Source organism: Coregonus lavaretus (genome assembly GCF_964263955.1).
Source record: "Coregonus lavaretus genome assembly, chromosome: 10".
NCBI classification, from domain to species: domain Eukaryota; kingdom Metazoa; phylum Chordata; class Actinopteri; order Salmoniformes; family Salmonidae; genus Coregonus; species Coregonus lavaretus.
The window spans coordinates 26,900,873-27,034,008 of record NC_139997.1 but is presented as its reverse complement, the minus strand read 5'-3'; the positions used below and the strand labels follow the sequence as shown (position 1 = coordinate 27,034,008).

The window sequence follows — 133,136 nt, the reverse complement described above, 5'->3', positions numbered from 1 at the left end:
GAGGGACTTCTGACCTTCTCATCCAATGGGTTTTGAGGAGGCGGCAAGGAGAGAGGATGCTAGAAATCAAGGAAATGCACCAGAATTTACCAATGTGTTTCTCCTTGGGAAATTCAATGTTTATAAATAGGAATCAATGTGTTTCTCCTTGGGAAATTAAATGTTTAAAAATAGGAATCAAATGCATACTTCTCGTTAATACAGCTTTCATTTTGGCATATTCCTCAATCACATGCAATGGATTATTATGCAACAAATTTAGCAAGGCTCCAGTTGAGCAAAAGAACGAGAAAGAAAATAAGAGCATCTTACTTCCTGATTCTCCATGTAATTAGTTTGCAAATAAAAACACTGTATCATGATGAGATAAGTTGAATGAAGTTAATTTTTTTTATAGTCTAGGGTTTTGTCATTATCGATCTCAATATCATATTTGGAGACATTTCCCCACAAGGTGCCACATGTTGATCTGTCGTTTAAGAAATTGCTCATGCACCTGTGAACCGGTTTACGTTTCCCCTAGAATAGGGCGTATTCGATTATGCTGAGCTGGGGGGACTCCGGTTCATGGCCCGTGACGTGAACAGTAATCTGCGCCGCTCGATCATGTCAACAAGGCAGCATGGTGCATCATCCAGAAACATCTATTTTCCATTAAATATATGTTTGAATTTTCAAACTAGTTTTCATTGGAAAGGCAGAAAAAGCTTTTTTATCAAAATAAATCACTATTGCATGTGAAAACACAGAATCCTACTCATTAATCCTCGTGCTTAATTACGTCTATTGTTTTGAGCCAACTTCCGCGTGGGCTTTGAACGGGGCACCTGGCTCACGCCTGGGAGGCAGCCCAGTTCCAAAACGAATGCAATCAACTTTCACCCTGTACAAAACATGCCTACCCGGACAAAATTAATCGAATCCCCTCATAGATACACTACGGCTGCGTTTTAGACGAGCAGGCAATTCTGAACTTTTTTTAATTAACTGCTTATTCTTATGCATCTTCAGTACAATTAATCTATAAGATTGACCCATGTTTAAAAAATAAACATTTCCAAGCATTAACAACCTTTGCATCAAAATAGACTACAGTCGTGGTCAAACGTTTTGAGAATGACACAAGTATTGGTCTTCACAAAGTTCGCTGCTTCAGTGTTATGAGATATTTTTGTCAGATGTTACTATGGTATACTGAGGTATAATTACAAGCATTCCATAAGTGTCAAAGGCTTTTATTGACAATTACATTAAGTTTATGCAAAGAGTCAATATTTGCAGTGTTGACCCTTCTTTTTCAAGACCTCTGCAATCCGCCCTGGCATGCTGTCAATTAACTTCTGGGCCACATCCTGACTGATGGCAACCCATTCTTGCATAATCAATGCTTGGAGTTTGTCAGAATTTGTGGGTTTTTGTTTGTCCACCCGCCTCTTGAGGATCGACCACAAGTTCTCAATGGGATTAAGGTCTGGGGAGTTTCCTGGCCATGGACCCAACATTTTTATGTTTTGTTCCCGAGCCACTTAGTAATCACTTTTGCCTTATGGCAAGGTGCTCCATCATGCTGGAAAAGGCATTGTTCGTCACCAAACTGTTCTTGGATGGTTGGGAGAAGTTGCTCTTGGAGGATGTGTTGGTACCATTCTTTATTCATGGCTGTGTTCTTAGGCAAAATTGTGAGTGAGCCCACTCCCTTGGCTGAGAAGCAACCCCACACATTAATGGTCTCAGAATGCTTTACTGTTGGCATGACACAGGACTGATGGTAGCGCTCCCCTTGTCTTCTCCGGACAAGCTTTTTTCGGGATGCCCCAAACAATCGGAAAGGGGATTCATCAGAGAAAATGACTTTACCGCAGTCCTCAGCAGTCCAATCCCTGTACCTTTTGCAGAATATCAGTCTGTCCCTGATGTTTTTCCTGGAGAGAAGTGGCTTCTTTGCTGCCCTTCTTGACACCAGGCCATCCTCCAAAAGTCTTCGCCTCACTGTGCGTGCAGATGCACTCACACCTGCCTGCTGCCATTCCTGAGCAAGCTCTGCACTGGTGGTGCCCCGATCCCGCAGCTGAATCATCTTTAGGAGACGGTCCTGGCGCTTGCTGGACTTTCTTGGGCGCCCTGACGCCTTCTTCACAACAATTGAAACTCTCTCCTTCAAGTTCTTGATGATCCGAAAAATTGTTGATTTAGGTACAATCTTACTAGCAGCAATTTCCTTGCCTGTGAAGCCCTTTTTGTGCAAAGCAATGATGACGGCACGTGTTTCCTTGCAGGTAACCGCCCATGGGGCGGTGCGCAATTGGCCCAGCGTCGTCCAGGGTAGGGGAGGGAATGGCCGGCACGGATGTAGCTCAGTTGATAGAGCATGGTGTTTGCAACGCCAGGGTTGTGGGTTTGATTCCCACAGGGGGTATGAAAAATAAATAAATATGTATGCACTAACTGTAAGTCGCTCTGGATAAGAGCGTCTGCTAAATGACTAAAATGTAAATGTAAAATGTTAACAGAGGAAGAAGAATGATTTCAAGCACCACCCTCCTTTTAAAGCTTCCAGTCTGTTATTCTAACTCAATCAGCATGACAGAGTGATCTACAGCCTTGTCCTCGTCAACACTCTCACCTGTGTTAACGAGATAATCACTGACATGATGGCAGCTGGTCCTTTTGTGGCAGGGCTGAAATGCAGTGAAAATGTTTTTTGGGGATTAAGTTCATTTTCATGGCAAAGAGGGACTTTGCAATTAATTGCAATTAATCTGATCACTCTTCATGACATTCTGGAGTATATGCAAATTGCCATCATCAAAACTGAGGCAGCAGACTTTGTGAAAATTAGTATTTGTGTCATTCTCAAAACTTTTGACCACGACTGTATATCTAATCGGTGCTGCCTGGCCAGGAGGGGAGTTGAAATTAGGGCGGGTACATTTCAGCCAAGTGTTAAGGTGAGGGGTCAACAGTAGGTCAACCAAACAACAGAAAGGGGCCAAGTCCAAGCCAATTCCCAATTGCATTGAATAGGTTCCTTTCCTTACTTTCATCACTGACCTGAAAGGACATGGTTGAAGCGATACTAGCAAAACCTATCCAGTATTTGTACCCATCAATGAGTGTACCTTAGACCACTGAGTGGCGCAGTGCATTGCAGTGCTAACTCTGCCACTAGAGATCCTGGTTCGAATCCAGGCTCTGTCGCAGCCGGCCGCGACCGGGAGACTCATGGGCGGCGCACAATTGGCCCAGCGTCGTCCAGGGTAGGGGAGGGAATGGCCGGCAGAGATGTAGCTCAGTTGATAGAGCATGGTGTTTGCAATGCCAGGGTTGTGGGTTCGATTCCCACGGGGGGCCAGTATAAAAAAATATAGATATGTATTCACTAACTGTAAGTCGCTCTGGATAAGAGTGTCTGCTAAATGACTAAAATGTAAAATGAGCCCAGGAAAGTTCTCTCTGGTCCTCAGGAGGACCCCGCTCTTCTACACACTTGTCACTGAGGGCCACCAGGTATCTGAGCTCGGGGTCCATGGCCACACTGTTGATAGAGGGACCTTCCATTTGGCCCTGTCCTTTCCTCACAGGTGATGGCCATTCCAGGATCTGCAATGCCCCAAACGGCTCATTAGTAGGCAGTCAAATTACATGGAAAACATGTATCGTTTCAGTGAGAAAGGATGACTAAAGACTCACGGTCCTTGGTACGTGTCCCCCCCCTCAACAGTAGACCACTTTTAAGGTCTGAAAACCACAGACAATATTAGGTTTTAGAGTAAACTATCACTTTAATAAGAAGTTTCACTAATAAGTACCTCTGTAGCAGGAATTGCTTTGCCACTCTTGAAGTTAGCCTTGTTACATGGTATGCCCACATTCTCCCTCTTTTGTCACCACACCGCCTAGCCTTTTACTACATATATATATATATTATTTTAGCATAAATAGTATTTATATCAGCCCTCTGATTACAAAGAAGAGCAAGACGTGAAGCTCTGTTCTGGGCCAGCTGCAGCTTAACTTGGTCTTTCCTAGAAGCTCTCGACCACACGACTGGACAATAATCAAGGTAAGACAAAACTAGAGCCTGCAGAACTTGCTTTTTGGAGTGTGGTGTCAAAAAAGCAGAGCATCTCTTTATGACGGACAGACCTCTCCCCATCTTTACAACCATTGAATCTATATGTTTTGACCATTACAGTTTACAATCTAAGGTAACGCCAAGTAATTTACATTTTAGTCATTTAGCAGACGCTCTTATCCAGAGCGACTTACAGTTAGTGAGTGCATACATACATTTTTTATTTTTTCATACTGGCCCCCCGTGGGAATCGAACCCACAACCCTGGCGTTGCAAACGCCATGCTCTACCAACTGAGCTACAATTTACTCTCCTCAACTTGTTCAACAGCCATACCATTCATTACCAGATTCAGCTGAGGTCTAGAACTTAGGGAATAATTTGTACCAAATACAATGTTCTTAGTTTTAGAGATGTTCAGGACCAGTTTATTACTGGAACTCTTTGTTAAGGGTTTCAGTGACTTCATTAGCTGTGGTTGCTGATGCGTATATGGTTGGCTCATCAGCATACATGGACACACATGCTTTGTTTAATACCAGTGGTGGGTCATTTGTAAAAATAGAAAAGAGTGGAGGGCCTAGAGAGCTTCCCTGCGGTACACCAAACTTTACATGTTTGACATTAGAGAAGCTTCCATTAAAGAAAACACTTTGAGTTATATTAGATACAGTGGGGGAAAAAAGTATTTAGTCAGCCACCAATTGTGCAAGTTCTCCCACTTAAAAAGATGAGAGAGGCCTGTAATTTTCATCATAGGTACACGTCAACTATGACAGACAAATTGAGGAAAATAAATCCAGAAAATCACATTGTAGGATTTGTAATGAATTTCTTTGCAAATTATGGTGGAAAATAAGTATTTGGTCACCTACAAACAAGCAAGATTTCTGGCTCTCACAGATCTGTAACTTCTTCTTTAAGAGGCTCCTCTGTCCTCCACTCGTTACCTTTATTAATGGCACCTGTTTGAACTTGTTATCAGTATAAAAGACACCTGTCCACAACCTCAAACAGTCACACTCCAAACTCCACTATGGCCAAGACCAAAGAGCTGTCAAAGGACACCAGAAACAAAATTGTAGACCTGCACCAGGCTGGGAAGACTGAATCTGCAATAGGTAAGCAGCTTGGTTTGAAGAAATCAACTGTGGGAGCAATTATTAGGAAATGGAAGACATACAAGACCACTGATAATCTCCCTCGATCTGGGGCTCCACACAAGATCTCACCCCGTGGGGTCAAAATGATCACAAGAACGGTGAGCAAAAATCCCAGAACCACACGGGGGGACCTAGTGAATGACCTGCAGAGAGCTGGGACCAAAGTAACAAAGCCTACCATCAGTAACACACTACGCCGCCAGGGACTCAAATCCTGCAGTGCCAGACGTGTCCCCCTGCTTAAGCCAGTACATGTCCAGGCCCGTCTGAAGTTTGCTAGAGTGCATTTGGATGATCCAGAAGAGGATTGGGAGAATGTCATATGGTCAGATGAAACCAAAATATAACTTTTTGGTAAAAACTCAACTCGTCGTGTTTGGAGGACAAAGAATGCTGAGTTGCATCCAAAGAACACCATACCTACTGTGAAGCATGGGGGTGGAAACATCATGCTTTGGGGCTGTTTTTCTGCAAAGGGACCAAGACGACTGATCCGTGTAAAGGAAAGAATGAATGGGGCCATGTATCGTGAGATTTTGGGTGAAAACCTCCTTCCATCAGCAAGGGCATTGAAGATGAAACGTGGCTGGGTCTTTCAGCATGACAATGATCCCAAACACACCGCCCGGGCAACGAAGGAGTGGCTTCGTAAGAAGCATTTCAAGGTCCTGGAGTGGCCTAGCCAGTCTCCAGATCTCAACCCCATAGAAAATCTTTGGAGGGAGTTGAAAGTCTGTGTTGCCCAGCGACAGCCCCAAAACATCACTGCTCTAAAAGAATGCTGAGTTACATCCAAAGAACACCATACCTACTGTGAAGCATGGGGGTGGAAACATCATGCTTTGGGGCTGTTTTTCTGCAAAGGGACCAGGACGACTGATCCGTGTAAAGGAAAGAATGAATGGGGCCATGTATCGTGAGATTTTGAGTGAAAACCTCCTTCCATCAGCAAGGGCATTGAAGATGAAACGTGGCTGGGTCTTTCAGCATGACAATGATCCCAAACACACCGCCCGGGCAACGAAGGAGTGGCTTCGTAAGAAGCATTTCAAGGTCCTGGAGTGGCCTAGCCAGTCTCCAGATCTCAACCCCATAGAAAATCTTTGGAGGGAGTTGAAAGTCTGTGTTGCCTAGCGACAGCCCCAAAACATCACTGCTCTAGAGGAGATCTGCATGGAGGAATGGGCCAAAATACCAGCAACAGTGTGTGAAAACCTTGTGAAGACTTACAGAAAACGTTTGACCTGTGTCATTGCCAACAAAGGGTATATAACAAAGTATTGAGAAACTTTTGTTATTGACCAAATACTTATTTTCCACCATAATTTGCAAATAAATTCATTAAAAATCCTACAATGTGATTTTCTGGATTTTTTTCTTCTCATTTTGTCTGTCATAGTTGACGTGTACCTATTATGAAAATTACAGGCCTCTCTCATCTTTTTAAGTGGGAGAACTTGCACAATTGGTGGCTGACTAAATACCTTTTTCCCCCACTGTAGATAGCTCTGAATCCACGATATGGCAGAGGTTGAAAAGACATAACACATACGTTTTTTCAACAACAGGTTATGCTCAATAATATCAAAGGCTGCACTGAAATCTAACAGTACAGCTCCCACAATCTTTTTATTATCAATTTCTTTCAACCAATCATCAGTCATTTGTGTCAGTGCAGTACATGTTGAGTGCCCTTCTCTATAAGCATGCTGAAAGTCTGTTGTTAATTTGTTTACAGAGAAATAGCATTGTATTTGGTCAAACACCATTTTTTCCAACAGTTTGCTAAGAGCTGTCAGCAAGCTTATAGGTCTGCTGTTAGAATCAGTAAAGGACGCTTTACCACTCTTGGGTAGCGGAATTACTTTGGTTTCCCTCCAGGCCTGAGGACAACGACTTTCCTCTAGGCTAAAATGAAAGATATGACAGATAGGAGTGGCTATAGAGTCAGCTACAATCCTCAGTAGCTTTCCATCTAAGTTGTCAATGCCAGGAGGTTTGTCATTATTGATCGATAACAATCATTTTTCCACCTCTCCCACACTAACTTTACAAAATTCTAACTTGCAATGCTTTTCTTGCATTATTTGTTTTTCTAAGCATGAATACGATGGCTCACTGTTGGTTGTTGGCATTTCCTGCCTAAGTTTGCCGACTTTGCCTATGAAGTAATCATTAAAATAACTGGCAACATCAAATGGTTTTGTGATGAATAAGCCATCTGATTCGATGAAAGATGGAGTTGAATTTGTCTTTCTGCCCATAATTTCATTTAAAGTTCTCCAAAGTTTTTTTTCCATCATTCTTTATATCATTGATCTTGGCTTCATAATACAGTTTCTTCTTCTTTTTGTTGAGTTTAGTCATATAATTTCTCAATTTGCAGTAAGTCAGCAAGTCAGATGTGCAGCCAGACTTATTAGCCACTCCTTTTGCCCCATCTCTTTCAACCACAGTTTTTTTTTTTTTTTTCGATTCCTCATCAATCCACGGAGCCTAAACAGTTCTAACAGTCAGTTTCTTAACAGGTGCATGTTTATTAATAATTGGAAGAAGGTATTTCATAAATTCATCAAGTGCAGCGACTGGATGCTCCTTATTAATCACATCAGACCAACAAATATTTTTTAACATCATCCACATAAGAGTCACAGCTAAATCTTTTGTATGATCTCTTATATACTATTTTAGGCCCAGCTTTTGGAACTTTGGCTTTCCTGGATATAGCCACTATATTGTGATCACTACATCCAATGGGTTCGGATACAGCTTTAGAACAAAGTTCTACAGTATTAGTAAAAATGTGATCGATACATGTGGATGATATTGTTCCTGTAGTGTTTGTAAACACCCTGGTAGGTTGATTAATAACTTGAACCAGATTACAGGCACTGGTTACAGTGAGAAGCTTCCTCTTGAGCGGACATCTTGATGAAAACCAGTCAACATTAAGGTCCCCAAGAAAGTAGATCTCTCTGTTTACATCACATACACTATCAAGCATTTCACACATATTATTTAGACACTGACTGTTAGCACTTGGTGGCCTATAGCAACACCCCAAAATAAAAGGCTTTAGATGTGCCAAGTGAACCTGCAACCACAACACTTCAATAACACTTGACATAAGATCTTCTCTAAGCATTACAGGGATATGGCTCTGAATATATACCGCAACACCTCCCCCATAAGCATTTCTGTCTCTTCTATAGATGTTATATCCTTGTATTGCTACTGCTGTATCATCAAATGAATTATCTAAGTGAGTCTCAGAAATGGCTAATATATGAATGTTATCTGATGTTAGCAAGTTATTGATTTCATGAACCTTATTTCTAAGGCTACATATATTAATATGGACTATTTTCAGCCTTTTCCTGGGTAGCTTATCAGAGATAGACATTATATAGCGCAAACAAACCAAGAGAAAAAATATACATTCAGCAGTTCATTAATCAATTGTTGTGTGTGTGTTGTAGGGTTGAAGCTACGGACCCATAGGCTTGGCTCTCTCATCCCTTCTAGGCTTCTGGGAGGGAGGGTGGACAATGAGCCTGTCATACAGGATGTAAGCAATGTCCCCACGCGCTCTGGCAGCTTTCATGGCTGGGATAAGTTCTTTCCTCTTCTGGCGCACAGCTTCAGGATAGCCCACGTTGAGGAAGATATACGTTCCTCTCAAGTTCTTGGCTCTTTCCAAAACAGCTACCTTGTCCTTGAACCTCAGGAACTTGACTACTTTCAGCCTGGGCCTGTCACCTGGGCCAGTGGTGGATTTTCCAGTCCTGTGGGCACGCTCCACCTCAATCTTCCTGTGGTCCGTCTTCAATTTCTCAGAGATCATTTCCCTCACTTTGTCCTCAGACTCCGTCCAGGTCTCATGTGGATATTCTGCAATTCCGTCCACAACCATGTTATTCCGCCTTGATTGTCCCTCGAGATTTATCCATCATTGTTATCATGGATTCACACACAGAACTGATGTCCTTTCTCAATGACTTACAGATTGCTGTCATCTTGCCGTTCTCCTGTTTCAACTCATCGAGCTGACCCTGGGAGAACTGCAAGCTGTTCTTCAGGTCCTGGACCTCTCTGGTCAGGTCATCCATTCTTTTATTAGTTGAATCCACCAGTATTTGGACAAAACACTTGAAGCTATTTTCTTGTTGTTGTAGCAACTGCTTGTAGAACTATTTTTGTTCGTTTAAATATCCTTCACTTGTGATAGAGACACACCACTGTCCCCAACGGTGCTCCCGCCGGTTTTTGTCTTTGTCATGGTAGCTAGCAACATAGGTTACGCTGTTACTCCTTGCAGTTCCAGACAGGTCAGGTCACAGGGAAGATTGAAAACAACAAACAGCAGGGATCTAGACAGCCACAAACGCGGGACAATCCGCGGTCCCAGCCACAATGGCTAACCGTGTCGCAGGCTGCATTCAAGCCCTCAAGAAACACGCTAGCTTGATAGGCAGCTAGCTAGAAACTAGGCTAGCTGCTACGCCAAATAGCTCCTCATATCCAGCCTTAGTCGGCAGGATCACTGGACAGAGTAGCAGTCCCAGCAACTGATGAGGGTCTTGATTAAAAAATATATCTACAGTGAGGGAAAAAAGTATTTGATCCCCTGCTGATTTTGTACGTTTGCCCACTGACAAAGACATGATCAGTCTATAATTTTAATGGTAGGTTTATTTGAACAGTGAGAGACAGAATAACAACAACAAAATCCAGAAAAACGCATGTCAAAAATGTTATAAATTGATTTGCATTTTAATGAGGGAAATACGTATTTGACCCCTCTGCAAAACATGACTTAGTACTTGGTGGCAAAACCCTTGTTGGCAATCAGAGGTCAGACGTTTCTTGTAGTTGGCCACCAGGTTTGCACACATCTCAGGAGGGATTTTGTTCCACTCCTCTTTGCAGATCTTCTCCAAGTCATTAAGGTTTTGAGGCTGATGTTTGGCAACTCAAACCTTCAGCTCCCTCCACAGATTGTCTATGGGATTAAGGTCTGGAGACTGGCTAGAATACTCCAGGACCTTAATGTGCTTCTTCTTGAGCCACTCCTTTGTTGCCTTGGCCGTGTGTTTTGGGTCATTGTCATGCTGGAATACCCATCCACGACCCATTTTCAATACCCTGGCTGAGGGAAGGAGGTTCTCACCCAAGATTTGACGGTACATGGCCCCATCCATCGTCCCTTTGATGTGGTGAAGTTGTCCTGTCCCCTTAGTAGAAAAACACCCCCAAAGCATAAAGTTTCCACCTCCATGTTTGACGGTGGGGATGGTGTTCTTGGGGTCATAGGCAGCATTCCTCCTCCTCCAAACACGGCGAGTTGAGTTGATGCCAAAGAGCTCCATTTTGGTCTCATCTGACCACAACACTTTCACCTCTGAATCATTCAGATGTTCATTGTCAACCTTCAGACGGCCCTGTATATGTGCTTTCTTGAGCAGGGGGACCTTGCGGGCGCTGCAGGATTTCAGTCCTTCACGGCGTACTGTGTTACCAATTGTTTTCTTGGTGACTATGGTCCCATCTGCCTTGAGATCATTGACAAGATCCTCCCGTGTAGTTCTGGGCTGATTCCTCACCGTTCTCATGATCATTGCAACTCCACGAGGTGAGATGTTGCATGGAGCCCCAGGCCGAGGGAGATTGACAGTTATTTTGTGTTTCTTCCATTTGTGAATAATCGCACCAACTGTTGTCACCTTCTCACCAAGCTGCTTGGCGATGGTCTTGTAGCCCATTCCAGCCTTGTGTAGGTCTACAATCTTGTCCCTGACATCCTTGGAGAGCTCTTTGGTCTTGGCCATGGTGGAGAGTTTGGAATCTGATTGATTGATTGCTTCTGTGGACAGGTGTCTTTTATACAGGTAACAAGCTGAGATTAGGATCACTCCCTTTAAGAGTGTGCTCCTCATCTCTGCTCGTTACCTGTATAAAAGACACGTGGGAGCCATAAATCTTTCTGATTGAGAGGGGGTCAAATACTTATTTCCCTCATTAAAATGCAAATCAATGTATAACATTTTTGACATGCGTTTCTCTGGATTTTTGTTTTGTTATTCTGTCTGTCACTGTTCAAATAAACCTACCATTAAATTATAGACTGATCATTTCTTTGTCAGTGGGCAAACGTACAAAATCAGCAGGGGATCAAATACTTTTTTCCCTCTGTATGTTCTTTGTGTCCCTCAATTTAAAAGGATAGTCAATGATTTTGGGGGTGATCCCTTTAATTGTTTCATCTGTCTAGGGACTTAAAGACAGTGTGTGTTCGATAAGTGCCATTTACACAGTATGACACAGTAACATGCTGGAAAATGCTGTGACATGCAGAGATGTGCTGTGACATGTTGCCATGTTGTTGTGACATGCTGTGCCCTGTTGTGACTCACAGGGGCAGGTGTTGAGGGACAGATAGGAGATGTCCATGCTGGACCACTGCAGTTCCGCCAGGATTACAGCACACATCTCCTTCTTCTTATTATTAATGGGCCGCTGGGCTCGTGTGCCACTCCAGCTCCACAGGTAGATAGAGCCCTGCCCTGAGAGGGAGAGAGCGATATAAAATATGTGGACAGAAAGAGAGGAGAAAAGGAAGAGAGGGAAATGAGGGATGTGGAGGGAAAAGAGAGAGGGGGGGAGGATAACATGAATGTCTAGCAACCCAAAGGTTGCAAGTTCGAATCTCAACATGGATAACTTTAACATTTTAGCTAATTAGCAACTTTACAACTACAGCACTTGCTAATTTGTAGCTACTTTGCAACTACTTAGCATGTTAGCAAAGCCCAGCCAGCCAGCCAATTTACGTACAGAATAATAGGAAATGCTCTGAAACCAGGTTGATCAATTGAGTTTTACAGAAATAGAAACAGTGATCATTGCAGTCTCTCTATATCGGTGTACCCTTAAAGCTCAGAGCTATGTCCAGCAGTTGGGAGCCCAAGTTTTGAAGCTCTCCCCAGACAGGAACTCAGCTCCCTGTAGGTAGCCTACTGCACACCCTGCGCTCATGGATGACATGTCTGTGGATGGCATGCTTCCATCTGTGCCGTGCTTCGTCGTATACCACCACAAAGCATCCGCAGGGAAGGTGCACAGCCACCCTGACCCCCCGTACCAGTTTTGTCAGTCCCTCCTCCAGGGACATTGTGAGAGTGGTGTCTGAGAGCAGGTTGACCCTTACGAAAAAAGATTGTAGTCAGAGTGCAGTATAACTGCTGTACATTGCAGTATAGCTGCAGTTAGAGTGCAGTATAACTGCAGTATTCTGCAACTACTGTGTCCAAAATACTACAGTCGAGTGCAGTTACTGCACTTTTACTGCAGTTTCAAAACTGCACTGTTTTTTTGTAAGGGGACGGTGACCAGATGCTCCCCCCACATACAGCTGTCATCCAGGTGGGGGTCGATGGCAGACACACGCTGGGGGTGGTAATCCATAACATATGTTGTTAGCTGATAGATAAAATACCTATCCAGGCATTGTAAGATCTGGCAATGTCTAACAAGTGGAACGTGACCTCAATCTTCTTGATTTGTCAGTTGGGATAATTAAGAGCACAGCGCCATCTCCCATCTCTGGTTTGAGGTACGTTTTCTGAGCCATATCTCGCACCGGCTCCCTGGTGTCCGCATTCTGGAATAGCACAGTTCTGACTAGAAAGAGAAGTAATGAACATCCAGTAGGATTCTTATGGCTAATACTCTGGTTCGTTCAGTCATTCCTATGGAGGGAATTAATGGGGTTTTGGATAAGGTCTTTGGCCAACGAGCCATGGCGCTGTTAGCCTCTGTTAGTGTATGTGTGTGTGTGTGTGTGTATATACACACATACATACACTGCTCAAAAAAATAAAGGGAACACTTAAACAACACAATGTAACTCCAAGTCAATCACACTTCTGTGAAATCAAACTGTCCACTTAGGAAGCAACACTGATTGACAATAAATGTCACATGCTGTTGTGCAAATGGAATAGACAACAGGTGGAAATTATAGGCAATTAGCAAGACACCCCCAATAAAGGACTGGTTTTGCAGGTGGTGACCACAGACCACTTCTCAGTTCCTACTTCCTGGCTGATGTTTTGGTCACTTTTGAATGCTGGCGGTGCTTTCACTCTAGTGGTAGCATGAGACGGAGTCTACAACCCACACAAGTGGCTCAGGTAGTGCAGCTCATCCAGGATGGCACATCAATGCGAGCTGTGGCAAGAAGGTTTGCTGTGTCTGTCAGCGTAGTGTCCAGAGCATGGAGGCGCTACCAGGAGACAGGCCAGTACATCAGGAGACGTGGAGGAGGCCGTAGGAGGGCAACAACCCAGCAGCAGGACTGCTACCTCCGCCTTTGTGCAAGGAGGAGCAGGAGGAGCACTGCCAGAGCCCTGCAAAATGACCTTCAGCAGGCCACAAATGTGCATGTGTCTGCTCAAACGGTCAGAAACAGACTCCATGAGGGTGGTATGAGGGCCCGACGTCCACAGGTGGGGGTTGTGCTTACAGCCCAACACCGTGCAGGACGTTTGGCATTTGCCAGAGAACACCAAGATTGGCAAATTCGCCACTGGCGCCCTGTGCTCTTCACAGATGAAAGCAGGTTCACACTGAGCACATGTGACAGACGTGACAGAGTCTGGAGACGCCGTGGAGAACGTTCTGCTGCCTGCAACATCCTCCAGCATGACCGGTTTGGCGGTGGGTCAGTCATGGTGTGGGGTGGCATTTCTTTGGGGGGCCGCACAGCCCTCCATGTGCTCGCCAGAGGTAGCCTGACTGATCCTCAGACCCCTTGTGAGACCATATGCTGGTGTGGTTGGCCCTGGGTTCCTCCTAATGCAAGACAATGCTAGACCTCATGTGGCTGGAGTGTGTCAGCAGTTCCTGCAAGAGGAAGGCATTGATGCTATGGACCGCCCGTTCCCCAGACCTGAATCCAATTGAGCACATCTGGGACATCATGTCTCGCTCCATCCACCAACGCCACGTTGCACCACAGACCGTCCAAGAGTTGGCGGATGCTTTAGTCCAGGTCTGGGAGGAGATCCCTCAGGAGACCATCCGCCACCTCATCAGGAGCATGCCCAGGCATTGTAGGGAGGTCATACAGGCATGTGGAGGCCACACACACTACTGAGCCTCATGTTGACTTGTTTTAAGGACATTACATCAAAGTTGGATCAGCCTGTAGTGTGGTTTTCCACTTTAATTTTGAGGGTGACTCCAAATCCAGACCTCCATGGGTTGATAAATTTGATTTCCATTGATAATTTTTGTGTGATTTTGTTGTCAGCACATTCAACTATGTATAGAAAAAAGTATTTAATAAGATTATTTCATTCATTCAGATCTAGGATGTGTTATTTTAGTGTTACCTGAATTTTTTTGAGCAGTGTGTATATATATATATATATATATATATATATATATATATATATATATATACAGTGGGGGAAAAAAGTATTTAGTCAGCCACCAATTGTGCAAGTTCTCCCACTTAAAAAGATGAGAGAGGCCTGTATTTTCATAGGTACACGTCAACTATGACAGACAAAATGAGAAAAAAAAATCCAGAAAATCACATTGTAGGATTTTTTATGAATTTATTTGCAAATGATGGTGGAAAATAAGTATTTGGTCAATATCAAAAGTTTCTCAATACTTTGTTATATACCCTTTGTTGGCAATGACACAGGTCAAACGTTTTCTGTAAGTCTTCACAAGGTTTTCACACACTGTTGCTGGTATTTTGGCCCATTCCTCTAGAGCAGTGATGTTTTGGGGCTGTCGCTGGGCAACACAGACTTTCAACTCCCTCCAAAGATTTTCTATGGGGTTGAGATCTGGAGACTGGCTAGGCCACTCCAGGACCTTGAAATGCTTCTTACGAAGCCACTCCTTCGTTGCCCGGGCGGTGTGTTTGGGATCATTGTCATGCTGAAAGACCCAGCCACGTTTCATCTTCAATGCCCTTGCTGATGGAAGGAGGTTTTCACTCAAAATCTCACGATACATGGCCCCATTCATTCTTTCCTTTACACGGATCAGTCGTCCTGGTCCCTTTGCAGAAAAACAGCCCCAAAGCATGATGTTTCCACCCCCATGCTTCACAGTAGGTATGGTGTTCTTTGGATGTAACTCAGCATTCTTTGTCCTCCAAACACGACGAGTTGAGTTTTTACCAAAAAGTTCTATTTTGGTTTCATCTGACCATATGACATTCTCCCAATCCTCTTCTGGATCATCCAAATGCACTCTAGCAAACTTCAGACGGGCCTGGACATGTACTGGCTTAAGCAGGGGGACACGTCTGGCACTGCAGGATTTGAGTCCCTGGCGGCGTAGTGTGTTACTGATGGTAGGCTTTGTTACTTTGGTCCCAGCTCTCTGCAGGTCATTCACTAGGTCCCCCCGTGTGGTTCTGGGATTTTTGCTCACCGTTCTTGTGATCATTTTGACCCCACGGGGTGAGATCTTGCGTGGAGCCCCAGATCGAGGGAGATTATCAGTGGTCTTGTATGTCTTCCATTTCCTAATAATTGCTCCCACAGTTGATTTCTTCAAACCAAGCTGCTTACCTATTGCAGATTCAATCTTCCCAGCCTGGTGCAGGTCTACAATTTTGTTTATTGTGTCCTTTGACAGCTCTTTGGTCTTGGCCATAGTGGAGTTTGGAGTGTGACTGTTTGAGGTTGTGGACAGGTGTCTTTTATACTGATAACAAGTTCAAACAGGTGCCATTAATACAGGTAACGAGTGGAGGACAGAGAAGCCTCTTAAAGAAGAAGTTACAGGTCTGTGAGAGACAGAAATCTTGCTTGTTTGTAGGTGACCAAATACTTATTTTCCACCATAATTTGCAAATAAATTCATAAAAAATCCTACAATGTGATTTTCTGGATTTATTTTCCTCAATTTGTCTGTCATAGTTGACGTGTACCTATGATGAAAATTACAGGCCTCTCATCTTTTTAAGTGGGAGAACTTGCAAAATTGGTGGCTGACTAAATACCTTTTTCCCCCACTGTATACATACACATTAGCCAAATACATTTAAACTCAGTTTTTCACAATTCCTGACATTTAATCCTAGTAAAAATTCCCTGTTTTAGGTCATTTAGGATCACCACTTTATAAAAAAAAATTGAAATGTCATTATAATAGTAGAGAGAATTATTTATTTCAGCTTTTATTTCTTTCATCACATTCCCAGTGGGGGTCAGATGTTTACATACACTCAATTAGTATTTGGTAGCATTGCCTTTAAACTTGGGTCAAACGTTTCAGGTAGCCTTCCACAAGCTGTGTTATTGTGGGTGAATTTTGGCCCATTCCTGCTGACAGAGCTGGTGTAACTGAGTCAGGTTTGTAGGCCTCCTTGCTCGAACACGCTTTTTCAGTTCTGCCCACAAATTTTCTATAGGATTGAGGTCAGGGCTTTGTGATGGCCACTCCAATACCTTGACTTTGTTGTCCTTAAGCCATTTTGCCACAACTTTGGAAGTATGCTTGGGGTCATTGTCCATTTGGAAGACCCATTTGCGACCAAGCTTTAACTTCCTGACTAATGTCTTGGGATGTTGCTTCAATATATCCACATAATTTTCCTTCCTCATGATGCCATCTATTTTGTTTAGTGCACCAGTCCCTCCTGCAGCAAAGCACCCCCACAGCATGATGCTGCCACCCCGTGCTTCACGGTTGGGATGGTGTTCTTCGGCTTGCAAGCTACCGCCTTTTTCCTCCAAACATAACGATGGTCATTATGGCCAAACAGTTCTATTTTTGTTTCATCAGACCAGAGGACATTTCTCCAAAAAGTACGATCTTTGTCCCCATGTGCAGTTGCAAACCGTAGTCTGGCTTTTTTATGGCGGTTTTGGAGCAGTGGCTTCTTCCTTGCTGAGCAGCCTTTCAGGTTATGTCGTTATAAGACTCGTTTTACTGTGGATATAGATACTTTTGTACCTGTTTCCTCCATTATCGTCACAAGGTCCTTTGCTGTTGTTCTGGGATCGATTTGCACTTTTCGCACCATAGTACGTTCATCTCTAGGTGACAGAACGCGTGTAGTGTCGAGTCAATGTTGCTAATTATGCTGTTAAACAAAGGAGTCCGCTTATACTGAACTTTGATCATACGTTTTATTCATATCACAAGATTTCAGCATAAGTTTACAGATGTCATGATCACCCGGAGAGCAGTGTTTTCCAAATTACAATGTCCGCTCTAATGTTCTTTGTTCAAACCCAGTACTTATAATATTCCCCAAAATATGGGTGGCTCCCTCTACTGTCCAATCCCCTGTCTACAACACACACTCCCTGTCTGTTCTATGGGGCGTCACCCTAAAACAACTCCCTCTGAAACTGAATAAACATCCTCTCAGGTTCCACTTGAAAACATTAGCAAAGTCATAATCCTTAATACACTACACGCGTCTCCTTCCTGAGCGGTATGATGGCTGCGTGGTCCCATGGTATTTATACTTGCGTACTATTGTTTGTACAGATGAACGTGGTACCTTCAGGCGTTTGGAAATTGCTCCCAAGGATGAACCAGACTTGTGGAGGTCTACAATTGTTTTTCTGAGGTCTTGGCTGATTTCTTTTGATTTTCCCATGATGTCAAGCAAATAGGCACTGAGTCTGAAGGTAGGCCTTGAAATACATCCACAGTTACATCTCCAATTGACTCAAATTATGTCAATTAGCCTATCAGAAGCTTCTAAAGCCATTACATCATTTTCTCAAAATTTCCAAGCTGTTTAAAGGCACAGTCAACTTAGTGTATGTAAACTTCTGACCCACTGGAATTGTGATACAGTGAATTATAAGTTTAATAATCTGTCTGTAAACAATTGTTGGAAAGTTTACTTGTGTCATGCACAAAGTAGATGTCCTAACCAACTTTCCAAAACTATAGTTTGTTAACATGAAATTTGTTGAGTGGTTGAAAAACAAGTTTTAATGACTCCAACCTAAGTGTATGTAAACTTCCGACTTCAACTGTATATATATATATATATATATATATATATATATATATATATATATATACACACTACCGTTCAAAAGTTTGGGGTCACTTAGAAATGACCTTGTTTTCGAAGAAAAGCAATTGTTTTGAAGGCTATTCCATGCGTGAAATTGCCAAGAAACGGAAGATCTCGTACAACGCTGTGTACTACTCCCTTCACAGAACAGCGCAAACTGGCTCTAACCAGAATAGAAAGAGGAGTGGGAGGCCCCGGTGCACAACTGAGCAAGAGGATAAATACATTAGAGTGTCTAGTTTGAGAAACAGACGCCTCACAGGTCCTCATCTGGCAGCTTCATTAAATACCCGCAAAATACCAGTCTCAACGTCAACAGTGAAGAGGCGACTCCGGGATGCTGACCTTCTAGACAGAGTTGCAAAGAAAAAGCCATATCTCAGACAGCCCAATAAAAAGAAAAGATTAAGATTGGCAAAAGAACACAGACACTGGACAGAGGAAGATCAGAAAAAATTGATATGGACAGACGAATCGAAGTTTGAGGTGTTCGGATCACAAAGAAGAACATTTGTGAGACGCAGACCAAATGAAAAGATGCTGGAGGAGTGCTTGATGCCATCTGTCAAGCATGGTGGAGGCAATGTGATGGTCTGGGGGTGCTTTAGTGGTGGTAAAGTGGGAGATTTGACATGGGTAAAAGGTATCTTGAAGAAGGAAGGCTATCACTCCATTTTGCAACACCATGCCATACCCTGTGGACGGCGCTTGATTGGAGCCAATTTCCTCCTACAACAGGACAATGACCCAAAGCACAGCTCCAAACCATGCAATAACTATTTAGGGAAGAAGCAGTCAGCTGGTATTCTGTCTATAATGGAGTGGCCAGCACAGTCACCGGATCTCAACCCTATTGACCTGTTGTGGGAGCAACTTGACCGTATGGTATGTAAGAAGTGCCCATCAAGCCAATCCAACTTGTGGGAGGTGCTTCAGGAAGCATGGGGTGAAATCTCTTCAGATTACATCAACAAATTGACAATTAGAATGCCAAAGGTCTGCAAGGCTGTAATTGCTGCAAATGGAGGATTCTTTGACGAAAGCAGAGTTTGAAGGACACAATTATTATTTCAATAAAAAAAATCAGTATTTCTAACCTTGTCAAAGACTACATTTCCTATTCATTTTTGCTATATTTCCTATTCAAACTCATTTCATGTGTTTTCATGAAAAACAAGGACATTTCTAAGTGACCCCAAACTTTTGAACGGTAGTGTTTATATATACACACATATATATATATATATATATATATAGAGTGAGGGAAAAAAGTATTTGATCCCCTGCTGACTTTGTACATTTGCCCACTGACAAAGAAATGATCAGTCTATAATTTTAATGGTAGGTTTATTTGAACAGTGAGAGACAGAATAACAACCAAAAAATCCAGAAAAACGCATGTCAAAAATGTTATAAATTGATTTGTATTTTAATGAGGGGAAATAAGTATTTGACCCCCTCTCAATCAGAAAGATTTCTGGCTCCCAGGTGTCTTTTATGAGTCTTAAAGGGAGTGCTCCTAATCTCAGCTTGTTACCTGTATAAAAGACACCTGTCCACAGAAGCAATCAATCAATCAGATTCCAAACTCTCCACCATGGCCAAGACAAAAGAGCTCTCCAAGGATGTCAGGGACTAGATTGTAGACCTACACAAGGCTGGAATGGGCTACAATAATAATAATAATAATAATAATAATAATAATAATAATAATAATAATATGCCATTTAGCAGACGCTTTTATCCAAAGCGACTTACAGTCATGTGCGCATACATTTTTACGTATGGGTGGTCCCGGGGATCGAACCCACTACCCTGGCGTTACAAGCGCCATGCTCTACCAATTGAGCTACAGAGGACCACGCTACAGAGGACCACTACAAGACCACCGCCAAGCAGCTTGATGAGAAGGTGACATGAGAATGGTGAGGAATCAGCACAGAACTACATGGGAGGATCTTGTCAATGATCTCAAGGCAGCTGGGACCATAGTCACCAAGAAAACGATTGGTAACACACTACGCCGTGAAGGACTGAAATCCTGCAGCGCCCGCAAGGTCCCCCTGCTCAAGAAAGCACATATACAGGCCCGTCTGAAGTTTGCCAATGAACATATGAATGATTCAGAGGAGAACTGGGTGAAAGTGTTGTGGTCAGATGAGACCAAAATCGAGCTCTTTGGCATCAACTCAACTCTCCGTGTTTGGAGGAGGAGGAATGCTGCCTAGGACCCCAAGAACACCATCCCCACCGTCAAACATGGAGGTGGAAACATTATGCTTTGGGGGTGTTTTTCTGCTAAGGGGACAGGACAACTTCACCGCATCAAAGGGACGATGGACGGGGCCATGTACCGTCAAACCTCAGCGAGGTCATTGAAAATGGGTCGTGGATGGGTATTCCAGCATGACAATGACCCAAAACACACAGCCAAGGCAACAAAGGAGTGGCTCAAGAAGAAGCACATTAAGGTCCTGGAGTGGCCTAGCCAGTCTCCAGACCTTAATCCCATAGAAAATCTGTCGAGGGAGCTGAAGGTTCGAGTTGCCAAACGTCAGCCTCGAAACCTTAATGACTTGGAGAAGATCTGCAAAGAGGAGTGGGACAAAATCCCTCCTGAGATGTGTGCAAACCTGGTGGCCAACTACAAGAAACGTCTGACCTCTGTGATTGCCAACAAGGGTTTTGCCACCAAGTACTAAATCATGTTTTACAGAGGGGTCAAATACTTATTTCCCTCATTAAAATGCATATCAATTTATAACATTTTTGACATGCATTTTTCTGGAGTCTCTCACTGTTCAAATAAACCTACTATTAAAATTATAGACTGATCATTTCTTTGTCAGTGGGCAAACATACAAAATCAGCAGGGGATCAAATACCTTACCAGTCAAAAGTTTGGACACACCTACTTATTCAAGGGATTTTCTTTATTTTTACATTGTAGAATAATAGTGAAGACATCAAAACTATGAAATAACACAAAAAGTGTTTTTATATTTGAGATTCTTCAAATAGCCATCCTTTGCCTTGACAGCTTTGCACACTCTTGGCATTCTTTCAACCAGCTTCACCTGGAATGCATTTTCCAACAGTCTTGAAGGAGTTCCCACATATGCTGAGCACTTGTTGGCTGCTTTTCCTTCAATCTGCGGTCCGACTCATCCAAACCATCTCAATTGGGTTGAGGTCAGGGGATTGTGGAGGCCAGGTCATCTGATGCAGCACTCCATCACTCTCCTTCTTGGTAAAATAGCCCTTACACAGCCTGGAGGTGTGTTGGGTCATTGTTCTGTTGAAAAACAAATGATAGTCCCACTAAGCCCAAACCAGACTCTGATGGCGTATCGCTGTAGAATGCTGTGGTAGCCATGCTGGTTAAGTGTGCCTTGAATTCTAAATAAATCACAGACAGTGTCACCGGCAAAGCACCCCCTCACCATAACACCTCCTCCTCCATGCTTTACGGTGGGAAATACACATGCGGAGATCATCCGTTCCCCCACACCACATTTCACAAAGACACGGCGGTTGGAACCAAAAATCTCCAATATGGACTCCAGACCAAAGGACAAATTTCCACTGGTCTAATGTCCATTGCTCGTGTTTCTTGGCCCAAGCAGGTCTCTTCTTCTTATTGGTGTCCTTTAGTAGTGGTTTCTTTGCAGCAATTCGACCATGAAGGCCTGATCCACAGTCTCCTCTGAACAGTTGATGTTGAGATGTGTCTGTTACTTGAACTCTGAAGCATTTATTTGGTCTGCAATTTCTGATGCTGGTAACTCTAATGAACACTTGATGGTTTTTGCGACTGCACTTGAAGAAACGTTCAAAGTTCTTCAAATTTTGTAGCATGTCTACACTATTATTCTACAATGTAAAAAATAGTAAAAATGTCTCAATCTACACATAATACCCCATAATGACAAAGCGAAAAGTTTTTTTGTTGTTGACATTTTTGCTCATTTATAAAAAATAAAAATAAACACCATATTTACATAAGTATTCAGACCCTTTGCTATGAGACTCGAAATTGAGCTCAGGTGCAGCCTGTTTCCATTGATCATCCTTGAGATGATCGGTGGTAAATTAAATTGATTGGACATGATTTGGAAAGGCACACACCTGTCTATATAAGGTCCCACAGTTAACAGTGCATGTCAGAGCAAAAACCAAGCAATGAGGTCCAAGGAATTATCCATAGAGCTCCGAGACAGGATTGTGTTGAGGCACAGATCTGGGCATTCTGCAGCATTGTACGTCCCCAAGAACACAGTGGCCTCCATCATTCTTAAATGGAAGAAGTTTGGAACCACGAAGACTCTTCCTAGAGCTGGCCGCCCGGCCAAACTGAGCAATCGGGGGAGAAGGGCCTTGGTCAGGGAGGTGACCAAGAACCCAATGGTCACTCTGACAGAGCTCTAGAGTTCCTCTGTGGAGATGGTAGAACCTTCCTGAAGGACAACCATCTCTGCAGCACTCCACCAATCAGGCCTTTATGGTAGAGTGGCCAGACGGAAGCCACACCTCAGTAAAAGGCACATGACAGCCCGCTTGGAGTTTGACAAAAGGCACTTAAAGGACTCTGACCATGAGAAACAAGATTCTCTGGTCTGATGAAACCAAGATTGAACTTCTTGGCCGGAATGCCAAGCGTCACATCTGGAGGAAACATGGCACCATCCCTACGGTGAAGGGTGGTGGTGGTAGCTTGGGATATTTTTCAGCGGCAGGGAAAGATGAACGGAGCAAAGTACAGAGAGATCCTTGATGAAAACCTGCTCCAGAGCGCTCAGGACCTCAGACTGGGGCGAAGGTTCACCTTCCAACAGGACAACAACCCTAAGCACACAGCCAAGACAACGCAGGAGTGGCTTCGGGACAAGTCCTCTGAATGTCCCGGACTTGAACCCGATCGAACATCTCTTGAGAGTCCTGAAAATAGCTGTGTATCGACACTCCCCATCCAACTTGACAGAGATTGAGAGGATCTGCAGAGAAGAATGGGAGAAACTCCCCAAATACAGGTGTGCCAAGCTTGTAGCGTCATACCCAAGAATACTAAAGACTGTAATCACTGCCAAAGGTGCTTCAACAAAGTACTGAGTAAAGGGTCTGAATACTTATGTAAATGTGAAATTTCTGTTTCTACTCTTTAATAAATTTGCAAAAATTTCTAAAAACCTGTTTTTGCTTTGTGATTATGGGGTTGATTAAGAAAAAAAACAATTTAATCAATTTTATAATAAGGCTGTAACGTAATAACAAAATGTGGAAAAAGTCAAGGGGTCTGAATACTTTCCGAATGCACAAATTACCTTGACTAACCTGTACTACTGCACATTGACTCGGTACCTGTACCCCCTGTATACAGCCTCATTATTGTTATTTTTACTTTTGTTATTTAGTAAATATTTTCTTAACTCCATTTTCTTAAAACTTCGTTGTTGGTGAAGGGCTTGTAAGTAAGCATTTCACGGTAAGGTCTACACCTGTTGTATTCGGCGCATGTGACAAGTACATTTTTATTTTATTTGTTAATCTCATAGAACAAAACGTATAAGACCTTCTAAGCCTGTGTTAACCTCAGACCTTATTTTTGGCATTCATCCCAAAACCCCATTCTTTTCCCCCATAGGAATGGACGAAGAAACCATCATTTCCGGTTTTTAGGACTACAAGCTGGCGAGCTCTATGAGGGAGGGGAGGGGGTCGTCACTAGTTAACACAGCCACAGACATAAACCCTGCCTATTTATAAAATGTATCTTCTTAACCCAACCTTAACCCCACTGCTAACCTTTTGCCTAACCCGAAACTAAAATGAAGACCAAAAAGCTAATTTGTTTTCATGAAGTTTTAAGATAGACAATTTTGACTTTGTGGCTGCGCTAACTAGTGACAACCCTATTGGGGGGCTGGCTATTACGTTAAATGAAAATAAATATTACAAGAATGATTTATTGAAAAACAAAAACAAACCTTACCTGTACATGACACACTATTCTCAGAAAATGTAGGGCCAAATAAGGAGCATGTCGGGTATTGCAAAACTAAAGCATTTAACAGGAATAGATATCATGCTAAATATTTCCATGAAATAACGTTTTAAACCATGCTTGTCATCTTTCAGCACGTACCTAACAAACTAGAGTATTGAATTCAAATTAGTAAAACAACATGTGCTTCTGTTTTGAATTAATCAATCCACTCTATGATCTCAGAATCTGTTTCAAATCACCAATTTCCTTATGTTTCAGTGTGTGAAAAAAGTATTATTTAACTGATACAATTACATCCATTCCTGCAAATATGTTATCATGGTCTAGAATGAAAACTAACTCAAAACTCCATTCAGTACTTTGGATACAGAGGCCATGCTGTGCCTAGCATGGCAGTAATGGTAAGTCCAAAACAGAGAACTTTTATAGAATCCTGGTCAAATGAAAAGTGATCTTCAAAATGACATCTTCTTTCACAACAGTATGCACCAATCCTCATTCAATTCCTTCTTGCTTGTCTTTAATTGCAACCTGAAACAAAGTTGAAAGAGATAATGAATTTATTAGTTACACATTCTGCTGATCAGGTAGGTCAATACTCACCATTTTAAAAAAGTATTATTATTAGTAGTTTTCAAAAATACATTCGCATTTTAGTCATTTTGCAGACACTCTTATCCAGAGCGACTTACAGTAATGAGTGCATACATTTTCATACTGGTTCCCCGTGGGAATTTAACCCACAGCCTTGGCATTGCAAGTGCCATGCTGTACCAAGTGAGCCACACAGGACTTTTTAACCCAAATAGTATTGAAGATGAGTGTTTCAGGGATATTGCTATGTAGATAGTGCGTACATCACAGGAGGTTGGTGGCATCTTAATTGGGGAGGACAGGCTCGTGGTAATGGGTGGAGCGGAATAGGTGGAATGGTATCAAATATATCAACACATGGTTTCCATGTGTTTGATGCCATTCCATTTGCGCCGTTCCAGCCATTATTATGAGCCGTCCTCCCCTCAGCAGCTTCCACCGGCATACATAAATTTCTGGCCAAAATAGCTATTTTCCACAACCAGTTCTAGTATAGAGGACAATCTATATAATATTATATATTGACAGTTTGCTACAGTAGAACTGTTCCACGAAATGTACCGACAGACCCATTTCAATGGGTCTGTAGCTCAGCTGGTAGAGCACAGCGCTTGTAACGCCAAGGTAGCGGGTTCGATCCCCGGGACCACCCATACACACAAAAAAAAAAAAAAAAAAAAAATGTATGCACGCATGACTGTGAGTCACTTTGGATAAAAGCGTCTGCTAAATGGCATATTATTTATATTATTAATGTTGAGAGATTAAGAGATGTGATGATGACGGTATCTCATGTACTCACCCTGAATCTCTCCTCCAACAAGGACAGCTCACTGATGAGGTCAGTGATGGCATTAGTGAAAGCCTCCTGAGGACTGTAGTCTGGTGTGGTCTGAACACGGATCACAATCTTGTGCTCCAGAGGATGAGGGACCTTGTAGCCAGCAAATAGCACTTGGGGGTCTTTCAGAAGTTGTCTGCAAATACAATACATTTAAGTTATGATTGAGGAGCTTCGCAATTATCATTGATTGCACAAAAAATCCCAATGAAATTAAAGAATTGCACTCACTGTCTGATGATGTTACCAAGCGTGTGATCCTCTTTGTTCAACGTGAAGAGACAGGCGTTCGGGACTTTTGTGTCCTTGATGATTGTGATTCTAAAAACATGTATTTTAATGTAAGAGTATTTCACTTTCAGATTCATATTCAGTGGCAATGGCAGTCCAATCACATTGGCGTGTTAGTTAGCTAGCTAGTTTATGCTGAATTTTGCTAATTTATAGTAGCCAGCAAACCCATAACTATATGACTCTGGTAGCCAGTAGACGCGAACTTGTTAGCTGATAATGCCTGACAGACTTACCTTGCTACTACTCTTTAGTCACTGGCTACTGTGAAGCTAGGAATAACTGGCAAAGCACAAACATAGCCTGACAGTTAGCTAGCATGCCCTCAAATATGATATGTTGTAGCATGCTACCTAGCTAGCTACCTCCTGAACCAGAATCTGGGATTATCTTCTGAGAATCGCCATATTAAACGTCTCCTGTAAACCCATATTCTGGTTCAGCTACCTACTTACCTTTGATCGCAGTTAACTTTGATCGCTAGATAACCTAAACTAACCAGAATAACAATAGCTAAATTAGCTAATCCTAGCTAGCTAAACGTTCTTGGAGGGAAACGTCAGCAAGCGATCTCGTAATATGTTACAGTAGCTAACTAGCTATATGACTAAAACTTACTTCTTTTCCCCTTCAAACAACAGAAATGACTCGAATGCCGGTGGCGCGTTCATATTTGAACAGTTAGCTAACGTTAGTTATCTACCTAGCTGCATATAAGAATGCAGAAACAGCGAACACACAACACAGTTCTTGAATGAGGGACTCAATAGCTGGTGGGACATACTTCCGGTAGTGTTTATTATGAAGGAATTTCAAAATAAAGGTATTCATACAAGATCTGTGCGTCTTGATGAGTGAAATCGTATAAATTATAGAGCCCTTATCAATGACGGTCTGGACACCAACCTGTACCTCAAAAAGAGAATCAGAAGACGACTAAGGGATGCTTCAGAGTCTGGATTGAGAAGTGCATGGGAGGATGAAGGAGGAGAACCTGAAAGATGAAGAGACGAATAGGGAGGACAAAGGGAGGATAGGCAAGGAGGTGAGGGCACTGATCCAAGTGATGAAGAGAAACTGCAGCGAAGGTGATCTTGAGGCAGTAGACCTGGACAGCTGGCTGAATGACCTTGAAAAGTTGAAAGTGGCCTTCAAGAAATGCACTGGAGAGATGGCCGAAATGATAGAGAGCATGGCAGAAATGTAGGCCACCATAGCCAAGAGCAGAGTCCTCAAACCTGACAAAAATAACTCTGTCCAGAGCTTTGTAAGTTACTCCTACTTATTGAGTGTAGTCAGATATCTGCAATGTGTTATAGAGTAGTTATACAGTATATCTAGAGATTGTGTATAACATTGCACTGTCCTGATAGTTTGTTTGTTGTTTCTGGTCCTACAGAGCCCAGTGAAGGTCTCTGGTCCTGTGTCTGGCCAGACTGGCCTTACACCTCTTGTGACCTCAGCACCCGGGACCCTGGCTGAAGCCCTATGGCCCTGCCCTCTGCTGTGGCCCCTCCCTCCCAGAGGATGTCCCAAGGCCTTTGACTCCCTCCCAGCCCTGTCCCTGTCATTGTTGCTCCGCCTGCTGTGAAGTACTACTTATACCACCTCAGCCCTCGTCTGGACCCCATCACCAACCTGAATGAGAACGGCAGGAAGCTGCTCCAGGAAATGGTGCAGGAAATGGCAGGAGTGGCCCAACAGGTAGGATTTGGGAAAGGAAGAGGGGTTGTCATTCCCTCCTACTATAGCTGTAAGTTACCTGTCAGTTTAAGTTTAGTAAGCTTCTCTTCTACTCTCAGGATGTTGAGGCAAAGAGGATCGGCAAAGGGAAAAAGAAGCCAAAGAAAGGTATGAAATGAATGATGGAGGAGAAAACCAGTGATAGGCAGCAGGTAAAAAATATTGAGTGCCAGCAGGAGGAAAATGTTGAGGAAAGTGAGAAAGAGGACCTGAAAAAGGACAAAAATAGTCTGAGGAAGAGGTGAGGACAAATAAAAGGGGCCTGCTAGCAAGAGATCTATGCAGTGTAGATCATTAGAGGAGTGCAGCGGGGGCCAGAATAATATAAATATCAGTCTGATAGAATTATTGAAGTTGTTAGACTAGTTTTCATAGCAGATCTTGTAAATATGATAACTATATATTACATTTTTAGTCATTTAGCAGACGCTCTTATCCAGAGCGACTTACAGTTAGTGAGTGCATACATTTTCATATATACTGTCAATGCTCCCACTGTAACGGAAGTGTCTTATTGACAGGTTCCTCCAGTGGCTGCTGCTTAAAGTGAGATGTACAAAGAAACTATTGACATCGGCTAAAGCACACACACACGCACACACACACACACACACACACACACACACACACACACACACACACGCACACACACACACACACACATACACACACACACACACACAGCACAACTGATAGGCACATTTATCTGTTTTTATTATTACTCTTTATTTTTTGAAAATACTGTATTGCTTCAATTAATATGTGAGTTTACCCACTGTGGGTAAAAAATAGAGAAAACAAATTATATATACCTCAGATTGACATAATCATGTTCCTGCTGCTGTTGTATTAGGGGGAGTGGGTGGATCCTATAGGGGAAGATCACATAATTTGGTGGCTTTCCCATTCTTGTGATCGTCAGTTCCACTACTCTTTTTTTTCCTCAGAAGTTTTTTCCTCTTCGTTGGGTTTGTTGCAGCAGTAGCTTATACATTCCAAACGCCTTGTCCCTATGTCATTCTCTTTACCTGACATGGGTTTTCACTGGTCTCCAGCTTTGTGATGGAGGTGATGATGTGGTGCATGTCCATCTTAGGGCTGGAACATTAGTGAATGTCATAGATGTCCCATTTCTGGCTATTGAACATTGAGCCCAAGTTGGAGATGGGCTGAGGGTCATTTTCCCTCTCTATGTCCACCAGGTTATACTGTGGATTTTAAATGGTCTTCTGGCAGGTCATGGCGTCCTCCGCACTTAAGCGGATCCACTGCATGCTCCAGTCGTGGTGGAGTGCACCACTTGAGGGTAACCGTCTCTCGACTGGTAGGTGAGTACTGGTCATGTGCATGTTGCCAATTTCAAGCAACTGCAGGTCGAGTTCTTCTCCAACGTGTCGGTCTTCCGGCAGGTCATGGTGTCCTTTACATTTAAGCTGATCCACCACATGCTTGTTAAAGATGATGGTCAGGGACATGATCATAGACCAGTACCGAGTGTAGCACTCCAGCTGGCTTTTGGCCCTCTCTGATGAGGGCTTCCAGAAGCCTTAGCGGGTCACTCCCCTGTAACCCTCACTAATAGAGGGCTAGACGTCCAGGGTGGCCGTTTTTGGGAACTCCAAGTGGAGTTCTTCACCAATGTGTTGGAATGTAAGTTATTGTGATGGAGGCAAAGTCAAAATGCTGAAAACATTAAGTTTGGAGGGCAGCTGTACCTTCTCGTCTGTACACTATGAACCTCACTGGTCAGCCAAGGGGATAGCTATTTCTTTAGCCAGGCTGAGACCAGAAAATCCTCTCCCTGAGGGTAGATGTGGACTAGAGCCAGCACACGCTGCTGGACTGACAGTCAGAGCCTCTTGCTAGCCTCTTTTGCTTTTGAATGCTTTATCCTGCACACAGTCCTCTAGAGTTCCTACATACTGTATGTGTTATCACAGTCTATGAGCCTATGGGAGTCACTCTTGGCTTTTGTGAGGCAGAATAGAATAATACGTTAAATATTGCACTACAGCACTTGGAGTCCTCCCAAATGGGTTAGGTGACCCAATAGCTGCCAATGCAGACATAGTGCTGTTGTAGTCCTCGTGTCTAAGTGATTTTGTAGTCCTCAATATGTGGAACACACAATTTCTTCCTTTTTTATATATGGCACATAACTACAGTACATCCAAACTAACAATTATGACTGACAACACATATTTACTGAACTCACTCAGTCTATATAAAAATGTATTTCTCAGTAAAGCATGATGAATGTTTTATGTTTTTGTGCTTTTGTCTTTTGTTTTGTAGTTTTTTTTTTGTATTGATATCATTGTAGTGTTTGTGTTTTGTATTTACGAACTAAAAACGTAATCATTGTCATAAGAGCATTATTTCATGGGTTCCAAAGGGACTTTTATTTTGGAGGTAGATCTTTCAAATCAAGCTTTATTTATACAGCACATTTCAGACATGGAATGCAATGCAATGTACTTTACAAGAAAAAACGAATAAAAATCAATGAAAATAAAAGCTGAAATGTTTACTACACAACAAACATAAGATAAAAAACAAAAGAATGACACAAACTGAACAACTAAAAAGCACCCTAAGGAAAACTAAAGCTTAAAATATGTGTTTTAAAATCTCATTTACATATGTCCACAGTTTCGGCCCCCCTCAGGTTCTCTGGTAGGCTATTCCAGAGGCTGGGGGAATAATAACTAAAGGCTGCCTCTCCATGCCTCTTAGTCCTAGGCTTTGGGATAGTTAAAAGGCCAGTGCCAGAGGACCTGAGGGACTTACTGGGCAAATTCAAGATACAAGAAGAATTTGAACAGTTTGCTACTTCAGCTGATGAAGGAGCGGAAAGAGTGTGGAGATGTGGAAATGGACAGCGAGGAAGAAGGAAAGAAGCTGAGTGTAGAGGAAAGCGGTGTGGTGAGGAAGATTGGCATCAAGTACAAAAAGGAAAAAACTTACTCTGGTGTTGTATCTTCTTGTCTAAGAATACTAAAGAAAACAACTGTTCTTTAAAACATAAGTATTGTGCATTGAGCTGGGATCTCCCGCTCTCCCACCTCTCTGCGTGGGCTGCGCATCCCATAAGTGGTCACGTGGCCTCTGATACAATATGCCACATCCCCCTTATCAAGTATGCCTTTCCCTTATAAGATAAAACAATAACAATTACAGTAACAATAACAATTCTCTATAAATCCTGGTTACACTTCTTTGCATAGTGAACACTGCATTTCAATAACACATTTATACTTCCTGAATCAGCCTCTGAGGTGCTTTTACTTCTCTATCTGACCGTCTCATTTCAACAGACTGCCCTGGTGGGTCTGACACAGGAGTGTCTGGGCTTGACGTTGTCGGACCTGTAATGTCACTTTCTTGCCTGTCTGTTTGCTCACACTCAGGTACATGTAGCAAGTGTCTCCTATTTCTCCTGTATGTAACTCCCTCAGGTGTCATTACATCATATGACCTGGTTGCCACTGTTTTCACCACACGGGCCTCAACGTTCCATGTTTTCCCATCATGCATTTTCACCCTATCATTTGGACTGAGTGCACTGAGCACCTTGGACCCTTTGTCATAGTACCTTTTCTGTTCACTCCTTTCTCTCCGTTTGTTAAGAATGACCTTGTCATCCTTCTCTGTTTCTAGGAGTACTGGCAACCTAGTTTTGAGTTTCCTGTTGAACAACAGCTCTGCAGGAGACAGACCATGTTTTAGTGGAGTAGCCCTGTAGTTTAACAAAGCTAGATACGGATCTGTCTTTGAGTCGAGAGCTTTCTTAAGCAGTTGTTTCACTGTTTTGACACCGTTCTCGACTAACCCATTAGACTGTGGGTACAGTGGGCTGGATGTGACTTGCTTGAACCCCTCCAGTTTAGCAAAATCACTGAAAGCTGAACAGCTGAACTGTGAGGCGTTGTCTGTTCGGACTACCTCTGCGACCCCATGACGAGCAAAGAATGACTTAATGTTATCATCTGACTAGCAGTAGTGTCCTTCAGCAAAGCCATCTCTGGGTAATGAGAGTAATAGTCCATCAGTAGAACATAGTTCTTGCCCTCAAGAGAAAATAGATCTATTCCTACTTTTCCCCATGGTCTCAATACCAATTTTTCTTCAACCCACATTGGCTCTTTGCTTGGTTTTGACCTGTATTTCTGGCATGTTTCACAGGCTCTAACTGTCTGCTCTATATCAGCATTCATATTGGGCCAGAATAACACTGCTTTTGCACGTCGTTTTGACTTTTCCATCCCTAGATGGCTCTTGTGTATTTTGATCAGCATGTGTTTCTGTAACACACTTGGTATCACAATTCTTGAACCCTTAAACAGAATTCCATCAAGTACAGATAGCTCATCCCTGTATTGACCATAATGGTATGGTATAGATTGTACAGACCACCCGCATGTTATGGCTTGAATCACCTTTTGCAAACACTCATCTTCTGCAGTAGCACGTGAAATAACTGTCCACATTTCATCTGAGACTGGGCAACTCTTTCTGATAAGGTTTACATGTATGGTCTCATCCTGCTCGTATATCTGGTTTGGTTCTGAGTCTGCCACCAACAATTCCTTCCCTGGCCTGTACTCGAGTTGCAAGTCATATTTCTGAAGTTTTAGATACCGTCTCTGTATCCTTGGTAGACCCTTCTTTGCAATAGTAACCAAAGGTTTATGATCTGTTTCGACCCATACTGTGTTACCATAGATAAACACATGGAATTTCTCACATGCATATGACAGTGCCAATGCCTCTTTCTCAATCTGAAGTTGTCAGAGCCCTGGAGGCATATGCGACTGGACGCTATCTAGTGCTATACTGCTGTAACAACACTGCACCTAAACCTGCTTTAGAAGCATCTGCTGAGATTTTGGTTTTGTGCTTTTCATCAGAGAACCTCAGTACTGGAGCATGCATGATTAATGCCTTGAGCTCCTCAAACTCTTTCTGGTGATTACTGTTCCAACACCACTCTGTAGTTTTACAGAGTAGACTTCTCATCTGACTCTTGTGAGTTGCCAGATTAGGAACAAATTTGCCCACATAGTTAACCATACCTAAGAACCTTTGTACACCCTCTTGTTCGGTAGGCGGTGGCATATTCTTGATGGCTGTCACTTTGCTCTGGTCTATCTGAACACCTCCACATGTTAGTTTTTCACCCAAGAAGGTTATTTCTGTCTTTCTGAATTCACATTTGTCTGCATTTAGCTTTAGCCCATTAGCGCTGGCTAGAGCAAGTGCTGCTTTCAACCTTGTTTTGTGCTCTTCAAGAGTCTGACCCCATATTAGCACATCATCAATGTACACTTTTGTGCCTGGCACACTCTCAAATATCTCTTGGACTGTCCTATGAAAGACTTCTGGTGCTGAAGTGAGACCAAACGGGAGGCTTTTAAATGAGTACCTACCAAAAGGAGTATTGAAAGTACAAAGCCTTGTACTATCCTTGTCTAGACTGATCTGCCAAAACCCTGAGGAGGCGTCTAGCTTTGAGAAGTATTTAGCCCCTGCTATGTCCCCGAATATCTCCCCTCTGGTAGGCAGCTGAAAGTGTTCCCTTTTTACATACTTGTTTAGCTCTTTTGGATCCATACACAGTCTGAGTGAGCCCTCTTTCTTCTCAACTATTACTAGTGAGTGGACCAATTCAGTAGGCTCTTCTACTTTGTCTAGGATATCTAAGGACTCTAGCCTCAGCAGCTCTGCTTTTAGCTTGTCTCATAGTGATAATGGTACCTTTCCAGGTGCATTGATCACTGGTCTATTTGGCTGCTCTAACTCAATTTTGTGCTGCACCTTGAGTTTTCCTATTCCCTGAAAAACATCAGCAAATGTACACAAAAATGTATGCACGCATGACTGTAAGTCGCTTTGGATAAAAGCGTCTGCTAAATGGCATATTATTATGTTATTATAAATGTATCTTCAACATTAGTCATTTCAACATTCACTGTATGAACCCATTTCACTACACCCAGTAAGTTACATGACTTTAACCCAATGATGGGTGTTCTTTTCCCCTTTACTATGACAAACATAACCTTGTGAGATTTATCATCTACATCCAGCACCAATGTGCATGTCCCTGAAGTGGCAATTACTTCACCACTGTAAGCTTTCAGTTTTATCCTTTGTTTTGTGTTCACCACTGGTTTTACCTGTAACCGTAACAATTCAGTCTCTGGAATGATGTTGACCTGTGCTCCAGTGTCAAGTTTGAACACAATGTCAATTCCATTAGTATTGTAGGTAGCAGTCCAGTCCTCATCTGGTGCTGCAAGCGCGACTGTTCCCACAAAGAGGTCACCCAAAGACCCCTCACTGTACTTGTTGTCACTGCTGTTTTCCTGGTCCTCGTTGACACAGTGTACTGTATTTTGTTGTCTCCGCTTCCTGCATTTGAGTGTGAAGTGGTTCTTCATGCCACAGTTGTAACACTCTTTTCTATATGCTGGGCACTGGCGAAGTCTGTGCTCTCCTCCGCAGTTGCCGCACGAGCGCTGGTTCCCTGAAGTGCGCTGCTGACTGCTATCGGCGCTGTCCTTTGAAGTTAGCCGTTTAGCTGTAGCTCTTCCTTTGCTAACATACTCCACTTTGCATACTATGTCACGAAGAACACCACTGTCCATGGACCGTATGCGACTCTGAGTCACCTCTCTAGCTTGACACATCTGTATTGCTATTTCTAGTGTCAATTTATTCTCACCAAGTAACTTTTCTCTCAGCCCCTTGTCTCTCACCCCCATGACAATTCTATCTCGTATCAGCGAGTCTGCAATTTGACCAAAATTACACGACTGACATTTCAGTTTCAAGTCCATAATAAATTCCTTTAATTTTTCATTCTGACATCTACTATTGAAAACATACCTCTCAAATGTCTCGTTTCTTCTGGGAGTACAAAAAGACTGAAATTTGGCAAATACCAGTTCATAATCTGCTTGCTCCTCATCCATTAGCTGAAAGCTGTTGTAGACATCAATGGCGTCCGAGCCAGCTACTGTGAGAAACAGTGCAACCTCCTGTGCGTCGTCTTTTTCAGCCGCTCCTAACGCCGTCAGATAGAGGATGAAACGCTGCTTGAACCGCTTCCATTGCTCTTCAACGTTGCCGTTAAGTTTCAGTTCTGTTGGAGGCTTTAGCTGCTCCATGTCGTTAGCCAGCTAGCACTGCAAAAACAACTAGCTACATGCACTGCGTTCTCCGTTAGCTCCAGCGTGGTTATTTTGACCTCAGTCTCGTTAGCCCAGTAGCTAGTACGCTAACATTAGCTAAAGTTAGCTAGATGACGTGAAGCCTCTTGGCGCCATTCAGCATTTTCGACCAAAACTCAATGATGGATGAGTCACAGGCGAGTTCTGTCACTCCTGGTACCATGTTGTATCTTCTTGTCTAATAAATACTAAAGAAAATTACTGTTCTTTAAAACATAAGTTCTTCTCATTCAAGTTAACCGGAGCCGTACATTGTGCATTGTGCTGGGATCTCCTGCTCTCCCACCTCTCTGCGCGAGCTGCGCGTCCCCTAAGTGGTTACGTGGCCTCCGATACAATATGCCACATCTGGTAGCTAAGAAATTGAACCTAACTAGAGTGAGGATGAATTACCTGAAGTGGCAGGTGCAGTGAAGACTGATGAGCTCGGGCCTCACCCTGAGGATGACAAAGATGAATCTGACCCAGTGGTACTGAGATTTTTGGAGAGAATGGATCCTTGCCATATGGCTTATCCATATGTGGTGTCAGGTTGGGTGAAAAGATGTTGGGGACTGTTGAATTGGTGAAAGTAACTCGAAGTGGTGATGATTTTTTTGGTGGTCTTCCGCCCAGAGGGAGCGGTGGCTCAGCACCACACGCCTCAGGACAAGACCTGTGACTTGCTTTCCTCTCCGAAGCAGGGCGCCGTTGAAAGGAGTGATAACTGGGGTAGCGTTAAGTGTTGAGGAGGATCAACTGAAATTGAAGATTCCTGGTGTCTGTGACGCCTGCCATTTGGTGCGACACTGACTTGGTGGAGAGTGTGGTGAAACAGAGAAGACACTGTCTGTCCTGATGAGTTTTGATGCAGCGTCTTTACCCAACAAAGTCAAGTTAGGATGTGTCAGTTATCCCATGAGAGCTTTTGTCCCGAACCCATTATGGTGTTTTAGGTGGCAAGTTTATGGTCATGCAGCAGTGTGTAGGAGGGAGATTCCTAGACGTGAAAAGTGTGCAGGAGGGCATGAGACAAAGGAATGTGTAGCACAGGAGGCTGCTGAGGCGAGGACGGCTCATAATAATGACTGGAATGGAGCGAATGGAATGGCATCAAACACATGGAAACCATGTGTTGATGTATTTGATACCATTCCAACGCTTCCGCTCCAGCCATTACCACGAGCCCCAATTAACATTTAACATTTAAGTCATTTAGCAGACGCTCTTATCCAGAGCGACTTACAAATTAGTGCATTCAACTTAGGATAGCCAGTGGGACAAGTACTCCTTTTTTATTTTTTATTTTTTTGGAAGGATTACTGTTATACTATTCCAGGTATTCCTTAAAGAGGTAGGGTTTCAAGTGTCTCCGGAAGGTGGTCAGTGACTCCGCTGTCCTGGCGTCGTGGGGGAGCTTGTTCCACCATTGGGGTGCCAGAGCAGCAAATAGCTTTGACTGGGCTGAGCGGGAACTGTGCTTCCGTAGAGGTAGGGGGGCTAGCAGGCCAGAGGTGGATGAACGTAGTGCCCTCGTTTGGGTGTAGGGTCTGATCAGAGCCTGAAGGTAAGGAGGTGCCGTTCCCCTCACAGCTCTGTAGGCAAGGACCATGGTTTTGTAGTAGATGCGAGCTTCAACTGGAAGCCAGTGGAGTGTGCAGAGGAGCGGGGTGACATGAGAGAACTTGGGAAGGTTGAACACCAGACGGGCTGCAGCGTTCTGGATAAGTTGTAGGGGTTTAATGGCACAGGCAGGGAGCCCAGCCATCAGCGAGTTGCAGTAATCCAGACGGGAGATGACAAGTGCCTGGATTAGGACCTGTGCCGCTTTCTGTGTAAGGTAGGGTCGTACTCTGCAAATGTTGTAGAGCATGAACCTGCAGGATCGGGTCACTGCTTTGATGTTAGCGGAGAACGACAGGGTGTTGTCCAGGGTCACGCCAAGGTTCTTTGCACTCTGGGAGGAGGACACAATGGAGTTGTCAACCGTGATGGCGAGATCATGGAGCAGGCAGTCCTTCCCCGGGAGGAAGAGCAGCTCCGTCTTGCCGAGGTTCAGCTTGAGGTGGTGATCCGACATCCATACTGATATGTCTGCCAGACATGCAGAGATGCAATTCGCTACCTGGTTATCAGAAGGGGGAAAGGAGAAAATGAATTGTGTGTCGTCTGCGTAGCAATGATAGGAGAGACCATGTGAGGATATGACAGAGCCAAGTGACTTGGTGTATAGAGAGAATAGGAGAGGGCCTAGAACTGAGCCCTGGGGGACACCAGTGGTGAGAGCACGTGGTGCGGAGACAGATTCTCGCCACGCCACCTGGTAGGAGCGACCTGTCAGGTAGGACGCAATCCAAGAGTGAGCAGCGCCGGAGATGCCCAACTCGGAGAGGGTGGAGAGGAGGATCTGATGGTTCACAGTATCAAAGGCAGCAGATAGGTCTAGAAGGATAAGAGCAGAGGAGAGAGAGTTAGCTTTAGCAGTGCGGAGAGCCTCTGTGACACAGAGAAGAGCAGTCTCAGTTGAATGACCAGTCTTGAAACCTGACTGGTTTGGATCAAGAAGGTCATTTTGGAGGGGATAGCAGGAGAGTTGGCTAGAGACGGCACGCTCAAGAGTTTTGGAGAGAAAAGAAAGAAGGGATACTGGTCTGTAGTTGTTGACATTGGAGGGATCGAGTGTAGGTTTTTTGAGGAGGGGTGCAACTCTCGCTCTCTTGAAGACGGAAGGGACATGGCCAGCGGTCAAGGATGAGTTGATGAGCGAGGTGAGGTAAGGGAGAAGGTCTCCGGAAATGGTCTGGAGAAGAGAGGAGGGGATAGGGTCAAGCGGGCAGGTTGTTGGGCGGCCGGCCGTCACAAGTCGCAAAATTTCATCTGGAGAGAGAGGGGAGAAAGAAGTCAAAGCATAGGGTAGGGCAGTGTGAGCAAGACCAGCGGTGTCATTTGACTTAATAAATGAGGATCGGATGTCGTCAACCTTCTTTTCAAAATGGTTGACGAAATCATCCACAGAGAGGGAGGAGGGAGGGGGAGGAGGAGGAGGATTCAGCAGGGAGGAGAAGGTGGCAAAGAGCTTCCTAGGGTTAGAGGCAGAGGCTTGAAATTTAGAGTGGTAGAAAGTGGCTTTAGCAGCAGAAACAGAGGAAGAAAATGTAGAGAGGAGGGAGTGAAAAGATGACAGGTCCGCAGGGAGTCTAGTTTTCCTCCATTTCCGCTCGGCTGCCCGGAGCCATGGTTATAGTTAACTGTACTGCAGAAATGGAACGTAAATCACAGAAAATAGATGTTAAGGTGCCACAAACCTCCTAGGATGTATAGTATCGGTGGAAAAAGCTGTTTGTGTTAACTGTAGGGGGTACCTATGTTGCTGGAGATCAGAAGTGTCCGGTGAGAGAAATGTAGGTCGAAGTTGCAAGGATCAGAGCAGTACAGAAGGTGTTGTATGCTGAGGAAGTGAAGAGAGTAGTAGAGGAAGATGGGTCCAGGGCAAGGGATCCTAAGAGGCTCCCTGTGAGTATTCCGAGGCCAATAGAGAGTGATAGGAATAACATATGCTTAAGTAAGGTTGGCTTCTTAGCATTCATAGCCATGGTTATAGTTAACTGTACCGCAGAAATGGAACGTAAATCACAGAAAATAGATGTTGTGGTGGCAGCTGCAGAAAAATACTTGGTGTACAAGGTTTTACTGCAGAAGAGTTACAAGGTGTGTTGAACATTTACATTTACATCGATAGTGTCCCGTCCTCCCAGGCTGCCGGCTTGGTGTAGGATCAGATAGGGCCAAAGTAGTGGAATAGTGGTAAGGTTTTAATGAGTGTAGGGTTGGTTGGTAGTGCCATTTTTTCTTCCCTTTTCCCTATTCTGTTCCCCCTCCCCTTTTTGTGACAGTAGGGAAATCTCTTTTGAGAAAAACTCTTTCCTCTCTCCTTTGTGACCCGAAAACCCATAAGTGGTCGAGGAGCATATCAATTCGATAGTAGGCAAACAGAAGACAGTCCTCCCCTCCTCGATAGCCTCCTTTAGGTGAGGAAGCACAAGTGTATCCTACCTGAGTCCTTCACGGAAGAGTTTTGAAATCTGCCACACCCCCTTTGAATCAGCTATTGTTTTCTAGAAGGAGAAAAGCATGCGAACATTTAAAAACGTTATGCTATGTATCCTTTCATGTATAAAATATCTTGCAAATTCGTTTGTATCACTTTATACATTTATTTTGGGATTCCACCCTGTAAACATAATTTGCCTGAAGACGCGCGATTGGAGGAGAGTCTCATTTCATAGGAGCGCATTTTCGTCCACTTTCCCTCTCCTCGCCGCCTCTCCTTGATTACCTTTGACCTTTTTCCAAAAGGAGGCTAGAGGAGAGAGGACGCCGGAGTTGAGCCTATCTAATTGAGAAAAATGACAATGGTAATGAATTAATGTTCCAGAACAGTAGGCGGATACACAGTAGGTGGCGGCATGCACCTCTAACGTATGTTTGCAGACCTCCATAATACAATAGAAGAAGATTTTTTTTTTTTTTTTTTTTATATATATATATTTTAATGTTTGACGCTACATTCCAAACCGGAAGTTACCCAATTTGCTCTACAGGCGGAAAAAGAGCTGAAACAGAAAGAAAACAGACAAAAAGTAGCAAGCTAGCTACGTTCATTTCTGAAGAAATTAAACAGTTTACTTAGCGCGATATTATTTTTTAGCAATACGCCTTTGTATTTGCGTGTGCCCTGTGTTCATCCAAGCCTGTCCACAAAGATAACAGACGGGTCACAAATTGAACAACCAGGCAGGAGGTTGAGCTATGCAAACGCCTGTCTTTTCCGACGAAAGGAGAGGGCATATGATTACTTTAAATTAACTAGCTAGCAAGCTCACCATAATTTTCTTCGTCTTGTGAGATTTGTGTGGTTATTACTGTCTTTATTCGAGAACGATAGAGATAGTAACCACGGTAGTTGCCTAAATACGTGCCCAGGAATTGTCATTCATTGACGGCCTCCAAGCCCCGGGGCTCTCCCCCGGCCGGCGACAGAAGCATGGCAGGAAATCCGAGGAGAGGCGCGGGTCTCATCGGCTTGATGAAGGACGCATTTCAGCCCAATCACCAGCCTCTCCAGCCTCCCCAACCTGCGGTGGTAGACAAGAAAATGGTGGAGAAATGCTGGAAACTAATGGATAAGGTAGGTAACAAGCCATCTAATTTCCTCAGGTCTTATGGTAAGTGCATTTGAAGGGTAGTGCAATTGTCTATTTAAATAGCCAGAATAGGCGTTATTACTGCCACTTCTAGTGTGTGTGGTACACATTCAGTGGACAGGGAGCCATGTATTATGTTCAACATAGGAGGGCCAAGCACAGGAAGTAGCTCTTTCAGTAGTTTAGTTGGAATAGGGTCCAGTATGTAGCTTGAAGGTTTAGAGACATGACCATTTTCATGAATGTGTCAAGAGATGTAGGTTTAAAAACATGAGTGTCTCCATTGATCCTAGGTCATGGCAGTTTGTGCAGACTCAGGACAGCTGAGCTTTGGAGAAATACGCAGATTCAAAGAGGATTCCGTAATTTGCTTTCTAATGATCGTGATCTTTTCGTCGAATACCTGCTGTTTTCAACTCTCTTTCAACCTGCTATTTCAACCTCAAAATGCCCTGCTATGAAAAGCCAAGTGACATTTACTCCTGATGTACTGACCTGTTGCAACCTCTACAACCACTGTGATTATTGTTTGACCCTGCTGGTCATCTATGAACGTTTGAACGTCTTGGAGAAAATCTGGCCTTAATAGCCACCCTGCTTCTACATCTGCATTGCTTGCTGTTTGGGGTTTTAGGTTGGGTTTCTGTATAGCACTTTGTGACATCTGCTGATGTAAAAAGGGCTTTATGAATACATTTGATTGAATACTCAAAATATGAAATGCAAGGTTTGCAAATGTCCATAGTGTAGTAATAGCAAAACAATAGCAAAACAATAGGACAGTGTGACAAGTCAATACTATTTATTCTGCAAAATGAAGGTAACATATTCAGGCATTTCTTTATTGGTCTGCATTTTTTATTTATAAAATGGGCTCCAATACATTGTTCCCCAAATGGCCACAATTTCCAAGTATGCTGATTGGGCTATTTTGACTTCAGCAGAGTGTACAAGTTGTCTATTCAGTTTCACAACAAAGTGTGATGAACTAACCATCAAGTGGTTATTACATTATTCCTCTTTTGCTTCCTCACAAGCGTACCTGATCCCTGTGTCTAATGGCCTATTCAGCTATTACAACAATACCAAGTAGCCCTAAAAGGTATTATTTTGTCATGTATTTTACATTTGACACAACCTCAAGAAATGATAGGCCTACAAAATGGTATGTTCCCTTTCCTACTGCTGGTGTGGTAAAAATATACTATTGTGAATAATATTTTCTACAAATCAAATTATATTGGTTGGGTACACTTATTTTGCAGCTGTTATGGCGGGTGTAGCGAAGTGCTTATGAACAAAGATGATAAGGACTACTTGGTGTACTTTCAAAAAGGACAGTTGAGACAATAACACGGTACTGGCTAGGCCTGGTTGTGTGAACCAGCTGAATTATAAACATCAACCAGACTGAAAATAATTAAATTAGCCACAAGCAGGAGCCACAATGTAAAGTTTTGATTTTCCACTTGCCCGTAAATATCCAGGTCACTCATACCCCAAATGTACTCACACTGGTGTGTTTGTCATGATAAGTCCTGCCTGGTTCTCCTGTCCCCTCCATTCAAATACACTACTGGTCAAAAGTTTTAGAACACCTACTCATTCAAGGGTTTTTCTTTTATTTGTACTATTTTCTACATTGTAGAATAATAGTGAAGACACAAACTATAAAATAACACATATGGAATCATGTAGTAACCAAAAAAGTGTTTTTTCAAATAGCAACCCTTTGCCTTGATGACAACTTTGCACAATCTTTGCACAATCTCTCAACCAGCTTCACCTGGAATGCTTTTCCAATAGTCTTGAAGGAGTTCCCACATATGCTGAGCACTTGTTGGCTGCCTTTCCTTCACTCTGCGGTCTGACTCATCCCAAACCATCTAAATTGGGTTGAGGTCGGGGGATTGTGGAGGCCAGGTCATCTGATGCAGCACTCCATCACTCTCCTTCTTGGTCAAATAGCCCTTACACAGCCTGGAGGTGTGTTGGGTCATTGTCCTGTTGAAAAACAAATGATAGTCCCACTTAGCCCAAACCAGATGGGATGGCGTATCGCTGCAGAATGCTGTGGTAGCCATGCTGGTTAAGTGTGCCTTGAATTCTAAATAAATCACCAGCAAAGCACCCCCACACCATAACCAAGACTTTTGTATTTTTGACTTTATGTTTTGTTTACCCCATATGTTACTCTGTGTTGTTGTTTTTATAGCACTGCTTTGCTTTATCTTGGCCAGGTCGCAGTTGTAAATGACAACTTGTTCTCAACTGGCTTACCTGGTTAAATAAAGGTGAAATAAAATAAAAAATAATACCACCTCCTCCATGCTTTATGGTGGGAACTACACATGCGGAGTTCATCCGTTCACCCACACCGCGTCTCACAAAGACACAGCGGTTGGATCCAAGCATCTCAAATTTGGACTCCAGACGAAAGGACACATTTCCACCGGTCTAATGTCCATTGCTCGTGTTTCTTGGCCCAAGCAAGTCTCTTCTTATTATTGGTGTCCTTTAGTAGTGGTTTCTTTGCAGCAATTCGACCATGAATGCCTGATTCACACAGTCCCCTCTTAACAGTTGATGTTGAGTTGTGTCTGTTACTTGAATTCCATGAAGCATTTATTTGGGCTGCAATTTCTGAGGCTGGTAACTCTAATGAACGTATCCTCTGCAGCAGAGGTAACTCTGGGTCTTCCATTCCTGTGGCGGTCCTCATGAGAGCCAGTTTCATCATAGTGCTTGATGGTTTTTGCAACTGCACTTGAAGAAACTTTCAACGTTTTTGAAATGTTCCGTATTGACTGGCCTTCATGTCTTAAAGTAATGATGGACTGTCGTTTCTCTTTGCTTATTTGAGCTGTTCTTGCCATAATATGGACTTGGTCTTTTACCAAATAGGACTATCTTCTGTATAACCCCCCACCTTGTCACAACACAACTGATTGGCTCAAACGCATTAAGAAGGAAAGAAATTCCACATATTAACTTTTTAAGAAGGCACACCTGTTAATTGAAATGCATTCCAAGTGACTACCTCATGAAGCTGGTTGAGAGAATGCCAAGAGTGTGCAAAGCTGTCATCAAGGCAAAGGGTGGCTACTTTGAAGAATCTCAAATATAAGATATATTTTGATTTGTTTAACACTTTTTTGGTTACTACATGATTCCATATGTTATTTCATAGTTTTGATGTCTTCACTATTATTCTACAATGTAGAAAATAGTAAAAATAAAGAAAAACCCTTGAATGAGTAGGTGTTCTAAAACTTTTGACGGTAGTGTATATCTGTTTATCTTCCCTATTCATGCAGTCTGCCCACACAACAATGATAGAACATATTATCATAAATCGTTGAAGCCTGAAAAAACACAAATACACCTGCATCTGTATCCTGTTTTAATTCCATCCCAGTGTTAGAGTTAGCATGATTTTACTAGTGACAATTTCAGTTCTTGTAATATCTAGGGCTAGACTTTCTCTCCTAACCACGTACCTTTTAGCAATTATAACATAGACAAAATGTGTTTTTGTCTTGACAAAGATCAAGTGTTGACATAGCCCATACGTAAACTGATGCAGAAAAAACAAGAAATGAAAACATTTTTACGTTTTAATGTAGGCAATTTCTCACAGATACATGTTGGAGAAACACGTCCAGGTTCCTCTGACCTCGTCTCACCCTCCCTTTCCCACGCAGGTGGTGCGTCTCTGCCAGAACCCTAAGGTGGCCCTGAAGAACAGCCCCCCCTACATCCTGGACCTGCTGCCAGACACCTACCAGCACCTCCGCACCATCCTGTCCCGCTACGAGGGCAAGATGGAGACTCTCGGGGAGAACGAGTACTTCCGGGTGGTGATGGAGAACCTGACCAATAAGATCAAGCAGACCATGAGCTTGTTCAAGGAGGCAAAGGAGCGCATGTATGAGGAGAACTCTCAGCCCAGGTAAAATGGAGGAGGATATTGAGCCTGCTGGGTGCTAGTCTGTTTCTGCTTTAGCCAACTTGTTGTTGTTCAGCTTTAAGGCTAGAACCAAACTTGAAAAGTAGGCCTAGGGGTTCCTATCAAAGGTTTCCTTTCTCGTTATCAAAGTGACTGGTATGTCTTATTTTCGAAGTGATTTCGACCACTTGCGGGGAAGTATAAGAGCATTTATGCATGTCTCAGCAGTGTTAACCTCCTCTTGAGTGAAGCTTCAAAACAGGAACACCCTGGTGGGAGATGGTGTGTGATCAGTGTTTTGAATCTCTTCCAAGAAACTACCCCACACCTCAAACCAATGTTCCATGAATTAAGCACAGGTTCTGTTATTTGCAATGATTTGTAGCCATTTCCACATGAAAAAAGACTAGAAAATAGGAATTGGACATTTTCGTTATTTAGTTGCAGCTAACATTGTTTACATTTACATTACATTTTACATTTGAGTCATTTAGCAGACGCTCTTATCCAGAGCGACTTACAGTTAGTGAATACATATTTTTGTATACTGGCCCCCCGTGGGAATCGAACCCACAACCCTGGCGTTGCAAACGCCATGCTCTATCAACTGAGCTACATCCCTGCCGGCCATTCCCTCCCCTACCCTGGACGACGCTGGGCCAATTGTGCGCCGCCCATGTTTAAAGCTAAGTGAACCGGTGAGGAGTTATGCAAGAACCACTAGGCTAAATGATGAACATATCTTTTTAGGGTATATTTCCTCTTTTACTCAAAAAGACACTGCTAAGCTAAAAACACATCCTGTTTACTTTACAGCGTTCAGTGAAGCAATCATAGAACTATACAGTCATGGCCAAAATTGTTGGCACCCCTGAAATTTTTCCAGAAAATGAAGTATTTCTCACAGAAAAGTATTGAAATTACACATGTTTTGCTATGCACATGTTTATTTCCTTTGTGTGTATTGGAATAACACAAAAAAAACAGGAAAAAAGCAAATTTGACATAATTTCACACAAAACTCAAAAAATGGGCCGGACAAAATGATTGGCACCCTTAACTTAATATTTAGTTGCACACCCTTTGGAAAAAATAACTGAAATCAGTCGCTTCCTATAACCATCAATAAGCTTCTTACACCTCTCACCCGGAATTTTGGACCACTCTTCTTTTGCAAACTGCTCCAGGTCTCTCATATTGGATGGGTGCCTTTTCCCAACAGCAATTTTAAGATCTCTCCACAGGTGTTCAATGGGATTAAGATCTGGACTCATTGCTGGCCACTTCAGAACTCTCCAGCGCTTTGTTGCCATCCATTTCTGGGTGCTTTTTGAAGTATGTTTGGGGTCATTGTCCTGCTGGAAGACCCATGATCTCGGACGCAAACCCAGCTTTCTGACACTGGGCCCTACATTGCGACCCAAAATCCTTTGGTAATCCTCAGATTTCATGATGCCTTGCACACAGTCAAGGCACCCAGTGCCAGAGGCAGCAAAACAACCCCAAAACATCTTTGAACCTCCACCATATTTGACTGTAGGTACTGTGTTCTTTTCTTTGAAGGCTTCATTACATTTTCGGTAAACAGTAGAACGATGTGCTTTACCAAAAAGCTCTATCTTGGTCTCATCTGTCCATAAGACGTTCTCCCAGAAGGAATTTGGCTTACTCATGTACATTTTGGCAAACTGTAGTCTTGCTTTTTTATGTCTCTGTGTCAGCAGTGGGGTCCTCCTGGGTCTCCTGCCATAGCGTTTCATTTCATTCAAATTTCGACGTATAGTTCGCGCTGACACTGATGCACCCTGAGCCTGCAGGACAGCTTGAATTTCTTTGGAACTTGTTTGGGGCTGCTTATCCACCATCCGGACTATCCTGCGTTGCAACCTTTCATCAATTTTTCTCTTCCGTCCACGTCCAGGGAGATTAGCTACAGTGCCATGGGTTGCAAACTTCTTGATCATGTTGCGCACTGTGGACAAAGGAACATCTAGATCTCTGGAGATGGACTTGTAACCTTGAGATTGTTGATATTTTTCCACAATTTTGGTTCTCAAGTCCTCAGACAGTTCTCTTTTCCTCTTTCTGTTCTCCATGCTTAGTGTGGCACACACAGAAACACAATGCAAAGACTGAGTCAACTTCTCTCCTTTTTATCTGCTTTCAGGTGTGATTTTTAGATTGCCCACACCTGTTACTTGCCCCAGGTGAGTTTAAAGGAGCATCACATGCTTGGAACAAACTTATTTATCCACAATTTTGAAAGGGTGCCAATAACTTTGTCCGGCCCATTTTTTTAGTTTTGTGTGAAATTATGTCAAATTTGCTTTTTTCCTGTTTTTTTTTGTGTTATTCCAATACACACAAAGGAAATAAACATGTGCATAGCAAAACATGTGTAATTTCAATACTTTTCTGTGAGAAATACTTCATTTTCTGGAAAAATTTCAGGGGTGCCAACAATTTTGGCCATGACTGTAACTATTTTAGTTCTGTGAAAGCAATGATGCTATCAGTGATTCTTCTGACTCACAAGTAGCACAAATGCATGAGCCATAATAGGAAACTGACGTGCTAGTACTCGTATATAAAATGAAATAGTTTGATTGGGGAAAATGTTTTCTCTTAATGTGACTATCTTCTAAACTAGTATTCAGAGGAATGTAAAATAAATTGTTTAGCCCCTGTGTAAACTTTAGTGGTCTAAAGAGGTAAACCCACCAGGCGGTCTCCAGCATATACAGTGGGGGAAAAAAGTATTTAGTCAGCCACCAATTGTGCAAGTTCTCCCACTTAAAAAGATGAGAGAGGCCTGTAATTTTCATCATAGGTACACGTCAACTATGACAGACAAAATGAGATTTTTTTTCTCCAGAAAATCACATTGTAGGATTTTTAATTAATTTATTTGCAAATCATGGTGGAAAATAAGTATTTGGTCAATAACAAAAGTTTCTCAATACTTTGTTATATACCCTTTGTTGGCAATGACAGGTCAAACGTTTACTGTAAGTCTTCACAAGACGTTTTCACACACTGTTGCTGGTATTTTGGCCCATTCCTCCATGCAGATCTCCTCTAGAGCAGTGATGTTTTGGGGCTGTCGCTGGGCAACACAGACTTTCAACTCCCTCCAAATATTTTCTATGGGGTTGAGATCTGGAGACTGGCTAGGCCACTCCAGGACCTTGAAATGCTTCTTACGAAGCCACTCCTTCGTTGCCCGGGCGGTGTGTTTGGGATCATTGTCATGCTGAAAGACCCAGCCACGTTTCATCTTCAATGCCCTTGCTGATGGAAGGAGGTTTTCACTCAAAATCTCACGATACATGGCCCCATTCATTCTTTCCTTTACACGGATCAGTCATCCTGGTCCCTTTGCAGAAAAACAGCCCCAAAGCATGATGTTTCCACCCCCATGCTTCACAGTAGGTATGGTGTTCTTTGGATGCAACTCAGCATTCTTTGTCCTCCAAACACGACGAGCTGAGTTTTTACCAAAAAGTTATATTTTGGTTTCATCTGACCATATGACATTCTCCCAATCCTCTTCTGGATCATCCAAATGCACTCTAGCAAACTTCAGACGGGCCTGGACATGTACTGGCTTAAGCAGGGGGACACATCTGGCACTGCAGGATTTGAGTCCCTGGCGGCGTAGTGTGTTACTGATGGTAGGCTTTGTTACTTTGGTCCCAGCTCTCTGCAGGTCATTCACTAGGTCCCCCCGTGTGGTTCTGGGATTTTTGCTCACCGTTCTTGTGATCATTTTGACCCCACGGGGTGAGATCTTGCGTGGAGCCCCAGATCGAGGGAGATTATCAGTGGTCTTGTATGTCTTCCATTTCCTAATAATTGCTCCCACAGTTGATTTTTTCAAACCAAGCTGCTTACCTATTGCAGATTCAGTCTTCCCAGCCTGGTGCAGGTCTACAATTTTGTTTCTGGTGTCCTTGACAGCTCTTTGGTCCTGGCCATAGTGGAGTTTGGAGTGTGACTGTTTGAGGTTGTGGACAGGTGTCTTTTATACTGATAACAAGTTCAAACAGGTGCCATTAATACAGGTAACGGGTGGAGGGCAGAGGAGCCTCTTAAAGAAGACGTTACAGGTCTGTGAGAGCCAGAAATCTTGCTTGTTTGAAGGTGACCAAATACTTATTTTCCACCATAATTTGCAAATAAATTCATAAAAAATCCTACAATGTGATTTTCTGGATTTTTTTTCCTCCGTTTGTCTGTCATAGTTGACGTGTACCTATGATGAAAATTACAGGCCTCTCATCTTTTTAAGTGGGAGAACTTGCACAATTGGTGGCTGACTAAATACTTTTTTTCCTCACTGTACCACCACACATGCATTGCAGCAGATGACACTTCTAAGAACCTCATCACACTTTCTTACAACTGAATGGGTGAGCAAGTAAGATGAACGGAATTGAATCAAACGCAATCGCTTCTTTATTGCGCTTTCCCTTTGATCGCCTGTAGTGAATACTCCAGTTGGTATTGCATACCAATCCCCACTCAAAGGTGTTGCTTTAGTAGACTAAAGTGTATTTAGTATCCAATACCAATCATAAGCGACTAGGCTTATACTGCCTAGCCTAAATGTTTGACCAGGGGGTGCCAAAGTCAAAAAATGCATTACCATTGGTCAACCTCAGGGATATTAGGTTTGTTTGAGGACCTGATTTGCTAAGATGAGATATAAGAACTTTTCTCCATAGGCGAAACCTGACCAAGCTGTCACTGATATTCAGCCACATGCTGGCTGAGCTAAAAGCCATCTTTCCCAATGGCTTATTCCAAGGAGACAACTTCCGCATCACCAAAGCTGACGCCGCTGAGTTCTGGAGGAGGTCTTTTGGTGATAAGTGAGTTTGTTTTTGTCTCCTTTCATTATATAAAATGTCCTTAGTTGGGATGCCGTATTTACAAAAGGGGTTCAAATGAAACTAAAACGCTTACCCAAAAACATGCCTGGGGATAATTACTACTTTTGTATCACTAAACGCTTTCCCCTCTGTAGGACCATTGTTCCATGGAGGACGTTCCGCCAGGCTCTTCATGAGTTCCACCCCATCAGCTCAGGCCTGGAGGCCATGGCTCTCAAGTCTACCATCGACCTCACCTGCAACGACTACATCTCCGTCTTCGAGTTTGACATCTTCACCAGGCTCTTCCAGGTAATGATTTGCATGTATTTGTATTTAAGTTTCTCAAACTCAAGTAATGATGATGATGGATGGGTTTCTATAACGCTTTTCCAGGTGCCTAAAACACTTTAAATGGAATGGGGGAACTCAACTCATTCACTACCAAAATAGTTTTACACCCCTTCCAACACCAATATATAGGGAATGTACTTTCACTGCTCCCAATTCCCATTCCTGACCCACTCACTATCATATTACTTTGGATGAGAGTGTCTGCTAAATGAATACAAGGTCACTTACAGTAAGTGTATTCAGGACCACTTACTCTAACATTGTCATCATATTCATAAATAAGTAACCACCCTAAATAACTTGCTTCTCTGCTATTGGAGCTTTCCAAAAATGGATGTAGCAACTAAGGATTCTAGCTTTAAGCACGACAGCAACATAGTACCTTTTACAGTCACAAAATTATTTTCTCTCTGGGGTGCCAAATGTGTAGAAAGTTCACTGTAGAAGTTAACAAACCTGTTGGGGGTGGCTAAGAAAAGGCCTGCGACACCATTGTGTGGGTGGTTAATTTCAACCATGGGTACCTTTTTATTCCATCTGAGGCCATAAGGACATGTGAGTGCAGAGGTACAGACAGCTGCTCTATCATTATTTAGGGTGGGGTGGTTAAAGTACACTCAGTACGTCCTCTATTGGAGGTATCCCAACTGGGCGTGGCCTTTACAGTAGTTCCCTCGACTGTGTGTGCACAGAGGCCACAAGTGTTGCCATAGCCTGACTCCGGGCAGTCTGAAACCAAAATGACTTCCTCAAATTAGCCCTGAGAATTGAACTGGAGATGCCTGTAAATGTTTAACCAATGTAGCTTGTAGTGCAGCAGTGGTTACCAGCCAGTGGCCCTGGAGAGCTACTGGGTATGCAGGCTTTTGTTGCAGCCCACCACTAACACATCAGCTTGAACTAATAGTAAATTAATCATCAAGACATTGAGCTGATTTAGAGCTGGGCTGGAACAAAATCATGCACGCCCTGTAGCTCTCCAGACCATGGTTGATGACCACTGTTGTAGTAAATATCAGGTGAAGAACCAAATCAAATGTATTTATAAAGCCCTTTTTACATTAGCAGATGTCATAAAGGGCTTATACAGAACCCAGCCTAAAACCCAAACGGCAAGCAAAGCAGATGTAGAAGCACGGTGGCTAGGAAAAACGACCTAGAAAGGCAGGAACCAAGGAAGAAACCCAGAGAGTAACCAGGCTCTGAGGGGTGGCCAGTCCTCTTCTTGCTGTGCCGGGTGTAGATTATAAGAGTACATGGCCATTAAGGCCAGATCGTTCTTCAAGATGACCAGCAGGGTCAAATAATAATCAGTGGTTGTAGAGGGTGCATCTCAGGAGTAAATGTCACTTGGCTTTTAATAGCCGAACATTCAGAGGTTGAGACAGCAGGTGCGGGAGGGAGGGAGAGGGTCCGGGACAAGGTAGCACGTCCGGTGAACAGGTCAGGTTTCCATAGGCACAGGCGAAACAGCAGAAACTGGGTCAGCAGCACGACCAGGTGGACTGGGGACGGGGGCAGCCGGGAGTCATCAGGCCAGATGGTCCTAGGGCTCAGGTCCTCCGGGAGGGTAGAGAAAGATGGGAGAATTAGAGGGAGGATACTTAAATTCACACAGGACACCAGATAAGACAGGAGCATTTCACCAGATAGGACAGACTAGCCCTAGCCCCCCGGCACATAGACTATTGCAGAATAGATACTGAAGGCTGAGACGGGGGGTCGGGGGACACTGTGGCCCTGTCCGACGATACCCCCGGTACAGGGCCAACCAGGCAGGATATAACCCCACCCACTTTGCCAAAGCACAGCCCCCACACCACTAGAGGGATATCAACAGACCACCAACTAGGACTGTGGCGGTCATGAAATGTTGTCAGCCGGTGATTGTCAAGCAAACTGCCGGTCTCACGGTAATTGACCGTTAATTAACATAAACACATTTAGCATCTCCTGGCTTCCACACATAGCCTACAAGCCACTAATGAAGACCTTTGGAACATCTACATTTTAGTCTAATAAATCCATGTAACACCATCACAAGAAATCCATTATTTATTTTAAACAGGCCTAAAGAAACATGATATGAAGAAAATGTAGTTTATTTCAGAAGAACAGTATAGCACAATCTGAGTTGTCCTTATGTTAGGCCCTGATCTGGCTATGCCATATGGCTGTGGGCTACACTAGTTCATTTAGCAGACAAGATTTGCTTAGAATTCCGTTGCATTATTTTATATTATTTTATATTATGAAGAATACAATTGAACATAGCTGAATAAAATAGAAAGGATATTTTCTCCAAACAATTTGAGGGAGTGTGCACATGCGGCTATTCTGTGATTAGCAGTTAACAAAGACACAGGTACTCCTATATGCTTAATTTATAGTTATTTATGTAACTTTAGTTGTGATATAAATGTTGGGCTATATGTTTAGATTTTTAATAATAGTTAGCTGCATGATGTGACTAATGATGATTTGAAAAAAGTCGCATGAAAGGCATGACCTCTGCTTTGTTTTTTGCGCAGGCTGTACACACTTCATCAGTCTCTCATTCACAATTTGACAAGCACTTGATAATGCCTCAATTTTCCGGCTGCATCCCCTTTTGGGTGGCCTTAATGCCCCCTAAAAACATCCATGCCTTCTGCGGCCAGTGCCCGTTGTGCCCTTAGGCTGAATATAATAATTATAATGAGCTTCTCCCGGCTGCGTGCCGAAGCACCTCTCACTCACATGGCTCTCCGTCATGTGATCGGATCTTTCTCATAGGCTGCAAGGGAAGACCGACACATCTGGGACACAACTGCGCGCGTCCTTATCCAATTCCGAGGTGCATATTGAAGATATTGGAAGAACTGTCCACATTTACTTTTCGTCAGCCAACAAGATGAGTAGGCCTAACGAACAGCAAAAGCACTAGCCTATGTCAATCTACTATCCCCTATAGTACAAAAGTTGACCTACTCTATTATGTGCGAGAAAATAAATATTCCAAACATAGTCTGGGACAGTTGTTGTGGGATGCGATCAGTGGTGTAAAGTACTTAAGGAAAAATACTTTAAAGTACTACTTAAGTCGTTTTTTTTGGTATCTGTACTTTACTATTTATATTTTTGACTACTTTTACTTTTACTTCACTACATTCCTAAATAAAATAATGTACTTTTTACTCCATACATTTTCCCTGACACCCAAAAGTACTCGTTCCATTTTTAATGCATAGCAGGACAGGAAAATGGTCCAATTAATGCACAAATCAAGAGAACATCCCTGGTCATCCCTACTGCCTCTGATCTGGCAGACTCACAAAACACAAATGCTTCGTTTGTAAATTATGTCTGAGTGTTTGAGTGTGCCCCTGGCTATCCGTAAATTAAAAAGATTTGCTTAATATAAGGAATTTGAAACGATTTATGCCTTTACTTTTGATACTTAAGTATATTTTAGCAATTACATTTACTTTTGATACTTAAGTATATTTAAAACCAAATACTTTTAGACTTTTACTCAAGTAGTATTTTACTGGGTGACTTTCACTTTTACTTGAGTCATTTTCTTTTAAATTATCTTTACTTTCACTCAAGTATGACAATTGGGTACTTTTTACACCACTGGATGCGATAGATCCCAAATTAATACAACCACTAGCATCAATAAACCTGTTTTTAAGCAATGAGCCTGATGCAACAGATGAGAACGTTTAGCTTAAAATGTTGATAAACTATTAGGCTATTTCTTCACATTATAAGCGCAGCAATGCGCACACGGCAGTAGGCTATAAGCGCGAATGTTCCATTAGCAGGAAAACACCATTCTCAAAAGTGACCACAAATGCGAATATGCATGTATTGCTTTTATTATAAAGGTGCATTTATATGGTGAAAATTATCTTCCCCAAACTTGAAACTCATGCACTGCGTATGCATGCCATTTAGGCTCTACACCCATTGTAAAGCGTATTAATGTGCTTTGTTTTAAAAGTTATTTGGCCACTTTAGTTGTGATACAAACCTTATCAAAACATATAGGCCTATGGGCTAGGCTACATGAGCTATGATTAGGAAAAAGCCTCAAAAATAATAATGTGCTCTTTGCCTTAAGCTGGGCATCATTCACAAGTGATAATATATTATTCACAAGTGATAGGCTAATATTGTCACCCATCACACTGTTCTTGATTTAATATTGTCTTTACATATACTAAATAATATATGTGTGAAATTTGTTTTGATTTAGAATGGACTATTATCATGCACCTGTCTCGAAACAGGGGCAACGGAAAAAAATACATGTCATCTATGCACTTAAATAGCGAATAGAGGACGCTTTTCACATGGGTAATTTTCATCCCAGTCAGGTAGGCTCAATGTCCTTAATATTAGGAAAGTTGAGAAATGAATATAGTAGGCCTAGCCTATAGAAAGCAGATGGGATCCTCCTCTTTTTAAGAGGTCATCACTCTGTTCACACGCAATTGCATAGCCTATAGAAATGTTGAGCAAAATGAGCTCATGGGCTCTCATGAAGTGTTTGATTTAGATTTTCGATTACATTTGCATTGATGTCAGAGTGATTAGCGGGACAATAGAGTGCTAAGTACCAGGCAGTTAGCAAGTTTGGTAGGCTACCACATTTACATTTTAGTCATTTAGCAGACGCTCTTATCCAGAGAGACTTACAGTTAGTGAGTGCATACATTTTTCATACTGGCCCCCCGTGGGAAACGAACCCACAACCCTGGCGTTGCAAGCGCCATGCTCTACCAACTGAGCTACAGGGGACCCTGTAATGACCATCAGCAGCATCAGAGCTTGGAGAAGCCTAATTACCGTGACTAAGCGGTCACGTGGAATTTGACTGTCATGACTCGTGACAGCCGGTGTGGCGGTAATACGGTCACTGTAACAGCCCTACCACCAACTTACTACCCTGAGACAAGACTGAGTATAGCCCACGAAGATCTCCTCCACCGCACAAGCCCGAGGGGGCGCATAACCGGACAGGAAGATCACGTCAGTGACTCAACCCACTCAAGTTGAGTATAGCGAAAAAAGCCTGGCACGACGTGACGCACTCCTCCTAGGGACGGCATGGAAGAGCGCTAGTAAGCCAGTGACTCAGCCCCCGTAATAGGGTCAGAGGCAGAGAATACTAGTGGGAACACAAGTGCTTTTTTAGTTTTTTGTTAACTAGGATTACGATTTGTTGTCAGGGTTTTGACCATGGTGTGCGTGCATGTGTGTGCTTGCACGTGTGTGTGTGTGTGTGTGTGTGTTATGTAGCCGTGGTCATCTCTCCTGAGAAACTGGAACAGTCTGGCTGTCACACACTCAGGGTACATGGCCTTCCTCACCTACGACGAGGTCAAAGCCCGGCTTCAGAGGTTCATCCACAAGCCTGGCAGGTGAGACACACACACTGACATGCACACACTTGCATGCACTTGCATACACACTAACACACACAAACAGTGAGGCACACAGACCATCCAAATACATCAACATGTACACTCACAACTTCCCTCATGGACCACACACACCTCGCTGAATGTTGATCTGCTGCTCGTTCGGCGTGGTGTATTTTAGGGACCATTCTACATGTACAATCGGTTTGCAAATTACGGCCGGCCCTCACACACCACACGTCTGTGGTCTGCCTCTGTCCCAGTTATATCTTTAGACTGAGCTGCACTCGGCTGGGCCAGTGGGCCATTGGCTACGTCACTGCAGATGGGAACATCCTGCAGACCATCCCCCACAACAAGCCCCTCTTCCAGGCCCTCATTGACGGATACAGGGAGGGATTGTGAGTACCATGACATAGCCAAGATGAAAGAATGACCAAATACTACCTTCTCTGGTTCTATGAAGGCGTTTGCTAAATCTGTTATAAAGTTTCCTCTGAAAGAGGTTGAAATCAGTTTCTAAGACTACAAACTAAAGTCACCACAGAATTGCACATTTAATTAGTTGAAATAACAGGAAATCATACAGCCTGTGGCTTCAACTGGCCATTGAAATGTTTTGGTTTGTTGCTCTCTCTCCAGCTACCTGTTCCCAGATGGCCGGACCCAGAACCCAGACCTCACAGGGCTGTGTGAGCCCTCCCCACAGGACCACATCAAAGTCACACAGGTCAGACACACATACTCACATCCACTTCAGGTTGTAATTCAGACTTCAGATTCAATTGTGTGACTCAAAAGTTTGCCTACTGTAATTTTCCATAGCTTACAATGCCCTAAACTTACATTTGTATACTTATTCAGATTTATGTGTGTCTTTCTCAAGTCAGAATGCTGTCTGTTTAGATGGATGTTTCCTAAAGAAATGTGTCCTATTGTAGTATGCATACACTGAGATATTATTACATTTCTGTTGCATCGCCTTTCTCTTCTCTGTTACAGGAGCAGTACGAGCTCTACTGTGAGATGGGCTCCACATTCCAGCTGTGTAAGATATGTGCAGAGAATGACAAGGATGTGAAGATCGAGCCCTGTAGCCATCTCATGTGCACCTCCTGTCTCACTGCCTGGCAGGTAGGTCCCAGAGTTGGGTCACCCTGAAATTGTCTATTGTTTCACTCAAGCATTTTGTACATTTTATCTGGTCAGATTTAGTCTATTTTGGTCCTGTGCTGTTGCTCTCCCCTCTTCCTCTCCTTTCTTTTTCTGTCTCTCTCTATAGGAGTCGGAGGGGCAGGGCTGTCCGTTCTGTCGCTGTGAGATTAAAGGCACGGAGCCCATTGTGGTGGACCCCTTCCACCCCAAGAACAATGGCAGCGGGGCCTCCTTCGCCAGCTTCCAGGGGCCCTACGGGGCGGAGGGAGGGGGCTCCCTGTCAGTCTCCCCGAGCAATGACGAGGACGATGACGAGCGCCTGGAGGACCCCCACCTCAACATGAGCAGGCTGGCCTGCACCAAGGCAAGACCCCCTCGCCACCAGCCACCATCTAGAACCAGACAGACTTTGTCATGTTCTCTCTCTTTCTTCTACACACACCATCTCACAACGTCATTGTTTCCTTATGTGCTCAAAGTGAAAAGGCAATCTATAAAAGACTTGGTCGTTTTCAGAATTCACCAATCAGATACACCACCCTGTAAATCAACAACTAAAAAAACAGCTCCTCCATCTACATGTTGTAGAAACAGTCTAACGTCTGGAGTTTGTTTTGATGTCTCCCCTGTGTGTTTTCAGTTAGAGCGCCCACCCTCCCCTGTGACGCCACTGCCCCCGGTGCCCCCCCGGCTGGACCTGCTGCAGCCGAGGCCCCCCAGCTCCCCAGGGGCCCTGGGCCAAGGAGCCACACCCAAGGCAAGTGGAGAACCTAATCCTTTAATCACTTAATCAAATTCAAGCTTTCTTATGTATATAAGGGTGTGTGACCATGCATGTCATGTGGCATTTACATTTCACTAATTTAGCAGACACTCTAATCCAGAACGACTTGCAATGAATTTACAATTATAAATTGCATCCAGTCATATTAATATCTGCTCTCCCCAGATTGCAGCCCTCCACAGAGACAAACCTTTGCCTCTCCCTCCTGCCCTGCGAGAGTTACCCCCACCTCCCCCACCCGAGCGCCCCTCTCCCCTTGGGCCCCCAGAGGGCCGGCTCCAGAGGAGACCCCTGCCATGTACACCTCCGGAGCCCAACTGGGCCTCCAACTACATGGTTCCCCGGCCTGTTGCCAATGCCCCCCCACAGACCAACGGACCCAGTGACAGTGACTGCATCCCCAGAGCAAAGCCGCTGGCAGCGACCAACGCTATCTACTCCCTGGCAGTCAGGTATGGCATTTGTATAGATATGGATAAAATATGTGGTATGTATGTAATGTAGATGTTCAATTGAGATTAGTCACTCTGCCCTGAAGAGCTCAGGGAAATGCAGGTTTTGGTTCTAGTCCAGCACTAAAACACTAGATTTTATGTAGTAGTGGTCTTCCATTCCTGACGTGATTGGTTGAATCAGATGCTCTCTGGGACTTACACTCTCTGGACCCCCTTTTGCCTCCAGAACAGCCTGAATTCTTCGGGGCATGTATTCTTCAAGGTTTCGGAAACGGTCGTTGCTCAGTTGGTATCAAGGGACCTAATGTGTGCCAGGAAAACATTCCCCACACCAGTACACCACCGCCACCAGCCTGTACCAGGCAGGGTGGGTCCATGGACTCGTGCTGCTTACACCAAATCCTGACTTGCCATCAGCATGACGGAACACAAACCGGGATTTGTCGGACCAGGCGATGTTTTTCCAGTCCTCAACTGTCCTGTGTTGGTGATCGCGTGCCCGCTGGAGCCGGGTCTTCTTTTTTTTTTTGTTGACAGGAGTGAAACTCGTGTGGTCGTCTGCTGCAATAGCCCGTCCATGACAAGGATCGACGAGTTGTGCGTTCCGAGATGTCGTTCTGCACACCACTGTTGTACTGCGCCGTTATTTGTCGGTTTGTGGCCCGCCGGTTAGCTTGCACGATTCTTGCCATTCTCTTTAGACCTCTCATTAATTAGCTGTTTTCACCCACAGGACTGCCTCTGACTGGATGTTTTTTGTTTGTTGCACCATTCTCGGTAAACCCTAGACACTGTCGTGCGTGATAAATTCCAGGAGGGTGGACGTTTCTGAGATGCTGGATCCGGTGAGCCTTGCAGCAACGATCATACTACGCTCCATGTTGCTTAGGTCACTAGTTTTGCCCATTCTAACATTCAGTCGAACAGTAACTGAATGCCCTGATGCCCGTCTGCCTGCTTTATATAGCAAGCCATGGCCACGTGACTCACTGTCTGTAGGAGCGATCCATTTTTGTGAACCGGGTGGCGTACCTAATAAACTGATTGGCTATATTCCTTGTTGTAACTCATGGAACGACTGATCGGGAATTCAAACGCGTCATGTGTATTACCTGGCTCAGTCTCTCTCTGTCTGTCTGTGTCTCTGTTTGTTGTTAGGCCTCCTCAACGGGCGTCTACTGGTGAGAAGTCGTCTGGGAGTGACGAGGAGAACGAGTACATGAGCCCCACCTCTCTCCCTGCAGGAGGACCCTCCTGGGCCATGGCGGGGGCTATTGTGCCACCACCGCCCCAAACCACTAACCACGACTCACGGTGAGCACTCAAGACCGTCACTATGAGGTGGCCCAGTAGATTATGATTGTACCATCCTAGATGTATGTATTTCCTGAATGGTTTAAATCTATGATCAGTACAGGGTCATGACTACTGTTTTTCTGATGCCCCTCCCTCTGCCCGTCATCTCTCCCGCTCTCTTTCTCCATCCCTGCCTCTCTCTCTCTCCCCCCCTCCTCTCATAGAACTGTGGTGTGTGATGTGGACTGTGAGGACCCTCAGGTGTATGAGTCCATGTGTAACATCAAGGCCCAGGCTAGTGCTGCTGAGCCTCTGCCCGCCCTGTCCCTGCCACAGCCGCCCCCAGAGTCCGGTACATAGAGATTCATTAAGGATCTCTATTCTTACCTTTCTGATGGCTCATGAAGTTCCATAAGTCATACCTTTGTACAATCAGAAAACCATCATCCAACTTGGGCTTGAATCACAATCTATTTATTTGCTACTATACCTGGCCAGAAACGTACTATCTCAATGAGTGTGGCCAGTGGCCACGATCGGATTACAGTTCATTTTGATCCCCACCATTGATAGGGTTATCTGTTAAGCCAGTTATCATGTATCTCAGCACATAGAAAATGTATATTCTGTATTCGGGGTATTAAAATCACTATCTTTCTTTTTTTAACCCTTTAATTCTCTTGTTTCCCTCCAGACTACCTAATTCCGCCCCCTGCGGTTCCCCTGCACCGTGCGGTAGAGGAGATCGAGGCAAAGGATCTGTATGAGTATGACTACCCCCGACCCCAGGCTCCCCCGGCCCCCGCCAGGCGCACCCTCTCTGATGTCACCGGCACCTCGGCCGCCTTCAGCTGCCTCACCATGGACAGCCCGTCTACCATGGATGCCTGTATGTAGCTTAGCATTAGTGTTTTCAGTCCTTTTACTCTCTTGCTTTATCATGTTAACAGAGTTATAGTTATCAAACACCATCTCATGAACATGTTCTCTCCTCTCTCTCAGCTATGTTTGCATCAGGTCAGGACCCCGAGCGCCCCCCTAAGCCCCTCCCCCGCAGGGTCAACTCAGACCGGCAGCCCTGCCCCCTCACCCCAGAGGCCCTGCCTGCTGCTGCCAGTCCATCAGCGGGCTCCCGAGGAGCGTCTGGAGGGTCCGCTCCTGTTCCTGGCGCGGAGCTACCCATCAACGGGGAGATAGAACGGCTGATGAGCCAGGGCTATTCGTTCCAGGACATCCAGAAGGCCCTGATGATCGCCCAGAACAACCTGGAGACGGCCAAGAACATCCTGCGCGAGTTTGTCTCCATCCCCTCCACGGCCCACATCCTCACGTAGCAGTCGCAGCATCACACACTATATCCTTTACCCACTGTGCCATAATGGATAGCATTTCTACTGCGCTAGCTGTGACAGGTCTGGAAGCGCTGTATATTGTAAGGGGAGGAGGACTCACCTTGGTCCCATGCACAGGCATCTAGTGAGATAATCTAAAGGGTGAGGGAGAATGCTTCATGTGGCCTCTGTACGGCCAAGCCTTTGAACCTCACATGGTCGTTTGTGCTTGCCTCCAGTCTTGTGTGGCTCTAAGCATTTCCTTGTTTCTGGGTACAGCGTAAAGTAAGTCTAACTTTACACTGTGCTTAGGCTGCAATGTCTCGCAAGGAATAGTTTGGGACTTATTGTGCTGTCGTCGGGGCATACTTAACTCATGATTCCCCCTCCCTCGTACATTAATTTTGTAGCTAAATACATCAGGTGGAGACAAAAGCATTTAATTCTGTGGTTTGTGCTAAAGCTAACGAATGTGAATCTTGAAGTTGCATTGCAGTATTACAGGGCTCCATGTCATACATTTCACTGTATTGTAGTAAATGAAGTAATGATTTTTAAAAGTAAGCATAACTCCAAATTGCTTTAGTTCCTGGTTTATTGATGGTCTTATAATATACAACAGTCTGAATGATGTGTCTGTAATCTTGGAATGTACAGTAAACGTATTCAATGTAGTGCTAACATTGACGGATTAACTAACGTGTAACATTTATCATACACTACCGGTCAAAAGTTTTAGAACACCTACTCATTCAAGGGTTTTTCTTTATTCTTTACTATTTTCTACATTGTAGAATAACAGTGAAGACATCAAAACTATGAAATAACACATATGGAATCATGTAGTAACCATATGGAACACATATGAACCAGACCGGCAGCCCTGTTATTTCAACCATATGAAATAACACATATGGAATCATGTAGTAACCAAAAAAGTGTTAAACAAATCAAAATATATTTTATATTTGAGATTCTTTAAATAGGGAGGGGGCGGGGGGGCAATGCAAATAGTCTGGATAGCCATTTGATTAGATGTTCAGGAGTCTTATGGCTTGGGGGTAGAAGCTGTTTAGAAGCCTCTTGGACCTAGACTTGGTGCTCTGGTACCGCTTGCCGTGCGGTAGCAGAGAGAACAGTCTATGTCTAGGGTGGCTGGAGTCTTTGACACTTTTTAGGGCCTTCCTCTGACTCCTTGATGACAGCTTTGCACACTCTTGGCATTCTCTCAACCAGCTTCACCTGGAAAGCTTTTCCAACAGTCTTTAAGGAGTTCCCATATATGCTGAGCATTTGTTGGCTGCTTTTCCTTCACTCTGCGGTCCGACTCATCCCAAACCATATCAATTGGGTTGAGGTCGGGTGATTGTGGAGGCCAGGTAATCTGATGCAGCACTCCATCACTCTCCTTCTTGGTCAAATAGCCCTTACACAGCCTGGAGGTGTGTTGGGTCATTGTCCTGTTGAAAAACAAATGATAGTCCCACTAAGCCCAAACCAGATGGGATGGTGTATCGCTGCAGAATGCTGTGGTAGCCATGCTGGTTAAGTGTGCCTTGAATTCTAAATAAATCACAGACAGTGTCACCAGCAAAGCACCCCCACACCATAACACCACCTCCTCCATGCTTTACGGTGGGAACTACACATGCAGAGATCATCCGTTCACCCACACTGCGTCTCACAAAGACAAAGCGGTTGGAACCATAAATTGCAAATTTGGACTCCAGACCGAAGGACAAATTTCCACTGGTCTAATGTCCATTGCTCGTGTTTCTTGGCCCAAGCAAGTCTCTTCTTCTTATTGGTGTCCTTTAGTAGCTGATTCACGCAGTCTCCTCTGAACAGTTGACGTTGAGATGTGTCTGTTACTTGAACTCTGAAGCATTTATTTGGGATGCAATTTCTGAGGCTGGTAACTCTAATGACCTTATCCTCTGCAGCAGAGGTAACTCTGGGTCTTCCATTCCTGTGGCGGTCCTCATGAGAGCCAGTTTCATCATAGCGCTTGATGGTTTTTGCGACTGCACTTGAAGAAACTTCAAGTTCTTTAATGTTCCGTATTGACTGACCTTCATATCTTAAAGAAATGATGGACTGTCATTTCTCTTTTGCTTATTTGAGCTGTTCTTGCCATAATATGGACTTGGTCTTTTACCAAATAGGGCTGTCTTCTGTATACCTCCCCTACCTTGTCACAACACAACTGATTGGCTCAAACGCATAAAGAGGGAAAGAAATTCCACAAATTAACTTTTAAGAAGGCACACTTGTTAATTGAAATGCATTCCAGGTGACTACCTCATGAAGCTGGTTGAGAGAATGCCAAGAGTGCGCAAAGCTGTCATCTAGGCAAAGGGTGGCTATTTGAAGAATATAAAATATATTTTGATTTGCTTAACACTTTTTTGGTTACGACATGATTCCATACGTGTTATTTCATAGTTTTATAATAATAATAATATGCCATTTAGCAGACGCTTTTATCCAAAGCGACTTACAGTCATGCGTGCATACATTTAATTTTTTTGTGTATGGGTGGTCCCGGGGATCGAACCCACTACCTTGGCGTTACAAGCGCCGTGCTCTACCAGCTGAGCTGCAGAGGACCACAGTGATGTCTTCACTATTAGTGATGTCTTCACTATTATTCTACAATGTAGAAAATAGTAAAAATAAAGAAAAACCCTTGAATGAGTAGGTGTTATAACTTTTGACCGGTAGTGTATATTTGTAATTATTTTTTATAATTGTTTTAATGCCACCAGTGGTAGTGGTTTCACGGTTAAGCCTTATTGTTAATTCTGTGAATAGCTTATATATTTTAAAGTGGCAGTATCCTTTTTTAATGTCATACTTAAAAATTAAGGGAGTATATGTGCCCTATCAGAATTTTGCTAGCCTAATCCATGTGCAATTGGACTGCTGCTTGTAAGGGTTTTACAATTTTTCGTATCCATACTATTCATTTTCCAGACAATAGCATATTAATTGGGCAGAGAAGACAAAGTGATCCAAGTCATATACAGTCATATATACACTCCTTGATATTTAGTGAAATGAAGTACTTAATTGGCACTACCTCATAGACTTGCTTTGCTGCCTCTTCTTGTACAACGTTCTTGATACGGTACAAACAGACCATGGCCCCATCGTAAGGTGGCTCAATATTTGAGTTTTGAACTTTGTTAATGCATTTTCTTTGTACCTACCTTGATTAGCAGTCTTTTTTCCCAGGGATGTGGCTTCGACACATTATTGAGAATGTGTTAATATATGAGTAATTACATTCATTTCCTTAGAATTTGAAACCCAGTTGAACAGAGTGAGTTTTTGTCATTGTCCTCTTGACTCGGGTACACAACAGAAACTGAACAATGTGTAGTGATATGCCAAGGTTGTATGGGGACTCACACTCCAGGAATGTTAGTTGTAAATGTGTTGGATTTAAAGCCAAAAGCATTTAAATACAGGTTTAAATCGCATATTAGTAGTAGATACTTGTAAGGTCATTGTAAAGGATGGCCATGATATTTCTGCATCGGTTTGTTTCTCTTGATCTCAATACGGTTTTAACTTCTTTCAAATTGTGATGTACGTTGATTGCAATTCCTTGATCATGAACTTAAGTGCCACTCCTTGTAAAACAATTAGTGAGAATTGACTTGACATTTTTCAAAGTAGTGCTTTGTAAGCCCTCTGCTTTCCACTGTGTCACTCATATGTGGATTTACCACAAGAGGGCACTCTGTCATTAGATTTTTATTTTATTTATTTCACCTTTATTTAACCAGGTAAACCAGTTGAGAACAAGTTCTCATTTACAACTGCGACCTGGCCAAGATAAAGCAAAGCAGTGCGATAAAAACAACAACACAGAGTTACATATGGGGTAAAATAGATAGACCCCAGACCCCACGCATAGTGCTCAATAGCTGCAGATTTTACTGGTATACTGTAGCACAGTTGGTACTTGTCATTCAATCTAAGATCCAATGTGAAAATGTATGGTATAACTCATTGTTCGCCTAACAGTTACATACGAAGAGAAAACAACACAAAATAGCTTTTTTCATTGCCTTGTTATTGCATGTGTAGATAAAATATTTTATTTATTGATTTTAATATACTCAGCATTCATTATGTTGCCATGTGTTCATGCCTCAGCCATTAAAGATTTTAAAATAAACAATATTTTCTTTAAAATTTGATGATTGATATATTTTATTGAAAAAGTTATACATAATATTGTAGTTCTGGAAAAATATGGTCTGTTGATAATGTAGCTCCGGAAAATAACTGTTTCCAATTTGGTAACAGTAAGGGCATTCAAACGCAGATGAAATTTGCAGTTTCAACATGTCTAGACTATTGTGTTGAACCTCCCCCTCCTCTCACCAAGCATGCTCTCTATGGAAATCTGGAGCTACTGTACTACTCACTCCAGCATACAGCATAACCGTGGTTAGAGGGGAGAATTCTCCCCTTTCCCCGTCGATCACATTCTGGGTCTCTGATATAGACCATACTGAGGCATGTAGTCAGTCATAATAGATTTTGGCTGTTGTGAATTTAATGTATTTTCAGTCGTGCCTTAGCCACTGAAATGCACTCATAGTACGTTTTCAATTCTCTGCTATAAACTTTTCTTTAAATATTTTCTGTAAAGATGACAATGAAAAAGAGACATCAAATGTAACATTTTTTTATTTGGCATTTTCTTGCAAAAAAGATTTGTAAAAAATGCAAACATCAAATCACAAGAACTGCACTTAATTTACACACATTTGCAAAATCAGAACATGACAAAACAATGATGAACTGTGCAGGTCCAAACATTCTTGTCCACCGGTAGCTGTTCCAGATAATCATAAACATAACATATCATTCAAAGAAAGAGTTTGGGACGGGAGGAAGCAGGTTTAACTTGATATTTTCTGAGCTAACTGCATAACATACTGTTGGTTGTGGCTAACAGTGAACCTTTTTTACATCATGTAGGCCAGTCACCCACAAGCTTTTCCTTCCCCTGTGTTGGGATCTGTCTTTGGGTGACATAAATGAATGAAACTCAAACACTCCTATGTCCAGACCTCTTCCTTCCATAAGCATCAAAACACTACACTATAACACAACTAAACCAGACTGAACAAAAAAGGCACACAGTTGAGGGGCAGTTTCTTTTCTTGAGTCATACTACCAAAAGTCCACTATCGGCAGTCCTATGGCAGGATGTAAGCAGGCTGAACAAAATGTATTACATTTCAACTGAACACTTACAATGACCACTAAAATATTACCTTGAAGGCAATATTTGGATCACAACATACACTATTTGTACAAATTGAACTCTCCCCGTTTGAGTACAATATCAAAATCATAATACCTTTTAGTAACATATCACCATTCCGTAAATGATACAAATCATAGCAATAGCTTCTTCTTCCCTGCACACAACTTACAGTAAGCATCCAAAATGGATCACACACAAAATGACCTTCAGGTCTGCTTGGTGCTCACCCAAACACAAAGAAATACACAGAGCAAATAAGAAAAAAGAAACAATTCAGTGTATTTTACATTTTCAAAATGAGACGACAAATTTCCACAGGCACTGCAGATTATAATATAGTAGGCCGTTTCAAAAAATACAATTGAAGGCCAGTACAAGAGCTTGACAGTAGTTCACAAGAGAATGACTCATCCGGACGGCGAGTTTTGATGATTAAATTTAAACGCCTGTTGGCATGGCGTTTCTCCATTTACATAAAGGTGGAAAAGCATTGGGCCACTTATGCTTATCTAACATGACAAGCTCACTGGTTCCCTGATTTACTTTAGGCTTTCTCTCCTCTTCAGATAGGCAGCTCCATAACTTATGTCTTATGATGGAGTATAGTTGTCAAAGCTTTTAGTGAGCCAATATAGTACTGTACACACACCCACAACATGTCACATTTTGTATGTCTCTCTACACATTACAATGGGTAATTTGTCCAATGTCAACAGATTAGCATATTATGAATATCATATTGATATCATGAATGATAAATGGATTAAAAAAGAATAGTGTTATAATTGTGTACAACAGAGCTTTGAAGAATGTAGAGTTGTAGACACAATCTGATTATTCATTGGATCAGGTCTTGAACACCAGTATATTTACTGCATGTTTCCAACAAAAAAAACTAAAAACATAAAAATTGCAACTGGTCCACTGATAGTAGACCATTCACAAAACTAACCAGATTTGCATAAGCTTTGGGAGACAACAGGTCATGTATACCGCCACAGATCACATACTTCTTACATCTGGATGTCCATGTAAGATAAGTAAATGGTGATTAGAGTAGAAGGATTTAGATCCACCTTGCCTCCATGGCAGGGAGTTTCAGTGTGGGGACTTAAAGGGCTATATGTAATATTTTTCCTTTGTAATTTCAGAAAATGTCCTTAATATATGTATAGTAATAGTGGAATGATAGTGTCACAATATTTATTTCAATTTTGTTTACATTCTGCCTACACAAAATTGCATTCTAATGGTGCAGCCTTATTGGCTATCAAAAGACAGACCATCTCTTGTTGTCAAATTGACTGAAGCCAGCAAATCTTGTATTGTCAATTCAACAACGGACCAGTCAATTTGACAATAAGAGATTTTCTGACCCCAGTCAATTTGACAACAAGAGACGGTTCGTTGTTGAATTGTTACATGTAGTACCTTTAAGCTTCCACTGATGCCACTGATAGTGCTCAAGAAGACATAACAATCAGAAAAGAAACTGAGGGCTCTATTCAATCCGCATCACGGAAATGCAGCTTTACAGCGTGTTTGTAATTTAAAGGCAATGTTCTCGCTTTAGCGGAGACTGCATTCACGGTAAACGCTGCTTATGTCGGCTCAATCGGAAATTATCTTTAAATGTATATTGTGGAATCTGTAACACTTCAGAGTTACAGATTGAATAGAGTCCTAAGAGGGTGAAGATATGAAGAGAGAACCCTTGGCCTGACTGAGTGACATTTATGGTCAAATCACCTCCATAAGATAATGTAGGAACGCCTAAACAAGGACCATGGATGAATAGCTAAAGCAAAATGACATCATAAACAGATACTACCATGAAGTCTGAAAGGTATGTGTCAAATTATCTTAAATAACGAAATATATATAATATATACACTTTATAAAGTTTATAATGAACAATTAATGAACGTCATAGTACACTTGAAAACAGCAAAAATAAAATAATCTAAAAGGCTTTGGGGAAACGGTACAAAAGAAGAAACAGTAAAACGAAGCAATCAAAACATCCTCCAAACCTCTATCAAACATCTTCAAATCAATGGTGTGTGTTCCTGTGTGGTTTTGGCCAGATATGGGGAATACTGCTGAACACAGGGAAGAAATGTGGGGAAAGTGATTGATTGAGTCCTAATTATATAGTGATTGTGAAAGCTGATTTTTCCAAGGCTTCCAGTAGTCTAGCCTTGGATTGTGGGTGGATGTGGTGGGGTTGCGAAGAGCTTCGGCTGGCCACGTCAGAGCTTGGCCCTCTGCATATGTCACTTCCTCAGCTCCATGTACTTTACTCCAGGGAAAAGCACACACGGAAAGGTATGGGGGAGAAGAGAAAAAACACCAACAAATGTCAATTCAGTGAGCAATACAAGATTCAAGAAATACATTAGACCATTAGTAGGGGTGTAACGATCCATCTACTACATCGATGTATCGATTTATATTCCTATGATCCAACTACATCGATCTGTGCTCGGCGAGTTGGCCTTTTGGACAACATATATCAATCTAACATCGTTTTAAAATGTAATAAATCGATTGTATCGATACTAGGAAATAACCCATTGGATTTAAGCACGTCAGACTTTATATGGATGTTTTTTCTTAGCACTTTTAATGATAAAGGCTTTAAACATTACTCGATTCAGTCTGCCTATCCGTGACGTCATTGCCCCGCGCCAGCAGCAGCGCAAAGGCGCAAAGACAACAAAACATAGCATGGCGGACGACAGAGGAGAAGCCGACGAGCGAGAAATTATCAAGCCACCATTGCGGTCCTTACAAGAAACAGGAATCTAGGAAACTTCACCTGCACTGTCCAGTATCCAGGTATTTATTTCAGTCACACTGGTTGAATTTTTGGCTAAAAGGTTACTGAATCGATTTCAAGTCACTGAATCGTTTCGGATCGTATCGTTCTAAATGAACCAATATCGTCCTTGAATCGTATCGACAACCACGAATCGTGATACAAATCGAATCGTTGTTAAAACGAATCGTTACACCCCTAACCATTAGGCTACTTCTGTTTAGCGAATAGCTTTCGTATTCCATAGTTACCTGGTCACTGGTGCCATTCTTGTCACCGTTGACGCCCTTCAGAAGTCCGGCATCCTCGGTCTTGGTGTTAGTCTTCATCTCCACCACAATGTCATCTTTGTTGGGGTTCTCCTTGGTGCTGGAGATGGAGAGCACAAACTCAGTTTACTCTCAAAAGTCCTCTCCAGTGAGGAAAGTATCACATTCTTAGAGGCAGAAAGACTCATTTATGGATGAACATATAGAATACATTTACCTAACACTTTTTCAAGTGCTCATGGTGGTTTGCTTTGTAATTTACCCTAATACACTACCAATGTGTAGCACCCACCTTCTAGAACTAGACACAAAACCTGGCCCTAGACCAGTTGTTAAAGTGCAATACTCACATCTCCTGCTTGCCAGAGCGGCCACAGGGGATCTTGCCCTTCTTGTGGAGGAAGTAGAGCACACTCCCCAGGATGGCCAGCAGAAGGATACAGAGGATGATGACCACAATGATCACACCATTGCCCTCAGCTATATAGACAGATAGAGAGAGGGGAGGGCAAGCTCAGGTTAATGCTTATACCCGTTCACCGATCCAGTGACTGGGAGAATGGAGAATGATCATGGAGAATCATCCAGACATGATAAGTGTAAACACTTCCTGGTCACCTGTGCTGCCTATACACGTGACCAGTGACCCATGACCCCATGTGAGAGTGCCCTTAGTGTAAATAACAAGTGAAAACATCCCTAGACAGACAACATATACCCAACACATAAGAAGGCCAAAATGACTCGTACAATAACGTTTTCTGATTTGTCTACATCAGTAGTTGTCAAAGCAGTTGTGACAACTTTTTACATCAGCAGTAGTCACAAAGTGGTTACTGTAAATAACCCGGCCATGACCCCAAAGAGCAAGCAGAAGCTAAATCAGAAGCATAGTGGCCAGGGATGGGTGGACCATCCTCTTCTTGCAGTACCAACAAAAATAGATGTAATAGCAGGACAAAACATAGAAAGATGTGGAGGAAAGTAGCCACTAGCCAGTATAGTCCACTCAGTAACACTTGCCACTGTTTTCCAGGGAGTCCTGGGATCCAGGTTATAGAACAGTTGTAGAGTATGGAGCTATTTATTGGTCATGAATTATGGCCAAGTCATAAGAAGCAGATGGGAAACAAATAAAATGTCAATTTCCTGGTTCTCTGACAGAATGGCACAATAGATGTGGTTCATTTGTTGTGTTCGGAACATTGTACAAATTACTGTATGTTCCCTACAGGCTGGTGTGGTTTTTAATGTAAGAGTGGGTTTGAATGTACACATTAACTTCCCAGCTTCAGCTCTCATGCTTTGTGAGTGAGTGCTCCAGACACTGGGCAGAGAGAGATGGGAAATAGCCCTGGCCTGCCCCTGTGACAGAGCCATCAACATTTCAGTGCAATCCTCCCAGGAGGAAATTAGAGTGTGCTACTACCTACCAGAGCAATTAACTCCTATATTTAACCATGTAGTAAGCCCTTGTTAAAAGGGAAACAATTGTCTGGGTATGGGTTTATGAGAATTTCTATTGCAACAGCTCAATAAAACAGTGAGACAGCGCATTAACTTCCCCAATAATAAGTAAATATGCGTGTTTTTGGCACTCGACCACTATAAGTGTTGGCTCTTTCTTTCCTGTTAGATTTTTCTCTTTCACACAGAATTTTAAATGTACCCACAGGCAATGAGCAGAGCCAATCCTCCCGCTCGTTCCAGCGAACACTTTGCCGATATGAAAATCATGAAATATTTAGTTGCCTCGTTGTCTAATCCTTAATTGTCTGGGTTGGTGTGTATTCAGAGAGAATCAAACAAAAGTTGAGAGAAAGCAAATAAAAAAATCTAAAAGTTATTCTCTACTAGGTAAGAGTGATCCAAAGGTCAAGAAGAACAGAAACAGTGTGGGAGCATGGTTCAGTGGTAGTGCTGAAGCCCCTCAAACACATATTGCCCACATAGACTCCCACCCCACACATTAGTGCTGTTTCCTCTCTATACTCTGCACTCCCTCTATCTTCCAACTGTCTAAATAAAAGTGATAAAATACGCAAGGACGGTGCTCCCGTTCTCCTTTAAAAAAGAGAAACAGAGATCAGCAAGAATACAATAATAGCAAGATCGCTGTCTTACCGGGTGAGTAGGGCGCGGTTGAAGTGACCATGGGAACTGTGGACAAGTAAAACAACAATTAAAATGTAAGAGCTTCCCATCACCAAATATATTTCCCCATATATTCTAAATATATGCCCATTAGTGATGCGCGGTGAGCTGTTTGTTCACCCGCACCAACCCTCAATTGCTAATAAACCATCCGCAACCGCCAGACTGTATGTGATAAAGTGAAAATCTGAGGCCCGCACCCGACCCTAACCTGCATTTTGGTAGGCTATTCGTTAGTCAACTTGTCTATAATTAGATACATGCAGATTCTCTTCTGTCATTACTGCCCTAGAACACTAAATAAACCCTTGCTCACCAGAATGATGTCATAAATCGATAGAATAAATGTTTCAATCTAGTTGACATCGGTAAAGTTGTTTTCTCTCATGCAGTAAAGAGGTTTAGGGACCGGGGAGAAAATGCAAAAAAAACAACAAAAACAACAGGAAAGACTTTCCATGCATTTCCAAATTACACCAGTTTGACCAGTTTTAAGGAAATTAAAGGGTAACTCGCACCCCAATTTCAGCCTTTGCACAACCCTTTAAAATAAACTAAAAATGCATTCAGGTGAGAAGTTGTGGGTGGGGGGAATTGCTCATAAATATTCATTTTGGGAGTGGGTAAACATAGTTGTACTTGATCCCAACACTTTCTCACTAAACCATACTTACCAGAAGTCCACTGGAACGCTTTGATAATAAAATAATGTGCATCGCGAGCAAATACGGCTCTGGACAGTTAGCTCACAGTGGTAAGGTGCCGAGTTCCTGACATCTATTGCCACTTGCGGTGTAAGTTCGAATCCCCCATGTGGGGCAAAACAAATATTTGAAATGTGGACTCATATTTATTGCGGTGTTGGGAAGAAAAGTGCAATCATCACCTTGAAAATTAAGATTAGGGGCTCAATTCAATCCGCATTGCAGTTTTCACGCAATAGCTATTTTTCCAATGGTCAAATTAACTCACAGATTGGTTTTGGGTACTGTATGAAAACCTACAACTACTACCAGGGCGACCCCTTTCACAGGTACGCTTTCACTTTTCAGAATTAGAAGTGTGTGGGCATGGGACAAATATTGTAAATTAAGGATTAGAACTTACAACCATTGAACTATGAGCCAACTGTCTTAGCGGACTGCGCCACCAATCAGTCATAGCGGTTGAGAAAAAATACAGCGAGTTGACATTACCACCATTGTCATCTATTTCTTGTTACGTATGATGGATGTAGCTATGAATATAAACATAGAATCCTCATAGCCTACATGTTTTTTTTCTTTGTAAAAGCACATATACACTACATGACCAAAAAAAGCATGTGGACACCTGAACATCTCATTCCAAAATCATCGGCCATGGAAAGTTTGAAACTCGGTAGTGAGTGTTGCAACCGAGGACAGACGACTTTTACGCGCCACGCACTTCAGTGGTCCAGTTCTGTGAGCTTGTTTATTTATTTATTTAACCTTTATTTAACCAGGTAAACCAGTTGAGAACAAGTTCTCATTTACAACTGCGACCTGGCCAAGATAAAGCAAAGTGTGGCCTACCACTTCGCGGCTGAGCCGTTGTTGCTCCTAGACGTTTCCACTTCGCAATAACAGCACTTACAGTTGCCCGGAGCAGCTCTAGCAGGGCAGAAATTTGACGAACTGACTTGTTGGAAAGGTGGCATCCTATGACAGTGCCACGTTGAAAGTCACTGAGCTCTTCAGTAAGGCCATTCTACTGCCGATGTTTGTCTATGGAGATTGCATGGCTGTATGCTCGATTTTATACACCTGTCAGAAATGGATGTGGCTGAAATAGACGAATCCACTAAATTGAAGGGGTGTCCCATATTTTTGTATATGTAGTGTATCACTTTTGCAAAGAACTGTCTAAATTAAGACCATCATTTATGTGTTTCAATATAACTAAGCCTAAAACATCTGGTTTCAAATTTAAAAAAGTTTTCTTAATGAAAGTTACTCTTTAAAAGCTGTTAAAACGACCCAACATGTTTTTGATAAGATTTCAGTTCGGCTTGGATGCATATTTTATGTGGTTGAAATACTATCAGCTTTTATGATGCTGATAAAGACAGCACCTTTACAGACAGTCCCTAAATGTGAATTTGTTCTTTCAAGATGCTGAAATAAATAAATCATATTGCTCCACTCCTGTTCCAGAGTCATAATTAGCATTTGGTGTATAATTTTACTGCAAGAAATGCTTAATTCTGCAGGAGTTCATATTTTATTAGGCTATGTGACAGGTTATAGACCTACAGTCAGTGTCCAATATTCCATTTAACCCATCTAAACAGTACAGTTCCTTTGACGTGCCATTTTGAAGTCCCCGTTTTATGACTGTCGAATTTATATAGTGCCTCACAATTATCACACATAACACTGCTATCATCCTCTTTTACCACTCACCAAATCTTTGCCAAACATTAGACTACTGTTCTGGCCCTCTCTTCTATTGATTTTCAACTCTCCTTTTCGCAGCTTTTCTCTTATTGTCAACATTGTCCTTTTTGCCTCAGTGGATCAACGTTAACTTTTTCTGCCCAAGTTCCCAAAAGCATTTGGCAATTGGCCTGTACTTGGCACACTACAGTTAGGCCCTAAAGCTTAGGCTACGCACTAGATAAAAAATAATGAAAGAAAAACCTCAATGTAGCCTATAGATATGAATTGCACAATAATTATACATTTATGGATTTTCTATGCATTGTTTTCTCTTTATTCAACCTGCCTGCCACCCACCCACCCTTCATTCACACAAAGTTTCATGACCCTAAACCCACCCGCCCCGCATATATAACTGCGAGGACTGCGGGTTATGAGTCGCATCACTAATGCCCATACTGTATATTCCTATGTAGTGTATATGGTAGGGTGGCTTACTGGCTCTGATGCTGAAGGACTTTGTCTCTGTGCCAATATCGTTGGTGGAGTTACAGAAGGCTGTGATGTCAGAGGTCACTTTGACAGACACCACGCTGATAGTGCTGTGCTCCGTGGCTCTGGTCAGCACCTCGCGCCAGCTCTGTTAACACACAGCACACACACACTAAAGTCATGTCATCAGTCACACCAATGTGCATCGCAACAGACATACCCAAGAAAATTACATAGCAATTTTTTATTTATTTAATTCATGCAATGTAAATATGCCCACATATGTAAACTGCCCAGTGCGCTGCCAAGCCCTGTGTTACCTGGCTGCCAGTCACGGTCCAAGAGATGGTGGGAAGGGGGTGTGCATGTGCCTCACAGCTCAGGTTCACCCACTTCCCAGCTCCCTCATCCATTTCAACCTCCCTGTCAGCATCCTTCATCTGGGGAGCACCTGGAGACGGGTTACAAACACATATACATTACAGACTCCAGTAAAAGACAGTTTTTGAGGTATGAAAACATCTGATCTGACAAACTCAATCCATTGTTTCTGGTAGAACACCCCACATACAACTAATCACCAAGTAGTGAAAGTGCTGAGCTAATGCAAAAATGTTCCCCAGAAATGGATTGTATGTTACAGAGAGTACATGTGGTGGTGTGGTGACTCACCCTGGACGATGATGTGGACTGAGCCAGAGGTGTGCAGTCCAGGCAGGGAAGGAACAGTCACCTCACACACATACTCTCCTGCCGTGTCATAGGTGGCATCCTGCAGGAACAGCATGTGGCCTGTGCCAACCTGCTGCCCATTCTACACAAAGACAAAAAATATACAGACAAACATAAGACATATAAGAGGTAGAGTAATGGTCATCTCTTATGTCACTCTTATAACCGTGTTGCATTTAAAGCACTAAGTTAGTGCTTATTACGGGGTATACTGTACCTTGAACCAGACAGTGGCGGTTTCCAGGGAAGACAGAGCGTTGCAAGTAGCAGTCAGACTCTCTCCTTTTAACAAGATCTCTGAGTCTTTGGGCACCACAACAGCTGGGTCCAGATCTGGAGAGAGTAGACATGATGTGAGGACAAGACATTGCTAAGTACCATGCTGGTGTGTGGTCCATGCAACCTTATTCCAATCAAATGCCTTCTCAATTTGAATTACATCACTGCAAATCATGTTTATCGACGGTGACAATGTTGACTTCAATTAAATTATCTTAATGAGTAGTGAAGTGATGCAGTGACAGTGAGCGAGTGGCACACAACTGCAGAGCTGTCTATCTCGGTAATCAAAGGGCCATGAGTAAAAATAATTGATTGCGTGAAACTCAATCAAGCAACTAATTCAACCACTTCCAGTCCAAACCAACAGAGCATTAAAAAATACATGTGTACGTGTGCGTGCACATGTTTCAGTGTGTGTGTATGTGTGTGTTAGCTAACTTACAGTGGATAGTGAGCTGCATGTCTCCCGTGACCTCCTCGTAGGTGTCCAGGTCCAGAGAACGGCACTGGTAGACCCCGCTGTTCCCACGGATCACCTCCCTCAGCACCAAAGTGTCATCGCTGGCCTCTAGCACCGTCTCCTGCTCCTGAGAGGGGCAACATCAGGTTTACACTGTCATATTAATGGATCTACATTTTGGCTACTTTTAGGGAATGGCAATCTTTGGCAAACATAGATTTTGGGTTGAATTATCCCTTTAAGTCACACCCAAACAACAGCTAAACTAGTCTGGTTAACGTGAGCTATTTAAAACGTTTAAAATGTTCCTGTGACCCTCTTAATCAGTGGTTCCAAAACTGTGGGTCGGGACCCACTTGTGGGTCACAGCAGGGGTCCAGGTGGGTCGCAGGATGACATTTCTTGTGCATTGCTGCCAAGATGAGGACCTAAAATGTTCTTGCCCAGGACCCGGACAGAATTCAGCAGTGCAGACGACCGACCATGCCCATTGCCACACCCAGCGATGGGCAAAATTTACAAAATACAATTACAAAATACCATAAAGATCAATGTATCAAAAACTACAAAATACTTTGAAATGTATTGAATTCAAATACATGTATTTAGTATTTTAAAATACAGAAATAAATGTGCAAGTAGCCGGCCCGAACAGCAACAACATTTTCAGTAACGGTTACAGAAACGTTTTACTTTCTATGACTGTGATATGTTGTTGTTAATCTACACTACATGACCAAAAGTATGTGGACACCTGCTCATCGAACATCTCATTCCAAAATCATGGGCATTAATATGGAGTTGGTCCCCCCTTTGCGGACAGCCTCCACTCTTCTAGGAAGGCTTTCCACTAGATGTTGGAACAGGCATCCGCCAAACCCAGATTCGTCCGTCGGACTGCCAGATGGTGAAGCGTGATTCATCACTCCAGAGAACGTGTTTCCACTGCTCCAGAGTCCATGGCAAGCTTTACACCACTCCTTAGGCTTGTGTGCGGCTGCTCGGCCATGGAAACTAATTTCATAAAGCTCCCGACAAAAAGTTATTGTGCTGACGTTGCTTCCAGAGGCAGTTTGGAACTCGGTAATGAGTGTTGCAACTGAGGACAGACGATTTTTATGTGGCTATCCTAAAGAACTACAAATGCCATGATGATCTGGACGAGACTGCCAAATCGAGGCAAAGGTAAGAATATCTGAATTAACTATCTAATGTTAGCTAAATTTAGTAATTAATAAATTGGCAACATTTCATCAAACTGACAATTCTTTGAACTGTCTTGTGCAAGTTTTAAATTGACACAATATCCTATGGGAAAAATGAATGGTGGAAAAACGATTGGAACCATTTCCCTGTTTGACCGCTAGGTTTTATGGGTATTATGACACCTCCACTGTGGGGCTCTATGGGGTGACGTCAGAGTTGGGATGTTCCAAGGATCCCATTTAGACTTTTCTGTAACCCGACTTCCGCTTTTGGACGTTAACAAGGTGAATGTGGGGTGTCCTACTCAGACGTTTCTTTTACGCCTGCTATGTTAGGTTAGGGAACCCCTGCTCTGAATGACCAAACCATGCCTCTATCCACATCCCAGTCTTAAGACCCAACAGGGGAAACCCCAAATGTGTTATTGTGGTCAGTTGAACATACTGTAGGTATTGTGTGTGAGACATGGGAATGAGAACTATCCCATCCTGAGGATTTTGATCTCCAGTCAGTCACAGACCTTGCCTGCCGGGGTCCAAAGATCTCTCCCAGAGCCACAGGGTCAAACATGATGCGGTCCCGTTCACAAGGCCTACACTTCTACTCCGAGGCCTGAGTCTGAATATCAAAAACATTCTCCAGATGTCTCCTGCGTGTCACGTTTTTCTCCCCCGTTTTATGGTTATCTGGACTCAATAGGCAGACGCAGAAAAGGGGGCCATTCTTACTTGTTCTCGGTTGAAAGTGAAGGGCGGCGGGGGGTTGCCATCGCCTTGGCAACGAAGCTCCACAGTGTCCCCCTCTTTGACCAGGCCCTGGGGAGATTCCTTCCACAGCTCGATGATGGTTGTGGGGACTGCGGGACAAAAAACATACATCAACGGGGCTATTCAACGCCTGGTGAAGTCACCAGGCTAAGCCGCTTTACATGCCAGTCATTTACTCAGCACTGACAACAGCAGAGTTTGTGTTTTGTCATCGCTGTCATGGTATGCTAAATTGGTTCAAACAACACTAGATACATTGAGAAAACATTGTGGGCTAAAATTGAAAGAGCGCCAAAGATGGTGGGTTTGGATTAGATTAGTTGGTTTACTACTTTGACAACCCAGAAGCTGTTGACTTGTTTTAGATAGGCTGATATAATTTCATAGGCTTTAACTTGAGTGTTTTAGAGAGAAACACCAGTGACCACCCTACTAGTTGATAGGGATAGTCATAAAAACAACCGGAGAGCACCTTTAGCACAACGAGGTAGTATTAGCTCTAGTTAGCATTACATTCAATTGAACTCAATAATGCTCAAATTATTAGCATGCTGAGTCAACATACAGTGAGGGAAAAAAAGTATTTGATCCCCAGCTGATTTTGTACGTTTGCCCACTGACAAAATGATCAGTCTATTATTTTAATGGTAGGTTTATTTGAACAGTGAGAGACAGAATAACAACAAAAAAATCCAGAAAAACACATGTAATTTTTTTTATAAATTGATTTGTATTTTAATGAGGGAAATAAGTGTTTGACCCCCTCTCAATCAGAAAGATTTCTGGCTCCCAGGTGTCTTTTATACAGGTAACGAGCTGAGATTAGGAGCACACTCTTAAAGGGAGTGCTCCTAATCTCAGTTTGTTACCTGTATAAAAGACACCTGTCCACAGAAGCAATCAATCAATCAGATTCCAAACTCTCCACCATGGCCAAGACCAAAGAGCTCTCTAAGGATGTCAGGGACAAGATTGTAGATCTACACAAGGCTGGAATGGGCTACAAGACCATCGCCAAGCAGCTTGGTGAGAAGGTGACAACAGTTGGTGCGATTATTCGCAAATGGAAGAAACACAAAATAACTGTAAATCTCCCTCGGCCTGGGGCTCCATGCAAGATCTCACCTCGTGGAGTTGCAATGATCATGAGAATGGTGAGGAATCAGCCCAGAACTACACGGGAGGATTTTGTCAATGATCTCAAGGCAGCTGGGACCATAGTCACCAAGAAAACAATTGGTAACACACTACGCCGTGAAGGACTGAAATCCTGCAGCGCCTGCAAGGTCCCCCTGCTCAAGAAAGCACATATACAGGCCCGTCTGAAGTTTGCCAATGAACATCTGAATGATTCAGAGAACTGGGTGAAAGTGTTGTGGTCAGATGAGACCAAAATGGAGCTCTTTGGCATCAACTCAACTCGCCGTGTTTGGAGGAGGAGGAATGCTGCCTATGACCCCAAGAACACCATCCCCACCGTCAAACATGGAGGTGGAAACTTTGGGGGTGTTTTTCTGCTAAGGGGACAGGACAACTTCACTGCATCAAAGGGACGATGGACGGGCCATGTACCGTCAAATCTTGGGTGAGAACCTCCTTCCCTCAGCCAGGGCATTGAAAATGGGTCGTGGATGGGTATTCCAGCATGACAATGACCCAAAACACACGGCCAAGGCAACAAAGGAGTGGCTCAAGAAGAAGCACATTAAGGTCCTGGAGTGGCCTAGCCAGTCTCCAGACCTTAATCCCATAGAAAATCTGTGGAGGGAGCTGAAGGTTCGAGTTGCCAAACGTCAGGCTCGAAACCTTAATGACTTGGAGAAGATCTGCAAAGAGGAGTGGGACAAAATCCCTACTGAGATGTGTGCAAACCTGGTGGCCAACTACAAGAAACGTCTGACCTCTGTGATTGCCAACAAGGGTTTTGCCACCAAGAACTAAGTCATGTTTTGCAGAGGGGTCAAATACTTATTTCCCTCATTAAAATGCAAATCAATTTATAACATTTTGTGTTTTTCTGGATTTTTTTGTTGTTATTCTGTCTCTCACTGTTTAAATAAACCTACCATTAAAATTATAGACTGATCATGTCTTTGTCAGTGGGAAAACGTACAAAATCAGCAGGGGATCAAATACTTTTTTCCCTCACTGTAAATTGTGCGGTTAGCGATAGCATGTCTGGGGTATATGACAGCTGGTTGGGTCCTTACAGTGCACAGTGATGTTGATGCCCTTGGACTTCGCCGTCCTCACGCCTCCTGGAACGTAGTAGCTGACCTCACAAGAGAACAGGGCGTCCTTGTCCTCCTTGGCCACTTTGTACTGCAGCTCACTCTGGACCGTGTAGAAGCCACTGGACTCACGGGTCACTAGTGTTACCACATTGATCTCTGGGAGGGGTGAGAAAAACACTGATTTAGCTACTATCACAGGCTGGTAGATAGATGACATTCGGAAACACTTCTTCATGTATTGACAACATGTATTTCAGTGACAAAACAAGAGAATTGCTTGACTAGTTTTGCTCAAATAGTCCATTGGTATTCCTGCTACTCACGGCCATGTGTTGGGGTCAGTGGGCTGCTGTCACGGTACCAGGTGATGTTGGGTCTGGGGAAGCCGTTCCTGGCCTCACACGATGCAATCTGTATAGAGAGAATAAGATGTCTTAAAGCGTTTTATAATGTTCAATGTTGCTTTTATGGACTGAGAGATAAAGTGAGATGTACTCAAGTGGACTGCTTAGTGCCTACCCTTGATGGCAGCTCATTGGTCACAGAGATTCCAGCATGGACACCTTCAATTACTGGGGCCTCTGGAGGATCTGGAATAAAATATCAAATAACATTATCAATGCATAGACACATTCTATCATTTTTTTCACCTTTATTTAACCAGGTAAGCCAGTTGAGAACAAGTTCTCATTTACAACTGCGACCTGGCACAAGACCACTGAAACACATGGTCATGGGCAGAGTATGTGCCCATACTGTGCTGTACCCAAATCCTCAATCATTTGGATAACAAGGAACGAACACAGAGAGGAGTTGGATCAAGCACAAACAGATCTGGAGTCCAATGTCTTACCGAACACTCTGATGTGGGTCTTGCCTTCTCCGTTGCCTGCGGCCATGCCGTTGACCTGGCAGAAGAACTCCCTCTCGTCAGTCAGCTGGACATCCTGGATGGTAAGCAGCACGCCCTCCTGGTCCCCGATGTCGGACACCGTGATACGGCCCGTGAAGTCTGTACCATCGTCCACTATCTGCTGCGTGTTGTCACCGTAGTAGATCCGCTCCCGGCTACTGCTACCAGGATTCCTCTGTAGGGAAGGAATGAGCCAGAAGATGAACTAGGTTGAATGTGAAAAATACAGTGTACCTAGAAATAAATTGGTGTGTGTATGTGTGTCAGAGCATGTGAGCGGTGTTTCCAACCGCTCTGCTAAAAACCGCTCTGAGGTCACTGGAAAAAAACAGCCGCTCCAAATTTTCTCCATTCATTAAAATCACAATTTAACCAACACCCATCTATTTTTGTGACAACCTGAACCTACCATTTGGTTTTGAAGTATTGAAACCAAACCATATGGATTTGAATGAAAAGTATTTGAATAAACATGAAAAGGTGAATGTAAGAAGCGCACATCATTTCAAATAGGCTACATGTCATCTTAAACACTCTAAATAGGTCAGGAGCCAGACAGGGAGCCTAAGAAGGAACAAAAATGAATTATTTAGGCTATATTATTTATATTATTTCAAGGCTAAAGCCTACAAAGAAATACATTGTGAAGCATTTGGGAGTGTAACACACTAGGTTAGTAGGGACATAAAGGGCTCAGCATTTAAACATTTTGTTGTATTAAATCATTATAGTCTATAAATTGGGCATATAGGCTGTGACTTACTTAGAATAAATACAAATGAAACAAAAAATTACTTATTAGTGCCTTTGAATTCATTTTTAGAATGAATGCGATGGTGCCTGGAGAGCAGGCCAGCAGCGAAGAATATCCTCTCCTCACCTCACTGGGGATGCTAAACACCCTTTTGGCCACTCTTGCCAGGCTAGGCAGATATGCAGAGTTTTTTTTTTTTTTTTTCTATATTTTAGGCAAAATAACCCAATCAAAACGGAAAGCTGCTTGAACATGGCCAGGCCTAGATAATAGAACAAAAATGAACAAAACATTTAAGAGATCTGATTATTTGTTTATAAATACTTTGCTACAATGACACACTTAGTTATCTACCCACCTCGTTCCTTTCTTTTAGCATGCGCTCGTAGTAGGTACACCATCATGCTTTCGGGATATGTATCTTTTCAGATTCCACAATGATTCTTTAGTTGTGAACACTACATCACCACACTCCCTCTCCTGCTCTTGGTCCTCATCATTGTAAGTCACCTTGATTTTGCACCTGTGTGTTTTATCAGTTTTATGAAAATATTTAGCGAACTCCATGACAGTAGCTAAAGCAAGGGGCTATAGCAGCACATAAGTAGACTACAAATGCATGCTGGGCCGGGCATGCCCTGAGCTGGTGAAGTGAGCACTACTGGAGCGCTACTGGAACCAAATTGGAGCGGTGAGAAGGCCTTTGGGAATCTTGCTCTGCGCGCCAGTCAAATTGGGCACGCTCCGCTCCAGCTCCACTCACATACTCTGATGTGTGTATGAGAGAGAGAGAAAGAGACAGTGTGTGGCTGGGTGAGTCAGGAGGGGGTGCAGAAAATGGTCCAGAAGTGCTCACCACAAACCACTGGATCATGACTGCTCTGGGCTGCTCACTGAAGACGTACTGGCAGGGTATGTCTGCTAAGTCGCCCAGGTACACCTCCACATTCTCCTCCATGGTCATGTCCACCTTGGCCCAGGCTGCAAAGAACAAACACAACACCATCATCAATGTGTTGTCACACCAAGGACCACAACAACATGCCTGGCAGGCCAAAAATAGGCTTTGCATTTTCATGTTTTCAAAAGACAATCTTTAATTCATTAACCCCTATTGTGCCAGTGTTATAATGACATACAGGCACAGTGTGAGAGCCAGCATGTTCACTCTACTGCAAACTGATGGATCTTCTATGGATCAGTGGGACCAGTGTTTTGACCGCTCTAACGGTATGAGAACTAGACACTGTGGCTGGCTGGCAGAGGGGAGAGATGTTACAATGTGTGGAATGTGTGAAGCAGGGCCCACCCTGGTCCCTCCAGGAGCACTGGGCAGTGTCCAGCTCTTCAGCGTGTCACCCGCCAGCCGCCAGCACAGAGAAAAGGCTTGTTTTACACACAGACTGAAGAATTACTGCAGTGTTCCCTATTAACCCGTGACTGAGCCAACAAACTAGCCTAAAACTGTCCCCTCAGCAACGTCATGAGAACCACCAGACACAAGACAGAGCCTGTTTGATGTATAACAGCATTATAAAAACAACTGTTTTTATAGGATGTGGAATCTAGCACTATTCTTGGAAGATATGTCTAGACTTTAGGGTCACACAGCTACCTATAACCAAACAATTGAAAGTTATATAGGTTGCTATTGCAGGGTTTTGTAATTTTAGGTAACAATCAAATACGCAATAGTAATTGAATTGGATTATAATCATGTTTCACACTCATGTCTGGTTTGAAGGTCACTTTCCCAAGATTCGCTGGCAATGTTGTTCTCAAGCCTCTTCCCACTACATTGGAGCTGAGCCACACAGACAGTCTCTGAGACAGTCTTACAGTACGTGTTGTTTTTGTTTACCACATTGTTCTTGTGTACTCCAGTAGGTAGCTTCCACCCAGATCTCTATCTATAGTAATACCCTGTCTGAGCCAGACAGAAGGAGACATGCCCAAATTAAGCCTCCCATTCATGGTGGAGAGATACTTGCTCTCCAATCTCCAATCTCCAACACACGTATAAATATTGTTCTCTTCTCCCTCTCTACCCCGCACATCCCCCTCTTTCTGGCTCAAAGACAGTCTGTTCTTCTCCCCTCGTCCCACCCTTCCATCTATCTAGCCTGATCCTAGTCCACTGGGGCCATAATGACCCCCCTCCTATCTACACCCACCCTTCTTCTTTTTGTCTCACTCCAGCTCAACCCCCCCCCCCCCCCCCCCCCTCGCTGTCTACCCCTATCTCACCCCAACCCCTCTCTCTCTCTCTCTCTCTAGCCTCCATCTTCACCAGCATGGAGAGAAGTAGAGAGACTTGAGAGAGGCTTCCTTCTTAATCGGAAGCATGTGGGAGGCGGGGGCTGGTGCTGGTAGGGAGCCGCGGAGATATTAATGGGTTTCCTCCATGTTGGCAGAAGGAGCCCTGACTGGGTGGAGGGGAAGGGGAGAGCAGACATTGAGGGTTAGGGGTTGAAATTAGTACAGAGAGTCATCTGCTTTTCAATTCAATTCAATTCAAAGTGCTTTATTGGCATGGGAAACATATGTTTACATTGCCAAAGCAAGTGAAATAGATAATAAACAAATGTGAAATAAACAAAAAATGAACAGTAAACATTACACTCACAAAAGTTCTAAAGGAATAGAGACATTTAAAATGTCATATTATGGCTATATACAGTGTTTTAACGATGTGCAAATAGTTAAAGTACAAAAGGGATAATAATATGTGTCTCTAATATGGTGATACATTTGGCAGGAGTTTAGGAAGTGCAGCTCAGTTTCCACCTCATTTTGTGGGCAGTGTGCACATAGCCTGTCTTCTCTTGAGAGCCAGGTCTGCCTACGGCGGCCTCTCAATAGCAAGGCTATGCTCACTGAGTCTGTACATAGTCAGAGCTTTCCTTAAGTTTGGGTCAGTCACAATGTTCAGGTATTCTGCCACTGTGTACTCTCTGTTTAGGGCCAAATAGCATTATAGTTTTCTCAGTTTTTTTGTTAATTCTTTCCAATGTGTCAAGTAATTCTCTTTTTGTTTTCTCACCACATTAGAGTAGGAATGCCAATGTCAAAGAAGCCACAGCTAGGGGGGGCTAGGGAGGTCCTGGGTGAGTGAGAGGTAATGGAATTGGAATCGGCCTCATTCATTGTTTGAGTGGTGTGTGTGTGTGTGTGTGTGCTGTATGTGTGTGTGTGTGTGGGCGGGGGGGTGTTGCGGGGGTGTATGTGTCTAAGTCTGTGTGTGTGTGTGTGTGTGTACTGTATGTGTGTGTGTGTGTGGGCAGGGGGGGTGTTGCGGGGGTGTATGTGTCTAAGTCTGTGTGTGTGTGTGTGTGTGTACTGTATGTGTGTGTGTGTGTGTGTGGGCAGGGGGGGTGTTGCGGGGGTGTATGTGTCTAAAACTGTGTGTGTGTGTGTGTGTGTGTGTGTGTGTGTGTGTGTGTGTGTCCACGCCCACAAGCCATTACCATTTGCACTTTCTGGAAGTATTTTCAAACTTGTATATTCAGATCTGTCATTATAAATCACACACAAATGCATGCACGCACACACACGCACGCACGTATGCACGCACACACAGACATACAGAGCCCTTATTAAACTCACAGTCACATCCCGCTGGTCCTATTGAGCTTTCCCACCCCAACTGTCAGCCTGCTTGCCTGCCTGCTTTTCCCTGACTTCCCCTCCTTTATCCTGTCCACAGCGCCAAGCAACCAGCCTGCTCATTGTGGCCCTGCTTATTGGGGCTTATTTGTGTCCATTCTCTCAGTCTCTCATCTGGTCTCTCTCTCTCTCTCTTTCCCTCGCTCCGAGCCATGAGGCCCCAGGCTGTGTTCAGTCAGCCCTTAAGACGCACACGTCATTGTTCTCACACCTGGTAAGACCTTACTCTCTCTGCCTCTCTCCAGAATATGTTTTTCCACCTCAAATTCAAGAGGTTAGAGGGAGTTTGTCACGTACCACTAAGGTTGTTTGCTGTTTATCTCCTGAGCTGTGGTGGTTTAGCTCATGAGGGAACTGGAGTGGAGAAGAGGGGGTGGAGTTTCCGTAAAAGATTGTGTCTCTTTGGGCCTCGTACTTTTTGGGCTAATCCGATTAGCATGCGGACAGAATATCTACTAATCGGGGGATTTGACTCCAAAGCCAACATGGGCTGCCTTATCTGTGTAGACTTACAGATACAACAGCAGCATACCTCACCTGTGGACGTGGCCCATCACAACTACTCAGTCAGAGTGTTGTCCCTGGTTACCACAGTCTGCTGGATGGAAACCGCCACTGGATATTTGGACGTGTTGACAGGGCCCGTAATGAGGCAATGAGGCCCGAAACTGCTGGGCTGTCACAGAGGCAATGGAATGGGGTGTACCAAGGAGAATTACAATTTGTCCCGTTCTTAGGGAACATTGCCCATTGAGTCCAACCTGCATTGTTAACAGTCAGAGGCATCGCAGACAATAGCACTGAGACAATGGGAAGTGCCGCCTGGATTGTTTGAGGGGGGTCTTGCATACAGTCGGTCATTATGCACCTAATTCGCAGACAATAGCATTAGAAGCTAATCACGGTAGTCCCAACATTAGCTTCTGTGCACCTCCCTTCATCTCCCTCACTGACAAAGCGGATCAGCTTGAGTTGCAGGCCCATCTGAGCTCCGTTAAAGCTCCAGCTGTTCCTCGTCATCCTCCTTATCCACGGTAACAGACCCACCCTGCCTCTGCCAACCGTTGATGACAACACACACAATCACCTGTGACAATAGAAATTAAAGCTATTTAAATGGAAGATATAGCCTAATCCCTCCATGTCTAGCCAGGCATGAAATAGTGCCACATGTATGTTGGCAGATAACCAGTGCCATATTATGTGAAATCTTGGTAATAGGGGGCGACTAATGTAAGTGGAGGTATAACGTTTATGTGCCTGGGACCCCATGATGGTTTTCCCTGCCCCTGACTCTCTGAGCCTTCTTCTGCTTAGGGGCATTGCCTGCACCAACTCCCCATATAGATCAGGGACACACTTTCCAAAGAGGAGCTGTTGTGCTGAGGCTTTCTCATTCCCAGACGGTTACTATGATGTCTGTCGTTTTCTATTTAGTCCTATTGACGTGTGATCCTCTTAATTACAACACACTGATCTAACCTTCACATCTTTAGAGTCACCAAAACCTATCCAGGCAATGGTGATTCCTTCTGTTTTTCTTCAAACACCATTCTAGGTGGTGTGGTTTGAAAATGGCAGCCCTGGTGGTTCCACCTCAGGGAGTCAAAGGGTCAAAGGGGTTAGTCTGTGGGGCTGGCGTGTAACCCGGGGTGACAGTTAGGCAGTGATGGCCCTCTCAGAACTTTAAACAACACCCTCTGGTCCCTCTGAAACATCTGTGGAAGTCCACACAGCACCCACCTGAGATCAAAGCGACCCTGAGCCTCAGCTCTGATTTCTCAGTGCGCACACACACACACACACACACACACACACACACACACACACACACACACACACACACACACACACACACACACACACACACACACACACACATACCCATAGATTGGAGAAATGAGACCCCCTTGACCTACTGGTCTCCCCTGGCTTTGTGAACTACACTCTGGCACAAATCTCCCCAGGAGGGTGGGCCTGGGCCAGGGCCAGGGATGTGGCATTCATTCAAATGGCAGCAAAGGGGGGTTAACGTCAACTACTTCCCAGAGAAAGGACTGGAGGAAGAAATGAATGGTCCACATCAAACATGTAAATCCCTCAAATACCATGTGTGCACATGGACTTGATACACAGGATCACCCTCCACAGGTAGCCGAGCACATCGCATGCCCCATGCCGGAGCCCAGCGAGTACACACTCCAACACACCACAAACATACACGCTCAGTCAAACATACCAAACATCCTCCTCAGTCACACACCACAAACATACACTCTCATTCACACCTTCAATGTAAACATTGACCTCAATGTGTACACAAGCCCTCCTCCTTGTAGGAGTAAAATAATGTTTTAATTACACTTCTATCTAACATGCTCCACTGTCAACGCTGGGTGTTCCTGCATCCAGGCCTCATCAATATCAGACCCCCAGTGTTTCTGTGGTCCGACATGCATGTTGGTTAACTATCAACGGTTGCCTATAAATGAAGGTCATTGATGTCCATAATATGGATGTCTGAGTAAATTATTTAAAGGTTGTTTAAGTGTAAATTGGTTGACATCTTTGATACATCTTTAAAGGTCCAATGCAGCCGTTCTGAGTAACAATTAAGTACCTTACTGTGATTGCTTTCAATTAAAATGGTCAAAAAGAAACAAAAAATAGCTTCTTAGTAAAGAGCAAAGAGCCATTTCTCAAGCAATAATTTTGTCAGTCACATGTTGTTTGTTTACAAGCACACAATGACGAGAGACTAGAGACTTCTGAGTCACTCACTGTCGTGCAGCACACACCAGGTGATATTACAGTACGGAACTCACAACTAAATGTTTGCCAGCTAGATATCTAAATGCTCTGCAGTTGTGCATTTGGTTTACTAACTTAGTAGCTAGTTATCTAGCTAAGTGGTTAGCTTCTTGCAATCAAGTAGAGGTCTGCACGACTGATTTATTCATCCCGCTCCTTTTCATACCACAACCGCTGGCTTTCTGTCCGAATCCCACCTGCTACCGCAAGAACTTGTACGAACCCAACCGCAGTTATTTTAGGCGTATGTGATGATGCAGCTCACTTGCCAGCCATGGTCGCAGCAATTTTGCACCCTATAGACAATATCAAATCATAATTTCACAGTATTATTCCAACCTCATAGTGTGGAAATATATATAAAACACAGGAAAATCTAGTTTTTGACTGCACTGGACCTTCAAATCTTGAATCTGAATGAACTTTATTTTCCAGCTTGGTTTTCTTGGTCCTTTTGGCTTCTCTCAATTCTATGTATTTTCATAGTCTCTCCAGAGATCATAAATCTAGCCTCAGGTCATATGATCCAAAAAGGTGCTGAAAAATGTACGGAAGTCAAGAGTGACATTCACATGGGTTTCCAGGTAGACAACCCTAAGATGATTAAGGTGATTCATATTCTATCTAGAATTAAAATCACAAGGAGTGACAGACAATCTTGACTGACATTAAAGCAGAAAGGTCAGGTGTCCCATGGCAAATATACAACGTATATCAGACATTGGCATGTGATGTTATTACAACCCTATAAATAGAATCCCTGCTTCACGTCAGCTCTCATGACAGCAGCCTCACAGGAACCTGACAAAAGAGCTCCTTGTCTCTGTGCACAGGCCTGTGGTTACCAATGTAATAGATACTCTCAGAGAGATCCTAGAGGAGAGAGTAAAGAGTGGAGGAGCTGAGGAATCAAACCCACTGGCCTTCGGTGGCTTTATCATTACTTTGTGGATAAAGTATTCTATGTATTTTCAGCATGAAATACACTGAAAAGCATCAAATGGACCAGATATAAAGAGCGCTATGGTTTCCAGTACGACCTCGCCAATAATCTGACTCCAGCCTTTCTGGCACGTCTCCAACATTCCCATCCCCTGGATGTGGACCGCTGTCGGTGTGTGTGTGCTGCTACATCAACCAACCAATCCCTCTTGTGCTGGCAGAACTCTCAGCCAGCTTCTACCAGTCACACAACAAAGGCCAATCTGCATACACCCGTCCTTTTATCCTATCGATCAGATGTCAGGACGCTGTCACCCGGGCAGGGGCACACCCGAAATGAGGATCAACCAGCAGCATTTCTGCAGTTTTATGAACCCCCCGCCATGAGGGCTTAATGACCTCAAAGAGAATAGCAGATTGATCACAGGTGCACTATAGCTTTAATGAGGGGGTGGGGGCGATTAGTACCCCCAAACCCCCCATTCTCAAACTCCTGGCTGTCAGCTAATGAGAGCCTGGGCTAGTCTGAATTCTAATCTTTTATTTTACAGGGATTCTTTAATGGGGCTTGGGATAAGCCTGGTCTTGCGGATTATGGACTCGCAGTGAGTAGGTGAGTTGTTTCCGTGTTTAAATTAAGATTGCCAGTTTTAGAGGTACACAGCCCCAAACCAAACTATGTTTTGGGAGACAGGGCCTGTGTGGGCTTTGAATGGCTTGATTTGGACTGAAATAGTAGGTCAAGCTCGACAGGAGAATTCAGTATTTTAAATGTTCTAAGGTTTGGCACTGGAAAGGTTTGTCTGTGAATCCAGCTGCCTGGAGCTGTTTCAGCTGCCTACCAATCCCAAGCCTCTCTACCCACCAGCAAGTGCCAAAGGTGAAAGTGAAAAAACAACTGTTGGTTTTCTCCTTGTACCCCTCAGTGTGTTTTCAAAACTCCAAACTCCATCTAAACTTGTGACTGGGACTAAGTCCACTGTGGAGGAAATAATATTAACAGCTCTGGGACTAATATTGTATTGACTGAGTGCCATGCCAATATCTTGAGAGATGCTACTATTATGGCTGCCGCTCCAGTCCGCTGGGTGGCCCGTGTCACCCTGCGCAGGGAGAGAGGACGGAGTAGTCCTGGGTTAGACAGAGAGGTGGGATTCACGCTGACATGGGCAGCTGCAACAATGGGAACATCTCTCAGACTAAGCTAAAGACAGGCGCAGCTGGGGCCAGAGAACTCTCCTATTGACACCTGTCGCCTGGTCATTTGTCAAGTGATTTAATGGGAATTGGTGGAGGAGGGGGTGGAGGTGGGCAGAGGGGGAACAACGGTGAGAAAGTAGAGGAGAGGCAGTGGACCACACACAATGACTGACACTGTTCTCTCTCCAGTTTTTATTTCTCTCTCCCACGCCAGCCACACCTGTGCCCATAATAAATCCTGCACTTCCTTTACCCCTCATTCAGAGGGATCTGTTGAGAGGTTTCTCTGCAGAAGTGTGGGTCACGGAAACCGGCTTGGGTAATGTCCCCCGCTGGGATGTCAACAGCAGGTGCTCTGGTGCTTTTAACTGGATATGCCTTTTGCTTAAGTCATAATAGCCGCTGCTGTGGAACGCACTTCCAGACACTATTAGCGCTGCAGAGTCTCTGTCCTCTGCTAATTCTGTTCTTATGTCCTCTGGATCTGACGACACCTTTGATTGTTGTCTGTGTTCTATGTTCTGTGTTTTGGATATTTTTTTTTATATATATATATATTTTTTAATGCACCTTGGGTGTGAGAAAAGCGCTTTACAAATCAAATGAATTATTATTATTATTATTATTATTATTATAACTTGGATTTAAGAGCAACTTTATGTAACCTACTGTTTTGTAGACAATGCATAGCTGCTGGTCTGTTTGAATATGTCATTATGCTGTCATAGGATAAGGGCTAGTCTTTATAAACACTGTTCAATACTACTGAACTCATGAACTAATTCAGTCTATCAGTCTCTGAACTCGTTAATTCAATATGTCAGTCTCTCAGTTTAAAGGTGTAATCCATAAAGTCTATGTTCCCTGTGGCAAGAAAATGAAGCCTGGTTTGATCTGTGCCAGTGAGTGCACCGGTTCCTATTATTCTTTAGTTTTACACTTACAGCTAGTGCCTTTTAAAGTTGCCTGTCTTTGGTTTAGTGAGTTAGACTTTTGAAGGATTAAAATACACAGCCTTTGGGGAGGCAAAGAACAATGTGTTTGGAAGGAAGTGCTTTTATCTAATTCTACATATCCTCAACAAGCACACAAAGGCTCTCTGTGTAATTAACAATGTGTGTGATTCTGTTAGTCATTGTGATGATGGAAAGAATGGGTAAGTGAGAAAAGTCAGGATCCGATTCTCGTTCTGCGAGTCCTGCTCTAAAGGGAAAGGGGGATACCTAGTCAGTTGTACAACTGAATGCACTCAACTGAAATGTGTCTTCCACGTTCTGAATCAGAGAGATAGCAGCAAGAAGGAATTCTTGGACGTTATAGCTTTGGGCTACTATCCCAAAATTCTCAAAAGAGGGAAAGGGCTCCTTTTTAGTTTAGCACTGAAGCTGGTATATTAATCACTTCAGCACAAGCAATCGCACCAGATAATCAGTATGCACACCAACACACCACTTTAATTCACTCGTGATCTTTTAACAGCATATAATATCAGGGGAGAGGAAGGGGAGGATTTGATATTTAAGTCTCTTTATCATCTCTCTTTGAAACATCAAGTTCAAAGATACAAAACTATCACCTTGATCTGTGGGCCCAGACGACCTTAAGAATAGCCAAGTGACTGTTCTTCATCATAGAGCAACAGCTATGTCTTTATTGGGGGTTCCCATTGTCTGACTTCAGATGGCGTCATTCTAACGTGACACGCAGTTGCCAGGAGCCATCTGTCTACCCAAACATGGAACTCCTAAAAAATAATGGTGCACTATGTGTTCTGTCAATATACCTGGTAAAATAATGGTTCATAAACAATTGGGGCCCTATAAAATCTGAGATTTTTTCCCAAATTCTGTTTTATATTTTAGTAGCTGGGATAGTAGCTGGGATAGTAGCTGGGAGCTTGCGGTGTTGGATATTTGTGAGATTTGTTTATGACAGTTCGCAATGGAACATTGCATACAGGCCTACTTTCAGAATTGTTTGGCGAGTTACTCATAGGTGGGCTGTGAGCTACTGGTAGCTTGCGATCGACCTGTTGGAGACCCCATGCACTAGTTCCTAATTCAGAAAATCACTTAGCTCTCCTAAGCTATGATGGACTGGCTACTACGGCCAACCATGCTCGATCAGCTTTGCAAACTTGCTCCAGCTAGCAGCCTAGTGCTAACTTGTTTGAATAGCCATTATGGTAGCTAGTTTTCCAGCTTGTTGATGCACAGCAACAAATTATGCGACTATTCTAAGAAATCAGCATGTATCTATAGCAACTAGAGGGAGTATTCAGCATTGAGTGTGTGAACTGGAGTTGTTAGCATCTCTTTCGTTTCATATGGATTAATTTGAGACTGGTTCAGCCAGCAAGCAGACACTTGCCAGCTAGCTAATCTTTGTGCAGATTTCAATTTTCAATAAATACTGATTCTACAACCACAAAACGCCTTAGCTAGATGTAGAATTAGGTAGTGAATACTTTTTTTCAATATTAGCTACAGGTTTATGGTTTTTGTTAACATTAACTCTGACTTTTTGGAGGATGATAGGGGCTTCAGTGGACAATGTTACCTTGGTAATATTTTCTAATGTTAGGATAGCATATCGTAGCCAAACTTATTTTTTAGATAACCCTTGAGTGTTTGTGAGTTATCAATGGGGGGTTCCTGGAAACTATGACAATTATTATTATTATCAATGATTATATCGCAAAAATAGCTCCGCAGCGCAATGGATCCACATTCTTTTATGTTTTTTTCAATACTCATATCGATATTCAGTTTGACCAAATCAAATCAGAGCAATTTCTGCATAATGAAATATTCTTAGATGTTTGAGCCTTTTATCACCAAATTAAGTTATTCAATTAGGAAGTGATCCAAGGCAGTCCCTGTGATATGCTAACTCTCTTAGCCTGAAGTCTAGAGCAGTCGAGCCCTTTCATCCAAAAAATTTGCAGTATGAACAAAACTGAACAACATTATATGCAAACGTAGTACACATAGTCTAGAGTAGATTACTGCGTCAGCATAATACAAGCGGAATGCTAATTTGAGGAAAAAATATATTATAGTAGAAGTGTTAAAATTCATATACTGTACATTTCAGCTTTTGGAGGCAAGGCAAAGTGGGCATTGATTCAAGGAAGTGTTTCTGTGATGTCTTGCCAATTCCTTTTGGTCCCATCAATTCCAATGTCAACCCCAGTCGATGCCCTGCTGAACTGGAGGCGAGCCAGAGAACAAGCTGTAAAGTCATTGATATGAGATAGATGAAGAATAGCCAATATACTTCCCCACTAGCATGCATTTTTCTCCACAGCTGAGCATTTGGGTTAATTCCTTTATACTTCTACCGAATGGCTCAAAGCGTTCTAATGTGGGGTCCTATGGTATGGTTTGTTTGTATGCCCTTTGTTTTCATGAGGAAGTTAAAGTCACTGTATAGCAAGACAATAGATGGCTCTATCACAAATTACACCCTTATAAAAATGTATTTAAGAGTCATGGGCAGGGCTCTAAATAAAACAATTTCAGCACTGGTGCTCCAAACATTAAAAAGTTAGAAGCACAACATAAAATTTAGTAGCACCAGATTTTTTTATTTTTTTTTATCAATTGAGATTGAGCCTATTTTAATTCTAGCTACTTCTGAAGCACATGTTGTGCCCTAGAAACGAATATGTAACCCTGTAAATACATGTGTTTATTATAAAAAGCTAAAATGTTAAAAAGCTAAAATACCTATCATTGAAATTAAAAGGTCATTTGTGGAATATTACGTTTCTACATTATCTCTGAGCTGTTACCCAAAACCATTGTTACTAAAGTTTACCATAAAACCCCTCAGAACAGCTCAGAAGTGCTTTTTTGCCCTTTTTTGCACTTTATACACAGAATATCTCAGCTAAACATAGAATCAAGATGTTTATCTGTCTCTCTGTGACCACAGGTCACATTAGAACGAAGTTGACTACAAATACAAAGTTGCCAATGTCTGTGCAATTATTCCAAACAAGAGAAGGATAAAAAATTGCTTTAAATAAAAACCGAGATGACTGCATTAAAATATAAATACAGTAGGCTACATAAGCCAATAGCCCTATAATTCAATAATATTGAAATCAATTTCATGTTCAATCAATTGAGTTCTATTTTTCTAATTGTAGGCTTTCTGTAATTGTTGCCTCTATATTTCATATTGTTTAACAGCATGTGTGCAATGATGTGGCACATCTGTGATTTAGTGCATTTTATTGGGTAAGCATTAGAATAAGCCGCCTCAATATTTGCAGCCATATAGGTGGTAATATCTCTATAGGAGCTGATCCATCGTCAGTATAGTGGAATAATTATATTGTTAAGCTAAGATTTTAATAGAAAAAGCTGATCCGAGAGCAGAGCTTCCTTTCTTTCTATCCTATCAGTATCGACACGTCCAACGATGCACTTAGCAAACATTCTCTCTGCGTGGTTTTGGAGAATGCATGTTATATCTTTGGCCGTTGTAGGAACGATGCATCATTAAAACAACCGGGCCTTGATCTTTTGAACTGTTTGGACTAGAAACAAGCAGTTTTCGCTGTAGTAATGGTGCAAGCATGACACTAACGAATCTGAGCTCGATAAACAACAGTACAGCGAAGCCTTATCATTACAACAATTATTATTACAAAAATATACACTGAGTGTACAAAACATTAGAAACACCTGCTCTTTCCATGACAGACTGACCAGGTGAATCCAGGTGAAAGCTATGATCCCTTATTGATGTCACCTGTTAAATCCACTTCAATCAGTGTAGATGAAAGGGAGAAGACAGGTTATAGAAGGATTTTTAAGCCTTCACACAACTGAGAAATGGATTGTGTATGTGTGCCATTCAGAGGGTGAATGGGCAAGACAAAATATTTAAGTGCCTTTGAACAGGGTATGGTAGTAGGTGCCAGGTGCACCAGTTTGAGTGTGTCAAGAACTGCAATGCTGCTGGGTTTCACACTCAACAGTGTATATTCACTTAGTGTACAAAACATTACGAACACCTTCCTAATATTGAGTTGCACCCCCTTTTGCCCTCAGAACAGCCTCAATTCGTCGGGGCAAGGTGTCGAAAGCGTTCCAAATGGATGCTGGCCCCTGTTGACTCCAATGCTTCCCACAGTTCTGTCAAGTTGGCTGGATGTCCTTTGGGTTGTGGACCATTCTTGATACACATGGGAAACTGTTGAGTGTGAAAAACCCAGCAGCGTTGCAGTTCTTGACACACTCAAACTGGTGCGCCTGGAACCTATTACCATACCCTGTTCAAAGGCACTTCAATATTTTGTCTTGCCCATTCACCCTCTGAATGGCACACATACACAATCCATGTCTCAATTGTCTCAAGGCTTAAATATCCTTCTTTAACCTGTCTCCTCCCCTTCATCTACACTGATTGAAGTGGATTTAACAGGTGACATCAATAAGGGATCATAGCTTTTACCTGGATTCACCTGGTTAGTCTATGTCATGGAAATAGCAGGTGTTCCTAAAGTAATGTCCACTCAGTGTACATTGGATGTTTTGGGGGTCTCACTAGTGCTCCCAAATTAAAACTGCAGGTCACACAGCAAAATATTTCGTTGCAGAGCCCTGGTCATGGGTAAAGGCTTGTCATGGGTATGGAATTTTGTGATGTGATTCAATAGTATTGTATACCCTAAAAGCAGAAGATTGAGTTACAGTATTTGTACCCAACACCCTCTCCCCAAGCTCAACTGCTATTATGTCACTTATGTTTCCTAAATGATACTACAGTTGGGTGGTGAAATAAAGATATAAAGGAATAATGAGAATGATAACTCAGCAGAGAACGCTTCAAGGCATCAAATGGCCTCAACCTTCGAGGCCAACAGATATTTAATCCAATAATGCCCCGAAAACTGACAGGGAAAATGTGGTTTATAGCAAGTTCCAAGCAGGCAATGACCAAATAAAGCTATTTAATGAAACTTTGGGGAGCAGCCAACAAAATGACACTACAAAGATTAATTGCCATTGAAGAGAGACAGTACAATTAATTCAATGAATCTGTTTGAGGGGGTGATTTAGCTACCTGAAGATGCCAAAAATAACCCTTCCTTCCTGAGTAACAACAGAGCTCCCCTCAGTGGTGTGGATTCTATCTCAGTAAGACATTGACCTGTCTGTTTCCCTCCTCACTATAATTGCCTACTTAGGTGTACTCCCTGTGCCCGGTGTTTGTGTGTTTGTATGTGCTTGTCAATATCACAGTTCCTGGTGTCCGCTGGGAGAGCAGATGCCAGTCAGTAGGAGTGGAGAGCCCGCTGTGCCATGAGTCCTCCAGCACTACAGGGGGAAGTGCTGAGTCAGCTGCTTTCTAACAGACCCTCTGGCACTCTCCATTGGATATATAGCAGTTGTAAACCAGTTGCCCCTGCTTGGGGTGATAGGGTCTTAGCCTTACTTCATTTTGTAAACAAACACACATATCTAGCTACCTCTGCTAACGGGCTAAGTTGAGCCCAGTGGGCTACATAGGTTACACTTAAAGGTCCTTACGTGACTGGGATTAGCGGAGGCTGACTGAGCAGCACTTCAGGAAACATCAATAATTAAGTGGCTAATAATCATGGGACTTGGGAGGGGTCTGTTGATATCAATATTGCTACATATTAGATAAGCATCACCATATGGGGCAACTCACCTCTAATCCCTCTCCTCAATACTAATCTAGAGAATTGCCATCCATAGACCTGTAACTAACACACTAGGACCGTAAATCAACAATCAGATGAAGGAACAGCTACCTACCCTATTATTCATACAACTCGATTATCTTATAGTTCTTGGACTGCAAAGTGAATCATAATGAAGTATTGGCTTGAGGGCAGGCAAATATTGTACTTGATCTGTGACTTACTGGCGAGCTATATGACAATAATGACCTCCATTCCAGTTCATTACTTCTGAACCAACCAATGCCAAGATGTGGATTGACCCTGCTGTATAATCAATAACCTTCCTAGAAGTGAAACTTGATCTGAAAATGGCAAGAATGAACATCACAGGAACCAGAAACACAGCAGAATAATTTGACAGTTACATGACCTACAGCAGGGTTCTTCAATTCCGGTCCTGGAGGGCCGAAACACCTCTGTTTTTCATCCTCTCCTTCTAATCAGGGGCTAATTCAGACCTGGGACACCAAGTGAGTGCAATTAACTACCAGGTAGAAATAAAAAACAGAAGTGTTTTTGGCCCTCCAGGACCAGAATTGAAGAACCCTGACCTACAGCATGGTCAAGCAAGTTAATGTTTCCAACATTTTCGGACCACTAAACAACTATTGATTTAGAACCACAGAGAGTTACCGCAAGTCGCAAAGAAAACAGGAGCTGCCTCCACTATTCCAGAACCATTTCAACTTCAACATTTCAACATCATCAAATCACCTCTGCTTAGTCTAATACAGTGACAACTAAAAGATACCAAAAACAATTTAGTCCAATCAACATAAGCTAAATATGATGTGGCTGTCCATGGTTCTGATTTCTGTGCGTGTGTGTGTGTTTGTGTGTGTGCGTGTGTGTGCGTTCGTGCAAGTAGAAAAACATGTTGACTAACCCTACTTGTAGAGAAATGCCAATGCCATCCTCCTCTCTTTCCTGTTGACGAAACAGTCTATCACTCTGTCATACAGTACAGCTTTTATTTTTTGTTGTCCTAGGCTACTTGGCTAAAATGCTTGCTCGCTAGCCTAACTTCCATTCATGGGCAACGTTAGCTAGTTAACATTAGCCTTCTACATCTAGCTACATATTGAACTTTCATACTCTCAGGCCTGGGGCACAACAATGTATGAATTAATGGTTGGATCAGAATCTGCGTTATAATCATTGGCCAGTACAGAGAATTAACTAAAACCACATGTCCAAATCCCTATCGCCATCCATGGCGAAATTTATGAAAGGGCCAATTTTAGCTAGCTGGTTAGCTAGCCACCGGAGGACAACAACACAACGAGATGCAACAATTCTTGTTTTTCTGTCAATGACGTATGCACTCAATGGGATTTGATAGGAGTGACACCAAATCCAAACTGACTTCCCTTGACACTTTGTTTTGGTGCACCAGGACCATTCACAGTTGAGCTCGCTCAGTTTAGCTCAACGCTGATTGGCTCATTTTTTATACTTTTTTTGTCAAGGGAGGCCAGATGCTAGCTGGCTTCACTTGCCTTCAATGCTACGGGTGGCAACAATCTCATACTCGTTTGGACCAGACAGCATCAGATAGACGGCCTCCACGTAGAGAGACATAGGGGCACTGTTTAGCTCGTTCGGATGCTTTCTCCTGTGAGATACATTCAGACAATTTGTATTATTGGTAAATTTTTGGGGGAAGCCTGGCTTCCCACAGCATCCATGAATACACTCCACTTTTCAAATAGGACATTGTCAGTGAATTTATAGGTGCAGAGAAAAACCTTGGCACACTGACCCAACAAAACCCAACCAAATGATTTATCTACATGAGGCATGGCAGGACAGTGTGCAGTCGGCCAAAGCTACTGACCACTCAATCAGAAAAGACACCAGAGATTTAAGAGCCAGGAGCCGATGAATATTTTTCAACTAAAGACAGTTTCTCTTAGGCATGTTTTTTATTTATTCCTCACAAGGAACAGAGAGAGCTATGTGGGCTGTGTTGTCACTGAGATGGGAGTAAAAGCTGAAAGGGTGAGGGGTTACATTGTCACAACTTCCGCCGAGGCTGCCTCCCCTCCTTGTTCGGGCAGGTTTCGGCATTCGTTGTCACCGGCTTACTAGCTGCTGCCGATCCATTTATCATCACTCCACTTGTCTTGTCTAAATAATCACACACACCTGGTCCTTATCCCCAATTAGTCATTGTATAAGTGTTCCCTCTGCTTCCTTGTCTGTGTGGGTGATTGTATGTAGTGAACTGTGTGTAGCTCGGTTGAGCTACCCTTACCTTGTTGTTGCCAGGGTAGATATTTCTCCTGTGCCTGAGTTTTGTTGTCGCATGCTTGCGCAACTGTTTATCGACGGAATAAACTCTTTGGATGCATATTACTCTCCTGCGCCTGACTCCTTCTATCACACGCATCACATACATACATCAACCATAAATATGATAACCAGTAAGAGTGGCTTCACTTAAACAAACGACTGCTGAGTGGGCAATATATCAACAAAGAGAAACCACAAGATACCAGGGAGTAGGCGTAGCCTATGTTCCATGTCCTCATCATTAAGAGTCTTCATTATCTTTTTTTTTTTTTTTTTACATTATTACAAGATGCTTTAACTGATAACCTTCTCTATTCTAACGAAGAGGTCATGACTTGTGTGACCAAGCTCAAAACATACACGTAGGACATAGAGTACTAATACGTCGTCCTCATTTAGATAAACTGCAACAGCGACATACACTACCCACTGGGCATAGACGTAATTTCGAAGTCAAATTTTTATTTAATTTTGGTTGAGTTGTCAACTACAGAATGGTTACCTGGAGGAAAATGGGGGAGGGTCATGCTATTTCAATTTCAGTCAAGGGGAGGGTTTAGTATTTTTTAAATCTAGTCCAGGGGAGGGTCATGTAATTTGTGGGTGCAACTCAATATTAGGAAGGTGTTCCTAATGTTTGGTATACTCAGTGTATATTGATGTGTGCTCGATGCTGCCCCTCGTCTCTAATTCTCCGCTGGGCACGCAATATCAAGTGCGCCTATAGGCTATTTAGTGTGGTCTCAATCAAATGATCCATAGCCTATATTATCAAATGATCCATAGCCTATAGGCTATAGGCTACTAAGTGCATGCTCGGAGAAGCACTGAGCAAAGTTATATTTCTAAGATAGCTGCTGGGATGGTGTAAATACAACTAGGCTGCATTACACACTGCAATGGATGTTCCAAACTTGAGCCCCAACCTGCTCTGCTCTTGCTGATCAAAAACATTTTTGTGTGCTGTGCTGTGTAAGCCTACGGTGGCAGTTCAGGAGCAGAGTCAAAGGATCATTCCGAATATAATTGTTGATTAGGCCTAGTCCCAAAAAATGCACTATCTTGCGCACGGACTAGCCTATAGCCTATGTTCTGTTCAGTTTGAGAAGGAGAGCGCGAAGATGAGAAGGAGGTCAACTTGCTACTACTATAATTATACAATATGTTTCTTGCTCATTATGTATTCATCAGAGTTATTGACCTCACAATAAGCCAGATTCTTACATTGTGGTGCTGAAACGTGAAGCAGCAGCCGCAGCACAATCAATCGTAAATGGACAGCTCATGGTGCTGAAAGTAGGCAAATTCCAGTAGGCATAATTCATTTCAACCTTCTTCATTTTAATTTGACTTTACTAACAACAAGAGGGCTTTGTGTTGGAGCCTATTTCTTCCTATTTAAGAAATAAGAGGTAGGCCTACCTGTTTGACAGATGAAATTAGGCTATAGGCTGCTATATCCATAGATTTGTCAGTCAATTCCTCCACCCACTATGTACTCTTTAAATACCCTACCTCCGTGTCAGTGAAGGGCTGTTAAGTTAAAACCAAGACTCAAATTAAGCGGGTATGAGAGGGTATTCCATAGGCCTACCTTTTATTAAAGAAAATGGTAAAAAGCTTAAGATTTTAAAGAAAATAAAACGGATCCGATTATATAAAGTGATCGATAACAGCACTTTGGTCCACTATGCTTTATGCTAGAAACAAGCTGTAAAATAAATGGGAAAGACTTGACTCCGATAAATATGGGAATATCATTGTTTCGTTTCTTTGACATTCAGAGGCTGAGCTGCAACCTTCTATAGCCGAGGAGACAAAAAATTGACTTTGTTTGGGAAGTAATCTAATTCTGTCACTATAAATTGATTAAGCTATTCACTTTCTGTGCAATAGAAGATGTTAAAGCATTGGGTTAAGCCAAAGAAGAAGAGTAGCTAGCAGTTAAAGTTTAAATGTTCTGTGTTGGTAGGCCTACTCTGTCTGGGGTGGAAAGGTAGGCCTAACTTTTGAAAGTACCATGCTCAGATTCCTAATGACGTTTCAGATGTAATTATTTGCAAACAGGGACAGTTTCGTTGCAAACAAGACACACTGACTTGGCATTGGAGAAATATGATAAGATGAACACGTAGACCTATCTCTCTGTCCATTCTTAGCCTGTAATTTAGGTAATTTGTGTGGTATTAAAAAAGATTCTGCTAATACAGTATGTCAAATGACATAGCATCGCATGAAATGTTTAATAAAAGGCAATTTTTTCTCGGACCTGCAACTACCATGATAGATTCATGCAATGCTTTTACTATAAAGGAGATCTTTCTACCCCTACTCTTGTCCACGGTGGTCTGCGAACCCACAACCTTCTGGCCCGCAGCCCTGTACACAATAAACATTCCTGTGTTTCCATGTGATGCTTACAGGATGAAGAACAGTTTCTAAAACTGCATATCGGGTGAGGTTGTGTCTTCTCTAGCGGGAGGTAAGCTTGGCTTCTTATATGGTGTTGAGTAAAGCTTAAACCATGTATTTAGATTGTAGGTAGGTATTGTAGTTAGGTATTGTAGGTAGTTTATCTAGGTAGTTATTGTAGGTTATTGTAGGTAATTATTGTAGGTAAGTATTGTATTCGGCTGAGCCCGGTGAATCACGAGGCTAGCTAACCCACTACCTGGACCAATAAAGCTAGCTAGCTAGCGGGTAGCTACTGGTAACTATTAGCAACTGTGGATAGTTGTTTCCAATGTTATTTCACGCTTAAGAGTACCTGTAATTATGCCAGCTAGTTACCTACCATTCAGCTGTTTTTCTAACCTCATTATCTGAAGCGTTAACGTTAGGTAGTTAGTAGCTACTGTACTCGAAATGTAGCTAGCTTGTTGCTACCTGGATAGCTAACTAAACAATAGCTGGAACGACCTAGCTGCAATATCTGGAGACGCTTTCTCTCCGTTGGGACAGACGCGAACTGGCTGAATCGATTCAGTGGCTAGCTTTGCACTTAACTGGCTAACAGTAGCTACTAAGGGTAAGTTATAACCTATATTTATTGTTGTTTTGTTTTTACATACTGGTAACAAGAGTCGTTCAAGGGAATTCGGGACATGGGTGACTAGTTAACGTTAGCTTGGCTCTCTCTGTGTGTTTCGTGCCGTCGGAGGAGGGGTGGTTCGTTGGCAGAGAGCAATGGCTAGCTAGTATGCTAACTATTCTAGCTAACTAACTGGCTGAATAAGTTGACGACGTACTCACTCAAACTGTCAAAACTAACCCAAAACTTTACACAACGTTAGACACAGACACGAATGATCTGTTTGGCGTGTTAACACACTGGTTTGTTGTAACCGAGTATTGGTGCTAAACCGTGTTATTGGAGGCTGGCATGCTAGTTGGCTATGGCATCATAGGATTCGGTGCCCTGGGCAGTTTTCACGGAAGAATACTGTACCAAGTTAGCTAGCTGAATAAAATAAGTTAGAGTCTATTCCTAGAAAACATTGAACCGCTGTAGTTTACAACAATTATAATTTCTAAAGTGGAAGTTGGGAGAGTTATATTTGAGTGTTTCAGTGAAACATAAGTGAGGGAGGCCCTGCTCTTTCGCTTTCCCAGATGTTTAGTTGATTTCATTCCGATCTCCTTTGCATTATTCTAGCCTTTTTCTGTAGCCTGTCAACTATGTGTCTGTCTATCCCTGTTCTCTCCTCTCTGCACAGGCCATACAAACGCTTCACACCGCGTGGCTGCTGCCACTCTAATCTGGTGGTCCCTGCGCGCACGACCCACATGGAGTTCCAGGTCTCCGGCAGCCTCTGGAACTGCCGTTCTGCGGCCAACAAGGCAGAGTTAATCTCAGCCTATGCTACCCTCCAGTCCCTCGACTTCTTGGCGCTGACGGAAACATGGATTACCACAGAAAACACTGCTACTCCTACTGCTCTTTCCTCATCTGACCATGTGTTCTCGCATACCCGAGAGCATCTGGTCAGCGCGGCGGTGGCACAGGAATCCTCATCTCTCCCAAGTGGACATTCTCTCTTTTTCCCCTGACCCATCTGTCTATCTCCTCATTTGAATTCCATGCTGTCACAGTCACTAGCCCATTCAAGCTTAACATCCTTGTCATTTATCGCCCTCCAGGTTCCCTTGGAGAGTTCTTGACGCCTTGATAAGTTCCTTTCCTGAGGATTGCTCACCCCTCACAGTTCTGGGTGACTTTAACCTCCCTACGTCTGCCTTTGACTCATTTCTCTCTGCCTCCTTCTTTCCACTCCTTTCCTCTTTATACCTCACCCTCTCACCGTCCCCCCCTACTCACAAGGCAGGCAATAGGCTTGACCTCATCTTTACTAGATGTTCTTCTACTAATCTCACTGCAACTCCCCTCCAAGTCTCCGACCACTACTTTGTATCCTTTTCTCTCTCGCTCTCCTCCAACACTACTCACTCTGCCCCTACTCCGATGGTAATGTGCCGTCGCAACCTTCGCTCTCTCTCCCCCGCTACTCTCTCCTCTTCCATCCTATCATCTCTTCCCTCTGCTAAATCCTTCTCCCTCCGATCTCCTGATTCTGCCTCCTCAACCCTCCTCTCCTCCCTTTCTGCATCTTTTTACTCTCTATGTCCCCTATCCTCCCGGCCGGCTCGGTCCTCCCCTCCTGCTCCGTGGCTTGACGACTCATTGCGAGCTCACAGAAGAGGGCTCCGGGCAGCCGAGCGGAAATGGAGGAAAACTAGACTCCCTGCGGACCTGTCATCTTTTCACTCCCTCCTCTCTACATTCTCTTTCTCTGTTTCCGCTGCTAAAGCCACTTTCTACCACTCTAAATTTCAAGCCTCTGCCTCTAACCCTAGGAAGCTCTTTGCCACCTTCTCCTCCCTGCTGAATCCCCCTCCACCTCCCCCTCCCTCATTCCTCTCTGTGGATGACTTCGTCAACCATATTGAAAAGAAGGTTGACGACATCCAATCCTAATTTATTAAGTCAAATGACACCGCTGGTCCTGCTCACACTGCCCTACCCTATGACTTTTTTCTCCCCTCTCTCTCCAGATGAAATCATGCGACTTGTGACGGCCGGCCGCCCAACAACCTGCCCGCTTGACCCTATCCCCTCCTCTCTTCTCCAGACAATTTCCAGAGACCTTCTCCCTTACCTCACCTCGCTCATCAACTCATCCTTGACCGCTGGCCATGTCCCTTCTGTCTTCAAGAGAGCGAGAGTTGCACCCCTCCTCAAAAAACCTACACTCGATCCCTCCAATGTCAACAACTACAGACCAGTATCCCTTCTTTCTTTTCTCTCCAAAACTCTTGAGCGTGCCGTCTCTAGCCAACTCTCCTGCTATCTCTCTCAGAATGACCTTCTTGATCCAAACCAGTCAGGTTTCAAGACTGGTCATTCAACTGAGACTGCTCTTCTCTGTGTCACGGAGGCTCTCCGCACTGCTAAAGCTAACTCTCTCTCCTCTGCTCTTATCCTTCTAGACCTATCTGCTGCCTTTGATACTGTGAACCATCAGATCATCCTCTCCACCCTCTCCGAGTTGGACATCTCCGGCGCTGCTCACTCTTGGATTGCGTCCTACCTGACAGGTCGCTCCTACCAGGTGGCGTGGCGAGAATCTGTCTCCGCACCACGTGCTCTCACCACTGGTGTCTCCCAGGGCTCAGTTCTAGGCCCTCTCCTATTCTCTCTATACACCAAGTCACTTGGCTCTGTCATATCTTCACATGGTCTCTCCTATCATTGTTACGCAGACGACACACAATTAATTTTCTCCTTTCCCCCTTCTGATAACCAGGTGGCGAATCGCATCTCTGCATGTCTGGCAGACATATCAGTGTGGATGTCGGATCACCACCTCAAGCTGAACCTCGGCAAGACGGAGCTGCTCTTCCTCCCGGGGAAGGACTGCCCGCTCCATGATCTCGCCACCACGGTTGACAACTCCATTGTGTCCTCCTCCCAGAGTGCAAAGAACCTTGGCGTGACCCTGGACAATACCCTGTCGTTCTCCGCTAACATCAAAGCGGTGACCCGATCCTGCAGGTTCATGCTCTACAACATTTGCAGAGTACGACCCTATCTTACACAGAAAGCGGCACAGGTCCTAATCCAGGCACTTGTCATCTCCCGTCTGGATTACTGCAACTCACTGTTGGCTGGGCTCCCTGCCTGTGCCATTAAACCCCTTCAACTTATCCAGAACGCTGCAGCCCGTCTGGTGTTCAACCTTCCCAAGTTCTCTCATGTCACCCCCCTCCTCCGCACACTCCACTGGCTTCCAGTTGAGGTTCGCATCTACTACAAGACCATGGTGCTTGCCTACGGAGCTGTGAGGGGAACGGCACCTCCTTACCTTCAGGCTCTGATCAGACCCTACACCCAAACGAGGGCACTACGTTTATCCACCTCTGGCCTGCTAGCTCCCCTACCTCTACGGAAGCACAGTTCCCGCTCAGCCCAGTCAAAGCTATTCGCTGCTCTGGCACCCCAATGGTGGAACAAGCTCCCCCACGACGCCAGGAAAGCGCAGTCACTGACCACCTTCCGGAGACACTTGAAACCCTACCTCTTTAAGGAATACCTGGAATAGTATAAAGTAATCCTTCTTCCCCCACCCCCCATAAAAAAAAAATATAATGAAAGAAAAAAAAAAGATTAAAAAAAGAAAAAATATCCGCTCTCTGGATAAGAGCGTCTGCTAAATTATGTAAATGTAAATGTAAATATCTAAGGCTCTGGTCTGTCCAAGAAGTGAGGGTAAACGGTAGATATGTTCTCTGCTATCCACTATGTTTTAATTATTATACTGAACAAAAATATAAACGCAACATGCATCAATTTCAACGATTTAACTGAGTTACAGTTCATATAAGGAAATCAGTCAATTGAAATACATTCATTAGGCCTAATCTATGAATTTCACATGACTGGGCAGGGGCACAGCCATGGGTAGGCATGGGAGGGCATAGGCCCACCCACTTGGGAGCAAGGCCCACCCACTGGGGAGCCAGGCGCAGTCAATCAGAATAGTTTTTTCCCCACAAAAGGGCTTTATTACAGACATAAATACTCCTCAGTTTCATCAGCTGTCTGGGTGGCTGGTCTCAGACAATCCCGCAGGTGAAGAAGCCGGATGTGGAGGTCCTGGGCTGGTGTGGTTACACGTGTTCTGCAGTTGTGAGGCCGGTTGGACGTACTGCCAAATTCTCTAAAATGACATTGGAGGCGGCTTATGGTAGAGAAATTAATATTCAATTCTCTGGCAACAGCTCTGGTGAACATTCCTGCAGTCAGTATGCCAATTGCACGCTCCCTCAAAACTTGAGACATCTGTGGAATTGTGTTGTGTGACAAAACTGCACATTTTAGAGTGGCCTTTTATTGTCCCCAGCACAAAGTGCACTTGTATAATGATCATGCCGTTTAATCAGCTTCTTGATATGCCACACGTGTCAGGTGGATGGATTATCTTTGTCACGGATTCTGCCGAGGCTGCTCCTCCTCCTTGTTCGGGCAGGCTTCGGCGTTCGTCGTCCCCGGAGTACTAGCTGCCACCGTTGAATGTTTCTATGTTTGATTGCTTTTGTCTGTCTATTGCACCTGTGTCCGTTTGTGTCTGATTATGTGTTCTATAAGTTGCCTGTTTTGTATTGGTTAGGTTGTGTGTTGTTTTTCGCATGTCAGTTAGTGCTGCGTGTTTGCTCTGTTTGTTGTTTTGGAGTTTACGCACAGTTTGCGTAATCGCTCGCCTCTGTGTGTTTTTGAGGCCGTTTATTGTATTTTTGCCTAGTGGTTAACTAGTAAACTTTGTTGGACTAAGCTTCGGTGTCCTGCGCCTGACTTCCACACCACACTTACATCAGCCCCTTGACAATCTTGGCAAAGGAGAAATGTTCACTAACAGGGATGTAAACAAATTTGTGAACAAAATTTGAGATAAATAATATTTTTGTGCGTATGGAAAAATTCTGGGATCTTTTATTCAATTAAGCTCATGAAACATGGGACCAACACTTTACATGTTGCGTTTATATTTTTGTTCAGTATATTTTTTTGTATAGGGGAGGGTCACTTTTTTTTTTTTACGTTGAGGGAGGGTTTAGGTAAAATATATTTTGCTGAAGGGAGGCCCATTCATTTTCATTTCAGAGAGGTCCGATTTTCTCCATGTAACCCTTATTATAAATAACGTTCACTCCCTAATGTGAATTCAACATAATATCAACAAAACATTTCACCATGTCATTGGATTTAGTTTAAAAGTTGGGTGAAAAAATACAAAGTTCCCTTTAGTTGATGACTTTTTGCAAATCCAATCAGTTTTCCATGTTGATTCAACATCATCACATTAAATTTTTTTGTTGAAATGACATGGAAACTAAGTTGATTCATCCAGTTTTTGCCCAGTGGGTAATCACACAGTGATAAGTAAACATGCCAACCTCTTATTGAGTGTAGGCTACATGTTTCAGGGCTCTATAGTGCAACCATTTTACTCGCATATGCGCCTAAATAATTTGCTGTGCGACCTGGAATTTCTATTTAGGCGCACTAGTGCCTAAACATTTTTAGGATTCTAGCTTTAATATCTCAAATATTGTGTGTGCCAAAGAAATTCTACTTAGGCACACACATGCCCCTTGTAAAAAAGAAACTCAGCGTAGAGCCCTGTGTATATGCATCTCCTTAGACATGGGCTTGATTTGTATGTGTATCCTGATATGTGTACACAAGAGGCATGAGTGAAGCCGTTTATGAATTTGACAAGGCGGGCTTGAGTGTGTGATTAAATGCCACAGTCCCTCAGTGTGCCCTGACCCGCCACAGAAAAACAAGACCTCCCATAAAGTCCTGTTGTCAGGAAGGACGAGTCAGATATGAAATCTGGGAGACAGCTGGGAGGAAACTCAAGATCAGTTACAAGGAGCTGCTCTCACCTTTAAATCCCAAAAAATAGTAAATAGATGTTTTACTTATGCTGTTAAAGCAGCATGTGTTCTATTTTCATTCCAAATGAAAAAATGACACAGAGGTCAAACACATCAAGCAGCTATGACATGAAACCAAACAAACTGATTGAAGTTGTCAGTTCTGATTTTAACTTATGAGCATTGTATTTCCAAGCAGGGAGTCCTTGCATTGCTAAAGACAAATGGGTACAAGGTGTCTGATGACCACATATTATTGGTATCTGCATTGTAAAATACCCCATTGAATGTACCATGATTCATTTAGTATGCAAGCAGAGTTTTTATGACAAATTGCAGGTGCAGGATACATTTCAGGGTTTAAACCTGAGCTGAGCCTTAGGTCACATTACCACTTTCACATTACTGGTCTTCAAAAAGTACCATAGAGAAGTGCCTCAGATCCATAAGTGTCACGCTCTGGCTCCGGGACTTTGTATGTTGAGCCAGGGTGTGTTCGTTTCGTGGTGTTCTGTTTGGTTGGGTTGTTCTATGTGGTTGTATTTCTTTGTTTGAATGAGTGACTCCCAATCAGAGGTAACGAGTGTCAGCTGTTGGCTCGTTGTCTCTGATTGGGAGCCATATTTATACTGTCTGTTTTCACCTTGGGGTTGTGGGTTTTTGTTCCGTGTTCAGTCAGTGTTACTGTGGACTTCTCGATCGTGTTTTGTATTGTGTGCTTTAACTATTAAAGTCATGTTCGTTTCACACGCTGCGCCTTGGTCTACTACTCCTTACCCAGACGATCGTGACAGAAAAACCCACCATACAAGGACCAAGCAGCGTGTCCAGGAGCAGGCAGCCTGGTCATGGGAGGAAGCGCCAGGAAAGGAGATAGAGAGGCTGGCGATGGCCCAGGTGGGCAAAGTGTGGTCCTGGGAGGACATGCTCGGGGGCAAGGGACCTTGGGGTAGGATCAAGGCCCTGGCGAGAGAGGAGCAGCGGCGTCAGCAGTGCCATCGTCGGACGGACGAGAGGCACCCCCAAGAATTTTTTAGGGGGGGGCACACGGCATGGGCGACTGGGCAGCAGGAGGCTGTCACAGGGCGAAATAGGAGAAGAGGAGAGAAGGCCACCGGGTTACGGGAGCCATTGGCGAGAGGAGGGAAGGAAGTCGTAGAGGCACGGCGAGAGGGACTGAGGTGGATTGCCAGTCCGGTCCGGCCCGTTCCTGATCCCCGTTTAAAGCCAGTGGTGTGTGTTCCCAGTACGGTCCGGCCTGTCCCTGCTCCACGCACCAAACCTACGGTGTGCGTCGCCAGCCCAGCCCGGCCTGTTCCTGCTCCACGCACCAAGTCTACGGTGTGCGTCGACAGCCCTGCCCGGCCTGTTCCTGCTCCACGCACCAAGTCTACGGTGTGCGTCGACAGCCCTGCCCGGCCTGTTCCTGCTCCACGCACCAAGTTTACGGTGTGCGTCGACAGCCCTGCCCGGCCTGTTCCTGCTCCACGCACCAAACCTACGGTGTGCGTCGCCAGCCCTGCCCGGCCTGTTCCTGCTCCACGCACCAAACCTACGGTGTGCGTCGCCAGCCCAGCCCGGCCTGTTCCTGCTCCACGCACGAAGCCTACGGTGTGCGTCGCCAGCCCAGCCCGGCCTGTTCCTGCTCCACGCACCAAGCCTACGGGGTGCGTCGTCAGCCCGGCCCGGCCTGTCCCTGCTCCACGCACCAAACCTACGGTGTGCGTCGCCAGCCCTGTCCGGCCTGTTCCTGCTCCATGCACTAAGCCTACGGTGTGCGTCGCCAGCCCAGCCCGGCCTGTTCCTGCTCCACGCACCAAGCCTACGGGGTGCGTCGTCGGCCTGGTCCAGCTCGTTCCTGCTACTCGCACCAAGCCAAGGGTGCGAGTCGTCAGCCTGATCCAGCCCATTCCTGCTACTCGCACCAAGCCAAGGAGGCGAGTCGTCAGCCTGGTGAGGTCCGTTCCGGCTCCACGCACCAAGCCAAGGGTGCGTATCGTCAGCCAGGTCCGGTCCGTTCCTGCCTCACGCGCCAAGCCAGGGGTGCGCGTCGTCAGTCCGGTGCCTGATCAGGTCAGCTACTCCACTACGGAGTTTGAGCAATCCGCTCCGTCTATGTCCGGTCCAGATCCAGCCAGCGGGGTCAGACCGGACCGGGGGCGCTACGGGGGGATTGTGGAAGGGTGGTGGTCAAGCCCGGAGCCGGAGCCGCCTCCGAGGAGAAATGCCCACCCAGCCCTCCCCTGTTTGGGGTTTTGAGGCGCGGTCGCGGTCCGCGCCTTTAGGGGGGGGTACTGTCACGCTCTGGCTCCGGGACTTTGTATGTTGAGCCAGGGTGTGTTCGTTTCGTGGTGTTCTGTTTGGTTGGGTTGTTCTATGTGGTTGTATTTCTTTGTTTGAATGAGTGACTCCCAATCAGAGGTAACGAGTGTCAGCTGTTGGCTCGTTGTCTCTGATTGGGAGCCATATTTATACTGTCTGTTTTCACCTTGGGGTTGTGGGTTTTTGTTCCGTGTTCAGTCAGTGTTACTGTGGACTTCTCGATCGTGTTTTGTATTGTGTGCTTTAACTATTAAAGTCATGTTCGTTTCACACGCTGCGCCTTGGTCTACTACTCCTTACCCAGACGATCGTGACAATAAGCAACTTTGAGCTCAAGTTTATTTTAAATTCCATCTGCTTAACAAAACCCATGTGTCACTTCCAGGCTGCTCCTCTGTGTCTAGGTCTACTCTGGTAACACAGCCTGCCTCAGTATATTATCACATTTCCCGGACCCTTCAAACGACTTTAAACTTTTAAATGGAACTCTTGAGAGAAAAACAGACACTTGGAGAGCAAATGTCCCCTCAAGTTTACTCCAAACTGGCTGAGTTTTATAGTAGTTTGTGCATAGACACTCTGAAGCACCCCCGAACAGTTGTCTCTAAACTCCATGAGTTACGCCATACTAAATGACACATTACAGAGCCTGTCATAACCTCAAGTGGTTACTAATGTGGTTACATAAAGTATTCTCTAAAAGCTAACATTTAGTGACATGGACTGGAATTGGAAATACACTGGGATATGTTATCAGTGAAGGGTCGTGGACGAGCTCTGAACTGTCTAACCCAGAGAAACCAGGGTTGGCTGCCGAAGGCAGTTGGCTACCGAAACTGTGTTGTGACTTTCAATAAACATTCGCATCTGAGAGACCGTGTGCAAGGCTAAATTCTGAAAGAGGAAATTATTTCATTCTTTCCTTTCCTTCCTTTTTGTCATTATGCATCTGTTTCGCTCCAAATAGCATGGTATTTCTGCTCGTCTTTTTTAAATGACTTCACAAGGATGAGTGGGATGAATTAATGCATATTTTTATTATAAGATATACGATTCCGGTTCTCCTTGGAAAATCAGCTGTACTGGATGGATAAGAGGGTGCATTGTCCCACATTCATCAACGCGTCACGCTAAATATCACTAAATACTAAATGGAAAACACATACTCACACAGATTTTAGGGACAGACTTCAATAGATAACGCAAACAAATTGCTGAGTGCAGTAATATTCTGGACTCTTCCATTATTTGATCATCAACACCCCTTCTCCATTTCCCTCCTCTCCCATCTCTGTCCTCTCTCTCATGATCTCCTTGAGACACACTTAAACAAAGAGGTCTGTCCCATGGGTGTCTGGGCCAATGACATGGTGGATGAATAAATGCCCTGAAACTCATTGAACGTCCGCCCAGCCAGTCCTTGAATAATTACCCTACGAGCCTCCTGAGGGTAAAGGCACACTGAAAGCAAAGTCATTTAGCTTAATTTTGCCATTTGTCATCGCAATGCTCATTGCCCTCTGTCGCAGCATGTGTGCTAGTCAAGTAACCATGGGGCAACCTTAGGGCTAGCAATAACACTTAACCACCACGGTGCGGCTGTTTTTACTTTCTGCTCATTGTTGCATGGCATGCAAGTGCAACCAAGGCTGCAATGACCCTTGAATCAGGGTGGGTGGTTCCTCTACAAAAGTCTGCTCACACAACCCTCTGATCTCGTCCTACTGTGGTTAGTGTCATGCTCTGCCATTGGTTCCAGTGTTCAAGGATTTTTTTTGCACTATTCCATACACCAAAGTTATTTTGCTAAGGTGCGTGCTTAACAGCAAATATCATGGCCTAGCAGGATACAAGTTATGTTGAACAAGCAAAGCTATTGCAGACATCGAACTATGGAACACTTTTGACCATTTGCATCAGATCATGGTGGATGTCAAATGTTTTACCTTCCTTTGGAAAATCGATTCACTGTGCTGACACAAAGTGGTCACTTTGAGGCAACCCATTCTACAGATGACCGTAATGAATGTACTATAAGCAGCATTTCCTGTAACAGACCAATTCCATCTCTGACACCAAAGGAACCGATGGAACATCACATAAATTGACACCCTATCCCCAAACATTCCGTCACTAAGCTATGTCAGATGCTAAGTGTCCTGCAGTCACATTCCAATGAAGGTACCTTCACACCATTATTCCTAAGGGTCCGCCCACTAAACACCATAACACAAATCATCTTGTCAATGGTGTGACAGTAGGACAGTAGGAAAGTGAAGGAGGACAAATACAGAAACAGACGCTTTTCTTCAAAGAGCCAGTGTAAACATGAATATTTATGTACATAATTTATGCACAGCCTTTATGCCTATCTGTCATTTTGCCAAAGCTGCCATTACATACTCATCCGGGACTCATTTTAATTAGGTGAGGCACATGTGAAAGTTTGGGATGAGAGCTGCTGGTGGCAGGAAGTTGGCATGGCGCCAGAAAAAGCATAATGTGTTTCACCAATTGGCTTCTTGTCTTTACCTGTCTCTGCTTAGGCCCTGCACCAAGAGTCAATCTGCCAAGGGTTTAAGACGGAGCCAGCTAGCATCTGAGATAAAGGGCAGCATGGTTAGTGTCATTATAGCTTCTTCCCTCTGGGGTTCTTGACAACTCAAAGTACCCTTGCTGAATAGAGTTCTACGTTTGGTTTGGCTGGCGATATTGAAAACCATGCAAAAACTGGGCCAGCTCTTTGAGTTCCGCTGGTTTCCTAATGTTTATTTGAAAAATTGCCTCCGGAGAGCAGGACTGAGGAAAACCACTGCCGGGGCTATATTCAGATATAGAATATTCATGAAGTTCAAACCTGCAATGAGCCCATTGTGCAAAAAAGCAGCTAATTTGCACACAAAAGTTATTTCTTTTGGGGAGATTTTTTTGGGGCAATTTGAGCCAAGCAACTTCTAGTAAAAATACTAAAAAAACAAATACTGTTTAAAAAATTGTATTGGAGACTTTCTGCAAATCTGATAGCACATTCCAAGTTGAAAGTAAGTCATTGGTTAAACTGGTATCTTGACATAACCCCAAGAACAAAAGGAGTTAGCAAAGACTCATTCCTCAAGACAATGATATGGTTTGAGGGTATGTTCAGAGAGAGCATTCAGAGAAGAAGGTTGGGAGTTGCATTGTTATATGATGAAACATTATCATATCTATTACAATAGAGTCCAGACCAAAGATGAAAGTAGAACCTCTATCTTATGACACATTGCCTTGGTCAAATTTCACAAACCCTCAAGTGTGTCCCTTGAGCATTAAGGACAATAGGTGAAGCTAAGTCATGCTCACATTCCAGCACCCTCACGGCATATTTAAAGCTTTAAGCCCATGTGACTGTGAGTAGATTTTTTCCTATCAAACTGGGCAGTATTACTGCATGCCCCTAGCACTTACATTAAATGTACTCTGGGGAGACAATGCTTACATAAAACCTTGAAGTAGCCTACTCCAAATATCAAACTTGACAATCAGCAACAAAAATAAACGTGTGACTCCAATGTTCTATGAATAACAGATGCTGAGGGGAGTCAGTTGTGGACAAAACAAAGGAAATACTGGAACTGTTCTGAAAGCAAGCCCTCTCTTACCCTATTACCTATATACCTGCTATCTTCAGTCACCAGTGAGGTTTTAGCAAAAACATGTGTTGTATAAATAGGGGAGAGTTTTAAACCGACAGTAATTTTTTTTATCTATCCAAAGTGTTTGGAAAGGTGCATGATACCATGTTACTCTAGACTGCCTATGCCTGTCACGCAGACTACGCTCTGAACTTCTGATGAATCGATCTGGACATGATATCAGCCTTCTCTCTGCTAACCATTCACAGTACAAAGGAAGGGAGTAATAATCCCAGGCCAAGACGACCACAAAGTGCCATGTAGAAAATAAATGGCCTTGAATAGACTCAATAAATGAAAGGAATTTAAATTACAATTCATATCAACAATTAATCTCTCTTTGATAGTACTGCACGTTGCCCCACACTTCCACCCTGTCTCTCCCTGTATCTAAAAACCACTGGTGTTGTTATTCTGCTATTGGTATTTCTATGTTAACCAATACTGTTTACTACAGCAACAGAAATACATAGAGGTCTGGCAGCCTCAGGCTCGATCCACCAGGGATACCAGCCAAACAAAGACAAGGGGGGTAGAGAGTAGGCACAAGGGGGGGGGGGGGGGGGGGGGGGGGCATGAGAGAGGTGTGGGAGGACATGTTTTTTGACTAAGGAGGATAGGGTGGGTAGGAATGGAGGGGGAGGACCATTGTGGTGTATGTTTTCTGTGTAACCTGAGCAGCGGAGTACCCCCCACCCCTGCCCATTCCCCCTCCAAAATCTGCATTGTCTGTGAATTGCATGCCAGGTGTGTGCAGCTGCTGGTTGTTGAACTGTGTTTGAGAGATTTGGGGCAAAGGAAGAAGAATGGGGGGCATTTCAGCAAGATCTCAGAGTCCCTCTGGAATCATTGGGATCTCTGCCAGGGCCGAGATCCTGGCCCAAGAGAGTGGCCCAAGAGAGTGCCATGTGTCCCACAGATGGGCGCTCCAATATGAGGGGACATACTGTACAAACGAGATGGCTAATATTGCCCAAAGTGAGCTCAGGCACTGGCTTTAATGGCTATAATGGCATAAAAATTAGACGACCCAGACTAATGCCTATCATCAATATAATGTACTGTTATGCACATTTAAAATGCTAATAGACCGTTAATACCAATGTAATTGACACAGCTGTGGGCTTCATCAAGGATCTGCCATGAGAAAACCACAAGCAAAGAACAGTCACAGTATAACCTACTAAGACATTTGTCAACTTTACAAAGACATGTTTGCAACATTCTGTTTTCAAACAGCTGGACGCAAAGCTTTTGGCATACAAACGTCCTTTCCTACAGCCAACAAGGTGTGAAAGTCCTAAGCACTTGCATCCTACTGCCTTTTTCCTGAAATGAACAGGAAAATAAATGTATTCGCAAGAGCTGTATGCATTATGTGGTTTTTCTACATAGTGCTAGATTTGCCCTGAAAGAGTGAGTGCCCTGGTATCTGTCCATGATAAATTCTTCACCCCCTGGATGCACTTGGCTGATTGTTATATACTCTCACGGCCAATTATCATAGTTGATCTCCCCGTCTGACTTTGATAAACAACCAGTATTTTACAGAACGGCGCTAGCTACTCCAAGGCTAAAACTCCCGGTGTAACACATTCCATTCTGATGAAAGAGGTGCCCTGAATAAAACAGTTAAATCTCAAGCAGTTTTTTTGTCGGTTTTCTGGCACGAATGCGGTAAGTCAATACTGAGGAAATTCCCTCCAAGAGGGCAGGGATAAATCTAACCACTTCATAAAGAGCAGCTGTTCAATATGAAATCCCACACTAAAATCAATAATCCACAGTCTGGAGATACTGTATGCATAGTAAAGCCCTCAGCTCAGGCCGGGGTGGATGCCTGCTCATGCCCTGGCTGCTGGATGCCTCTTTGATATACTGTCTGTGCCTGGTTTATTTATTTACGGCGTGGCAAAGACGTCCAACCAAAATCTAAAGCTATGGGTATGTAACCATAATCAATTGTGGGTGGGCTTACGACGCAAGTATTATGCTTCTAAAGTGCAAGAGATCCAATAGAGAAGGTAAATCCAAACAAACCAAGACTATCTTGTCTTCAGATCAGCACACAGCCGCTAGACCCCTGTCTACAGGTCTAGATGCATTTGGGATTAGGATGACCCCCCTCCTATAATCAAAGCCCAGGTGGAGCAACATGGGGCCCTTAGAAGCCCCTACTCATTGTTTTGGTCCACCCTTCAGCGGGCAACTTCAAATGGTGCAGGGGGGTTGACCGCTTTGGGGCTTCTGTCAGTCTCCGTACTCCTGTCTCACCTCATCATTGCTCAGGGGGCTTATCACAGCAAGGCTCAGGGCCTAACTCCATGGCTCCTTGGCCTTGATCAATGAGCCTCCAGAATGAGAGGTGTCATGGCCGTCTCAGCTCCTGAATGCAGCTGTCAGGGCTGTAGATGTCTGAGGTCAATCAGAATAAATGATCCGGAAGTTTAACGGTTCAATTAATGGTTTGGTAAAGTCCCAGCGCCAAGCAAAAAGTAATTGGCAATGTAAACTGCGATGCTTGGCCAAAAAAGTCTGCTGAGATGTGCTGCAAGTAGATTAGTGCAGAGTGCACCAACAAAAAGTAGACTTTAAGCTTTGAGACATTCATTCTCTTATCTACTCGATATTGAATAGGCCTATCAGTGCAAGAGCATATTTGTGACCAATACCATTTTTTGTGTACATTTTAGTCAGCATTTCCATCAGTATCAGTACTATTTCAAGGCCCTGTTTTAAGCCTCTGGGCTCAGACAGCACCCTCTCTCTAATGAACACAAAGAGTCAGTATATTTGAATATTTGCATGCCATGGCTAGCTGTCACTCAGGCTAATGCAGTAATGCAGTGTGGACGAGGCCCACAGCTGCACACATCCCAGCTGCCTCTGTACAGCACACGGCAAATCCACCCAATTTCCACAGCTGCCCATTTCTGTAACGGAAGAGACATGAAGAAAAGATAGGGAAAGTCACGAAAGTTTTGAGCCTATTGGCATTGTATGTTCTCATGGTATTGAGAAGTGTCTGACTGCTGGAGCTAGAAGAACATTGTACAGCTAAACTTCTGTTCTTTCAGTCTTGGCCTCAAAAAAGAAGAGTTCATTTTACAGATTATGCTTTTCCTCTGCGAGAAAGCACAGCTTGGATATAATAATTAATCTGAAGCATTGCTGGGAGCCTGAGAGTTTGCTTTAGGATAAACTCAAATCAAATCAAATTTTATTGGTCACATACCTATATTTAGCAGATGTTATTGCGGGTGTAGCGAAATGCTTGTGCTACTAGCTCCAACAGTGCAGTAGTAACTAACAATTCACAATAATACACACAAATCTAAAAGTAAAAGAATGGAATTAAGAAATATATAAATATTAGGACGAGCAATGTCGGAGTGGCATTCACAAAAATACAGTCGAATAGAACACAGTATATACATATGAAATGAGTAAAGCAGTATGTAAACATTATTAAAGTGACTAGTGTTCCATTATTAAAGTGACCAGTGATTCCATGTCTATGTATATAGGGCAGCAGCCTCTAAGGTGCAGGGTTGAGTAACAGGGTGGTAGCCGGCTAGGGATGGCTATTTAACAGTCTGATGGCCTTGAGATAGAAGCTGTTTTTCAGTCTCTCGGTCCCAGCTTTGATGTACCTGTACTGACCTCGCCTTCTTGATGATAGCGGGGAGAACAGGCACGGGCTCGGGTGTTTGATGTCCTTGATGATCTTTAGGGCCTTCCTGTGACATCGGGAGCTGTAGGTATCCTGGAGGGCAGGCAGTGTGCCCCTGGTGATGCGTTGGGCAGACCGCACCACCCTCTGGAGAGCCCTGCTGCGTGCGGTGCAGTTGCCGCACCAGGCGGTGATACAGCCCGACAGGATGCTCTCAATTGTGCATCTGTAAAAGTTTGTGAGGGTCTTAGGGGCCAAGCCGAATTTGTTCAGCCTCCTGAGGTTGAAGAGGCGCTGTTGCGCCTTCTTCACAACACAGTCTGTGTGGGTGGACCATTACAGATTGTCAGTGATGTGTACGCCGAGGAACCTGAAGCTTTTCACATTCTCCACTGCGGTCCCGTCGATGTGGATAGGGGCGTGCTCCCTCTGCTGTTTCCTCTGCTACATCGGCAGGATAGAACGGCTGACTCCGGTAAGACAAGGGGTGGCGGTCTGTGTATATTTGTAAACAACAGCTGGTGCATAAAATCTAATACTAAGGAAGTCTCAAGGTTTTGCTCGCCTGAGGTAGAGTATCTCATGATAAGCTGTAGACCATACTATATACCAAGATAATTTTCATCTATATTTTTTGTAGCTTCTATTTCCCACCACAAACCGATGCTGGCACTAAGATTGCACTCAATTAGCTGTATAAGGCCATAAGCAAACAGGAAAACGCTCATCCAGAGGCAGCGCTCCTAGTGGCCGGGGACTTCAATGCAGGGAAACTTTAATCCGTTCTACCTAATTTCTACCAGCATGTTAAATGTGCAACCACAGGAAAAAAAACTCTAGACCACCTTTACTCCACACAGAGAGACGCGTAAATAGCTCTCCCTCGCCCTCCATTTGGCAAATCTGACCATAACTCTATCCTCCTGATTCCTGCTTATAAGCAGAAACTAAAGCAGGAAGCACCAGTGACTCGGTTAATAAGGAAGTGGTCAGATGACGCAGATGCTAAGCTACAGGACTGTTTTGCTAGCACAGACTGGAATATGTTCCGGGATTCTTCCGATAGCATTGAGGAGCACACCACCAGTCACTGGCTTCATCAATAAGTGCATCGATGACGTCGTCCCCACAGTGACCGTACGTACATACCCCAACCAGAAGCCATGGATTACAGGCAACATCCTCACTGAGCAAAAGGGTAGAGCTGCCGCTTTCAAGGAGTGGGACTCTAACCCGGACGCTTATAAGAAATCCCGCTATGCCCTCCGACGAACCATCAAACAGGCAAAGAGTCAATACAGGACTAAGATTGAATCGTACTACACCGGCTCCGACGCTCGTCAGATGTGGCAGGGCTTGCAAACTATTACAGACTACAAAGGGAAGCACAGCCGCGAGCTGCCCAGTGACACAAGCCTACCAGACGAGCTAAATCACTTCTCTGCTCGCTTCGAGGCAAGCAACACTGAAGCATGCATGAGAGCATCAGCTGTTCCGGATGACTATGTGATCACGCTCTCCGTAGCCGATGTGAGTAAGACTTTTAAGCAGGTCAACATTCACAAGGCCGCAGGGCCAGACGGATTACCAGGACGTGTACTGTGAGCACGCGCTGAACAACTGGCAAGTGTCTTCACTGACATTTTCAACATGTCCCTGACTGAGTCTGTAATACCAACATGTTTCAAGCAGACCACCATAGTCCCTGTGCCCAAGAACACTAAGATAACCTGCCTAAATGACTACCGACCCGTAGCACTCACATCTGTAGCCATGAAGTGCTTTTAAAGGCTGGTCATCGCTCACATCAACACCATTATCCCAGAAACCCTAGACCCACTCCAATTTGCATACCGCCCCAAAAGATCCACAGATGATGCAATCTCTATTGCACTCCACACTGCCCAAGAGGAACACCTACGTGATAATGCTAATCATTGACTACAGCTCAGCGTTCAACACCATAGTGCCCTCAAAGCTCATCACTAAGCTAAGGACCCTGGGACTAAACACCTACCTCTGCAACTGGATCCTGGACTTCCTGATGGGCCGCCCCCCAGGTGGTAAGGGTAGGTAACAACACATCTGCCACGCTGATCCTCAACACGGGGGCCCCTCAGGGGTGCGTGCTCAGTCCCCTCCTGTACTCCCTGTTCACCCATGACTGCATGGCGAGGCACGACTCCAACACCATCATTAAGTTTGCCAACGACACAACAGTGGTAGGCCTGATCACCGACAATGATGAGAGCCTATAGGGAGGAGGTCAGAGACCTGGCCAGGATAACAACCTCTCCCTCAACGTGATCAAGACAAAGGAGATGATTGTCGACTACAGGAAAAAAGAGGACTGAGCACACTCCCATTCTCATCAACGGGGCTGTAGTGGAACAGGTTGAGAGCTTCAAGTTCCTTGGTGTCCACATCACCAACAAACTATCATGGTCCAAACACACCAAGACAGTCGTGAAGAGGGCACGACAAAGCCTATTCCCCCTCAGGAGACTGAAAAGATTTGGCATGGGTCCTCAGATCCTCAAAAATGTCTACAGCTGCACCATCGAGAGCATCCTGACTGGTTGCATCACCGCCTGGTATGGCAACTGCTTGGCCTCCGACCGCAAGGCACTACAGAGGGTAGTGCGTACGGCCCAGTACATCACTGGGGCCAAGCTTCCTGCCATCCAGGACCTCTATACCAGGCGGTGTCAGAGGAAGGCCCTAAAAATTGTCAAAGACTCCAGCCACCCTAGTCATAGACTGTTCTCTCTGCTACCGCACGGCAAACGGTACCGGAGCTCCAAGTCTAGGTCCAAAAGGCTTCTTAACAGCTTCTACCCCCAAGCCATAAGACTCCTGAACAGCTAATCATGGCTACCCGGACTATTTGCATTGTTGGTAGTCAGGCCTACTACTGTTGTGTCGTCTGCAAACTTGATGATTGAGTTAGAGGCATGCGTGGCCACGCAGTCATGGGTGAACAGGGAATACAGGAGGAGGCTGAGCACAAACCCCTGTGTTGAGGATCAGCGAAGTGGAGATGTTGTTTCCTACCTTCACCACCTGGGGGCGGCCCGTCGGGAAGTCCAGGACCCAGTTGCACAGGGCGGGGTTCAGACCCAGAGCCCCGAGCTTAATGATAAGCTTGGAGGGTACTATGGTGTTGAAGGCTGAGCTATAGTCAATGAACAGCATTCTTACATAGGTATTCCTCTTGTCCAGATGGGATAGGGCAGTGTGCAGTGCGATGGCGATTGCATCGTCTGTGGATCTATTGGGGCGGTAAGCAAATTGAAGTGGGTCTAGGGTGTCAGGTAAGGTAACTAGCCTCTCAAAGCACTTCATGATGACAGAAGTGAGTGCTACGGGGCGATAGTCATTTAGTTCAGTTACCTTTGCTTTCTTGGGGACAGGAACAATGGTGGACTTGAAGCAAGTGGGGACAGCAGACTGGGAGAGGGAGAGGTTGAATATGTCTATAAACACTCCAGCCAGCTGGTCTGCGCATGCTCTGAGGATGCGGCTAGGGATGCTGTCTGGTCCGGCAGCCTTGCGAGGGTTAACACGCTTAAATGTCTTACTCACGTAGGCCACGGAGAACGAGAGCCCACAGTCCTTGGGAGCGGTCCGCATCGGTGGTAGTGTGTTATCCTCAAAGCGGGCAAAGAAGGTGTTTAGCTTGTCCGGGAGCAAGATGTTGGTGTCTGCGACATGGCTGGTTTTCCCTTTGTAATCCGTGATTGTCTGTAGACGCTGCCACATACATCTCGTGTCTGAGCCGTTGAATTGCGACTCCACTTTGTCTCTGTACTGACGTTTTGCCTGTTTGATTGCCTTACGGAGGGAATAACTACACTGTTTGTATTCGACCATATTCCCAGTCACCTTGCGATGGTTAAATGTGGTGGTTCGCGCTTTCAGTTTTGCGCGAATGCTGCCATCTATCCACGATTTCTGGTTTGGGTAGGTTTTAATAGTCACAGTGAGAACAACATCCCCTATATACTTCCTGATGAACTCAGTCACTGTGTCCGTGTATACGTCAATGTTATTCTCAGAGGCTACCCGGAACATGTCCCAGTCCGCGTGATCAAAACAATCTTGAAGCATGGATTCCAATTGGTCAGACCAGCATTGAATAGACCTTAGCACGGGTACTTCCTGTTTGAGTTACTGCCTATAGGAAGGGAAGAGCAAAATGGAGTCGTGATCTGATTTGCCGAAGGGAGGGCGGGGGAGGGCCTTGTAGGCATCCCGGAAGGGGGAGTAGCAGTGGTCGAGTGTTTTTCCAGCGCGAGTACTACACGGGGGACCAGTATGAAAAAATGGATAAGAGCGTCTGCTAAATGACTAAAATGTAAATGTCAATGTGTTGATAAAACTTCGGTAGCGTTTTCCTCATATTTGCTATGTTAAAATCCCCAGCTACAATAAATGCGGCTTCAGGATATGTGGTTTCCAATTTGCATAAAGTCCAGTGTAGTTCCTTGAGGGCCATCGTGGTATTGGCTTGAGGGGGAATATACACGGCTGTGACTATAACCGAAGAGAATTCTCTTGGGAGGTAATACGGTCTGCATTTGATTGTGAGGTATTCTAGGTAGGGTGAACAAAAGGACTTGAGTTTCTGTACGTTATCACAATCACACCATGAGTGGTTAATCATGAAACATACACCACTGCCTTTCTTCTTCCCGGAGAGTTCTTTATTCCTGTCTGCGCGATGTACTGAGAACCCAGCTGGCTGTATGGACGGGGACAGTATATCCGGAGAGAGCCATGATTCCGTGAAACAAAGTATGTTACAGTCCCTGATGTCTCTCTGGAAGGAGATCCTCACCCTGAGCTCGTCTACTTTATTGACCAGAGACTGAACATTAGCGAGTAATATACTCGGAAGCGGTGGATGGTGTGCACGCCTCCTGAGTCGGACTAGAAGTCCACTCCAAATACCTCTTCTCCGCCGGCGGCGTCTTGGAGCAGCCTCTGGGATAAGTTCAATTGCCTTGGGGGGTACGAACAAAGGATCCAATTCGGGAAAGTCATATTCCTGGTGGTAATGCTGGTGAGTTACTGCCACTCTGATATCCAAAAGTTATTTCCGGCTCTATGTAATAACACAAAAAACTTTCTGGGCTAATAATGTAAGAAATAACACAAAGAAAAACAAAATACTGCAAAGTTGCTTCGGAGCTAGAAGCAGAGCTGCCGTGTCTGTCCGCCATCATTAAGAATGAATGTTTATCTATTTAGACCAGTTGTCACCAACTTTTTCTGAGTCAAGATCACTTTCACAGTCAAAAAACAAGCCGAGATCTACTGCTCAGATTTTTATTTAAAGGTGAATATTTTTTTTTTTACATTCAACTAATACAAAAAGTGCTGTAGGAATGAGGTTTGTGCAGGAGGTCTAATACATTATAACAGCATATTTTGGCTATATGCCTGGCCTGCCAATATTGTTCTTCTCAGACCATAGTATATTTCAAAACTCTAGCTTTGATAACAAAATAGATCAGTTGGTGTAGCACTTGCGAGGCACAGCTGAGCCTAAATTGAAATAATTTGCAAATAATTTGCTTTTTTTATTTTACTGGACTGATGCTACCTGCATCTGATGGTCATGGTGCTTTCAAGACAACTGGGAACTCGGAAAAAACGAGGTCAAATCCTGATGTCAGCGAACTTCAGGTCGGAAAGTCGGAGCTCTAGAAAGATGCCCGAGTTTCTGAGTTAGATGACCGTTCAAAACCATTTTCCCCAGTCGGATCTCATTTTTTTCCCAATGTCACAGTTGTCTTGAACGTCAGAAGTCGGAGATTTCAAAGTTTCCAGTTGTCTTGAACACGGCATTAGTCTCAGCAGAGGGAGGGAGAGAGCAGCAGAGGGTCCCCCTCTAACGGGCCCTGCCTGCTCTCTCCTTCCTTTCCTCCGGTGAGAATGACCAGAAAGAGGGGACACAGTCTTCCAGCTGATAGCGAAACTCGAGTCGCACCGCATCTGCCTCAGGCACAAATTCATGTTGTTCCTATGACCAGAGAAAGTGAAATATCGATATTAAAATAAGACACGACGAGGCGAGCTGCTAATAATAATAAAAACGCTGGGCTATCGATACACTTGGCTACTCATTCATTGCAGCTGCAGCGCAAGTGGAAGTAGAGAGAAGCACGTTTTATGTTTTGTAATAGCGTTGAATAAAAACAGTTTTGACAGTGCTGATTAAAACTTAGACATGAACTCACTCATAAACACTGCAGCTCTTTGCTGTATTTTTTGACAGTCTCTCTCTGGTCATGGTTTTAAAAGTTATTACATCTCACGTAGGCTAGTTTCAAACTTTGCTGTGGCCAGGGTCTTGGAAGCTGTCGAAGCTGTAGGTAAGCATGGTGATTTGAGCTATCCAATTGGCCAGCACACTCGATTTAGCCACAGATCTCCTGGTCCGCCGGGTAGGCGGAGTTTATCTTTTCAGACAAATTAAATGGTTTAAAATGGGAACACTCCGCCAACAGCGCAACACAATCGACTAGGAATGCCGGTTGGCATGACATGTTGGTGACCACTGATTTAGAACATCCAGAATGAATTACCCTGTTGCTGCCCCCTGTTGGATGTCTATGACATTACATCATATGGTGACTGAAGTGACGATTAACATTCAATTGCATTATGCTCTAATGAGCATGCTGAGTTCCCCCATTAGCAAGTGACAGGTCAATATCTCAGCCAGGGGTCTGGTTAATGACATTATATCTTATCTAGATGTACGTCAGAGAACCACTAGCAGCTGTGTATTACTATGCCATGAATGTTTACATTCATGATGAATAGTGTGTAATCTGGGGAGCTGTTCAAATGGATTTTAGGGAGGGCTGAGGGCTCCTTTCCTCACTAAAATATTGACTGCCAAAACAAAGAAAGGTTTTATTCGATCTCAAAAAACTCTCTCTCGCTCTCTCCCCCCTCTTTCTAGAAGAGGGACATCATTGAAGATGTGAAGAGAACATCTTCCTCTACCAAAGATCCTTTAAAAAGGTCCATTGATTTTCCTTCTGTTGTTTTAAAAGCTTCCTTTCAGATGCCTTCTTTAATTTAATTTTTTGGGTCATCTGAGTTCAGTCCTGAATACATACTTAAAGGACTGTAATAATTCTGAATATTAAGCTGCAGGAGAAGCAGGGCTCCATTGTTGATGAACCTAGCAGTGTGCAAAGACTGGTCTCTGAGGGGGAACAGCATCCCATTGTGCTTCCATCAGCAGAGGTCAGGGGGTGCTCCATCAAGCAGGAAACGGGTTGCTTAATGAGTGGGCATAGGCCTACTAAGGCTCCTATGATGGAGGGGCCAGTAATGTACTTCCATATTCCAATGATGGCTTAATTTGAAGTCCATTATTTCCTTCATCTGAATTATTATTAGAATCTATTCGGAACAATGCATCAAGAAATATGGAGAGAAATGCAACCCTATATGCAATCATATAAATAACGGCAGGTTTTGTATCATTCAAAGAAAACCAGGCCTGTTTTCCCTGCTTATCATTCAAAGAAAGCCAGGCCTGTTTTCCCTGCTCAGTGAGCACTACTTTCTTGTTCTTTTTTGGATGATTTGGTTCTCTAAAACTTCATTAAAGAATCTCCAACCTTAGGAGCCTGATTATAGATTCTGTGTCAGTTACTGTTAGTCCTGAAATGACCTCATGTTTTTGAGTAAAAGGCAGGAACAGACTAGGCATGCATGCTCAATATCAATTATGTTTTACCTGTATGTTACAATATTTACACAGTAGGCCCATTTTGTTGAATTCCTTGTATGGAAATGCAGTTATCTTCTATTAAGAATTGTTTTATACAAGTGACTTAAAAACGCCTAAATGAGGATGGGAGTCCTACTCACAACTGTCCCTGTTTAGAGGCTCCAGAGGGGCCAAGGGTTTCTATCTCTAGTCAATCATCCAAAAACAAACAGCTTTACCCCATCTCCCAGGGGGGCGAGGAGGATTAAGTGGAGGTGACCCAATTAAGACAAGGTTAAATGAGGAGAAAACAGGGATCGGAGGCTAAATTAGGGATAAGGCCAGAGCAGAGTGAGTGTTGTCCTGTTTTGAAGTGGTGGAGGGAGAGGGGGAGAATGAGAGGGGGGAGGAGAGGGAGGGCCACACCATACTCAGGTAGATAAATGAATAGGTGAGTGTCAGCGGAAGTGTTTCCCCTATATGCATTTAGCAGCGGCACACCAGGATATGCATTTTGCAGCTGCACACCATGTGGATTCAGTGGATGGGGAGGAAAGGTTGTGGGGGCCTGGTGACCAGCAGGGTCATACCATGAAAAGGGCACTCACACACACTGTTAAGGTGAGCTGCACTTAGTAAATGCAACACTCAAGCCCAACCCATCTTCACTTGGAGCTTGCATGCATGCACACACACATACACACACACTTGCACGCACAAATACAAACTCCCTGTCCTGGAGTTCCTTATGATTTTTTATCAATGCAGGCACAGTGCACACATAATTTTATTATGCAACACATAACACAGCTTATATATTTTTTTAAAGGCCCGTGGTCCAGGAGATGAAAAACACAGATATGCCATTTATAGCTGTGGAAAAACAACTCCTAATCAAACAACTTAAACCTCTTGGTCGTTGGAGAGGGCTGTCTGAAATTTAGAACCAGCACATATCATATGATAATATTGGTGAGCAAAATATGTTTATATTGCAAAAACACAACAAGGTTTAATACCCAGAATTCCAGATTTAACAAGTGCATGTGATGATTGATAACGTGATTTCATAGTCACGCTGGCCAAGGTGCCAACTTAGCAACGGTAATTAAAACGGTATAACTAATGAATAGGCCACTTAAATTCATAAAAAACGAGTTACTAGTTTGGGAAAAGGGACGCTTTTTCATTTCCCAAAAACATGCGCCTCCAACAGTTCACATTTCAACATTTGCATTTTGTACAGTTGCACTTGCTCTTCAAATGAGCTACAAAATCTTAACTCAGAGTGTAGCCTATTATTGCTAAATAACTGTCCACAGCTTCGCAGAACTGTCAAATCTAGGCTACTAGGTTTTAATGTGACGAAATAAATTCAATTTTACATTAAAAACTGCCAAATATCGAAAGCTAAGGTTAGGCTGCTACAGCATCCCTCACTCAGTCGAAGTGCATGCCGAAGTACATCCCATTCAAACTACCCGTTGTAAACATTCGTTAAATCCACGAGAAAAGTTTCCCAAAATCTAAAACACAGAAAAATTACGTTATTTGTCTTACTTACCATTCCAGCTGAGGGAACAAATAAGAAGAAACACCAATATGAACGAGTTCTTTGGGAAAGCCATGCTGTTTCTCCCGTCTTATCCAGTCCTTTTAAAATGAAACGTAGTTAGTCAACTTGGTCCGCGCGCACAAAGAGAGAGTGAGGCTGTCTGGACGGCTGTGAAGGAAAGGGAGGGAGGGAGTCATGTTGCAGAAAAAGGTTTGTCGACTATTGTACTGTCTGTAGGAGGAATACATTTTGGATTTCCAAATTCCATCCCCCCTTCCTCTTGTATTTAGTGGGTAACACGAGTATTTTTCTTGCAAGAAAATGTATATATTACAGTAGGGACGCTAAGCCTACCATCATTGCCTCGAATAACACCTCATAGCCGAAATGGTATTCTCTCATTTGGCAATATTTACATTGTGGTGTATAAGGAACTATGTGCTTTGATCAATTAGAAAATATGATTTATTGTGTGCATTCACCCTAAACCATTTCTATGAGGATACAGCTCATAAATATCATCAGCTAATGTAATAATACAATCATGTAATGCAAGGACATAAAAGGATTGGAACAATGAATTAACATTCTATCCCATTAAAATAACCCTTTGTTCTCTCAATAGGTAGAAATACTTTACATTTGAAGAATATTGGAAGAAATACATTGGCCACCAATGGGTCCTTGTAAACATAGTAGTGGCCCCAACTCTCAACCATAGGAAAGGGGCTTCTCAGGGGCAGATTAGCTTGCAGGTCGTTAACAACCTCTGCTGTTTTCATCACTGGACTGTCACCTCAGCTAACAGCTGCAGCAGAGAGGGGCTTCAGAGTGAGGCTGCCACTCCAGCTGTCCTGCAGGGTCGGGTCCCCCTCTATAGATCACTACTAGCCTGGCCTGGGACACAGTGCAGGGGAATATAGGGTTACAAATGGAGGGAAAATTAACCCATAGGGCAGAAATTAAGAACAGTCTTCAGTGGCGGTTATAGAGCTATGTTGAAGAATAGATGTAACAGGACACAATATGTTTTGTTTTTACCTTATTTTATGCAGTGCAGGATATCTTGTTCAGCAATACATTTTCCTTTTGATGTATTAAAGCATTCAATCTCCTCAATGATAGTGTATTTAGACTTCTAAATCATATTTAGACTTTATTTAGACTTTTAAGAAGGACCACATCTGAAATAACGGTAAACAATTAGTGAATGTTTAGTTTTTACTCAAGATGTTCCATTTACAAAATGGGCTCTAGAGGTACCGTCTACACTGACAAAGGTACTGTCAGTGTAGTTAAGGTCACCTTCTACATCCATCACACACTCCGCATGCATCACACTGTGTGAGTGTGTTTGTTCACCTGCAGATGCGAACACACTCATCACTGTACACAGCAGTAATTCACCCTGCTACCACCCCTGCCAAGTGCACCAAATCTGGGCCAGTGGATTTAGAAAGAGCGCACAAAGGCAGCGTGTAGCACAGTCCCTTGAGGCAAGGTACAGTCTATAGAGCAGATAAGGCAAATCTGAAGCAAATTAGAAAAAGCCTTTGAAGTGGACCCAGAGACCCCCCCCCCCCTCTGAAATCCCTTATTTTCCCTGTGATAGAGGCAGAAAAAGACGATTCCATGTTGGAATTTCATTTCTCCATCTCAAATCAATTGTATCTCTTGCCACCTCTGTCCATCTATCCCTCTCTCTATTGCTCTCCCTCCCTCTCTCTCCCTATCTTTCTCTCTCTCTCTCTCTCTCTCCCCCTGTTGTATCAGAGTTTCCCATCTGTCTCTCACACTAATGTGTAAACGGAGAGCAAACAGAGAGGGAGGGGGGAGATAGGAGGGGGTGACGGTGACGGTGAGGATTTAATGGTCAAACACCATTAACACACCCACTGATTACTTTACCAGGAGACAGGTGCCAGTTCAGATGATCTGCACACTCTCGTTAAGTCTCCAAGTTGACTTTTCCAGAATGATTGTGGGCTTGAAAGAAATGCGTGATTTTTGTAGACTCAAGTACAAGTATCTCAAGATCATTGTGACAAAGCAGGTTGTCACTCCAGTAAAATGAGGTTCAAAAGTACAGCTGGACCGATACCTCAAATCAATAAATGACTTATTCAAAAACTGACAGGTTGACAAGAGGTTGAAACTCAGTCAACAATACATGAAAGATAAACTGAAGTTTCTATCTCACTACAATATTTGTGCTTTCCTGTCTCTTGGACATATTTTTGTAGAAAGAAATGGTTAATGGTGAATAAGATTAAAAAGTCATTATTAAAAATGCACTATCTTGCTAGATTAATGTATTGCATTTTCTGCAAATACCAGAATGATCACCATTATGACTAATCATCACATTCACAAAACAGATGATATCTCTATTCCTCACCCTAGTGTCATGTGATTAATCCACTCCCGTTGGGCTTATTTTGGTCACAAAGTCAGTTTCGTACAAAAATGAGTTTTGTGAGACTTTTGGTTGGGACTGCATTACAAGATAAATTCACGTTGGGTTTGTTTCAATCCTGCCCACAGCTGGCAGCACACAAGTAATCATTAATTCGGAGTACAGCTGCATGTGACCCAATCATAATGCCCAGTGGGTCAGAAGTTTACATACACTCAATTAGTATTTGGTAGCATTGCCTTTAAATTGTTTAACTTGGGTCAAACGTTTCGGGTAGCCTTCCACAAGCTTCCCACAATAAGTTGGGTGAATTTTGGCCCATTCCTCCTGACAGAGCTGGTGTAACTGAGTCAGGTTTGTAGGCCACCTTGCTCGCACACACTTTTTCAGTTCTGCCCACAAATATTCTATAGGATTGAGGTCAGGGCTTGTGATGGCCACTCCAATACCTTGACTTTGTTGTCCTTAAGCCATTTTGGCACAACTTTGGAAGTATGCTTGGGGTCATTGTCCATTTGGAAGACCCATTTGCGACCAAGCTTTAACTTCCTGACTGATGTCTTGAGATGTTGCTTCAATTTATCCACATAATTTTCCTTCCTCATGATGCCATCTATTTTGTGAAGTGCACCTGTCCCTCCTGCAGCAAAGCACCCCCACAGCATGATGCTGCCACCCCTGTGCTTCACGGTTGGGATGGTGTTCTTCGGCTTGGAAGCAACTCCCTTTTTCCTGAAAACATAACGATGTTCATTATGGGCAAACAGTTCTATTTTTGTTTCATCAGACCAGAAGACATTTCTCCAAAAAGTACGATCTTTGTCCCCATGTGCAGTTGCAAACCGTAGTCTGGCTTTTTTATGGTGGTTTTGGAGCAGTGGCTTCTTCCTTGCTGAGTGGCCTTTCAGGTTATGTTGATATAGGACTCGTTTTACTGTGGATATAGATACTTTTGTACCTGTTTCCTCCAGCATCTTCACAAGGTCCTTTGCTGTTGTTCTGGGATAGATTTGCACTTTTGGCACTAAAGTACGTTCATCTCTAGGAGACAGAACGCATCTCCTTCCTGAGCGGTATGACGGCTGCGTGGTCCCATGGTGTTTATACTTGCGTACTATTGTTTGTAAAGATGAATGTGGTACCTTCAGGCATTTGGAAATTGCTCCCAAGGATGAACCAGACTTGTGGAGATCTACCATTTTTTTTCTGAGGTCTTGGCTGATTTCTTTTGATTTTCCCATGATGTCAAGCAAACAGGCACTGAGTTTGAAGGTAGGCCTTGAAATACATCCACAGGTACACCTCCAATTGACTCAAATGGTGTCAATTAGCCTATCAGAAGCTTCTAAAGCCATGACATCGTTTTCTGGAATTTCCCAAGCTGTTTAAAGGCACCGTCAACTTAGTGTATGTAAACTTCTGACCCACTGGAATTGTGATACAGTGAATTATAAGTGAAATAATCTGTCTGTAAACAATTGTTGGAAAAATTACTTGTGTAATGCACAAAGTAGATGTCCTAACCAACTTGCCAAAAATATAGTTTGTTAACAAGACATTTTGTGGAGTGGTTGAAAAACGAGTTTTAATGATTCCAAACTAAGTGTATGTAAACTTCCGACTTCAACTGTATGTAAGAATGCTGTTCATTGACTATAGCTCAGCATTCAACACAATAGTACCCTCCAAGCTCATCATTAAGCTTGAGGCCCTGGGTCTGAATCCTGCCCTGTGCAACTGGGTCCTGGACTTCCTGACGGGCCGCCCCCAAGTGGTGAAGATAGGAAACAACATCTCCACTTCGCTGATCCTCAACACTGGGGCCCCACAAGGGTGCGTGCTCAGCCCTCTCCTGTACTCCCTGTTCAACCGTGACTGCATGGCCAAGCACGCCTCCAACTCAATCATCAAGTTTGCAGATGACACAACAGTAGTAGGCTTGATTACCAACAATGACGAAACAGCCTACAGGGAGGAGGTGAGGGCTCTGGGAGTGTGGTGCCAGGAAAATAACCTCTTCATGGACTTCAGGAAACAGCAGAGGGTGCACCCCCCTATCCACATCAACAGGACCGCAGTGGAGAAGGTGGAAAGCTTCAAGTTCCTTGGCGTACACATCACTGACAAACTGAAATGGTCCACCCACGCAGACAGTATGGTGAAGAAGGCGCAACAGAGCCTCTTCAACCTCAGGAGGCTGAAGAAATTTGGGTTGGCACCTAAAACCCTCACAAACTTTTACAGATGCACAATTGAGAGCATCCTGTCCCACTGTATCACCGCCTGGTACGGCAACTGCACCGCCCGCAACCGCAGGGCTCTCCAGAGGGTGGTGCGGTCTGCCCAATGCATTACCGGGGGCAAACTACCCACCCTCCAGGACACCTACAGCACCCGATGTCACAGGAAGGCCAAAAAGATCATCAAGGACGCTATCATCCAGAAGGCGAGGTCAGTACAGGTGCATCAAAGCTGGAACCGAGAGAATGAAAAACAGCTTCTATCTCAAGGCCATCAGACTGTTAAATAGCCATCACTAGCACATTAGACGCTGCTGCTGCCTATTGAAATCACTGGCCACTTTAAGAAATGGAACACTCGTCACTTTAATAATGTTTACATATCTTGCACTACTCATCTCATATGTATATACTGTATTCTATAATATTCTACTGTATCTTAGTCCATGCCGCTCTGTCATTGCTTGTCCATATATGTAAATATTCTTAAATTCCATTCCTTACTTAGATTTGTGTGTATTGGGTATATGTTGTGAAATTGTTAGATATTACTTGTTAGATATTACTGCACTGTCGGAGCTAGTAGCACAAGCATTTCCCTACACCCGCAATAACATCTGCTAAACAAGTGTATGTGACAAATAACATTTGATTTGATTTGATTTGAATCCACTCCCATTGGGCTTACTGGGGTGAGGTCAGGTGCTGATGATGTGGAGGACATGAGAGGGAGAGAGATGAGCCAACAGAGGATCAGGAGGAGCCCTGAGGTGTGACTGGTTTCCATGGCTGCCAGCACAATTCCCTATCATCAAGATCACAGAATACCATGTTTTTTTCCCCCCATGTCACTCGCTTTGATTACACACACAAAGGAAATCTTCTATATAGTGCCAAATAAGGGTTATTTGGCTTGTAACCATAGCGGATCACTTTTTGATATAGATCATTTTTTAAAGATTCCATAAATCAGGGGTTCTCAAAGTGGGGTCTGCGGGAGGTACTATGTTTACATAATTTAAAAAAGAACATTGCCAACAACAACAGATTAAAGTAATTCATTTTGGACAAGGGTTCTGTGGAATAAGTTTAGAGGGTGTAATACAATACAATACAATGCAATATTATTAATCTACAATTTATGTTCTTAACCCTGGGCAACATGGGCCTGGGAGGCTCACAGGGATATTGGTATCCACATTACCGTGGCAGGTAGCCTAGTGGTTAAGCACCAATAACCTTAAGGTTGCTGGTTTGAATCCCTGAGCTGACTAGGTGAAAAATCTGTCAATGTGCCCTTGAGCTAGGTACTTAACCCTAATTGCTCCTGTAAATTGCTTTGGATAAAAGCGTCTGCTAACTGTCAAACGTACTCAACCAATCTTTCAACTCAATACTTCTTGTATTCCCCCAAAATGATATATAAAACAACATAAATGCACTGTAACTTAAGCAATTTGCCTCTTGGCAAAATGTTTAGAATTGCAGGAAATTAGCTTGAACCAGTGGAGGCTGGTGGGAGGAGCTATAGGAGGACAGGCTCATTGTAATGGCTGAAATTGAATAAATAGAATGGAGTCAAACGTGGTTTCCATATGTTTGATGTGTTTGATACCATTCCATCGATTCCATTCCAGCCTTTACAATGAGCCTGTCCTCCTATAGCTCCTTCCACCAGCCTCCTCTGGCTTGAAAACTGCTAAATGTTCTCTCCTATGCCAAGAGGAGGGCCTTAAACTTGGGACTAAACACCTACCGCTGCAACTGGATCCTGGACTTCCAGACGGGCCACCCCCAGGTGGTAAGGGTAGGTAACAACACATCTGCCACGCTGATCCTCAACACGGGGGCCCCTCAGGGGTGCGTGCTCAGTACCCTCCTGTACTCCCTGTTCACCCATGACTGCATGGCCAGGCATGACTCCAACACCATCATTAAGTTTGCAGACGACACAACAGTGGTAGACCTGATCACCGACAACGATGAGACAGCCTATAGGGAGGAGAGACCTGGCAGTGTGGTGCCAGGATAACAACCTCTCCCTCAACGGGACCAAGACAAAGGAGATGATTGTGGACTACAGGAAAAAAAAGAGGACTGAGCACGCCCCCATTCTCATCGACAGGGCTGTAGTGGAACAGGTTGAGAGCTTCAAGTTCCTTGGTGTCCAAACACACCAAGACAGAGGTTAGTGCGTACGGCCCAGTACATCACTGGGGCCAAGCTTCCTGCCATCCAGGACCTCTATACCAGGCGGTGTCAGAGGAAGGCCCTCAAAATTGTCAAAGACTCCAGCCACCCTAGTCATGGACTGTTCTCTCTGCTACCGCACGGCAAGCGGTACCGGA

At 43.7% G+C, this 133,136-nt stretch overlaps 3 protein-coding genes across 3 annotated transcripts; 1 reads left to right on the top strand and 2 right to left on the bottom strand.

Moving 5' to 3' along the window:
- Positions 1–24,260: 24,260 nt before the first annotated feature.
- polr2j (RNA polymerase II subunit J) lies at positions 24,261–26,815 on the bottom strand. The gene is made up of 4 exons (XM_084169569.1): positions 26,662–26,815; positions 25,984–26,073; positions 25,714–25,888; positions 24,261–24,848 (listed from the first exon to the last, which is right to left on the bottom strand). Exons 1-4 carry the CDS (start codon positions 26,712–26,714, stop codon positions 24,813–24,815), a joined length of 354 nt encoding a protein of 117 aa, XP_084025695.1. The 5' UTR covers positions 26,715–26,815; the 3' UTR covers positions 24,261–24,812.
- A 12,804-nt stretch (positions 26,816–39,619) lies between these two features.
- On the top strand, positions 39,620–64,022 carry LOC311136501 (E3 ubiquitin-protein ligase CBL-like). Its single transcript, XM_084170648.1, has 15 exons — positions 39,620–40,188; positions 43,909–44,156; positions 48,881–49,027; positions 49,183–49,339; positions 54,671–54,792; positions 55,056–55,193; positions 55,435–55,522; positions 55,795–55,926; positions 56,075–56,311; positions 56,588–56,704; positions 56,897–57,183; positions 58,345–58,500; positions 58,707–58,834; positions 59,177–59,371; positions 59,485–64,022. The coding sequence occupies exons 1-15, from the start codon at positions 40,045–40,047 to the stop codon at positions 59,814–59,816; spliced, it is 2,628 nt and encodes an 875-aa protein (XP_084026774.1). The 5' UTR covers positions 39,620–40,044; the 3' UTR covers positions 59,817–64,022.
- Positions 64,023–67,382: 3,360 nt separating this feature from the next.
- Positions 67,383–126,205, bottom strand: LOC311136279 (cell surface glycoprotein MUC18-like; the record flags this gene model as incomplete). Its single annotated transcript, XM_084170406.1, has 16 exons — positions 67,383–67,403; positions 68,179–68,296; positions 68,547–68,676; positions 70,321–70,356; positions 73,251–73,392; positions 73,565–73,695; positions 73,917–74,058; positions 74,194–74,309; positions 74,701–74,845; positions 76,653–76,780; positions 78,902–79,081; positions 79,249–79,336; positions 79,445–79,515; positions 79,779–80,013; positions 81,449–81,573; positions 126,142–126,205. The coding sequence occupies 16 exons, from the start codon at positions 126,203–126,205 to the stop codon at positions 67,383–67,385; spliced, it is 1,872 nt and encodes a 623-aa protein (XP_084026532.1).
- Positions 126,206–133,136: the final 6,931 nt, after the last annotated feature.

Coding starts and splice junctions, on each gene's coding strand:
- polr2j (XM_084169569.1), bottom strand. CDS start 26,714: ATGAACGCGCCACCGGCATTCGAGTCATTTCTGTTGTTTGAAGGGGAA. Junction 26,074..26,661: donor TTGTTTGAAGGGGAAAAGAA/GTAAGTTTTAGT, acceptor ACATGTTTTTAG/AATCACAATCATCAAGGACA. Junction 25,889..25,983: donor CTTGGTAACATCATCAGACA/GTGAGTGCAATT, acceptor TTGTATTTGCAG/ACAACTTCTGAAAGACCCCC.
- LOC311136501 (XM_084170648.1), top strand. CDS start 40,045: ATGGCAGGAAATCCGAGGAGAGGCGCGGGTCTCATCGGCTTGATGAAG. Junction 44,157..48,880: donor GAGGAGAACTCTCAGCCCAG/GTAAAATGGAGG, acceptor TTTTCTCCATAG/GCGAAACCTGACCAAGCTGT. Junction 56,705..56,896: donor GCCAAGGAGCCACACCCAAG/GCAAGTGGAGAA, acceptor TGCTCTCCCCAG/ATTGCAGCCCTCCACAGAGA.